Source organism: Scatophagus argus, chromosome 22, assembly GCF_020382885.2.
Source record: "Scatophagus argus isolate fScaArg1 chromosome 22, fScaArg1.pri, whole genome shotgun sequence".
Lineage (NCBI taxonomy): Eukaryota > Metazoa > Chordata > Actinopteri > Scatophagidae > Scatophagus > Scatophagus argus.
In genome coordinates, this window is record NC_058514.1 from 14,909,280 (window position 1) to 15,014,256 (window position 104,977).

The window sequence follows — 104,977 nt, forward strand, 5'->3', positions numbered from 1 at the left end:
ATGAGTCCTCACAGTGCAAGTGGAACATGTAGGATTTGTAAGTAACCTCTGTTATTTGTAACACCAGAATGTCATTCAGTAAAAAGTGCAACACCTCAGTTAGTGGGGAGGTGGTAGTTGTAGTTGCACTTTATCATTTACTCTAATAATACAGGTGTGCTTTAACCTGAGCATCTTGTCTAGTGCAGCTGTAAATGTCATGTCCCAGTGAGAGTAAAAAGGAAAACAAACCAGTTGGTGCCTAAAAGCAGAAGATTTGTTTGGCGGCCGATGCTGATTTCTCCCACAGGTTCAGGCTGAGATAATAGAGAGCTGGCGCCGTCCTCTCCCACTTCCTGTGTACCCTGTTCATTCTTCAAGTCACGTCCAGCAATCAGCACCACACGGCGCACTGTATCTCTGACACATCCCAACTATCTTTACTCCCGTTGCCATGGAAACAGCCACAGACGTGCCAAAGAGATGTAAACAGCCAGAGCTGGTAGTGCATTTTCCAGGACAGGACCCTTCTTTTTCTTCCTGTCCTTACCCCTCCCTCCTGTTCCAAACCACCCACCCACCCTCCACCTCCCTGCTTGGGGAGGGGGTGGGATGTGTGGTATCAGCTGTTGCAAATCCAAAATAACAAACTCGTGATATGAATATTGCATGAGAGGCTGGCGGTTTGAAACTTCTCACTTCTTGCTTAAGTGAACCACAAACACATACTTCACCCAGACCAACCTACCAGGTGCGTCGAAAAAGCAGCTTCTATTTTTTGTGTTGCATTTCATTTTGTTATTTGTTTTTATCTGTAATATTTTTTTTTTTACCTTTAAAAGCAAACAAGACAGCTTCGCCGACATACTGTACTGTCATTGCTGTATAGTAAAAATTCCATCTCTCAGTACAAGAATGTCATGTGTAACAAAGAACACAGTGATGATTTGAGTCCTTCTGGTAGTGGGGACTAAAAGAGAAAAGTCTTCCCCGAAGGCTGACACTAGAGAGAACCTCATGAGTTTCAGAAGGTCATCGAGAGTATGTCCACACTGTTGTCTCAGAGGGGTCACTCAGCGCTGAATTGACACCTCCAGAAAGATCTTGAAGAGCAAAAACAAAAAGTTTAGTATCCTTACCATTTAATCTTTAGAAATACATTTTTGTTTTTGTTTCATTGTTACAGTACACCCAGAAAGTATTCACACCACTTCACTTTTTCCACATTTTGTTATGTTAGTCTCATTCCAAAATGGATTAAATTCATTTTTTCCCTCACAATTCTACACAAAATACCCCATAATGACAAAGTGAAACAAGTCTGCTTGACTTTTTTTTGCAAATGTATTAAAAATGAAAAACAAAAAATGTAATATCTACTCCTAGTATTTACACCCTTTGTCATGACACTCAAAATTGAGCTCAGGTGCCTCCTGTTTCCATTGATCCTCCTTCAGAGGTTTCTACAACTTGAGTTGAGTCCACCTGTGGTAAATTCAGCTGATTGGGCATGATTTGGAAAGGTACACACCAGTCTATATAAACCCTCACAGTTGACAGTGCATGTCAGAGCACAAACCAAGCCATGAAGTCAAAGGAATTGTCTGTAGACCTCTGAGACAGGATTGTGTTGAGGCTCAGATCTGGGGAAAGATTTCTGCTGCATTAGAAGTTTGGAACCACCAGGACTCTTCCTAGAGCTGGCGGCTCAGCTAAACTGAGTGATCGGGGTAGAAGGGAGTCAGTCAAGAGTTAGTCAGGGAGATGATCAAGAACCCAATGGTCACTCTGACAGAGCTCCAGTGTTGCTCAGTGGAGAGGGGAAAACTCCACCAATCAGGCCTGTATGGCAGAGTGACCAGACAGAAGCCACTCCTCAGTAAAATGCATAAAAGTCTGCCTGGAGTTTGCCAAAAGGCACCTGAAAGACTCTCAGACCACAAGAAACAAAATGAAACAAACAAAATGAAAATGAAACAAAGACTGAACTCTTTGGCATGAATGACAAGCATCAGCTGCCAAAGGGGCCTCAACAAAGTATTGATCACAGGGTGTGAATACTTATGTATGTGTTACATTTTTGTTTTTTAATTTTTGATAAATTTGCAAAAAGATTCAAGCAAACTTGTTTCACTTTGTCATTATGAGGTATTTTGTGTAACATTTTGAGGGAAAAAAATGAATTTAATCCATTTTGGAATGAGACTGTAACATAACAAAATGTGGAAAAAGTGAAGCGGTGTGAATACTTTCTGGATGCACTGTAAGTTGAACTAGCCGCACCATTATAGCCAGCGCGTGTATTGAAACTACCTGAATGAAGTAGTAAAATAAGTTGATTTCCTGTATAGGGACAAAAAAAGAGATTTTTTTTGGGTAGAAAATAAGTTTTGGCCTCATATCATTATTGAGTGGGATGAAATATAAGATGTAAGCATAAGATTCATCCACCCGGGGACATGAAAATCCACAGGAAATAGGTTGATAAGTAGTTTTAAGATATGTTGATTAATGATCTGATATCACGACTAAATGGCAAAACCGCAAACGAACTTTACTTTACTCCCAGCGTGCAATACAGTGCATATACATATATATATGGATACTTAACTTAATATGTTACCAACTTCAGCTTGGTTAAATGTACTGTTTCTACTGTTCACTATACATACATTGAGAGAGAAAAGAGTGCAACCAAAAACCCTCAAAACCCATGACACTGGACATTTTATTAACATGACACAGAGACTGGAAACCTCTGATAAAAGTGTATAATAAGAGAGAGATGCCCCCACCCCCCTATGGTTTTATAAAAGCACACCTGACGCAGATGATTATCAGCCTTTGAACATTTACACACACTGTATAAGCGGAAGTCAGATGCTGGGGCCTGAAGCTGTCATACTGCAGTGTGGCATTTAAATCCTGTTAAGTGCCATGTAATGATGCCGGCGTAGTTGACAAGGGTGGAGTGAGTCAGTCAGCAGAGTGGGGGCTCCATTTACAGTCTTTGTTCCAGGTGCGTACTCTAAAAGCCACGGGAATGCTCTAAATTACTCACACGCTGACATGGAGCCCCTTATTGACAACAGCAAGGGCAGCATGTAGTAGCCTGCGCTAAGTGCTGGGACGCACACGGGCTGTAAATACCAACATCAGCTCTGGGAGACAACAGAAAATAATTAAACAAACAACCAAAACAGTTCAGATGAGGTGAGGATTGTACTGCAAAGACACTCCAGGATATGAGTCCGTGCATGGCTGCACAAGTAATTGGTCCTTCAGCCATTCCGTCCACCACTTCACCACTGTAAGTATGTGGGATACTGATGTGTACTCCTCCATAGTTGTGAGTTTTCATCCTTTATTTAGCTGCAGAAAGAGGGATGTAGGGAGGCACTGCTATGCAGACATTCTCTTCAGCTACACTAAAGATGTCATAATACTTGTTCACTTGTTCCTGAAGGTTTGTAAGATTTCAGTGACCCCTGACGGCTTGTGAAAAACTCTAAAAACAGCCCCAAATGTAGAAATTGTCATCATTTTGGATCTCAGTGTTTTTCACAGCAGCACGAGTAATGAGAGCGGAATTGCTCAACTGGTCCACTGTGAAAGAAAACGAGTTTTAGATCTAGATATATGCAGTATTGATCTCCAAAAGAAAAAGGAGAGTCTTTTTATCAGCCCACTAGGGGTGGCCTCAGAGGTCATCACAGAGCACAGCTGACAATTACTCCAGGACAGCAAACATGCCCTCACGCAAATCTGTGTTTAAGTTTCAAATTTGTCACCCACATTAGCAGAAAACAAAAAACTAAAACGCACTGAGACGTTCTCTCAGGCACCGAGGCAAGTCAAGACCTCCCTTGCTATTAAAACTTGCTATCATCATCATTTTAAAGGCCCAGTGTGTAGGGATTTAGGGACAAAAATTATATTGTTACCAGATAATAAATATTTATTTTTGTCGTATAACCAATACCTCTTTCTTCTTCTTAACTGTGTTTCTGTGTAGTGAAACAGCCCCACTTTGGGTTTTAACAGCCAGTAAGTAAGTTAAGTCCTGGATGTACAGCAGCAGCGGTAAAGTAAGTTCAGTAAAGACTGAAGTTAACATTTTTGGATTTTAAAAAGTATGCTAAATATGAAACCACAGCATCAGGTACAGGTCACTGCAACTCACTGTGAAACTGGTGAATGGACAATACTCTGCAAACCGGAAAGTAAATATGAAACCAGTTCAAACACATACACCAATGTAGAGAAGGTGACAGTTAACAATCAGAGAACTGATTTCCAGTGTTGCTTAGCTCCTTGCTTTTGTAAGACTGCTTAGCAAGCAGCCAAGGAAGAGATGCTCCTATCGACACCTGCGCAACACTGCCACAACAAGCAGCAAACTGCCCTGTAACAGAGTAAAAGCTTTGCTATATACTTTTTTTTGGTTTTGGTGGTAGAACAACTCAGTGTCCGACCATAAATCCACACCGCTGCTTAAATGAGCGCTTAGTTTCAGGGTCAATAGAATTTGTCCCCTCTAAAAGAACAGCTGGTCCCAGTGTGGCCAACGAGGTTACAATGAGCTTGAGCCTTGTGTACCTTGTACCATGTATTTCAACAGAGAAGCTGGCACTTTTTTTTTAATGGCATAGAACATTTTTGACAATACATCTCTCATATGAACACTCCCATGATCCCACATTACTTCACTACTTCACCTAGTCATATAAATTACATACTGTGTATTTACGAAGAAGGAATCTGCAAATGTTTGACATTTTTGCTTAAAAAGACTGAAATGAATCACTGATAATTGAAGTAGGAAGTGATGAATATTCTTTTGACATTCTAATTGCTGTAGCTCTACATCAGCTCTCCAAGCTCACAAATTTCTTTCATATTCTATAAAATACTTTTACCACTGTACAGGCAGATGATCTTACCAGAAGCTGACCAAAGAGTCACTGTGACTACAAAGACAGATGAGAAATAAACAGAAAGAGACAGAATGAGACCGTTATGATCAGGCAAACGTCTGTTCAGTGAAGACAGGTGTTTCAGCTGTCAGATGATTATCTAACTGTAATTCACATGCAAACCTCCTGAGCTCCTCTCACTTTCAGTGTATTTGCATATTGTACTGCTGCCAAAAACACTTCTAAATACCTCTACAAAAAGGCAACTGGTGTCACCAGCTGACCAAACAGTAGAAGGTTTACAGCTTATTGAGAATAAAGTCTGAACGATTTCCAACATTAGGTACCCAGAGTTTTCCAGTGTACTGAAGGAGTGAAACACCTTGCATGCTGAGCCATAAAGTCCTGACGATAAGCAGGGAGAGAGGGAAGTATTAAATATTTCACATCAGACATTCCCATTGATCAGTTGAAGCCTCTTATCCAGCTCAGCTGCCTTGGTGTCATTACACGGAGTGAGATCATAGGCTGCGTGCACCCAGCAGCGTGTTAATGAGCCAGCTAAGGTAAGCCTGTGCACACCGTTGCATCAGGAGTTGAGAGCAGCACACGTATTAGCAAGCTAAATTTAGCATGGCGGATTTGTGATCTCGCACAGGTTGACAAGCTTTTCCTGAAGCTCCTGCACAACAGCTGGCAACCTGTGACCACATACTGCAAATACAGTTCTGTCTTAATCTCTGATCTGCACTGGTTTCCAGCACCGGGACTGACAGACCAAGCAGCACAAACACCCTCGGTACCCTCCATGCCAGCTTGAAAACTTAAAATGTCCCAAGCACAAACTCACATGTATAATGAGAGGCGGAAACTTGCATTGCTTTCTGTGTAAACTATTATTTATTTTACAGTGTACAGCAATAGCTTAACTTTTAGCCTTAGCCACCCACACTCCACCTGTATGCCCATTTTTGGATTAACCTGGGGTTAGGTGGAGTCAGGCACTGGGAAGATGGCAAGAAGATCTATGACTTATGTTCAAGTGACTGCTAAAAGTGCCAGTCTCTTGTTGTGTTTGTGACCTAATTCTGCCTCATACACATTTCACTTTTATATAACGCACCCTTGTAGCCATATGATCCAATTGTGTCTGAATTTGTTTTGTCATCTCACACTTTCGGCTCTTTCCGTTCTCTGAGTCTGCACTGTCACTTCATTCTACTTTAAGAGAGCAACACACTTATGAATACACTGAACTTGGTTTGAATAAATGAACTGTTCTGAATAATTCACAGGTTTAACTTCTCCAAATGGCCTGAAAAATCATGTGTGAAAAACCAGGAAACGCACTGCAGCTGGCAGAAAGAGGAGGTCATATTATACACAGAAAAATTTGCTTTTTCCGGATGAGTAAATGTTAATGCGACTTATAAAAAGGGAAGCTATAAAGGGCAAGAAGAATGTGAGCTTTCAAGCTTCATCAGGAGTCATTAATAAAACCATCAAGCACATCATGTTTAATTAGGAATGTAGTTTAAAGACGCGCGCACAATGGGGAACTATTTAGATAATACTGCCGTTAGAAACTGAGAACAATCACCTGGTAATTAGTCTGATTAGCCACCAGTAACTACACATATTATTAAACCATGAATCAAACCAATAACAGCAATGTAACCCAGTGTAACGTTTATCAGATTTAAGATTTATTATCAAAATAAATCCTGGTTGGTGGACCACATACACGCTGAAGTTAGCAGAGACTCATAACACTGTTAATTCATTGTTTATTGTGTGTGTGACAATGTTTGTTTGTTTTGGCAGTTGCTGAAGTAATTGACCTGATTGTGGATGTCTGTCTGTTGGAGAGAGTGCTCCTACCTTAAGATAATATGGACAAGTAATGTGTAATGCAGTGGTGCCCAATAAGTCGACGATTGTCTGCCAAAGTTTGACAGATGTTTTCAAGACTTTGCTTCTCCCAAGCCAGTAGCTACATTTATGTGCAAACCATTTCGAGAAGATGTTGACGTTGATTCACTCGCATCAAAAGTTGCAACACTGTTTCATCTGAACTCGTCTGGAGTGGAGGAGGAGATTTTGACACTACAGGGTGACACTGAGCTGAAGTCCAGGGTTAATGGACTTTTTCTGGGACTTATTTATGCAAGTCAGCCTTTTCCCACATGAAGATTCTTAAGTCCAGATACTGTTCCACCATGACTATGCAACCCTGGCTGATTCCATGCAGCGCAAGTCATCAGAGTAAGGTATTGGCCAAAAATGTGCAGAATTGTTTGTGCCATACGGGTTCATGCTTTTATGCAAGGTACACCAACATATTGTAAATATATAAGGTATACTCACTATATATATATATATATATATAAATAAATATATGTTTAGCATTTTTATTGTAGGTAGATCATTTTGACGTGGCCATTTTAAAAATATCTCGCAACCCAAAAAAGTGTGGGCACCCCTGGTGTAATAATAATAATAATAATAATTCTTAGGAAAATTGTCTGTTTTGTTTGTTTCCAGGAGATGTAACTAGCAGTAGTAGGTCATCATAATGAATTGTTGTTCATTTTTGAACTGGTTTAAATGTGAAACTAGGAGAGATCCAAATATCTTATGATATGAATTTCTTAAGTCTTGCATGGCCTGAATAATGACTCGACTTCACTTGGGACTGGCTTGAGTCTTGAAGGTTAAGAATTGAAATTTGGTGGGCCTTACTCCCACCTCTGCAAGTACATTAATAAAATCTCTGCTTGAATCATTTACAGTTCGTTTGCACTTTGCAACAGTGAACATTTGTTCTTCCATTCACCAGATAATATGTAGCCTTGTGCTGATTTCTTTCCACTGAACTTTTGTTTCTTTGTCTTTACTGCTACAATGACCTACGCATTTTTCCATTTGGTTACTGAGGATCATTGGTATTCAAATGCAAATAATTAAAAGATTTTTAACTAATAATGCTATCTACATTATTCTATAGTACACCCTTAGACTTCCCTTATCTAACTGCATTCCTTTGGAGAAATTAGTGAAACGGACACAAAATGGTTAAAATCAATAATCTTTTGTTTATCTTTTAACCAATAAATCCTCAGCATCATGCAGAAGTGAAAATTTGATTTTGAATCCTGTTGTGCTGCAGCTTAAGTAATGTACTAATGTAGCCAGACATCCCCTTAATGGATTTGGCCTAAAACACTGAACACCACGAGACTCGTTGGTTCTCGTTGTTTATTTGTGCTACGGTGCGTTCAGGCGCCAAATTACTGAGAGAACACTGAAAGTGCCTGATAGCGTCTATTCTCAGTTTATCTTCTTGCAGTCACTGACTCTCAGCTGACGTGTAATTAACAGAAGACGTTTAAAATCCACCACACTCAAAATAAATAAGAAGGCAAATACCAAAGATGGCCTGCGCTTTCATTATAAATAAGTAAAATGGCTGCTAGAGACTTCATCTGTATGCACAGGAGTGAACAGGGTGGTCGAGATGCAGCCATGGATGGTTGCCTATAAAAATTGTAAATAAATAGAATTTAGGCACTTTTCTGCTGTGCATGAATACTGAATGAACTGAATTATTTTTGAATTATCTGGCTCACTCATTTCATGTTGGTCTTTCTTCTGGCCTTGTAGTTTCAGTCGTGTCAGGCAATTAAGCTGTCAGCTGTCACGGGGCTCCTGTAATGGAGCACACATAAATGTTAATCCAACCTGGCACCGGCGTCTCACCGCACGTCAGAGTCGACAACTGTAATTGAGTGTGTGATGAAATTTAGCGAAATCAGTAGTATGTGGCTCGTGTTCATTGACTCCGCAGGCCCGATGTCATTTATTTTAAGTCTAGTGTCATTTCAGAAAGATTTTGAAAACATGGTATTTTCTCTGTATGACTAGATTAATGTTGGCTGACAAAACACTCAACACATCAGGTAAGATGAAGGATGCGTGAATGTTGGGATTCAGAGGTTATTATGTAGCCTTCTCTCCACAAAAGGAACCCCCAGCTTGTGAAAAGGCTACATTTTATGTTTCATTAAGTTTCACTGGTTGAAGAGGGAGTTTTATGAAATTCTTGTTGATGGACTTGCAGATTTCACCACCATTACCCAGTTTTAGTTGTCTAAACTTGAGCAGGCAATGCCCGTAAGACAATGTTTTAGGATTCTCACATGGGTGATGGTAAAGTGACCTGACAAATGATGTATTTCTTCAAATAGGTGTGCCGAATGTTAAATGGAAAACAGCAAAAGCCTAATGTGAAATGGAAAAGATGACATTTAAAATGTCAAATTCATTCAGTCGTAAAGTACATTTCCATTTTTTCCATTTTTCATCTCCCACTCTGAGTTTCATATTTATTTCCTTTTTCTTATTTCAATTGCTATTTTCAATTTTGTTTTTACACATTAAGCTCTCAGTTTGAGCATTTCTATTTAAGCTTTTGAATTTGATTTTAACATTTTCATTGTCACTATACATTTTGTAATTTTTTGCATTTTTCAGTTTTCTTTTTCTTTTTATGTTTCATTATGGCCTGATTATTTCTAGAAGTATGGTAAGATAATAATGTTTTTAATTTTATCTCTTTTAATTTGTTATTTGGACTATTTAGAGTTAACTGAAAATATCCTCTAGGAAACCTTTTCAGTTGTCAGCAACAATAAAGGTTTCTGAAGTGTGACTCAAGAAATAAACTAACATAACCGAAATGCAAAAGAAAACAGGATAGAGAAACTCATATTTAAGAAATTGCATAAAGCGTTTAGTGCCTACAGAGGGAGCTATGTGAAGTCTAAAATGGCCTCAAATGATGTCACTTGAGTCAGTGTAGAGCGGGTCTGAAGCTTGAAAATGTAAAACATCTGGGGGCTGGAGTTAGAAAGAAGTGAGTTCGCATGAGCTCTGTAGATCACTCCTCATCTCTCCCTGAGGATAACGGCTAGACATTAGCCACGGCTAGCATAACACACCAGGATCCCCAATGGAACTGTTGGTGGTCTAGTCTCAATAACCAAATGATGTAATCATTTGTGTCTTATTTTGAGCCGGAGGAATGAGAGAGATATGTTTGGGTGTGTTTTTCCTTGGTTGATAGGTGTCTCCCCCTGTGTCACACAGCTTAAGTAGAATTTATGTCTTCACAAAGTGAAAAAGACGATGAGCACTTAAACCCAATTAAAGTTTCAAAACATCCCTTCAGCTACCTATTGTAGACATGACAGGTGCCACATTCATGTTTCTTTACACTTTTCCACTTCAGTCATAAAATACAATTTTTAACAATGGCACTGAAATACACTTTGGAGGCTCTTAGCTCGGCATTAGTCATCTCATGTTTGGGAGATAAAGAGCGAAAAGGGTTAGAAAATGGATGTTTAATATAGCATTAAAGGTATGGGAGATGTAATTCACAGAATCCATTTTTACTGCTCTTAATTATCTGCTGGATTACTGCCAGAAGCGGTCTCAAAGATAAATTCCAATGTGCTCGATAGTGGCTGGAGCCTTATGCTGGGTTAAAGAACAGCACTAATTACAACAGATAAGCCTCACACACCCACCCACCCCACCCCTCCCCGGAACAGTGAATAATTCAGATGGCTGTGATTTAAATGCAGCCAAACAGCCATAAACTAACTGGAAGCCTTACCAAGCCTTACCCACGTAACAGTACGTGCCTTGTTTTTCTGCCCCGATTGACTCACTGTCTCACTTTTTTCACCTGATAGAGCTACAGTAGAGAACCACAAATTGGTCTTTCATGGAAAATTATTTATATGAATTTATAAAGAGAGAAAATAATGTGTGGATGTGGAAAATTAAATTACTTGTGTTGTTAAAAAAACGCAGTTATCATGCGTACCATAATGCATGTATATTTTCCACATTGGGAAGTGATGCTGTTTTTAAATACAGTTTACATCCTACAATCAATACAAACACAATGGGATGGCAGCAGTGACAAAACCAACCCTGAGTCACTGCGGCCCTTTTGGACCCTCAAGGCAATTCTGCTTCCACCCTCATACAAAACTCATTCATGCCTGCACCTTCCAATGACAACGGATACACAGGAGGCACAAATTAAATCGACGCCTGAGTAATGTAACAGAAAAAAGGTGACAAATACATAAAAGATGCAATAACAGTAAAGAATAAACAATCTCAGAGGAGATTCACGGGTTTCATAAACAGACTGTCAAGTATCCAGACACACACACCACACATAAAGCAGGTGTGTATGTGTGTGTGTGCTGGGGAGAGGAGGTGGGGTTATTGATCTTTAGGCGCCAGGAAACCCTGTTCTCCCATTTCCACTGTAATGAAACATAATCGCTTTGAGAGTGGCAACTTTGCCTCACAGAAAGCCATCAAATGATCTGGGCCTTTTCCAGTTGGCACTGAGTCAGGCTTTGTGTAGTGCGTGCGTGTGTGCATGTGTGTGTGTGAATAAGGGAAGGAGGTAAAAAAGGAGAAATAGAATTCAGAGGAAGTGAGCTTAGTAATGAACATGTATTTGGGGGATGAAATATATATATAATATATATGAAATATTTGGGGGAGTTTTGCCACCTCGCCACCTCTGAAACAACATCGAAAAGAAATCAGCAATTAATAGTCCTGTTAGATGTGTTGTTTTATGTGCCTCCCTTTCATTGTTGACATTTAGCATGCAAGGACTTGCAGATGCCTTGTGTCTACTTGTTTAGTTGTGTTTTTCTAAGTGACTTTGTACATTTTCACGTTATTACAAATACAATCCAAGAAACCGTCTGTAGATGATTTTGACAACGTCAGCGTTAACGTTTGTTACCAACAGCTGAATCCAAATGGTGATCAAAACACTGCAAGTGAATCCAGTTAAGGAAAGTATCTTTCAATCCCTAGAATAGTGATTATGTGCCTCTTAAATATGTATCATATTATCTGTTAACGTGGCTGGACACATTTAATTGTAAAATTCATGTAAACATATTTTATATTCATATATTTTGAATTAGGTATATGTTCTCATAGAATGTAATAAAACCCCTGTCTTTGATATAATCAATATAATGCTTGGTGTTTGGACTACAATGCATAAATTATAATTTAGTTAAGTACATTACATATGTTTTGTCTAGTTTAGGGTGCTCTCTTGTCCCGTCAAGCTAACTAACGCACACAGATATCCAACACATAATTAATATCTATTACGAGTTTCCTCATTACCTCATGATTACCTTAGCATTAATTTCCTTTTTTGATAATCATGAACGGAAAGTCTGTTCTGCAGTAACTCATCATTATACAAGTCACATCCTTATTCAGGGACCACTCAGTAACAATTATTAGGTTGTTCCTCACTTGGTGGTTGAGTGTGAATAATCACTCACAGTTTTGTTCACTGTATTGTAGTGTTATCCCAGCACCAATACCAACATAATACTCAATACCTTTTTTTTTTTTTTAATGTAAACACATTTCATTTGCAGAACTTTTCTTTCTAAAAACAATCAACTATACAGAAACTTTGCCTTAATAAAATACAGTCGAAAAAATGTCAAAATTATTGCCTAAATAAGGAAGTGTATTCAGTACCAAACAAGTGAGTCTTTCCAAAACTTCTAAACCCCTGGTTTTATAAAGTCCCCAGTCAACCAACCATGGTGCAGGGGAAACATGAGCAAACAAAGACATAAGAGTTTAAGAGGGAGCGACAGAGGTACAGAGAGAGAGACCTTTTAACATATTAGCCCAACTGGCATTTACTCTCCCTGTCAGCTTCTGTCTGAGCAAACAGCAAAACAGGAAGAAGAGAGGGGAAAAAAGCCAGCTGGAGCCTGAGGAGTGACCACAGCTGTCAGGTAGAGCTGTGTGTCACTGAACACTTACACCTCATTTATGAAAAAGGACAGAGGAGCGTAAAAGCAATCACTGGGCAATTTAGCAGTCTTTTAGCCATCTATTGTTGCTGGTGGGGAGCAGAGCACAGCGAGGCAGGCACGGCTGGGTGCTATCTGACTTGATATATACACAGCCGCTCTTCCTCTGCTTTCTCTGCCTTTTAGTGCTTATTAGAGAGGGAGTTAGTCTTTCAGTTTTCTGCTAATGAAAGATGAAGCCATAGACATCATTCAGAGGCAGGGTCTCATTTACCGATAAGCCGAAGCGCAAAGCAAAACCGGGAGCGTCATTAGAACCGCGGAGAACTGGAGCTCAAAGGCAGTGAGGAACCTTATGTCCCTGTTGTTGCTATGCGACGCAAACTTCAACAACAACTTGCAGGCTACATCTAATTAGTGCTTAGCTGGCTAACAAATGAAAAGGAGATGATGTTGTTGAGAAGTAAAGTAGAGAAGATGAACATAGAGACTGTGCTTTTGGAGTGAGAGCTTAAAGGTGCAGTTCACCAAAAAACTCTCTCTCTCTCACACACACACACACACACAAATTTCACATATCTTAATTGTAGTGCAGTCTGTCAGTCCAGTTGGTTTCTGAGTGATTTACTGTGGTTTACTGACATTAATTTAACTCATTACAACAGAGGCATGGCATTTGGTTCTGTTCAAAACGCCCAAAGCTGACATTTAAAAAATCCCTGACAACTATGTTTCCAATTAAAACCCAGTTACTCATGATAATCAGCACCTGTTTGCAGACCTGTGCCTTCCCCTCACTTGGAGATAAACAATTAGTCGGTATACTTTGGCAGTTCTTAATTAAACTCTTCAGTCAAATGTGTTATCTTGTTTGTGTTGAGAATATTTCCTTCCATGACATTTTGTGAGTTTATTTTCTTTCCTGTGATATAATTGATTTCCTGGAGACTGGAGAAATTGTTAGGGAATAAAATAACTAGACTAGACTAGTCACTAGACATTTTACTTCTCACGCTGTCACAATCATACGCTTTCCGTTCGTGAGTAGATGCTTGTTTACTTAAGCACTTTGATACCATTAATGGATGTAGTTTGTTTGAAAAAGGCCAAAGAAGAAGAGGAAAAATACCCTTTTAGGTGACAGAGGAAAGAGTGCGTATGACAGCAGGTATGCCATTCAGATTCTCAGGTGGGAAATGTCTGGCTGAATTAGCATCACAGCACTCAGAAAACTGCAAAGACAATGTCGCCAGTGTCAGCACGGTGTGTGCAATTCATCCTGGGGTAATTTCACCTACTGTTACAGTATGATGAGGCCGTAACACTTCACAAAATTGGACTTCGCAAGTACTACAGGACGAACGGTTTAATTCAAAAAGCCTTCAACGAGGCTCATCCAGAGAGAGCGCAGCCTTTTGTGAAGCTGATGTGCGGTTTAACAGCACCGACTGATTGATGTCAGGCAGCAGTTTTTCCTGCCTTAAACAGATGCAAATGATTTTGTTAACTTTTTATTTTGCTGCCTGGTTGCTTTGGAAAAAAAATAAAAAAACAACAACAAAAAAAAAACAATTTCACAGCTTGAGTGAGCAGCATCATTCACCTGCAGTAGTTATTCTGAATAAAATTCTCTCCTCAGACAGTAATATGCAGAGTAATATGCATTGTGAATAAAACTATTACTTTTGTCTTCCAGCTCTTGAGTAATGAATTCATCTGTCTTTATGCTGCAAAATATCATACATACCAGCAGGTCTTGCTCAGTTCTTTTTTCACAATGATTCCTGACAACTAATTGTCGGCTAATTGTCCTTCTGTCCTGCACTTTGCTGTAAAACATGTCCATCTTAGAGTTTAATTCCCCAGTGCAGCTGAGAATAAAGTGCTTTTAGTTGTGTTGTTGACCAAGAGGAATCAATCTGTCCATTTTTCAACCTCTGTGCCCACTGTTCATTTCCCTCAGCAGCAACATCTGGCCACCCTCCGTAGCGTTCTCCCGCAGTGAGAGGGGCACTCCATCAGGTTTTCTTTCATAAGTGAGTGTGAGGCAGTTTGCATGACTAATGATGCTCGGTGGCTTGTTTGGTCCTCTGCTGATGAGCCGAGCTGTTAAACAAATAAAGAAAATTATGAGGTCAAAAGGAGAGAGCAGACAAACAGAGAAACAGATAGTGTGCCTATTGTGCTTTGAATCAAGTGACTAAATATTTGATTTATAATTTCATGCCTAAAACTAAAGGTTTTTTCGGTATTTATGAGAGATTTTCACCTTTTGACAACAGGTGCTGTGATCACAAGAGAAATGTGTGACTTTTTACAATTTTATTTTATTTCTTTTTTTTCCCTTTTCACCTTCAGTTATCTTGTGCATCTGCTGCAGCTGTAAACGTTGACAGGATCAATGAGACTGAACCAAAAATAGTGAAATTGCAGCTGTCAATCCAAAGCAAGGAGCTGAAAGGTGCTAAAACCTTATAGAGTTGAGGGGACTTGCTGACTTCGATCATAATTCTCTGTGGAATTTTTCACATTATATTTAGTCTGAGCCATTGTTACTGTAAAATTATTCATTTGTGCAGCTTTAATGTGAATTGCTTCTTAAAGTCTGATGAATGGTAGGTCTGACAGATGAGACAGATGTGTGGTGTATGTGAACTGATAGTTGTGTGCATAAGCCACAACTCTGCAAAGGAACAACTTCAGGCTGCAAGGTCTACTTTAAACATTATGTACTGTATGTCTTGCAGTTTAGAGCATGTGACTGGATGCACTGCTGTGCATTTTTCCTTTATGCATAATGTATGGGGATACTGCAGATTTCAGTCTGTTTAGGGACCATAGTGCCTCTCTAGCCTTAAGTCCAAACAGCCACTGCTTATGTTAAAGGTGTTAAGCTGTCACCCACACAAATCTTTCAAATATCAGTCGACCAGAGAAGGTAAACGAAAAATCCCCGGAGTCCATGTGTTAGCGCTCAGCTCAGTCCATGTGTTTCAATTACACTGAAGGGCGGTGAAGGACATGGTTTCTGAAGGAAATGAATTCAGTGTTGAATTGTACAGGGACTGCCCACGCACGCACATTCATAGGTGAGGCTTTTGTTGTGAGTGATGCTTAGAGTTAATCAACCATCCCCACCCAATTTAACAGTCCCTATAGACGCTCGGTATCGATTTAAAACAAACATCAGTGGCACTCAGATGGGTCAAATAAATATTGGCAAACCAATCGGTCAACGCTTTATCTAAATGTGTAATGTGTGTGTCATTTGCTTAGATTCATTTAAACAGCACTGAAGCAGGACAATGCAGAAAACCTGACCCTTGTTGTTTTCAAAGTCAAATCACTCATCACCATTCAGCGCCCCATAAAATTCTCACTTAGCCATGCAAATAGTGTGTCCATGTGGGTAATGTTTAACGAATGACAAATTTCATTTCCATTCCTCACAGTGGATTTTATCCCTTGTTTTATCATGTGTATTAGGACAGGCTTGCCCTTCAGTGGACAGATCAGGAAAGGTAATTACTTCCATTAGCCCCTTTTCACCTTCTCTGATAGTCAGGATTCATTAAGCTTATCAGTTTATTAATCCACATGTAGTTAAGCACCAGGGACCTCCAGGGTCCTGCTTAACAAAAGGAATATCACCTGTCTCGTTATCAGCAGGTGACATTCGTTGAGCATGACCCTATATTCAGGCTTACTTCAAAGAACAGTCAGACAGGGTCGTCACTCTCAGACAACCAGATTAGCCTCAAGCGAGAGAAAACTTTCTTTTGCAGAACCAAAGTTAATTAAGATGCCTCCTAAGTTTGGTTTCAATTAAGAAAGACAAATGTACAGGCTTACTGTTTAACTTAGCAGCTATTATTTTTTATTCTTATTTTTTTATTTTAGATTTGATGTCCTGCACTTGATATAAAGAGCAAGATGAAAGATTGCTGACTTCCCTCTTTTGCTGTTGTTTTATGGATGATATGTACACAACAAGGAACCCAAATTTCCTCAAGTAAATCATCAAGAAACAAAAATTCATAGGTCTACCCTTCACCACAAAACAGACGTCCATGTCCTTTTCTGACCAACATGATCCTAAAGTCTAAAAGTTAAGAGTCATAAGAGTGAATAATTTCCATGAACCCTAATGATCACAAGAGGTCAACATTTTCACATGTGTCACTTTAACGTTCATGACAAGACACACCTAAAAGCAAGTGTGAAGCTAATGAGCAGGGCCATGTGGTGAGTGGAGGTGGTCACTTAACTCGACGCAGTTTCTGACAGTGGAAGTGCCCAGCTGGTGATAATCAAACCAACTGCCATCCAGTCTGCTGATGAATTGTTTTTTAATTCTTTAGCCTAATATTATCTTTAATATGCTTAATTAAAATGTACTAATTTGTTCTGGTGTTACTGGAGATTCTGGGTGCTTCTGAAAATCAAGGAAGGATCCTCAAACGGCAGAATTTCAAGGATGTCTGTAATTTCCACAAAAGATTGCGCCCTTCACGCAGAGATTTTTCAAGGATGTCTGTGTATCCTCAAGAACCCACAAACCCACGTGCATGTTTCCTCTTCTTCTTCTTGATATTGATGAATTGCAACCGGGCACAAAATTATCACCGCCAACATTGTCTGTGCACTCTGTCTTGATTGGATTTCTAATTTCCTGTCCTCCTCTTGTTGTTTTCGTTCCACCCCACCTACCTACTTACTGCTCTTCACAAGGTACATACAAAATCCCATTTTTACTGTAACACCACACGCTTTCTCCAAAGTACCTTACAGCAGCATTACAGCACTGGAGTCCCCAGCATCAGTCAGTCACTCGGTGTGTTCAGGGACACAAGACCACTAACATACGTGCAGCTAAAGCAGATGCCAGGTCTAACGCCTGCAGTCTTACACATCTCACGGTTGTCAGCCCGTTGTAATCCGGTTACCATTTTTGCTATTGATGTTTTTCAGCTTCAAAGTTCTTACTGGATTTGCCACGAAGGTTTCTGTGAAGACCTAGAGGTGTTTTAGGCAGCACCCTTTGCTCTGTACCTGTAGAGCATATAGTATGACTCTCATACATTTAGAATATGCATGTGCATATATATGTATATATATATATACATACAGTATATATATAAAATTTCTACAGTACAGTGTTGCCTTTACTGTAGGTAATTTACCCATTTTTGGTCTTTTACTTTCAGTTTCAATTCAAAGAGGAAACTAGCAGAACTTGCAAACCCAGGTGATGTTAGTGAGGGTGAATTATTATTACAACAAGCTGCTGACACTCCTGCAAGCAGAAAGCAAGAGCGAGCGTGACAGTGAGCCTGAGAACGAGGTTGAGAAAAATGAAGGTGAAAATGTAAGTGTTACTTGTATAAGACCAAGGGTAAAACTTCTTGTTGAAAATATTTTAAGGTGGCCAGAGGAATTAAGAGTCTGATATAGCTTCTTTTTGCACATTTTAGTCTTTTTTGTCTTGTTTTTTGATACACAGTACATATTATCCACATTTGTGGACTCACAGTGACATCTGACCACCATTCTAATCAGTTCATCCTTGATTCAAAGTGGACGTTTGTGGCATGCGTTCCTGAGTCATCGTTTTAACGTTTGTGTGTATGAATAACCTGAAAACATAATGCCTCCAGCCACAGCAGCATAAGTATAATAAGTGATATAATCAGCGATGGAATGCAAAGGAATGCAAAGCCTTAACCTTTCTACTTTATTAAAATATAGCAAAAAAGAAATGAGTAAATATTTGAGCCCATTTCCTTTCCCCCTTGTGGCTGCAGGCCATCTGCCTCAGATTGCCATCAAGTGATCGGCTGCAGTATCAGGTAAGACGAGCCGGTTCTGCAGGCCTCTTTGTTTCATTAGCATCATTTAATTAGCAGCGTCTAAGCGCCGGGTATCTCGGGCATCACACTTACAGCTGAAGGTGTCTGTCTGAGTGTGAGTGGGATCATAGTGGTAGGAATGCAGCTCAGACAAATCTCAGCACATATCACTTCCTGTCAGGGTCGGGAGGGGAAGTTCCAGTCCCAGCTTTTAAGACACAAAGGAAAACACAACTGTGTTTTTTCAGAGAGGTGTTGAGAGGGCTTCTTGAGTGTGGAGGTCATCAGCTTTTCAAGAGAAGAATGTAACAGTTGAAAACATGGCAATCAACTAAATTGGAGTTAGAAGGATGTTGACTCATCCGTGGCATAATACAGCAGAAGAGAACATTCAAATTCAAGCCTGCATCCAAACATCCAAATTGAGCTTGGCAAAGAACTGCTACTCCTCTGTATAGAAAAGAGTCAGTTGAGGTGGTTTGGACATCTGAAGAGGAAACCTCTTGGACGCCTTCCTTTAGGGTTTTTCCTGGCAGGTCCAATCAGAGAGGGCGGTGGTTAGCACTGTCGCCTCATAGCAAGAGGGTTCCAGGTTCGAATCCCGGTCTGGGCCCTTCTATGTGGAGTTTGCATGTTCTCCCTGTGCCTGCGTGGGTTTTCTCCGGGTTCTCCGGCTTCCTCCCACAATACCAAAAACATGAACATTAGGTTAATTGGCTACTCTAAATTGCCCCTAGGTGTGAGTGTGAGAGTGTGTGGTTGTTTGTCTTTGTGTGTTGGCCCTGCGATTGACTGGCGACCAGTCCAGGATGTACCCCGCCTCTCGCCCGTAGTCAGCTGGGATAGGCTCCAGCTCCCCTTCTTATCTTTTACTTAGCTGGCTGATGTAGGTCATCTCTGGTGTAACTGCAAAGTTTCACCTACACCTCCTCCCCAAACATGTTCCTGAGAGCCAAGACCTTTCCAGATGTATTTCTGTCTTGTTCAGACTGAAGAAACAGTGACTCTTGTCATTATAATTGTGATGGAAATGCAATCACTGTGATAGGTTCATCTTTTTGGCGCTGTATCATGCTCAAACATGTATTGTGTTTGACAAAGAGTTAGTGGCACTTTTGACCTTTGACCTACCTGAACAGCCAACTGACAGTTAAGTTTTCCAAAAAACAAAAGATTAAATATTCCTTCGTGGGTTGAGAAAATTCCCTAACCTAAGGTAATTAAATCAATTGAAAGCTTACTGGATTATCACAGATAATTTAAAAATTAACAATAAATGTAACTGGTAAACATGAACAGCAAAGCAAAGAAGAACTGTGAATGCAACCCATAATCAAAAAGTACTACAGAACAGAAGAGACTACTCAATATTTCAATGTGAAGGAAAAATTATTTTGATGTTACTTTCACTAATCTGCCAAGAAGCACAAAAACAATATGTCTAAGCAATGTGGCCAAACAATATTAACTATTGTTTAACAGGATCAGGTGCACCACATTTTTTCCATTTACTGTAAGCAACTTTTGTCAGTCTGTAATTTCGTTCATGTTCATTCAGTTTTTTTATGCGGCCCTGTCATTAACCATACACCCAGTATTTGACTCAGGCCGAATAAACAGGTGTATCTTTACACTGAACTCTTGCATAGTGCAGCTGTCTGAACAAAGATAAAAATTCTGAACCAATTTGAGAAAGGACACAAGGGAAAAGAAAGGGAGCTGTGTCTGTCTGTATGTAACCTAAATGCAGCACACACACACACACACACACACACACACACACAAACACATACACACCACTCCCCCCTCCACCTCAGACACACTGCACGGGGAGCATGTCCATCCTTTCCGGCAGAATTCTCAAGCAGACGTAGCTGAAGTGTTTCAGGCGGCGGCAGGAACGCACTATATCCATCAAGCTGCCGTAGAGGGTAAAAACAGGCGCTATGCACGCAGCTCGTAGGCAGCCATGTTTTACAGAGCGAAGCTGTGCCAGACCAACAAGTGACTCCTGAGCCGGGAAACAACACTCCCACAGTGCCGGTAGAGAGAGGAAGACAAGTAGGACCATGGCGAACAGAAACTGATGACTGTTAATACAGTGACCTTTGAGGGATGTTGATGAAGGTTCATCAGGGAGGGATGTGACACCTGAGAATTCTGATGTGGATTGGACAAATCTGTGTCAAGAACATGTTGGAAGATCTGAATGAGACCGCAGCCATGATTGAAAATTCTTAAATAATTTCTCTCTATCTTAAAGAGGAAACAGCATCCTACTTCCACCATCAAATGCTTCACTGCTCTCCACCAGACACTCACGCACCAGACTGCAGCTGCAGCACAGAAGCCCAGTCCAGTCTAGTCAAGCGAGCATGAACTGATGAAGCCTCTTGGGTGAGAGGTGAAACGTCTTCAAAGACAAATAACGAAGTCCAGTTGCGTTCGATTGAATTTCCTTGAGATAACCATGACCTGGATGAATGAGAATATTCACAGGCTTATGTGTGTGATGTAATTTTTATTTATTTATTTTAATGTGTAGTAGTTCACAAAGGTGGGACTAAAAGTCAGTTTATTTGCTGCATCGTTTCTACAGTCCATGCACGGCCAGTTATTTTAGCTTTTCTGTTTTCTGGAAAACACTCCCAAGTAGGAGTAATGCATTTCTATAGAATAAGCATGTTTTACTGTGCGTGGATGACATGAAAACCCAAGGTGTGTGGTGCAAAACATCATGGAAATACCACAGCAGCTCCTGCATTCGGTCCGCATCCCCAAAGTGACAGGAGTTGCTTGGCAACAGGCACAGAGGTGAACTGCAGTGCTAAAATGGTGGCATCTCAAAAGCAGAGAAACCAACCTCTGTGTACGCAATGTTGACTCCGCTCTTAAAGATCTGAAATAAAATAAATAAATCAATCAATAAAGAAGGAGAAACACAAAGTAGCTGCTGAGCGGTCAGGCAGTTTCTAAATCTAAATGCTGCATAGACAGCTTTTGAGATCGAATGAAAAATGAATGAAGGAGATTTCTTTATTCAAAAAAAAAGAAAAGAAAAAATAAACAAGAAAACTAAAACCTGGAGTTTCGGCTGATGGAGGTTTCACATCTACCCTGCGTGTATTTATGAGAAGAAATTATATTAACCACACCAAAGTTTTTGTAACCTAATACATTTATACAGTCATGTTGACAATGAAAACCCGAGTCATAGTCTTAAACACAAGTCATTATGTGCTACTGGTCACAAATAAACTGTCAGCTTACAGACCTCCACACATGTGTAAGAAAAATCTCTCACATGGATTTTGCATTTAAAAAAGTGTAACAGCAATTTAAAAAGCTGTAAAGATGATTTCTCAGTGTGTCTTGGTCACATTTGTGCCTTCAGTGGTTTTCTCTGTGTTTTCCTGTATTTCCTTTTCCCACTGCTCTTCTTTCTCTCTCTGTGGGTGTGGCCTCCTTCCTTCACTTTCCTTCTTCCTAGCACCTGTCTTGACGGCACGCCTGCCCTGCATCGACCCTGTCAGTTCTGTCCAAATCCCAGCGTTTTCCTCGGCCTATCAGCTCAGTTCTTTGTTGAGTTATCTGCTCTGTTTGCCTCCTACTGTGGTTCTGTTTTTGTTATTTTCAATAAATAAGTTGCATCTACTGTGTCTTGCATCTGCCTCCAAATGCTCTGCTCATCTTGTGACACAGTGCATGTGCACATGGGACTTCAGCTTCCAAAATCACACTTGAGAAAACAAAGTCAAAGTGGCTGTCAAAAAACAATCTTTCCAAATACCAATTTCTGTGGCTGATTTCTTGGCTGATAGTGGATTACATCACAAGACCGACTGTCTGGGACCCAGTTATAAATAAAAACTCCACCTGGACAAGGGTGATGTGTGTGCTGACAGTCATTAAGAGAAACAGTCAACATAATGTTAGCTTTAGCTGCTAGATGCAATATATTGCAGTTTGTAAGCTATGGTCAGAATTAGTTTAAAACATTTTAAAAAAAACAACAAAAAAACTAACTAACATTATCAACACAGTATGAAGAAACACCATTGCTGACATTCTGTCCGACGTCTGTGTTGCGTTGCAGACATACGCCAGCTGCCCCGAACACACTCTAACTTAGGGGCGACGTAGAGTAGCCAGTTAACCTAATGTGCATGTTTTTGGTATTGTGGGAGGAAGCTGGAGTACCTGGAGAAAACCCACTCAGGCACAGGGAGAACATGCAAACTCCACACAGAACCTGGAACCCTCTTGCTGTGAGGTGACAGGGTTAACCACTGCACCACCATGCCACCCCCAGTTCTCATAATAATTCTTAAATTATCTTAGCCTTATCACACCTTCATACTTTTAACAGTCTTATTGGCGTGATAATTTTATGTATCTCTCAGCGTCTTCATCCTGGGCAGAGGTCCACATCAGCGACAATAAAAAACACCTGAAGGGTCTTATCAGATGCAGATGTTTTGGTTTTCAAGTCATGTCTGAAATTGTCACTTGTTTATCAGCATATCAGAGCTTATTAATTTATCAGCTAATTTTTTTATCAATTTTTGCAGAACTGACGAAATGATTGATCAATTCTAGTTTCTACAGAACTGATGAAGCCTGGATAAGATAAGCGCTTTAAGACAGCACATTGAGTTTCTTTTGACTCCTCGTGATAAAAAGCACATATTTTCATAAATGACATTTTTTATTCACTTACCTGAACAGAATTAAAATAGCCTCATCGCTGAACAATAAATGAAAAGTTTCTGAGTTCTTTTCTACTCAAACTGCCAATCTATCCGGATGAAAAGGTGTTTGAAAAATATGCTGCAGTCACAGTGAATCTACTGTACGACTTTAATAATTAAAAAAAAAAAAGTCTTTATCTTGCATCCATGGAGACCGTGACATATTGAATTTGTGTTGTTAACCTTTCGTTGAAGGTACTGAGATTTTCTCTTGCAGCACAAAGATTCGTCCTTGGAGCTTTCAGTAGAACTTCAGCCATAGAAAATGCAGTCTTTTCATTGGAAATGAAGTCCTTCCAGTCAGCCTGCTATGAAAACGTGTGTATGGTTACAGTGTAAATCGGACATTTTGAAGCCAAATGGCTGCAGATTTGAGGAGACCAGTAGAGATCGAGCTAAGGCGCAGGATAAATGACCGTCTTTATCTGCCACTGGAAATGACAAATGAGACAATCAAACCTTTGACCTAAGCTGATCAATCACATTGAAGGACAACTTTATTCCTCATAATTTATCATTTAAAAAGAAGAAAGATCATTCATCACATCATCTGACATCCTGAATGTTAATATTAGTCATGTGTTTTCAAATTTGCTTTCATTCTTTCCAGAAATGTTTCATTTCAATAACATTTCATTGTTTCAGTGTCTAGAAACTTAAAATAACAAACAGGCCGTAATCATCCAAATGTTTCATATCAGCCTCACCAGTGTCTCTTGGAACAGTTGAAATCTATGGCTGAGCACGTAACCTTTCTCCCTTCTGCTAACCTGATGGGAGTCATTACTGTGGATTGACATATGGGTAAGCTATGCTTCAGGAGGAAGCCATCTGGCATAATCCTTGCTGGCAAGCCTTCACATTTACAGTACACAAGACGGTCTTTTTATGTCTATGGAAACATTTTTTTACTGCGGCAACTTCACCCCACCTGTTCCTGAACCTGCTTATAGAGCTCTTTTAGTACACATCATGTGCATTATGCGTAACGCTAACTTTTTTTTTCTCCAAAGGATACTAAAGTTTTCATTATTTTTCAGTGCTTTTTGACCTTTTTATACAATAATAAGAAGAAGAATTTCATTTTCATTTCATAGGAGATTTACACATACAGAATAATCACAGTACACAATTAAAGACCATATTAAGAGAAAGTTACAAATAATGCCTTCCATAGGCAATGTCACAATCACAAACTTTATCTTAAAATTTATAGATAAAATCATCCATAAGGTAGCAGTTGAGCTATCAAAATAAACTTTGGACTGGGTGGTTTCATAATGATGCTGAAGGAAGGACAAGCACACAATTGTAAGACTATCATAGTGCTTAATAATAATAATAATAATAATAATAATAATTTTATTCTATTTTTTAAGTTAAACTATATTCTAAAGTTTAACTAATGAATCCTCTGTTCTTTTTTCAGACTTTAGAAGAAGATTCATCTACATTATATTTAGAAGTTAGTATTCACTGGGTTGCATCATGGACCTTTGAAGACCAAAAAAATAACGACATTAAACAGCCATGTAGTCATCGTTCAGTTAAATCCTGTAGTTCTGCTGTAATTTATGATGTTAATAATAATTTCCATATTAATAACATCATTTTTCCAAAGTATATTATGTAGCTGGAGAAAGAATGAAAATGCACAGACAGAGGAGGCTCACTTGCCCATTCCCTGGGAAACCACACACACACACACACACACACACACCCACACACACACACAGAGAGAGAGAGAGAGAGAAAGAGAGAGAGAGAGTCACAATCATCATTTCAACGTTACCTCACGGTCTCCTTTTCACTTTAGCAAACATTTAAATCTCAGCTTGAGGTTCCCAGTTGTATTTTGGCAGAATACCAGGGTGATGACATGAGATGATGCCTATATGCATCAAGTAAGGGTACATATCATAAAATAACACTTTGTCCCTAACGGAGAAGCATTGCTCTGCTTTTTACCTCAAACTCACACTCACACACACCTGCACACAGACCATGCTAAAATGCATTTCTCTCTTTGAAGAATGGTAGCAGAGGTTGTGGTGTCCTTCATGCTGCACTCTTTCCATTCAGCAGGACCCCATTTTTCAAAGCCTTTCTATTACTTACATGGCCAACCATGCCTGACATATTTTTAAGGGTAGATCTAGCACAAATAAACCATTAAGTAAACACAGAGAGAATATACTGGTGAGAATTCTCGCCAAGTTTGGTATTTATCCATCAAGGTAATAAAAATGCCCTCTCTTCCTGGTTCAAGTTCTTATTTGTAAAAATGTTAGCATAAATTAACAGAATGTACAGTGGAGTTGAGCAATCACTTCTATTTTCATATTGTCCAGTTGTGGTTACTGAATATCGCAGATAGGAGATACATTTGTCACAGGGAGGCAGGAGTAGGACAGGGTATAAGGAGCTGAGTCGCAATACACCAGTGAAACGCCAGCATGGATGGCTCATGGTGCATTCCATTTCAGTTGGGAAGTTGGAATTCCCAAGTTTCTAGTCAGAAATGTCAATTGGACCGCCTTCTGAAGTCGGACCTCACCAAATCCAAGATGGCTGTTAACCTGGTAGAAATTCATCTTGGTTTCCCGACTTGTACTTCAACTTGGAATGCACCATCAGTCGTAATGTTTAAAAAAGTAACAACTTGCATTAACCCTTTCAAAAGTCCATCTCACTTTGCTTGGTATGACACGGAGTTCAGGGACACTTAACGGTTAAAGTTAGCCTCGTGCTAGTGCTGTTTATGTTCCATAAAAGCCATTCAACATACTCACTGCAGAACTGAGAACAACAACATCACAGCATTATGTTCCATACATGATACATGTACAAGATAGTCCATAGTCATATACATAACATTAACTATTCTCTCTGAGCAAGCAGAGAGCAAAAAAAAAAAAAAAATCTCATCTCTCAAATCATTGCTCATCCCTTCCAATTATCAATATATGCTGATTGGCACAAGCCTAATCACTGTGTAAAGCTTTTAACAAATGAATTGAACAGTTAGGTTTTTGTCAGTTGATGGAAACACTGCCTGATCATGAGGAGAATCATAATGAGGGCCTTTTTGAAAAAGAATCTGTTTTGTCATGTACAATCACACAGCATAGTGTAACTTCTTGTCTGCACTTAACTCCCTGAGGAACAGAGGGCAGCCACTGTACCACGCCCAGGAACCGGTGCCTCAGGCGAGGGTGCAGGCAGGAGGAAAATATAAATCATTTCATGGTGTGGGAGACCGGATGAAACCCACGCAAGCATGCAGAGAACATGCAAACCCCACAGAAATGCACAGCAGGGAATCAAGCCAAGGATCTTCTTGCTTTGACAGTCCTAACCACTGAGCCACCGTGGTACCACTGATCTCTGCAGCTGGTGTTTATGACTGCAGAGTAAACACCGCGCTTATTGAGTAGAGCCCACGCGCCTGGTCAGTATGAGAAAAATAAAACCCGGCAGATGGTTTTTGATGTCTGCTTTTTGTCAGGTCTTCCCCAAAACAACTGAGCTGTACTTCCTCCTGATGCAGAGCTTACAGGACACTATTTAAAGAATTTCAGCCAAAAGGTATTTGTGATCGCATATCTCCAGTGAAAACTTGTTAAATGTGAGGTATCTACACAAAAATACATTTGTTTGCTTATACAATTCACTAAGCTCAGTTGTATTAAGATTACAGTATTTGATATGGAATGCCACATATAGGCAAGCAGCAGGGGAGCCAACTGAAGCAGTTCCCATTGGCTGTGACAGTACAGACACTGCAGTAATATTTTAAAGAACAGATAAGATGAATTTCATACATTTATTTTAATTTTTTCTGTAGATATTGTAATAAGCTCATTGTTGTGACCTGATAAAGTGGCAGTGGTGGAAATCAACCTGCCATGTGTATGCTGTGTGCATTGATTTGATTTGTTGCCTAAAGCTGCTGTAATCAGTCATTTTGATGACCATATATCAAATGACCGTGTGTGATGTAAAAGGGCTGCTTGTAATGACAAACCTTTGGAGAATTGTCACTCATCTCTGCAGTTTCCTTTGAATGGAGGTTTTGGTTTTACAGTCCTCAGGAGTCCTCAGGAGCTGGTTTAACTGAAAATCCCCATTAAACTCCAGTATGCCACCCAGACAAAGTTAGAGACCAGCTTGTTGAACAAAGTGAAGCATTTAGCTAGAGAGCCAAATATTCTTCTCAGGAGCTGGTGGAGACCAAAAGCAGAGCTAAAAGGATTCACATTCAACAGGCCAACAGAAATACAACTCAAAATATCTACTCATTGTGTTCTACATTTCCTGGATGTGTATACTGGCAGGATGTTTTCCATGTGCACTCAAAAGGCGATGCTATGTCAGTGCTGTGTTTACAGCTTGTTTCCACTGGCACCAGAAGTCAATTATTGCAGGTTTAAATTGGCAGAGCACATACATGTTGCACAGAGACTCGAGGCATATGGATATCAATAGGTGCGCATAGTTCCTATGGGCCATGAGGCCTCAAAGACATTTAGTCCCGCTATGGTCAGTAATAATATTATGTGATGCTGACGAAAGGCTATATCGCACAGTGTACGTTACTCTGTACTACAAACAGTGAAGTTTAATGCCCTTTAAATTGATCCCGATTGTCTGTTGCTCTCAGCCAATCAAGATCTAGATGTGATAGATTTGATTATTCTGTACAAATGCTGCAAGCCAGTCATGGCTGAATTACCATTAATACAAGCTGCCAACTGGGAAAAAGCAGTGCCTGTAAGTAATTACAACTAGGACATAAACAACATTTTGTAGGCTCTGATGTCTGTAATTTAATGTCATGGATGGCTGAAGTGTGTCAACACAGCTGGCAAACATGGGACTGAACTCCCTCCGGTACTAGAATGATATCCAAAATTTGTCACAGCCCCATAATATAATATCTTAAAATAAATAATAAAGTGATTGAGGTTTGCTGGAGTTTATTTTACTTTCTAAATGTCATGAAAAATCCATTTCCAGTTGAAGTGATGAAATGTCATGTAATCACATGCTAGCTCTTTTGATTAAACAAACAATAATGTGACTTAAGTTGTCATGCTAAATGAACAAAATTTTAACCCAGACAACTTAGCAGTTTGTTTGAGTGTGCCATTTATAAGCTTTGCACTCAGCTGAGTTGTTGGAGGCTAGAGGAGGGATGACCGGGCTTACCTCGTCCTCATCTTGTCTGGCCTCCTTTTTCTCCACAGAGGGTTGCAATTTGTCTTTGGTAAAAAAACTGTCTCTTTTTGTTTCTCCATCACCCGAGCTGGTGTCTCTATTTTAGGACCCTGAAGGTGTAGTTTTGGGCCACTCAGAGAGGAGGAGAGAGGAAGGGGAGGACAGAAGGAGAGCTGTGGGGTCGATCTCCACAGGGATACTGTCAGCTGTGTTCTTAATTCAGGCCGTTTGTTGGGCCTTTGCCCCCTATTTGCCCTTCAAACAGCATCCATCCCCTCGTAGATCACCATGGCAACAGGGCACACTCTCAGGACAAAGCAGCAGTGGATATGAAAAGGATTATGTAAGAGAAATTTAGATGAAAGTAGGTTTCGTATTAAAATTCACTACTGACAAACATAATTGCGGGTCTCCGATCAAGTACAACAGGGAATGATAAATGATTAAACAGCAGCGGCAGGATAAAACACACATATAAACCAATGTGGAAAACCTGAGAGAATGTGCAGCTTGTTCTCACCTAATGTGTGTGTGTGTGTGTTAAATGTTGAAAATAGTGCAGTCACTTCAACTCAAACAGTGTGAGGAAACTATTTCCTTAAACCAATCACTGATCAAATCAAACAAAGCTTAATTTGTTCATCCTATTTATTTAACAGAAATGTTGCCAAGTTTCAAGAAACCATATTTATGTGTACTCTTTCCGTGATATACCTCACACAAACCATCATGTTAAATTTAAATTTTAAAAGCTGCTTTTATTGCTAATAAATAAATAAATAAACTACAATGACAGCAGACGCCTTTGCTAGCTCAGCTATGTGTCATATTATTATAACATTGCCTCCTCCCCAAATTGTTCCACTTTCTATTGCAAACAGCCTTTTAAGCAGGTTCCCGCAAACATCAGTTCTGGAACACATTTTTTAAAGTAAATCGATCTGAAAAACTATGAAACAGAAATAAAAAAATAATAAAAATAAATATTCTATGTAAAGTAGAAGGGGTGGAGGAACCACAGAAAAAACGCAGAGACGCACTGTAGCAGAAACTATGAAATCGAACTAAACCACTTGTGTCCCTGTCAGGTGATCTGCACAGTACCTGTTAAAACACATGAAAATCAGAACTGACAACAACTGAGAGGTCATAGTTCACTTTATATTTATGCTGCAAAAATTCTTCTCACTTTCTGAGCAGTTTTTGGCATGCAAGCAAAAAACAGTTTTCAGACACCGCTGACCTTCAACAACCAAACCTGCTGACGTTTTTCCTTCCCTTAAACTTTTTCAAGGCCTGTAACTTAAGTTTAGGAGAAGTATCTCATGGCAGAAATATTCATTTTCTTTTGTTGTATGTATCTTTTAAGGTTTGCTATGTTTGCATTTTTTGATATGTTTTAAGTGTCTTGTTTAATTTTATTATTGTTATGTTGGTTTTATTGCATGTTTTTGGGTTGAAATGGTTTTATGTTTTTGTTAACTTCCAGCCACTGAGGTGACTCAATAACACAAATGACCTGCCTCTGTTTGAGCTCAGCCCCTGTGACAGACACTGCCCTCAACCTATCAGAGGTGAGCACGCAGCCCCACCCAACCAATGGGAAGCTAGCTGGATGAACTACAAGGTGCAAAAACACAGAACAAAAAAGGCAGAGAGACACACACAGAAAGAGGAGTCTTGAGAAGGTAAAGATAAGACAGCAACACACTGGCGTGGGGAAAGAAGTAAGAGCGACAGGGCCAGAGCCACAGACGAAGGTGACCAGGACCTCACCAAATGACGAGACGCTAGCCAGCAGGAAGATAAGCCGGAGTGCTGTGATGAGCAGCAGGAACTCACAGGTAGGCCATGTGAGTATCCTTAGGGAATTAGTAACAATCTGAAAGTCACAGAGATACGCCAGTGCTGGCTGTGTGTTTTTTCTGCCTTCAGGGGCCATAGCCGTGTGTGTGGACATGCCTCCTTGTATCTGGAAAGAGAGGGAGAGATTGTGGATTCATCACATTGTGCCAAGATGTCAAGAGCAGCCAAGAACCTTCAACTTATGATTCCTTACGATAAAGCATTGTGATTCTGCTTTGAGTATTTTTGCAGGGGTAAGTTACATTATGCATCCTGCAACTCATGTGATCCACACTAAAGGAAAAACATTCAACGTGAACGTTATTTAATTACTTAAATAACAAAATTATGTTACTTTATATTGTCATATTTATGTCTTCTGATATGACAAGTGTTTACTATTCAGCAATCCATTCTGAAAGAGGACTGACAGTACTAAATGTAATTTAATTCTTCTGGTTTACATTTCAATTGATTAGTTGACCTGTAGAGTAGATTTGGCAACAAGCAAAGGGATTGTTTCTGTGCAGAGGTTGTCTGTTTCTTGTGTCAGTGAGTGGGTACAAATAGGGACATCAGCTCTGGGTTCCCTGCTTTTACTTGGACATGTGTCTGAGATTCAGCAGGACAGAAGATGACACCACACATCACCATCACTTGTGCTCAGTGGCTTGTCCTCAGCTCTCTTCTGTCTAGTCTTGTGTCTGGAGAAAAAGCCTTTGTGCCTTTTTCTGTGGCTTTTTGAACATCTTACTGACTATTTTTCCAAAGAAAAACTGTGAAGGAAACTGTGAAAATCAAGAGTATTGCACTTTTTGTAGTGGGGATTTGGTATTTGGTGCTGCCACAAACATTAAATGTGCACATTGTAAGCTATGTAAGAATGTTAATATGAATAGTCTGTCGTTCTGTCAGATGTCTGTGTGTTTTGTTGCAAAGCTATAGACTGAAGTTAGCATGCTAACCAGCTAGCCCCAGCTGGCCCTCATGGTCCAATGGCTCCCATAATTTCAACTGGAAGATCTATATAAGATTTTTGTCCATAGACATCTATGATAGATCAGTAATGACAGATCAAAATAATCATCTGTGCAGATGACACTGGTACGTGCTCATGGGATTATTATTATCATTGCAAAATACAAAATATGGATTGTAAAGAACAATCACAGCAGTGAGTGTTATCCTCAAGAGAGAGGACACACACTAACAGCATGTATGTGTGTGTTTTCTGGAGATAACATATGTGCTGGGGGGTGCAGTGTCAGATAGTTGTGCGATATGTGCGTGTGTGTTAGATGTGTTGCCTGTTGACAATTCCTCCTGGATTTTCATCCTTTTTCAAGGTCATCCAATGACACTAAAGGATCTCTCGCTCTCATTTTGCCCCTTTTGTGTTTGCCCCTGTATTATGAAACTGCGAGCGAAACTATGAGTTTTTATTTTATTATACTAATGTCCTCCTCACAGACACAGCTGTTTCTGGATTTATGGCCTCTAGGAGGCAGAAGAACTCCAGAACAAGCTGACAGAGACAAAGACCTGACATACTGATTAAAAAAAAAAAAATGCTTTCTGATACAATTCATCACATGGTAGCATTCACATATAATACTTTACAGATAAAAATCAAGCTTCACCAATATTATTATTTAATATTGGTGACAATATTAAATATGTGTACATGCACCGATGTCTGTTGTTTGTTGTTATTGCCTATTTCCATATGAATTACCACAAATTCAATTTGCTTTAGCTATTGTTTCAAGTACGTGCTGCTTTTTCGAATGGCTGTGCACAACTCATCTCACTAACCGGAGCAAAGTGGAAAGCTGCATGCCCCGATCACGACCCAAACACCTCACACATAGCATCAGTGTCTCCATGGTCTGAGTCATCAAAAACAGCAATTATACTGTGTCTCTTCCTCAGTCACTTGCCATTATTTGGCACAATACTGCACACAGTGTGGACTCATTGTTTAGTGGCTGTACTCCCTCCCACTCGTGTACCCCTGTGTTTCATCTCACCCCACGTCTGCTCATTCTCGATTTTGCTCTTCCAGTCGCACTCATCATGGTCTTTTCAGTCATTCACCTAATGTCTCTATCCATGTCCCTTCCCATCCTCCTCCATCACCATCATCAGCGTTGATTTCTTCTCCTCGTCTATGGCCCTGTTTTTCTCCCTTCAGCTGTTGCAGCTTTGACCTTGATAAAAATCAGCAGTCATCACAGGCAGAGGCCTATCAAAATGTAAATGATGACAGGTAGAGGCAGGAAACTGGGAGAGGGTGCATTGTGTGCCCGATGAGCCTTGGCTCCAGGGACCAATCAAATTGATCTGGTAAGAAAGCTGCAAGGGTTTCCCAGAAGGCCCATGGTCGACCTGTCTGATGATGACACTGCTATGTGCCTGTTCTGCCTGTGGCAGGAGGCGGTTACCACCAGCACACGCAGCAGGTCACACTGGGGGGATATAATGGAGATAATGGGTGGTTTTGTAGCAGTGATACTGTCATCAATGGTGGATTGGTTTTTTTTTTTGGTTTTTTTTTAATCATTCCTCGCTGCCATGCTGAAATAATAACATGTTTCTGTGGTACTTGAAACGGATCTGTGACCTTTTCCACTGCTTATTTCAGCCATCTGTGTCTTAGGGGTTTCATGTTACCAAAGAAATCAAGTCCAAATCCAAAGAATTAACTTTCACAGTATTACATCTTTTACATTCTCTAAAATAGTTTGGCCTCTTTGGCGAAGCTACATCCATCTGTGACATATTGGCACTACATATACAGTGTATATGTACTGAACAAAAATAGCCAGAACAGAAAGGGTAGCTAAGTCTGTCAGATTTGGGCTGAGACATTGCCTGTGCATATCTGAAGAAGTCAACTGAGGAGCATAATCTTTTCGTGTCGTGTCCTCTTCCACCAGAATAACCCGTCTTCGTCAGAATAGGAGATACTTTCTCAGGATTAAAATTCAGATTCGTGACAAATTTATTCAGCAACCACCTTATCTGTCTGACCTTTGTTGACCTCTAACAGCGATCAGTGGAAACAGATGGAATCACAGGGCTGGCTCGTGACTGGGTAGAGTGGGAAAGTAATAATCAGATGAGAAATACCTCAGTCACAGGGAAGGAAAAAGGTTTGTCGCTCTTTGCTTTCAAATAGAGCTATTTCCAGTTTTCTTGTTTCTCTTCCGTCAATATTTTTTTCAAAGAGAAAAACACTTTCTAAAGAGTTTAAACGGGACTGAGATGACTGATCCACTTGTATATTTATCTAACAGCTAGATATGGAAAGTTATTACATGCAGGTAATCTTGGTTGCCCTGCGAGATGGTAGCAATATCAGTTTTGACTTTTCACCAAATCATCTGTTTCATAATAATTTGAAAGCTGCTCTAAAAATGATGGCAAAATGACTTAAAGGTACAATTTAGAAGATATGGCCAGAATATGAACACACACTGTAAAACACACTTCATTCAAAGAAGACATGAATGAAAAAAAATCTCACCAAACATTCTTGGTTTTTCTCACAACAATAACCTCTGGTGCGGTAGAAATAAATCCTCAACTCAATATTCTAGTTCTACATGTGATTTTGTCTGCTGCTGATACTCAACCTTCTGTTGCTTCTCTGCCACTTGGCCTCTGTCAAGCACAGGGGATCTGGACAACACACCGAGTGGGGTTTTAAGAGGTTTATCAGAAGTTCAATGCTAATTTAGCCCTCAAATGTAATCCATGGTTATTAGAAATGCTCTTATTTTGTATTCTGAAAAATGTGGTTTTAATCAGTTAATGTCATAAAAAGGGGTAAAACATCATGATTGACAGCCAAGTGCTGCTCACAATTAGGTCAGATGAGGGTATGTATCCAGGATATTTTGGCTTTGTTTTTGTACAGTGAAAGGGAGTGAAGATACTTCATCCATCTCTATTTAAATCAGTGGTTCTGAGGCAGTGGCAGGTGTTAAGATTAACTATAAATAAATGGTCGCTGTTGTTGCTGAAGGTTTTGTTTCCTTATGTAGGCCAAGTAGAGGCAGTATTAAAATGAGACTATTTCATAACCAGTACAAAGTTCCTTGTGATATGTTCATATATTTGTTTTATTTTATTTAGAGCCAACACAGAGAACATTTGTCATGATTTCTTCAAGAGAAAGTGCCAAATGTCACGCATTTTTTTTTTTTTTTGGATTTTTGTAAATAGGTCTGCAGTTGCTAAAAAGAGAGGAAAATTGGGTATATTTCATATATACTCCACCTGTAACTAAATACCACCATACCAGTCACATCCATTGGCCCCATTTGTCTTTATAGTGCACACAAACTGCCTGTAGATGCATACATACAGTTAAAAACACTTTTATCCCCTCAGGTTATAGCAGTGTTCATAATGTACTGTGCATTGTGGCTTTAATTTTAGTAGCTGCTATTACTCTGAAGAACAAACACACATACACACATGCACACACGCACACACACACACACACACACACACACACACACACACCACAAATGCCACCATGCTTGCATCACACAAGCTTTTGTTTTATTATTCAATCTAGCTCTATTACCGCATGTCTCCTGCTGTGGAAGTCATCTGAAGGTCTTCTTTAAATCTTTCTACTTCATTACCTGAAGCTTCCATGTGACAACCAAGCCCAATGGATCATTATTATCCCTAACAGTTCGCTTCACAACATTTAGCAGCCACTGTGTTCCAGTGGCTGCCCCTGCTATTACTCCTCTCGCTGTCCATATTATAGCTTTAGCATAATGACTTACACCAACTATTAAGCTTAGGAACACAGCAGGACATCTGCAGGGGTTCATATCAACATGCACGTTGTTGTTTCTCATCCTTTATACAATGAATCTATAGATCTGATAGATTTTTTGTATGCTCTGGTTGTATTGAAGATGAATTACCTCTTTTGCAAGTGAGCTATGGTGAAACATTTGAACATTTGATGGGAACAGGGTTATATGAGGAGGAGCATTCAGAACCCAGACTCTAACTAGAGTCTTTATAAGTGCACAGATTGTCACAAAGAATTAAAAAAAAAAATGATTTCAATAAAATTTAAGAAAACAATAGATCATAAAGGAGTGACACAAAATTGAAAAAGAAAGGACAAGCTGCAGCCACGTAACACCTCACTTTACGTTTCTTTTCATTTCAAGTTTCTGTTTTATGTTGTGACAATGCTGTGCTTAAACTGTGGGTTGGTTTAGGCACAAACAACTGTTCAAAATATCTACTTTTGCTGGTACAAAGATGGCTTCAAAAGGTCCCAAAGGTCACTCAAATAACCAATTTGCAAATAAAGCGGTCTCAAACAGCGGTCTCTTGCTAGCGTTCTCACCCAGCTGTCACTCCAATGCCAACCTCTCCATCACTCGATGAGAAGGTCAACTCACAAACATGTAATTGAAAGCAATATGACAGATATTGCAGAATTTGTGATGTGACATGTATGAAACGTACAAAACTTAAACAGTCTGCGGAAGCATACAGTGGCAACATTTACTTCTAGTTACTGAGCTGAACTTTCTCAGGTTTCGGCTTCCCAGATGTGTGGATTTGATGCTCATCTTTCTCAAACAGCATCAGTGCACTGAATATCTTTGGGGTTTGGACTGTAGATTAAATACTTAAATACTATAAATACTATAGTATTAAATAGTATTTCCATGCTTTGTTGCACTAATGCCTTGTTGCACAGCCGATTTTGGTTTCTTGATTACTGTAACTACTCTGTGTGCCTTTAAATTGCCCCCTGGGGACAAATAAACTGTTTATGAATTTGAATTGAACAGTTAAAATACAACTACCACTTCATTTAAAGGCACAAACAGTGATTGTACACATTAATATCAGACTACCTCTTCTTAAAGTAAATGTCCATGCTGTAGTCTGGTTTGGAAAATGAGAACAAGGAAAAGAAAAAGTAACACAGTCTTCAAACAGCTTAATCAAAGCATTTGCAAATGTCGGTTGATTAATCTTCAGCAGGCCCAATAACTTCTTTAAAATTCACAAAGAGGAACAACTGCAGTTCCCAAAGCTTCAAGTCTCCCTGCAGGCTTACATAAAGCAGGGCTGTCCTGCCCAAAGTAAGTAAAGAACCGCTTTTAACTGAAATGATAATAATTTCTTTGCTGACCACAAATATGATCATATGATCATATTTGTGGTCAGCAAAGAAATTGTTTATTCATTCAAAGATGATTTATCTTTGATTGCTTGGTGATTTTTTCTGGCTTAGAATGAAACATTTTAGTCTCCCAATGCAGTCTGAATTTTTTTTGTCATTTTTGACAATAAACAGTTATCATTTCTTAGCTTATATCTGTTTACAATTTGTTCTGGTGTCTTAGGAGGGTTTGGCTCGTTATTACCACCAAAAGGTATGCCAACAGAGGCTTGAATTTATTTTAAATTATGGTGACAGTAAGTGTGTAGTAAATGCTGGATATATTTTTAAAAATAAAAAAAGAGTTATAATATTTCAGTTCAGTTTTTAATTTAAATTAAGTGCAGTCATATCACAGGTGCTCTCAAAACATTTGATGGAGATTAATGTGATTTAAGAGGGTTCCAGGTTCGAATCCCGGTCTGGGCCCTTCTATGTGGAGTTTGCATGTTCTCCCTGTGCCTGCGTGGGTTTTCTCCGGGTACTCCGGCTTCCTCCCACAATACCAAAAACATGCACATTAGGTTAATTGGCTACTCTACATTGCCCCTAGGTGTGAGTGTGAGAGTGTGTGGTTGTCTGTCTTTGTGTGTCGGCCCTGCGATTGACTGGCGACCAGTCCAGGGTGAACCCCGCCTCTCGCCCGTAGTCAGCTGGGATAGGCTCCAGCTCCCCCGCGACCCTGACGGATAAGCGGTATAGAAAATGGATGGATGGATGGATGAATGTGATTTATGTTGTATAAATTCATCAAGTGGTAAAACAGGATTCAGTTATTACATTTATTATTCATCTAAATGCATATGTGGACGCTTGCTAGTAATTGTAGTGTTGAGTTGATGACCTTATAATTACTCCAATGCAAACAAAGCAGCAGGTTCCCCTTCCTTGTGTCTTGGTTTGTTCCTGTCTCATTTTGTCTGTTATTTTGGTGTGTCCAGAGCTGGGCGTGGTGATCTGGTTCCCTCTTCCCGGCACTCCACCTGCACACCTGCAGCCACTTACTTTCAGCTCTCCCACTCCATCGCTGCCAGGAGATTGTGACACTCTTCACGGTAATACGATTAATTGATTTTTGTTATTAACTTTTGGATGTAACTTTTGTAGTAATGTCTGCATTTTCTGCCTCGGGTTCACCTGCCTTCCTCCGTTGTTTGTTGGATTTTTCCGACTCTGTGTTGCTCTGACCACATTACCTCTCCTGCCCCTTATGCCCCTCTCCTCCTTCTTGTAGTGATTTATTTGGACGCTTGCGTAAAGCCTCAATAGTTTTTGTGAAAATGGACTTGGATTTTTGCAGCTGCCTTTTTAACTTCATTAAATTCTGGACTTTTACTTACTAGTGTTTCTGTTTGCCGTCAGCTGTTTTGGATTCTTTTCCTGGTTTTGGACCCAGGTAACAAAATAATTATGTGATGGAGCCCCATGCAAAGCCCTCATGCGTACTCTACAAGGCCAAATGTGAAATCATGCAAATCTTTGGATTGAAAAAGTGCTTTTTTTCCTGAATGCAATACATTACTTGAAAAATCCATTAATATACAGCGAACAAATATATGCAGAAGACAGGTTAAAATTGAAAATACAAAGAGCTAAAGACAAGAAGACATGACAACATCATGGAGGAGCCGTTTCATTTGCATTGTGTTTCTTTATTGCGCTGCTCAAAGTCAACACTCATCGGTCATGCAACAGCAAAATAGGAAATGAAAAAAGAGATTACAACTGACTTTTGCAAGGTGCTGAAAGGAGGTAAACAATCTGGAGAGGAGAGAGGAGAGGACTGAGGAGGAGGGAAAGGGAAGCAAGGTCACCTTCCTAACGTGTGCTGATGTTTGTAGGTGGAAGTGTTGTTGCTGTGCTGGATTTTTATAGAGATACACAGGAAATAAGATTCCACAAAATTAGACTAGTTATTGTCTTCTATGACAATATGTTTCTTGCTGGAAATCACTATATTGTGTGCCCACAGACTGATACTGTACATACATAAGTACATATGTTTGCATTAGAGTGAGTGAAAATGCAAATGCAATCATTCTTCCTTGTGCAATTTATACTGTACGTATTGTAATAATTAATTATGGAATCATGAGTTGGACCAGGAAACATGGCCAAAATAATTCATTTGGAGACCCTGGGGCAAAACTTTCTTTTTGGGCCATATTGACCCCCTACTGTACAACAGTTTCTTTATTTCTCCAGACACCTGGACACTGACCAGTATGACATAGTTAAAACAATTACCTTAACTCTATAATACTAATCTGTTCGCTAAAAAATAAATAGTAATCAGAAACAGTTTTGATAACTGATAAAGGGCTCTTAAACTAAAGAGAGTCAGAGGAGGGGCTTCTGGACCTTGATGGGCTGCCATAATAAAGACTGTTTTGGATTCTGTCAGTTGGACATGATCTGTGGTCTCTTTGAGGATGTGTCTCTCACTGATCACTGACTGTGTTAGACTCTGATTCAATCAGTGGCTGCCATGCCTGATGTTTTCAGGAAGAGGCACGAGGACATTACATACAAAAAACACTTTGCAGCTTTATTTTGGAAAAAATAAAGAAAGAAATCGAAACAAATGATAAACAAAGTTCTTGTACAAAACCTTTTAAATAAATGGAATTCGTAGTTTTACAATGACACAATGGCAAGCAGTCATTGTCCTTCAGGGTAGACAGCTGGTAACACCAGGGAGTGCCACCAACTGCCTCCAAACAAGTCTCCCCCTCATCCTCTGCCACATCCTCCTCTGGCTCATCCTCCTGATCCACCATGATGTCACCAGCCCCAGGGCAGATATTATGGCGTTGTGGCAAATGGCCACTCTGAGACTCTGTGAATGACAGTGGAACAAGGCATTCCAAACACACTCTGTGCGATGCCCCACTTGCAAGCCTGAGGAGAAACAACCGTTTCCTACTCCATTTGTTCCCAATCTGTAGCTCCACAAAGCTAATGGCACCTTTGTCAGGATGTTGGTAAGAAACAAGAGAGAGAGAGAGAGAAGGGACTCAGGTATCGTTGCAGCCAGAAAGAGGTTTTATTCTCAGAAGATCAGCAAATAGTTCAAACTTATCTTTACTATACACTTTCCTATTTGCACAGACATATTGTGTAATGATCTGGTAATGTCTTTGAAGTCAAAATGCATATTCTTGAGGGCTCTACTGTAAAAACAAAGTCGAGGTCTGAAATGCTTCACCGCCTTGATCATAAACTAATGTTCTCAGATAGGTTCTTTCCTCATCCAAGGTCATCATTCTAGAGAAGAACCAGAGACATAAAGATCAGTTGAACTTTTGGTTGTGCAATGTGTGAATAACAATGAGAAGTATGCAGCGCATATCTGGAATAATGAAGAAAAATGTCTGACTTACATAGAAAGAAAATTCCCTCAGCCAACAGGGGTTTGGCTTTTTGTTATGTAGCCAAGCATCGTGTGAGTGACAAAGAGCGCCGGCGTTGTCAGGCATGTAATGATTAATGTCCTTGAGGAGTGAAAACCGCAGATGATCTTTACAAGAAAACTGCACATTGTTCTGACCACAGACAGAAACACACAAAATATTTAGAGTTTGATAACAGAATAACACTGCTGTGGTCACAGTTGAAAGGCAGCGACTCTTGTTTCTTCTGGTCCCAGTGGGTTTTGTAAAAGTGGTCCGCGTTCCAGTGGTCCATGTCCCCCTGGTCAATGTCTTTGTGACTCCAGTCCTGGTGGTCTCTGTATCAATGCTGTTGTTGTTACGAGTGATTCTGGTGCTTTCCTGGTTGTAAGCCTCATCCCAACAGTCATCCCAGTGTTGGTGGTTGGTGATAGACTGCCTGCTTTAAGGTTTATATTATGGTGATCCCATCCCTCATCCAAAAACATCCTAATGCTCTCCACTTTTAAGGGTGTTTGATTGGTTCTCTTATTTGAATTTGTACCGCCTCTCATGTGCCAATAAAATCACTGTACATTGCTTAGACTGATTTGATTAGTTGACTGATATTTGTGTATGACCAAGACCTAATTTAGCTTTATATTGTGTCAGTGTCCTACCAATGGGATGTATATATTCTATCGTACTGCACAGTTCAAAATATTTGTAGGAAAAGAAATCAAATTCAATAACTTATGTTACTTTAATTAAGTATTTTTAAAAATTAGTTGGGTAATTAGTAAGCTATAGTAATCTATAGCCAACAGCATTTCAAATGTAACCTCCCCATCACTGATTATCTATAGGGTTGAAGTTAATGGTTTTCATTATGTTAGTTTTTATTATTTCATTATTTCATTATTGTTATTTCCCTGATTACTTCTTTGTTCTATAAAATGCCACAAAACAGTAAAAAAATCACCATCACATTTCATACAAAGTGCTGTCTTCATACTGTATGTCTCGTTTTGAATATTTAACACTTAAAAGCTCAAAGATACTCATTTTACAATATTATCACATAGAGAAAACCAGCAAATCCTCAGAAATTGGAACACAGTAAGTTCCTCAAGAATCATATTGTTTTAAGAGAGTAGCAAAGCTTTGTGTGTATCTGGTCTGCTATGTGTGAAGTTTGCACATTCTGACCAAATGTTTGTCTTTTATAAGTACCAGTTAATGTGTAGGAAATGGAAATGCATTGTTTGTATATAAGGCCCCCATTTATTTTAAATTACTACTTGCAGAAATAATATACATACAACCCACTGATGTATGTAGACTTGTATGCAGTCTTTGCTGTGTACCCAGTAAAACATACATTAACACAGACAGCAAGTTAATTATAGTGACAGAACAAAACTAATTGCGTGTGTAACTAAGAGAAAATATAAAACCAGGGCCACATTAACTGGCCACTTCTGCTCACTATAGTGTTTGCTGGAGTTAAATATAGTTAGCATTAGCTCAGTTAGCCTTGGGGCTAGTGGCCCTGTAGTTGAATGGACTGACCTGACCTGCGACCTATAATTATGGGGGAGTCACAGCAGCTTGGTTTAGCTTGCTCCTCATAACCATGGCCAGGACCTGACAAAGCCTCTGAGACCACCTGAGCTAAAACCACAGGCACTATTATACAGGCTATTATACAAAGTATCACCTCAAGACTAACTAACTAACTAACCCAAGTACACATCTCTGCAACACAATACGTAAGTGTTTAAAGCTACAATTCTGGCTATATCTTGCAAAATGGCACCTTTTATGATGCATATTTTGAAATTGATGAAATTAGTGCAAATCAACTGAAACTGACTTAATAATCCTGTCTTGTCAGATATTAGATTATAACTGATGCTGGAAGTGTTTGAGACAGACCTAACAAAAGCAGACACATTTTAGAAAGTACAGATAAGAAACGCTTACAGCAATAAAGTGATGCACAGGGTCAAACCTATTTGGATGTTTCCTAGCAACAGGATGGTCCTGTATGACAAAGTTGAGAGAACCCTTTCGCACTGTTAACTTTCAGAGTTGTTCATAAGCTATGTAACGATTTTTGTTAAGAAAATTACAAGTTATCAGCTTAACAAACCTAATAAAAAAAATAAATAAATGAAAAAGAGAAAACAAACATGAACTTTTGACCTTTGTTAGGAGTGGGAGTGAAAACAGTTTCTTCTATTAATAAAGTCTCCAGATTGGCAGTGATGCTGATACAAATCCAAGCTGTAATGCTCTTCTCTCCCCTCCAAATCAGCAGAGTCTGAGAGACAGCGAGCAGCTTGTCAACACTGTTCATTTCTGCCTTTGATGTCTCCCGGATGATCGGCTGCGAGCTTGTCGACTGTGACGACTCCGTCTCTGCTAAACTCCAAATGACTCCAGCTATCACAGAGCTCTATTCACCAATCATCATCAGCTGCTCCTGTACGCCATCAGCCCCTCATTCACACTCAGGATGTCTGAAAAACTAATAATGAAAAGGCAGAAAATACAAGAGATGTCCATGACACCTTGAAGAAAGTGACATTTACTGGGACTGATGTACAAATGAAAACAGGCTGCAGTTCTTTGGAATAGAAACTCGAAATCAAACTCTGGTGACCTTGACTTGACCTCAAGCACAGAGCTTTGCTACTAACCATGAGGACATCTTGTGTGTGTGTGTATATATACAGTATATATATATATATATGGTTTAATCAAATCCAATACTAGATTAGAAAAAAAACACAGATTGAATTCTCCATATTTCTGCAATGTCCATTTAGTTCTTAATTTAACACTTCACCAAAACCAAAGTGTCCCCATATGGGCAGAGAGGGACTTCAGCCAGGAACCTGTTGATGAGTGGCTCACATTGTCTGTAACCTCACCCGAGACAAACAGGGACAAGTCGGTCAAATTCTCTCCTGTCACTTTTCAAGATGTTCTGCAGTGCCTGCTCTCACTTATTTGATTCAGACTGATGGTTTAACAACCAGTCAGCGATATAACGAAAATTAAAGAAGGTCTTCATTTGAAGTGTGAAATAGTCCTGACAGTTAAAGCAGTATTTTGACTACACCGTTTAACACCTGCTTAGAATAAATCCATTATTAGAGACAACTTGGTTCCAACCATCTAAGCTGTTTTGCAGTAGAGCAGCCATTCGAAACCCGTGGGTGACTGGAGGGCTTCAGAGGCAGTGGTACTGCCAAATTGTTTGATTAAAACATTTCATTGCATTTTTTTAAAAAATACAAAGCTAGTTATTTTTATATCTAAATGTGCCCTTTATTCAGATCATCTAAATGGAAAATATCAAAGTAAGATGCATATTTTGAATGACCAGTTATGTTTGAATATCATCATACCAGTAAGTACACAACAGGTATAGATAAGGTGTCTTTCCAGTTGACTAGTTATATTCCCTCCAATGCAGTGACACAAAATGGATCAGGTTTTGAAACAAAAAAGTGAGTGGGTGACAACCCTACGTCAGTAAAAGCTGCAAGGAAATATGACCCTGATTACATTAAATTTGGATTCATACTAGCAGGCACTGGTGCTGAGCCAAAAGTGTTGCCAAAAGCCCACAGTGTTAAATTTGGCAAAATCATTTTTTCCTCCCTTTTTTTCCCTCATGTTTTTGTCTGAGAAAAAATGATGTAGGGAGTATTATTTTTTTCTATTTTTAATTTGTGTTTTATCTGTGCCACAGCATTCCATTTGTTCCACATTTATCTTCAAAAAAATATTGTTTCGAATACTGCTGAACTTGACCAGAGCACACATTGTTCAGTGTAAGATTTTACCAGGGCTGAAAGAAGAAATTTTTATGCATTTGAACTCTGAGTGTGAAAATTTCTGCACAAAATTCATACATTGAAATTAAGTAATTTTCGGTGGCGTGGCCAGAATGGGACCAGTTGTTAAAAATTGTTGTTATATGAACCTAATACATCTAACAAGAAAATAAGAGCCTACTGTATGCACTACAACAAATAACTCCACATTAAGCTGCTTTAAATTCAGACACTGGTGGAATAGCCCTTTTCTCCATTTTTATTTCTCTCACATAACACACCCATGCAAAGTGCAAAATATATCAACCCTACCGTCCTTATAACAAGTCCTAACAGAGTTTATGAAATTGCCTGCTCAGCTTATGAAGCCATGATGGATGTCTCTCAAGAAGAAGAAGATTTATTTCAATGGAGCTAATCTCATCAAGGTTAAATGAGCAGATGAATGGATGCAGAGGTTTATGCAGCACCTTAATGCTTCTGATATGTATGTTTATGTTTTTTGGTGTCAGGAAAAGCTCACAACTAAATAACTAATTTCAAGCGTTATTAGTATTATTAGACAGCAAAATCAACCGTGTGTTAAAAATAATGGTAGCAACAGGATTAAAAGGAGGCATCTTGTACCCTAAGGAATCAGGGCATATTACTGAGGACATTAACTGACAAAGTAAGAGGATGCAAACACAGCAGTTTTAACATTAATCAGGGAGAATACTCATGCATATGTGTTTCTTGTAACCATGGTTACCAAATGATCACATGGCATCAAAACAGTAAGAAGTTCACATGGTTGTATACCTAAATGAATGTAATGAGCTGCTCTTCCACCTTCAGCTTGGCTCACCTTTCAACTTTTATGATATCCTTCGACAGGAAGGGTGGCGCAAGGCCTGTGCACTTGTTGAGTTCATAAAAATTGAAATTTTCACATCACTTTCAGGCTTGAGTACGCTTGTCTCGTGGTCCCAATGGAAATAATGAATCTGTAAGCAAAATATGCCAACAGCCCTTCATACATCTGAAAATTACACCTGTCAGTGATGGAGAACAATGATTCATAAGTGCCTGGAATCTCCATTTAAACGCTGTTGTTGAATGACACTCTGAAATATCATAAGCCTGCATATTATCTTCTCAGTGCAATTAAATAGACTGCATGGTGCATCACTGTTAAGTTATCAAGTGCTCCGTGCAGCTGTAATGTGTGCAAAGCTGCTGGCAGATGGGATAGACAAGATGGAGAGGACTTTGATGCCGTTGTGTGAGATTTCCAGGTACATGATGTACAAGAAGCAAGATCCTGTGTATGTGTGTGTGTGTGTGTGTGTGTGTGTGTGTGTGTGTGTACACATGTATATACCAAGGTCTTTGTCCCTTTTGTTTAAATCAAAGGTGGAGTCAGACACATGCAACTGCAACTGGAATGAGAATAAGTGTGAATAAGGCTTTGTTCACACCTTATTCATAGCTATTCCCAGTTATAATCCCCACGTGGTAACAATTCATCCTGACAGCAGCGTTCTAAAGGCGAGTAACAATAACAGAAGACATTGTATCTGTTTCTGGGGCTCAGCCTCTTCTTTCTGTCACCAGTACATGCCAGTTAGCAAAACTGATATGTCTCACCGAAAGCCAATCAAACCACTGCCTGTCTTTCTTCCCATTCATCTGTATCATCGTCCTCCATAGAGCCAAAGTTACGTCACCTGTCCTGTCTGAATGAAGATTTACTTATTGTCATGACAACGGCAAACAAATTGCTTTCTGAGTGTTAAAAATACAAGTCGCATGTGGGTCACTTGCTCCAGCATGAGGATTTCCCAGATGTGGCCCAGATCAACACACAGAAACATCGGATGTGTGTCAAGAGTGATGTCAAAAAATGAAATCTGGGACATTTTGAGGTTGCCTGTTGATCTGAGGAGGAGTAAAAACACGTTACAGGCTCATAAAAAGGCACCCAAGAAGTTTACAACTGAAGCCATCAGACAAGCAGACCAAATACTAAAGCTGCATGGAAATGTGTGTGTGTGTGTGTGTGTGTGTGTGTGTGTGTACTCTACTGCAACTAAGAAATTTGTGTCCTCTTACTGTTATTTTCTATGTGGACATAAATAGATTAAAATGAATGTGTTGATTAGCCTGTTGTTTAGCCAAAGTCAAATTTGTTCACCTCTTTGTCGCCACCTCGATTATCCATAACCACACACACAAGACAGTGAAGGGAGGAATGCCTCGGTTCACACCACCAGAAACTGGGGGCCAATTGCGGCGACCAGTTACCATGCCGACGGAAGGCGGTCCCTTTCTATAAAAAGCCAGTAGTGTGTTATTTTACATAATTCCAGTCACTTTGGATTTTCCACTCTGCTCCTCTAGACTAAGGGAGCTATATTACTGAAGCAGGTTTGAGGAGGCACGTCCAATCGCTGTGCCGCAGTGCCAGCAGCTCCACACCATCAGTTTAGACCTGCACCTCAACACGACGCAGGCATGTCATCACCAGATCCTGGGTGTTTTTATCTTGATGTCATTGGTGGGTTATAACAGCAGACACAACCATAACCATGTCTGAACCTTGGCTTTGGAACTGTGGATCATGAAAGTGTGTTGCGGAAATCCCTCCACTCTCCAGTTTGTGATTGATTTTTATCTTGCAAATGGGTTCTATATTCATGTTTTGACTGGAGCTCAATAAATTATTTAATTTAATCATGTTGTTGTGGAAATTGTGTAAGTCGGTATGGAAGTTGCTGTCATTCTGACATGCTCATGATATGCTAACATGCTGATGTTCAGCAGATGTACCATGTTCACTATCTTAGCCTAGGGTGCTGGTATGTTAACAGTTGCTAATTCTTTTTTAACTTAAGTTTATTTCATTTACACATCACCCAGAGAGTCACTGTACACCTTACAAGTCGGTAAAGAAAAATATCTATGTAACATATAACAACATGTAACATATTCCTTTAATTTATATTAAGACTTTCAGTGATGCATAATTAGGGCTGTGGCCACTTTTTTTGTTTTAGCTCTGAGCTGTCTGCTGACTGAGTCACTAAACTTGATCTCTCTGTCATGTTTCGGTGTCTTTTGGATAGATTTTTTTTTATGCAAATATCATACAAATACTGTGGCTTGCTGTGCAATTTATTATACTAACAGACTTGAGTGGAAGGACAGATGTTTGGATTAATGAGTGACCCTCTTCAGTGGTAGACAGCTGCTGCGAGCTGGCAGTCTCTGGAGAGCAGGGCTGCGGACAATACCCTGCAGTGCTACTAGAGGAATAAACACCTGGAGTGAAGAGGAACACAGAGGAAGATCGATTTAAAAATAGATTCATCTTCATTCTTGCCTGTTAGCCAGTAGAGCTGCCAAAATCCACTGCAATGTACTACCATGCTATATAAAGGGGAAATGCACTTTATTTTATAAATGTTAGAGAGGAAATGGGAAAAAGAGAGGGCACTGAAAGGTAACAGAAAGAACAGGAGTCTCTGGTGAGAGAGCTGACTCCAGTCAGAGGCTAAACTGAACACAAACTCACAGAGACAAACAGAGTTGTGCTGTAGCTTGCTAGCTTGAAGCTAATATACAGTAAGGTGTCCTGGCACAAATTGATACTTTTGTTAACTACAAATAAACCCATCCTCAAAGTGGCACAGGTAGCAGGGAGTCAGACAAAGCCAAGATAGAAACAGATGGAGCCACCCATATTGAGCTTCAGATACATCTCTTCAGAAACGTATGGGTGACGTTACAGAGGCTCCGTTCACTATTTGTTATTCTGTCTGTGCGGTTCTCCAAAATCGGTAGGCTCCATCAATTCTAAACCAGTAAGGAATAAGTTCAATTCAACCCTGCCACTGGTGTCGATATTTTACTCTGGACTGCCCTGCGTTGTCGTACCTTGAGACACACAACTGGCATGAACAAAAGTACACCAGCTGCAAATGAACCTGTTAGTTAAGCCACAAATCAGCCAGAATGAAAGCACTCAATTTATGTCATTAAACCTGAAGAAATCATTTGTGTGTCAGATTAAATATCAAACTCTTAATAACAGTCTTGCAAGGATTGAACAGACAGCAGCTTCTTAATCACATAACGATGAAATTATTCTTAAATTCACCATGTAAGCACGCTTGAAATGCAAGTCTGACTTGCAGTTGACTTCTTTTGGTTTTACCTAAATGTCAAACTGCGGCTTAGTAGAGCACAATTATCGGACAAGAGAACCCTTATAGAAAGTGTTTGTGCCACTGTCTGATTAAAAGCTCTCATACAATCACACACAATTTTGCTTTAAGCAGCACTACACTTACCTAACAGCTGTCTTCAGCTTCACTTCACCTTAAAGCCTTGAGCACAGGTGACAGAAATCCAGAATATTCTGGCAATCCCTCCATCACACGCACATTTTGTTTCAAATAAAATCAGAATATGAGGACATTTTGTAATTATTTTAATGGCTTCAGGATTATGCATCTAACCTGAAAAAAGTTGCCCATGTCCAGAAAGATGTAGAGGGGTTGTGTGTTTCTAATTACTTGACCTTTGAATTTAAAACACAAATGAATATGTGCATGGAATGACAATGTGTACATACAAAATGTTAGTTGCTCATAGCTTTTCATTCATCCCTATAATCATTTTGTTATGATTTTAGAATTAAAAAACCCTCTGCATTTTTCATTTATTTATAGTTTTTTAACAGTTATGGTATATATCCTGCTTGTTTGATCTACAGAGCAGACGCTCACACTTTCTCATTTCAACGTTCCCTCTTGCCTCAGGACGTGTTTTGATGCAAATTTATGAATATGTTGATATAAAGCACATCGTTAGGTATTTGGAATGCTTTAATATGTGGAGTGTAGCACAAACTACTGAGGGAAGAGGGAAGTGCCCACATGGCCACTGAAGAGGTTAATTTCTACTGACCTTGTTCACAAACTGTTTGCACATGAACCACATGATTGTTTCATGCTAACCTAAAATTGCATGCACATTTTATTCAATATTATTCTAGCAGTGTATTGGATGGTGAATAGTTTTGTTTTTTATAAAGCAGCCTGTATTATGGAAGTATGCAAATGTAATCACGGTGAACGGATTGGTTATGAGCAAATTAGCAATTATGTGATGGTTGTACAAATGTGATTCCACCCTAACGGTGCAATAACAATCTCTGACCAAACACAATGCATTCTCCTTTGGCCACTGACATTCAAGCAATGCTGGCTGTCCAGGCACCAGCTGTTTATCCCTGATGGACAAAAGCACCTTCCCTTCCGTGTGTTACGAAGATGAAGTATTTACAGGGAATGATGATGTTTTTTCCAAGAAGCAGTTCCTCAAGGAGCACCACTGTACTTACATAACATCATTTTATTACTCATAATGAGATTGTGTGAGACTTTTTATAAAGTACCTGCATTAGGCCCAAACACATTTTTCTCTAGATTGGAAAAATTGCATTTCTGTTTTTTGCATGATATGTTTCTATTGGCCTCATCTGCTGGCATCACTCTGTTGGCCTGAGACCTTCAGCCAAGACACAGCTGACTGTAAAGGGGCCTGTATAACAGTCCACACCTTCAAGTCACGGTGCTATGGCCAAAAAACAATGGATTGCTCCTTCAGGGTTGGAGGTAAGATGTTGTCTCAAGGAAAATGGACCGGCAGATGGTGCATCATCAGTGTCACTGTACAGGAACATTGTAGTGAAGATGACCAGAAAAGCTTTCAAATTACCAGTTGATCTACGCTCCAACCCTCACTTATGGTCATGGGCTCTGGGCAATGAGTTCAGCCTTAAAGATAAAGTGAGGAGCTCCTTCCTGGTAGACTGAAGTTTGAAAGATGTGGACATTTATCAGACAGGGAGGCTCTAATGAAAGACACCATTAGTTCAATGAGGAGAGACAAGTGAGTAAAGTAAAGATAATTGTTTATTACAGCAGATCATGTGATAGTTAAGTCTTGACAGAAACTCTTAGACTTTGTTACTTAGACTACACAGGGAGATATTGTGATCAAGGGACATCTGCACTGAGCAGCAGCAAGATAAATCCTACAGTGGGGTCCAGACAGTGGTGGTGATGGTGGCTAATGAATTTGTAAAGACTGAGCAGTGATGGGGAACTGAAAGGGCATGCATAATATCACGAATCTACTAAAGGTAGAGAGAGAATCATGTTTGAAAAGACAGGAGCAAGATGACCTAACAATGTAGGTGTGTCATTATGCTCCTGGATTGGTTTGACCTGCCAATGAGAACAGCTGAAATCTCATTTGAGAGCATTAGACAATGACAGCAGGATATTATGAGTGTGAGAGGAGCGAATGGACAGGATGATATGAGGAACTACAAGCTTCAGTGTGCAAAAAGAATTGTCTTGCTGAGAAGTTTCACCAGAGCTATTTCAGGATTTTTTTTTTCTCAGATTCTGGCTTTGTAAGAGCAACTGTAAGTTGCTGGAAGGGGAAATAAAGTTTGCTCACATCATCAGGAGAACTTTGACCTACACGCTCCAGCCATATAAGATTTCAACCTAGTCCTGCTCATTTGTCTCCCACGGGCACCTGAAAATCATTTAAGTGCAATTTTAGTTGTTGATGTCCTTTCTAAAGATTTGTTCTCCAGTTCTCAGTTTTAGAAATAAGACATGGCCTTAAGTGTACTGGTAGACAGAATTAGCATTGTAACAGGTGGCATTTTCTTTTATTATTCTATTAACTGCTATTTTTATCTGTCAGATGACAGTGATGAACCTACAGAGAATCATCAGCTGTTTGTGCAGCTCCCCTCAGTTTCACAGAGCTTTACAGTGAGTTTCAGCTTAGTGTTTAGCTCTCCTGTCATGATTTAATTTGACTTGTTTGATTAACTCTCACCGCTCTCATCGCTCTATTACGACCGCAGCACGGGTGAAAGACTCCGGACAAATAAACCATTAGAGGACAAAATATCCTGACTTTTGGTTTGCAGTGTGAAGCAAGATCTGAAATTCTTACATGTCCCATATTTCCCCAAGTCTCAGGCTGAGAATTGGGGGTTTCAGTTGACAAACAGTTAACAGTATGATGAAACCAGTATTTACAATGTAATTTAAAAATGTTCTCCCAATTTTGACAAATTTTTAGAGATGAGGATTATGTTTTTAATACTTTAGGCCCTGTACAGAAGGAGTGACAGTTTAACTATTGTAGTGCAGCAGCGCTCTCTCTCTCCACTCCTAGCTCATGCTGTACAGTGCTGTAAAGTAATACAGTGTTCCTACTCACTGTTATGGGCTTTCGGTAATTTTCAGGGGGAGGAAACAAAAGCAATCAGAGGTACTTGTGAATCTGTAGTGGAGACCCAGTGACTAATATAGCAGCTAATCTGGCTTCCTTGTAGACTGATGGGGCTCGCTCTACTGGCTATTTTTAATACAGACCAGGGATTCATTTGTTGAAAAGAACAATATTCTCTGACACTTTGAGCACATCTACTTCTGATTAATCAAAGTCTGTGGTGGTGCTTAAAAGTTCGTTTAACTCAGACGTGTGTTCTTCATCTATTGCACGACCCCACGCGAAAGCCAAGCTGCAGCTGCACTGAAGCTGTAAGGATTTGTGCACACCACAGACATGGAGCTTATTAATCTCATACTGGTGTCAGTCTGCTGGCAGTGATTTAATGAGCCAATTAATGTTAAACAGAGGAGTCGCACAGATTAGAAGCAATTCATGTGAAAAATGAATCCTTAATCGTGTTGAACATGTCGATGTACTCTACACTCTCCTCTTCCTCACTGGAATTAAAGCAGAGTAGTTATTTTACTACTAAAGTAAACTCAAGTGACATGAGATGGACTGGATTCAGACTTGAGTCACAAATTTGATGACTTTAGATTCGACTTATAAAATGAAATAAGACTTGCAAGTCGACATGGACTTTAACTCCACTGACTTGTGATTTCACATGGATCGTGAAAAACTTGATTAACAGGTATATTATTTGTAAACTGTGCCACAAATTAGTTCATTTCCTGAAGTAAATAACTAATTAAAACTATTCAATACCAGCAGCAAGTCAACACTTAATTTGTCACAATCCCTAGATCCACGACAGAATCCAATAAAGTTGCAGGAGAGAACCGTGAAGAAGTGACATTACGTTACATTACCATTTTCAAGGTAATTTCAGTCATAGCCTTGTCTTGTAAAATGTCAGAATTTGAATTTTATGTTTAGTTTGTTTCCTGTTATATTTTGTAGACTTTCTCCTCTTGTGTCCTGTTTAACTTTAATTTCCCACCTTTCTCTGTTTTCCCTCCTTTTAGATTGTTTGCCCCGCCCTGATTGTCTTCATCTGTGTCTGGTCCCTGTTGTCTATGTATACCTGCACTCTACTTGTGTGTTCTGTCAGTTTGTCTGACTTTGTCTGTGTTTCCAGTGCTCGGTTTGCTCCCATCTGTGGCCTTTGTGTTCCTTGCCGTTTTGGATAATTTTGCTGTTTGGACTGTTGTTACCTGGACCGCCAGCCGCCTTTTGTTTGCATCTGTTTCCTTTTGAGTAAGTTTTATTCTGTTATTTATTCATCTCTTCATCTCTCTTGTTGAAGTCTGCATATTGGGTTCTACCACATAACAATAAAATCAATAAATTATCAAAAATGTTACTGCTAATGTTACTGCTGCTCCTAAAAAACATTATTTTAACCTTTTTTCATTTAGTTTAATGTAACCACAGACAATGACAGAGTATTGCTCATGAGTGTTGTTGCTGTTAATTAAAGTTTAGAATAAACTAATAATATAATTCCTCTGCAATTAATCGCTGTAAACAATGGTAGAGGAAGTACCATGATCCCTCAGTAAAAGTAGCCTTTAAATACCATCCTGTAAAAACACTATTATATTTACAATCCTGGACTGAAGATAGCTAAATGGAAAAAATATTAATAATAAAATATTAATTTATAATTTTAAATTAATTTAAATATTAATTAAAAATTACTAGTAACTAAAAGTGTCAGATAAATGTAGTGAAGTAGAAAATACAATATTTCCCCCTGAGATTTAGTGGTATAAAGTGTCATGAAAAGATTAAAGCAAAAAACAACAACCTGAATATTGTACTTAACTAGGCTAGTAAATGTACTGAGATGGCATTTTTTTTTGACATGTGTTAAATGGGCTTACCTCTTAAAGATTTGAAAATCACCAGATGTACAAAAGCATCACAAATGAACCACAACAGCCTTCTTTCTCAGAGTTCATAGACATTCATGTGGGGCAGCCAGCATGACTCATCCACAGCAGAAAGCCATCACCAATGCAATATCGTCTGACTTGGTTACTGATTGCAACTTGCCGCTGTCTACTGTGGGAAACAAAACTTTTCAGCACACTGACAGTAATAGACAGTAAGTACAGACCAGTGTATTGTAGAACTTTGACATCATCCTCTATCTTCATTTTTTTCACTCTTAACAGAAACAGGAAAAAATGAAAATTCAATTGAGCTGGCATGCGGACATCTGGTCTGATTGTCAGATCCTTACTGTCACTGTGTACTTAATAGTAAAAAAAATGTAAAGAGGATACAGCTAAGGTGCAATCGGTTCGCTTTCAAAATATCCTCACATTCAGCAAAATAAAATCTGTAAACAGTTTGATGCCATATATGATGATTTAGAACATAAAACAACAAAGAGGACCCCTGCAGCTGTCAACACAAAATTCTCTCCAGTGTGCTCATCTCTGTCATGTCCTGTCCACATGTCCAGTCTGCTAAAATGGAGGAGGAGGTGGTTTCACTTTTGGGAAGTTCTCACATGGTTAACAACTGGCTGGTGAACAGCATTTAGCCACTACAAAGTCAGATATTACTCCCAGGAGTTGATGGGGACCAAAACGGAGCTAAAAGAACACTGTATTACTCCAAATAATTGCTTATGTTGTGCTTTGTCTGCTGAATGTAAGAGTGTGTAAAGTTTGTTCTGCTACCCGCAAGATGCCCAAAAATCTAAATAACTAGTAGCTACTGCTGCTTCAAGAAATTATAATTTCAGATTTGTAAACATTGATGGTAATATTGTATATCATGAAAATAAGACAGCTTGTTGAGCTGGCTTATGGCTGGGGAGTTTTTTATTATTATTGTTGATACAGCTAGGCACTCTTTGTGCTAAACCAGGCTATTTCTGTCAGCCTATTTCTTTAGGCTCCAATTGTCCTGAAATTCAGACTAAGATGTGGTTTCCGTTTCACTTTATCACCCATGAAACAGTCCAGAACTTTTCTTCTCCATGCCTTCTCACAGTATGTGTTAGCAGCAACTTATATTCTCAGTGATGTGAGTGACAGATGTGCGACATGTGCAGTGCATAAAGCATTACAGGGCCATGATGGGAACAAAGTAATCCTAGTGGTCTGTGAGTCTGAACGATTACACACTGGTGGGCATAATAGAAGCCCATTATCTGAGGGCCAGAGAGGAATGACAGGGGTGGCGAAGTCACCCGACAGATTAATGAGATTGCCATCCAGTTCCAGGACACCGCAGCTTGGTCCAAGCCAAATCATTTAGCAGAGAGCGACCTATAAAGAGAGATGTCAGTGGACTGGAGGGGGGGGAGACCTCACAACAATACGTTGATATGATTTCAACACATCTAAGCACAACATGTAGATACTGTGAGATACTGTGGGTACTCTTATCACATAGAAAATTGGAAAATAGATTGGCCACACATTTTCTAGATTAATTGTTTTTACATTATCTTAGCCTACTGTTTTTTAATCCATTTCATTACAAATCAGATCAATGTAGTTCTTTTTTCAGAAAATCCCTTGGGATACCCTGGCGTCTTCTATTCTAAATTGTCCATAGAAGTGATTGTGAGTGTGAATGGCTGTTTGTCCCTATATGTCAGCCCTGTGATTAAGTGGCGACTTGTCCAAGGTGTACCCTGCCTCTCAATTCTTAGGTGAAAATCATCTTGCTGAGACTTGAAATGTGCTTCTGATACGTAATCCATCACAGTGATCGTTTGTTCTAAGTTTATGTGGCAGTTTAGGTGGTGAATTTGTTGATTCCAAAAGTTTTTCAGGTTGGCGCGTTTTAGCGCTGATCTAAAATTTGTGAAATGGTGTGTCTGAAACCAAGAATGCTTTCTTGGACAGCATGAAAAGGATAATAGTAATTTAATTGCTATCTTGGCTTACGACAGTTACTAAGAATTAATATTAGGCACATGAGCTAGACAGTGCAAAATTATTTGTTATGATAAAGTCAGGCCCTGTGATTGAATGGCAACCAGTCCAGGGTGCACCCAGTGTCTCGACCACTGTCAGCAGGAATAGGCTCCACCCCCCCCCCCCCACAACCCTGCACAGATAAGCAGTATAGATATTGGACGGTTGGATGGATGAATGGATGGATGAATGGATGGATGATATAGTCATAGGCGGTGCTATTAAGAGGAAGCTTAGTTTGCCCCAGATTCCCAGTGTTTTTTGAAAATGAACTTTTGACATAAACATGTTTTGTTTTTTTGTTTGTTTTTTGTTGGGGGGAGTAATTCTACTGGCAAACATTGCTAATTTCAAGATTTTTTTATTTTGAATAATTGTATATTGTAACCTAAGCAACCGGCATCATTTCTTTACATAGATCACAAGCAAAGCTTCTCTCTCTGAACCATCTCTGACTGAAGCTAACAGTAAAAAATCAAGGCCCACTGCAGAACTGTTTTTGTTGCGAATCCTTCTGGAATCACAGTGCTGCCGAGGGGTAGTGACTTCTCATGGCCACCTATTCTGTCAGCTGATCTGACACTGCTGTGGATAATTTGTGCATTTCAGAAAAACAAATTATTAGTTTTATTATTGCTGTTATAATAATAATAATTATAATAATGATGATGATGATGATAATGAAAGAGTTAGGGTTTTATTTCAAAAAGACGCATAATCCCATTTTAGAATACTACAGTGCAGTCTTGTTCTTCTTCTCTTATTGAAAGAACATTTGTTTTCATACAGAGAAATTTTTCACAGATAGTCTCTTGTAGTTATCCAATCATATTTTATTATATACTTTTCCTTTTGTGGGATGTTTTCTTTGATATGAAAAAAAATATTAATAAAATATAAAATATACCACATCCAATGTAAATGTAAATTCAGCAGTTTTAATCACTCTTTCTCGTAGTCCGTTCGGATGTGTAGAGCAGCACACAACATTAATGAATACTAGATCCTGACTATTCCTATCAGCGTGTCAAGAGATTAAAATAATTAATGAAGTTAAGCTGCTGTCCCTCTTGCTAAACGCACCACCTTATCATCGTACAGAAGGAAACATCCACTCCCAGACAAGACGTCGGTGCTCATGGCAGGACTGGATGTAAACATTAATGGCATCCTGCTCAGCTGAGCTGTAGTGTTAGCTCGCTTAGTTAGTTTGGCTGAGTAGCATGAGTAGATGCACTCTTCCTTCTGCGAGATGATACTTTGCTCAATAACAATACAGGTAAGGGCTTCTTACCTTTAAGTCATTTTGCTGAGTACTGGTGTGAATGCATGTTAAGCTTGCAGCTAAGAAGAAGAAGCATTCACTCATTATCATAACTGCCAAACTAAAAATACATCAAACTCTTCATTTGTTATGTTCATATTTAGATTTTAGATCTTTTGCAGAGACACTACAGAATTATCTTTAATTCACCAGATAGGCAACTACAATCAGAACAATCTTTGCCTCGCCACAGAGGGATCATGTACAGTACAAGAAAAGTACAATAAAGTACTTTTATTACCTGCACTTGTATATTGTTTTAGGTTTTTTTTTGTTGCTGTTGTTGTTGCTTTTGTGAGTGCCACACAATTCTGTCACTATCCAAATTATTTCTGAATCACTTTTGTGATCATGTTTGAAGAAGAAAGATGGACACTGCATATTGTTTTGTTGAAAGATTTATTGATATTTCAGCTCATGTAATAGGTTCTGTTATTTTCAGAAAGGAAGCTATAAATTTTGCATTATTGTTCCCCCCCTTTCTTTTATTTCTGGCCACTATGATCAATTTCATGCTCGGGTTGAAAGGATGGCTCTTAATTTGATCGGAATGTGTGGATTTCTTATCGGGCCATGATGTCGTGTCATGCTTCGTTTGATTGGATTGTCATTGCACTCGGGCTGCTGCATTACTACAATGCAAAATAGACATTTTTTAAAAGAGCTTTGGATTTGTCCTGCACGTACAAGAACTAACAACACGTCCAATAAGGTTATACAGTCGACCATTTCCAACAAGCACTTGAGCTAACATTGTAACTTAAGGAAAACTTTGACAGGAAGTTTAGTTGTGTGCAGAATATTGTCCAGTAACACTCAGGGAAGCGTGGGACAGCCTTTGGACTAAAGTGACATCATCTTCGTAGCTGATGCGCATTATGAGCGTCATCCATCATCTCTTATCTCCTCCCATCTGGGTCACCTTTGTTTCGGTGAAAGTGATGAGTCACTGCCTGTTCTCAGTAGGCCTCTCATGATGTTATCCAACTCACCTTTCCTGCTGTTCTTCCTTCCATTCGTTGAAGCTCAGGGAACACGTTCCTGTGAGAGAAAGACACATTGAAAATTACAACCTCTCCCTGCCATTGCCTAATTGTGGTGGTTGCATTCTCACTGTCAGCACCTCTAAGATTAGCTCAGATGGGTCAGCGGGGGTGCCTCGATAAACTTGGATTGCATTTTACTTCTGCTTGTGTGATCATTATGAGAGAAACAATTCTTTGAGCGGCTTCCTCTGATTTCCTGATTTCTGACATAGCAGGCGGCGAGCCATTCATCCATGGCACCGCTCAATGATGTGGACACATCTCAAAGAGCATATGCTGAAAGAGATGTGGTGTCTGTCAAAATAATGCCAATCCTCTGCGCAAAACACACACACACATCCATTTTATTTGCTTGAGAGATTTTTGTTGACAGCCTCTCTGAAAGCTAACATCATGCAGCAGCAGTGCCCCCCTCCCCCCATTTGTCCAAAGATACAAGTCTTTCAACTCTGGTCCCGTTTGATCCCGTCGAAATAAGAAACAGCGTGTTGTATCCAGGCAACAAGTTGGTTGCCAGGTGACAGATACAGAGGTCCTGAGACCAGAGACTGCGTGCAACAATTTCAGATGAATAAGACAAGGCAGAACATCAGCCACCTCCTACAGCTCGCACATTTCTTTGATAATCCCACTTTGATCGCCTTTACCGTTAATGCAAACAATACACATCTGTTGGTCATTATATGAGCAGTGAACTCCCTCCTTCTTCAGTAGCAACAAACTGATCTCCGCACCTCTCGCAAACCTTAATCAGCTTGCCTAATTGCCACGTGGAGTCATGATGTACACACTGACGGCCTATCAGAGAAGGCATATCCAGCAGCAAATATGAAAACAGCCATAAGTGGCGGATTATCAAACGTGTTTCTGCCACAATGCTGGGCCTTTCATGTGGCAGCCATGAACAGAGATAATGATCATTTCCAAGGCGCTTCAGCTGACAAATGCACTGCCACCATTAAGGCTTTCATTCTCCCTGGGAGGTGTGTGGGGCGACTGTATACTTTGATTCTGATGCAGCTGCTTTAGCAGGGGGCATCTGTTTACTGAGGTCTGTAGCTCAAGTAAAAACTCTGATTTATGAGGCAAATATTGGATGGCAAATTATGCCTGTAGATTGATCCTGATGTACACGGGACATAAAAGTTGCACTAATCCATATTTTATATGTTGACAAAGGATCAAATAAGCATGTGTAATGTGAAAGACATACCTCATAGTGATGAAATACTAGATAACAGTAGAGAAACACCTGACCTTAGTTCCCCTAAAGTCTGTGAACCATTTCAGCCTGTTTTAGCTCATTCTTTTGATTCATATTGGCCTGTTTCCTTTGCATTCATCAAACCTGCTTTCAGAGGCAGCTGCTTTAAGAAAAGAAAACTGAGATAAACCCAATGTATCCCAGATGTCCAGCACAAAAGAAAAAGTGGGGGGGGAACAAAGTTAGCAACTAGCTGGTGAAAAACATTTAGCAGCATCAAACATTTAGCAGCCTAAATCCCAGACAGTTTTCTCCACAGTTGGTTGACATCAAGACAAAGCTAAATGGAGAATCAGATCACCAGAAACTCCAAACGAATGTTTCGCTCTGTCTTCTGGATGTGTAAACTGGCAGCTATTGACTAACACTTTAGCATATAAGGCAATTCCTTGCATCTAAGTAGGAAAAAAATGTTGCTGCAGCTTTGAATATTACCTGCTTTTTATCAGTTAGAAAACTATATTTTACAGGTCTGTAAGTTCCTAATATTTTCCTATTACGTTTGGAGTAAAACCCATACAGTTTCCCACTAATTACAGGTGACAGTGTTTAATAAGTTCCAGTTAAATGCTTAAACTACTGCAGACCCTACTGCAGAGTCTTTTGGCCAGTGCTCACACAAATACAAATGAACACGCGTAAGGAATGTTAGTTAATGTTAATAAATAAATATTTGATGGAGTTTAATTTCAATTTTAATGAAGCAGTTCTTACAGTGAAATTCCTCTGGAAATCTAGAATTGTTTAGGAAATCGGTACCAGTTTAACTCATATATTAGGTCTGTAAGCTTAAGGGTTTTTTTTTTTTTCAGTTTTGTGGTGAAACTAATATGAATATATATTTTTTCAAACAGAATGCAGGTTTTCAGACTTCAGGCCTTGCTAACTCTGAACGCATTTCAGATGTTCTCAAGGACAAAACACTCGTATGGAACTTGCTTGCTTTATAAAGTAAGTGTAAAGTTCATAATAATAATAATGATAATAATCAGAGCCTTGCTGCCACCTACTGGCTGTATATGGTTCATACAAATAAATACATTAGAAGGATGGAGACAAGAAACAAAACTGACATTCATCTCATGTCCTCTAGCAAAGCAGCTTTCCTGAACAGAACAGTGAAGGTTTATTACAGCTCATTAGCGTGTCTGAACTCTATTATGAACTGATACATCTGATTGGTGCAGAGACTGAGCTGCAGATGTGGATGTCTCCGCCTAACTATGTATTAATATACTGTATGTGTATTCTTATACTGTAGTTTGATTGCATGACAGACTTTGTCACCACCAGTTTGCCTTTAAAAAAAAAACAATTTCTGTGTTGATTGACACAATTATTTACACAAAACATATGCAATGACCTCAAGTAGTGTCTCTCTAAACGCAAGTCTTGGTTTCATGTGCCCATTTCTCTTTTCACCCCACCCATAAATAAAATGAACTGCGACTGAGTCCATGACCCAGTTACTCTTAAGGTCTTCATGGGGAGTATTTCTTTATGTGGGTAATGCAAAATACCCAGGACATTGTAATCTGATACTTTTTGCATTCCCAGTACTCTGTTTGCTGGCACCAAGACTATATTATTATCTATTTTAAGATCTGCATCTTTCTCAGTTCTATTTCTGTATTTCTTAAGTAAGTTTGTTGTTTATGGTCCCTATTTGGTTTAAATCCTGGGTCAGAGGATTTTCTTCTTCATATTTAAGTACATTTTGGATACTGTTTGTGTTCGCCATCTAGTGGACAAACACTACTAAAACTGTCCAAACTACCGGTACTAAGTATTTGTCTTTTCTGTTTTTCTGGTGCAGCGGTTCACAAGTAAAGATGGCCTGAGGTTCACCACCTTGTCAAACACATGACTGTATAAAGCTCAGAGAATCAGTGAATTCCCTCTCCCCTCCCTGGACTGTACCCACCAAGTAAACCACTTGTTTGACTTGCGGCCCTCTGCGAACCGACACAGATCACCCAAAACAGACTCATAGATTCAACCAGTTGTTTTTCCTTAACAGCTATACGCATCATGAACAGACTTAAATAAAAATGAATGTTTCCTTTCTACTACTGTTATTCATGTGCAATACCTTTGTTTTGAACTCACTATTTATTAAAATGTGAACATGCATTGATGAATGTGCGGAGAATGTGTTTTTAACTTGCTGCACCACATTAGAGCGGCACTCAAAATCTCATTTTTATGCTTTTTCTTAACTGAGATGACAATAAGGGCTGTCCTAAAGGATCTTACTACATGGGCTCAGGAACACTTTGTAAAACTGTGCTAGCTGTGGTTTGTTTACAAATTATATTAATGTTTTACACAGCATCCAGACCGTGTTAGACTCGTCGCTATACAAATAAACAGATTCCTGACCAGCTGTTTGATACAAAAAAAAGTCTTTTAGTTTTCTTGTAGTGAGCAGCAACTCAACAATTCAAATTCAATGCACACCAACTACTGCAAGTTTACAGTAAGTTATTTTATTGCATGTAATTTCAACTTTATTTATATTGCAGATACAGTCACACAAATTAAATTAATAAATCAAGACCTCATTATCTTATAATGAAAATTATAAGAAAACAAAGTTACTGTATTTTAAAATCAACAAGAGTGTTTCACTGTTACTCCAATAAGTTGCAACAACTTGCTTAAGTTTTTTGATCATTATGATTGAAGTCTACAACAAAAACAGCATATTAGTTAACATAAGTTCTCCTTTTTAACCTTTAAGGTAAAAAACAAAAAACAAAACACAAATTCAAAAAGCACACTTGGGCGTGATCCTGTACTCAGTAGAGACAGTATTTATACAGTGTCTTAAGCCTTTTGTTTTAATTTCAATACAAAATGTCCTGTCCAGGTCAAACCTCCCGGAGTTCAACAGCCCTCAGAAGACCTCGAGGTCTGCAGAGTTGTATACCACTGCTGTCTCCTCAATGCCCACAGCAGCTTCCTCCTGAGTCTCCTCTTCTTCTTCTTCTGCAGCCTCCTCCAGTGACTCCAAGGCCTCATTGGTATCACTGGCAAAAGTCTCTCTGGAGACATCATCGTGCTCCTGCAGGTTCAGCGTGCCAATGGCCTGCTTCATCCTCTTGGCCAACAAGTGCCGCCTCCTCTTCTGGGCAGTCTTCTTGATCTTGTACTCCTTCTGTTGTTCCTCTGAGAATATTTTCCTGACCTGAGCCTTGGTGATGCTGGGTGTGTTCTTCAGCAGGTTGATATACACACCGCCAGGTGTTCGTCGCCTGCTGCCGTCTATTGTGTACACGCCGCCAGTCTCCTCTAGTGTAACAGTCTCTCCGAGTAATTCTATGGCTTTTTTCTTCCCAATGACTTCAACAATGCGCACTATCAGGTCTTTTTTAGGCTCTTGCAGCCTGTGTGCTATCTCGTCTGCCACCTTATCCTCAGGATCGTCCTCTGTGATCTCATACCGGCCCTTGATATCCATCTCCGCTCTGGGGCCAAGTCTCTCTCTCACTGACCTCTTCCTCTTTGCATCACCCCCTGCCCTCTCCTCACTGTCTCTCTCCTTCATGTATTCCTCCAGCTCGGCATCCAGCATGCTCACTTCGCCTTTATCCTTCTGGTTCTCCATCTCTCTCTCCTTCTCCATTATCTTACGAGCCAGTACATAGTTATAAGTCTCCACATTTCTACTGGACATGCTAACTTCACCCTCCATACCAAATACGCCCAGCTCTGCAGCTACGGCATCCTGGCACTGCTCCTGGACAACAGAGCCCCAGATATTGTTCACTTTGCGGCCTCCCGGTGCGCTGAAAGCGGGTGTGGGAGTCGGCCCTAGCCGGGTGTTGCAGGCCGGCGGCTGGGGAGCGTTAGACACTTTCTGGCGCTTCCGCCGCCAAACAGCCGCCTCCTCGTCAGACGACTCACTGTCGCTGGAGTCCACCGTCCTGGCAGCGCTGCGGTAGGCGGTAGCAGAGGTCTGGGCAGCGGCTCTGTTGTGGAAGGACTGGTCGCTAAAAGCTGGAAGAGCCTGTGATTGAGTGTGTGCTGCTGCTGCGGTTCCCATCTCAGTATCTGAGCTGGAGATTTCTCCATCTTCCAGGTCTCCGTCCATTAGAGCTCCACCATCCGCCATTTCTTGTCTGGAAATCACACCAAAGATAATGGCTGTTGACTGGTGTTTTAATGTATCAGCTAAAGTTGGCCGGTCATTAGCGACAATAGCTAACTCTACACCATTAGCAGCTAACTGTATGACAGAACTTGATATTAAACCTGGCAGTGAAACAAACAATCCTGTGTTAAAACTGAAATGACTTACCTTCAGATATAGGACACAGATGCCAATATTCTGTCCTGCATGGAATATTATTTTAGCTTTACTTGGCTACGAAGCTTACTATGAACTATCGTAATGAGAGTGTCAATAGGCACAACTTGCTTGAGACCTATGGAAGAAAATTCGCGCTAAGCTAAAGCCAGACTTCCGCCCTCCAAGTGTGAAACCTTTTCAAAATAAACGTGACCACGTAAGGGGAAAAATGGGAAATTCAATAACAGTTTTCCTCATATAATACTGAGCAAAACCAAACCCCAACAAAGTATAATCAATATAATGAATATAGGTTTAAATAAAAGTCTTGACAAGTTCTACTAAGTAGGCTCACTAGTCATTTACTCATGTAGCAATGCAGAACATTTTATTGCCCGCTTGCTTTTCAAATTTGAATGTTGAGTAAAGTAATTTAGAAATCAAGCAAAATGCTTTTCATTGCTGTGGACTACAAAATAATTTGACAATATCACAACACTATCTTTCAATACAACATTGATGTATTTAACTAATAAATTAAATATTTAAGAGGATGGAAGAGGACGAGTTAATATTTGACTTTCAATACAATATTGAAAGTTAATGCAAACATCTTGTACAGCTGTGAGAATGGAAAATAAGCAAAGTGTAATGAATAACAGCAAGTATCCAGCCATCCATCCACCTTAGATCTTTTTCTTCCACTTTTATTTCAGGTTTGCCGTTATGCGTTCTGTTTATATTGGCTTTGGTAGGAGCGTATTAATAGTCTTGAAAAGTTTTAGTATGGTTTCGTTTTTATTTAATAAAATCCTGTCGCCATCCCCGGCGGATGTTGCATACTGATTGCGTCAGTGAAAATTGCACATGCGCTGTATGACATATAAACATCATGGCGGCGTCCTTACAGCGTCTCACATTTGCTGGGCGATATCTGCTACAAAGACATTTATTGAAGACAAATTCTTTAAGCAGGGTAAGAAAAATATGTTTACATTAATGTTTTGATATAACTCTTCCTTAACTGTTCCTTGACAATTATCAGTGTACAGTCCAACTGCGGAAAACCTATCCGTGTGGCGTGTCATGCTCACTGTTTGGTAACTAGCTGATAGGTGCGACGTGCTTGGCTGTTCCAAAATGTATTCCTGAAGCAGTGTTTGAAAGTTTCGCCCGTGTAATAAAGTAAAACAGTCGATGACATAGTTACATTCATCCTGTGTGGTGACTCGTAACAGCTCTCGCCTCGCTGTCCTGAGTTTGTAGCATCATCATGGCTAATTCCTGTCTGTGGTCCACCTGCAGCTCGCAGCAGGCCCGCACAGACTCTTGGCTACGCAGGCTGCTCAGCAGGTGGCTTTAAATGTTCCTGAAACCAAAGTGACCGCTTTAGAAAATGGGCTTCGGGTGGCTTCTGAGGACTCTGGACTTACCACCTGCACAGTAAGTTTACAATTACCTAAACTAAACGCGCAGCATACAGACACTTCCTTTTTATTTACTCCATCTCCTTTGACGTATTTACAATAATAACTCAGAATAGAAGAATAAAATGGCATCTCGTCGTTGTTGTCACACTGCTTAGTATTTGGGTCTTGTATCTTTGACGGTATTTTACAGAGAAACACGATGACCCTCTCTATCCAGACCTGTAATAGAAAAATGAAAGACAAAACCTTCCTTATAATCCCATGCAGTCATGCAGTGAGGTGTGTGTGTTTTTACATGTTTAGTGATCTGGTCAGGTAGCTGAGCAGAGTAAGGAGAATGCCATGTGGTGAAGGAAATGAAAAGGACAGAGGGTTAATGTTATGGTCGTGATGTAACAACAGTAACATAATAATGAGGTGAGTGTGTGCCGTGAGATGCCACTCAAATTGAGAAAGTACATGTCAAGGGTTTAATCCAGTGACTTTAGCTCAGTCGGTAGAGAAGAAAGCCTCACCTTGGATATTTGATGTTCTATAGAGTGTTAGCACAGTTTGAGCGGAGAGTGTGAATATTCATTTCTGACTTCTTCCAGGTGGGCCTCTGGATAGATGCCGGCAGTCGCTACGAAAACGAGAGAAATAATGGCACAGCACATTTCCTGGAACATATGGCATTTAAGGTGAGATGGTAACAGTGTGACAAAGATTTTATTCCAAAAAAGTGGATTTACTGGTTTGTCTTCTAATGCGTCTTATCTTTACAAAGACCGTTTATTCTCCAGAGTGATGTAATGCAAAATAATTGCATGAATGTTATATGCGATCAAAAGAAATAGTATGATGTAAAACATAATGTTGAGGTTCGTTCACTTGCGCGTATGTGTGTGACAGGGCACCAGGAAGCGCTCCCAGCTGGATCTGGAGTTGGAGATCGAGAACATGGGGGCACACCTGAACGCCTACACGTCCCGAGAGCAAACTGTGTACTATGCCAAAGCTTTCTCTAAAGATCTTCCGCGAGGTATAGTACAGCAGGGAATAGGCAATGTGTGTAACAGTGAGCTTATCTGCAAGTCCTGGTGAATTAATAAAAATGTCTTCAGTTATTTTATCTGGAGTCAATTTATTTGGATGGAGTAAAGTGAGGTTTTTTTCCTAAATAAAAACACTTGTTTAAATGTTTTCAAGAAGTCCAACATTTTAAGTTGATAACATTTTAAGAAACAGCTTAGTACACCAAATTCAGACTTGTCTCATAGTTCCATTTATGCAAATAAAATCCTATGCAGCTGTGGAGATCCTGGCTGACATCATCCAGAACAGCACACTGGGCGAGGCAGAGATTGAGAGAGAGCGAGGGGTGATCCTCAGAGAGATGCAGGAAGTTGAGACCAATCTGCAGGAAGTGGTCTTCGATTATCTGCATGCTACCGCGTACCGGTCTACAGCTCTGGGCAGGACCATCTTGGGCCCCACCGAGAATATTAAGTAAGACCAAACGTTCGTTTTAAATGCTCTGCTCTATGAAAATATCTGATCATGATGTGGTTGATGTAGTGCTCTCACATGCTTCTGTTTTAGTCAAACCTGCTGTCTTGTACACCTGTTTCTTGTGCCATAAGTCACTTGTATTTGATTGCAGGACGATCAACAGAGGAGACCTGGTGGAGTACATCACTACTCACTACAAAGGCCCCAGAATAGTTCTGGCAGCTGCTGGAGGTCAGAGCTCTTTACCTCCACTGTTTTTAAAATAAAGTCATTTGATATTATTGTTGAGCCTGCGTGAACCCAAAGTCATGAATTTGTACACATGAAATGTGAGGATGTTCTGACCTGCCGGACATTCTGTTGTGTGTTTTTGATCAGGAGTTGCACACGATGAGCTCATTGATTTGGCCAAGTATCATTTTGGAAAGCTTCTTGGCAGATATAAAGGTGAAGCCCCAGCACTTCCTCCATGTCACTTCACAGGAAGTGAGGTAAGGTTGCAGGATAATCCACACTGTTGTTGTTGTAGCCAATTTAGATTTGTGTATGTTTGTGTGTATGAATGTAGGTGTGTGGTTGGTGAGGCGCTATGGTTGCTATAGGTTACCTGCACACCTGTGGGCATAGGAGGTAATCAGACATAGGTTAGATAAGGGAGACGCAGCTAAGCAGTCAGGAGGGGAATGAGGATCAGGGGAAGCCACACCGTTTTTCAACCATGCCTGTGTATGTGTGTGTGTGACGTCGGAATGGGGTTTGTGTCACAAGCTTAGTATTTTTATCTTTTTGTACGAGCTCGCTTTGTAGCTAGAGTGCCACTGTAGCTAGGATCCAGTACTCAGATGATCAGAATCATTCTTTTATTTGTCCAGTTGCCTATAATATAAATTCATTCATTCATTCTGGTTATTTTCAAGTAGCACAGTCTTGACTGGCTGACAGAGGAGAAATCATACCAGTGAATGTGTCATGCTGTCGCTTCAGATCCGTGTGCGTGACGACAAGATGCCCCTGGCTCACATCGCCATCGCAGTGGAAGCAGTGGGGTGGTCACACCCCGACACCATCCCCCTCATGGTGGCAAACACGCTGATTGGAAACTGGGATCGTTCGTTTGGTGGAGGTGTGGTGAGTACTGCTGAAACCTCCAACTCCCAGCTCCCCCCCCTCATACTCACACACTTATTACACAGGACACATTTTTTTTTATCTCAGTATAAAAACTTTTGTTTTTTGTGAATACAAATTCATTTAGACCCATTTGCTCTTTGGTTCACTACTTCTTGTTGAATTTGCCACATGCCATTAAAATAAACAAACTGGATACTTTAAAAGTGTATTTGTCAACAGACGCAACACAGTAGTTTGTACATGGCAATGAAAGGCACCTCACGTCTCCCATCTTGTACGTCATCAGAATCTGTCCAGCAAACTGGCTCAGATGGCTTGTCAGGGAAACCTTTGCCACAGCTTCCAGTCCTTCAACACCTGCTACACAGACACTGGCCTGTGGGGGCTGTACATGGTGTGTGAGCCCGGCACCATCAACGACATGATGCACTTCACTCAGATGGAATGGTGAGCACACACACACTTACAGACATACTGTAGAAATGGCAAATTTGTTGCAGTCTGCTCATTGGTCCAAATATAGAATCAAAGATCTGGTGGATTGATGAGTCTCATTTCATCCCCTGTCAAGGATGTCTCTTTGCACGAGTGTGACGGACAGCGAGGTGGCACGGGCCAAAAACCTGCTCAAGACAAACATGCTCCTGCATCTGGACGGTAAGCGAGCGTCACGACAGGCCTAATCGATGGACTCGGAAGCACAATGTGGCGCTTTTTACTGACTCGATTATCTGCTGTCCCCAGGATCCACCCCGATCTGCGAGGACATCGGCAGGCAGATGTTGTGCTATGGTCGCAGGATCCCCCTGCATGAGCTGGAGGCCAGAATTGATGTGAGTGGATATAGTCAGATGACCCCCACTTTTCTAAATTAAAGGCTTTTGAGCAGAATTCTAAGAGCTGCAGAATGCTCTGTCACTTCCCTGATGGTTAACTTCTGATCTTGTTAAGTATTGTTCCTCAGATAGAGAGAGCTCCAGACAGGTGAGGGAGGCTAATGTGGAGGCTTGCAATTTTGCCAAAATATTTCAGGCCTTTTAGAAACCCATGATATAGAACTATTCTTTCTAGAAGGTGCTAAATCTTTATTGATGACTTTCTTGCTCCATCTGTAATGAACAGATGAACCCTTACTAATAAAATCAACTGATTAATAGGAATGATCATCACTTAACTTAATAAGATCCCGTTTCAGTGAGAAATGTATCATAAAAGTAGGAAATATGCACTTGTACGATGCCTTTGTTCCAGTTGATGAACTTAATAGGTTTTTATGGCGGAAAGGAAATCGGGATATGAAGGTATGAAAGATGTCATAATGTTTTTGTTTTTTTTCTCCTTCCCCTCAACAGGCTATCGATGCTAAGACCATCAAAGATGTGTGCACCAAATACATCTTCAACAAGGCTCCTGCCATCGCAGCTGTTGGTGTGTTGCAGATTTTTCTAAATGGCTCACAATTTGTTATTAGCTGACTGTCCCTGAGCTCATGGAGTTATCAGAGCTCAAATTTGACTTTTGACATTTTCTGTGGGTGGAGGAAATATCCTGCCACTGAGCTGATTTTCTCCTGCTTTCTCAGGGACAAGATGCTCAGTTCTGCTTTCAGGCTTTCATATAACCTGGCCTCAATGTCCAAATATTGTCTGTTAGCAGTGGCTCCTATGGCAAGGCTATAGAAGTCAGTTCATTCACCTACCATGAGAACACAGGTCTCAGATCAAAGCTCATTCCATAACAACCCAAACAAGTAGCAATCTCTAGACCTGATTGAGTAAATAATAATAGTAGTAATAATAATAATAAATTGTTCTATTTATGAACAATACATGCTTTTGAGAACTCTTTTTTTTTTCTAAAAAATAAACTAAAGACAATATCTGGAGTTGGATCATGGCCAGGAAGTACAGTTCAAGGAATAGTTAACCCCAAATCAAATTTGATCACTTTTGAAAAAAGGAAATACTCAGCAGCAATGTCTCTTTTCTAGAAATCAGGACCTGGTTACTCAACATAGTCCACAGACCTTGATGTGAGCAGTTACATGCAGGACCTACTTTCTTTCCAAATCCCCACACACAAGGAAGCCTTCATCTATTCATGGATGAGAAGCAAGCAAGCTTGCCAGCTCAGCCAAGGAGGATGCCATTAATGTTTACATCCTGCCCCGTCACGAGCCTCTTGTCCACAAGTAGATGCACGTTTCCTTCCCTGCGGTGACACGGTGTATTTTGGTAGAAAGAAATAGTTCATACATGAAACTACTCAGAACAAGGTCTGCATTATCTTGAGTGACCAGGTCATGATTTCTGGTAAATGTTCAGGTAAGAGGAAAAAAAAAAAAACTAATTTTGGTTTTGGGGTGAACTATGCCTTTAATGCCACATGAAGAAACAGCTATTTTTTAATTCAAGAGGACACTTGATCCTTTCATGTAACTATATGTATAGGATGATAACATTCTGCAGTTGCTCTGAATGGATTTAAAGGAAAACTTAACTCTGTGTTTTTGTTTGTAGCTCCAGCAGCTGGTTCTATTGGTTATCATTTAGTAAAGAGAGTTCAGGTTGTAAACAAGCGGACAGATTTTGCCAGATCAAATCACAATAATGCTGCTAATCCCTCCTTTTTTTTTCCCCCCTGAAAACCGTGGTAGGTAGAGTTTGAGGGAAGCCAGTGTGTTCTTTGCACTAAGTTTGACTATAGTGTTAACCAATAGAAACAAAGGTACGAGCTACAAAAATGAAATCCATGCTGTAATGAAATGCAGTTTTCACTTTAAAGCAGTACAATACAGCCTGACATTAAATCCATCTTGTTTTTTTTTTGTCTCAGGTCCAATTGAACAGCTACCAGACTACAAGCAGATCTGCAGTGGAATGTTCTGGGTGAGGAGCTGAAGTGAGCAGCTCTGATTAAACTGTACAGCACATCAGCAAATATAGTATTTAAGACTTTTCTGTAGCTTTTTTTTCCTCCTGTAACTTTTATTATAAAATAAAGACCAACACAATAATGTTAAAATAACACAGATACTATTCTTTGTGGTTCTTGTCATTTTTTACTCTTGGCTGCCACTTGTTCCTGTGCAGCTTTCTTGGCTTTAACCATCTCCACCAGCTCCTGTAAGAGAGAACAAGGAAACATCAGGTTAGAATGTTTTGAAGTTTGTGGTGCTGCTCAAATGCACCATCTTACACACAGGAGACATTCTGAATGTTTAGTCTGCACTGATTTATATGAATGGGGTAGACAAAATATTAGAAACACCTCAGTACACTATCACTTCAGTGTAACAGGTTTAACTAGGTCGACCTAATAAACTGACAACTGAAGGTTCCTGATGCCTTGAAACCAGCACATCATCTTACCTTGTACCTCTTCATACAGTCTTTCTTGCTTCGACCTGGGACGGCAGCAGCGATCTTCTCCCAGCGCTCAGGTGTGCTCACTGGGTAGGTCTTCAGGGCTTGTTCCAGAAGTTTCTGCTCCTCTGTGGTCCAGGCGGCAGTGTTGCCATCACTACCAGAGGCTGAGACACACAGGGGGTCAATGAGTCACACTGTTAGGCAGAGCCTTTGTCGTTTTTGAGCGATGTTCCTGCTTCCGATGTGCAGATTAAGGAATCATCTTCCAGATAAAGATACAAACTGACAACAGCTGTAACGCTAAGCACACTCACCATCAAATCTCTCTGAGGGCATAGCATTGTCTATAGAGGGCGCCACTGAGGTGTGTTCCTTCTTGAATTTCTCAAAGGCTTTTCTGTTGATCTCATCTTTCTGTAGGGGGTCTGTGCAGATGATGAAAGGGTAAGAAACAGCATGCAAAATAGTCTGCTGCCATAAAAACATAATTTCAGTTTTCCAGTTATAAAAATAATTATATCACTCAGTATTCTGTTGACTTGCAAGAGGGAAAACTGCAATGGCAGTTCAGAAATATATGTAAATATATATATGTATATGTTTTAATCAAGTAATATCTCATACATAGATGTTCATTAGCATTAATAAGCAGAAGTATATTGAAATAACTTCATCTATGTATTGTGACTGTTAATGGGACTGAAGACTGCAGCAGGTTGTGTAAATCATTGTTTCTAAGCTCACCTAGCCGTTGTAGATTCTTTGCTTTGTTGATGACATCTTTGGCAGTCCTCTTCATTCCACTGGTGGAGTGTATGTTCATGTAGTTGGCAATAACTTCCCACCTGGAAGGGGGGGGGGGGGGAAACAAACATATATTGATTTTTTCTTCATGCTAAGCTAAATGGACTGGAAAGCAGGGCTGTGCCATCATGGAGGGGGCAAAAAAAATTTTGAATGTCAAGAAAGAGCTTTAGAATCAAATACAGCAAAAACAAAAAAAAAAACACAAGTTTGGGTTACATCACGGGACAAAGAGTGCACAGAGAAGGGAGCAGAAATGCAAACATCTTTTTTTGCGTTAGAGAATAAGCTCAGTGACTAAAAGAGACACATGGTGCAACAACAATCACCTGAAGCTCAAATATCATCAAAACCAAGAAGCCTGTGGTAAAAATTATTTCTACACGAAACTGCTCACAAGATGTGTGGATTATCTTGGTTCTTTGAACACCACAAGTGATGTGCCATCTAGGGTCCATTATATTTCTGCAAAAGCAAGTATCTCTATAGCTGATACCTCAAAAACTCAGCTACTCACACCAAAACAATCTAGATGGATATATGGACATAAACTCTACCTAAAGCATATCTTTCCACTTGAAGTGAATTTTCTTCCATTTTACAGCCACTGTGTATTGGGGTCAACCAAAACATGGGTGACCTACATTTAATACTGCGCCTGAACGCATCGCGTGAGCGTCTACCTTGCGTTGGTTCCAGCAGGGAACAGGTTGACGGCTTTGATAAGCAGCTGGAGGTCGTCCTCGTTCCAGCCCTTACCCACGGCGCCTCCTCCTCCTCCGCTGGCCTGGTCGGCACTGCGAGCCGCCTGCCTCGCCTGGACCTCCGCCTCCCTCTCCCTCTGCAGCTGGGCGTTCACCTCCTGCACCTGAAGGGAAGAGCACCAACATGTTTGTGCACTCGAGAGGACATCAGCTGAAGAGGGGCATGTGCGAGGTCTCATGGTGGTTGTGCCTTTGTACCTGCTTCTCCACGGCTGCCTTACTGTCCTCTTTGGAGCCCGAGGCCAGGATTTCATTCAGGGACTGCAGGCTGGAACCAGACATGAAAAACTGTTACACACCTGCTCAGTGCCCCCTCCCCGAAAGCAGTGTAAGACTTGGAAGATCTTAGCCTTTAGAATCATTACAGCGTTAAATTCATCCAAGTGGATCTTGTGGACTGTACCTTGTCAGCTCCAGCCGATCGCACAGCTTCTCCACCTCCTCCATCATTTTCACACTGTCAGCTTCATTGTCAGCAAAGTAATTCCAGTTCTGTGGAGTGAGGAAGAATGTGGAGACAGAACACATTAACCAAAGCACTGTAACTGATGAATGCGGGCTTCAAGGTTTGAGTGCTTCTACGAGAACGAACCTTGCAGGTAGTCCTGAGTTTCTGCCTCTCCTTCTTAATAGCCTTCTTCTGAATCTCCTTCTCTTTCTTGGCCTGCAGGGCTGCCTGCTTGGCCTCCTCTTCCTCCTTCTCCTTCGCCAAGCGAGCTGTCTCAAGCTCCGCCTGCCGGGCCTGCAAAACACCCAGAAAACTGATTGGTGAACATTTGCCAGAGTGACGACATCATTTCAAGTCACCCGAAGCGAAACCCTGACCCGGTCTGACATACTTTATTGTATGTTAAGCAGGTTATGCCTTTATTTCATTTAGCACATCACAGTAATTCCAATAGCTCATAAGGACCAATTAAGAAGGTCAAGTTAATGTTAAGTTAATGAATGACACCTACTCGCTCCTTCTCCTCCTGCTCTCTCTTCTTGGCGTCGGCTTTAGCCTTCTTCTCAGACTCCTTCCTGGCTTTTTCTTCTTCTTTGAATTTCTTTATCCTAGGGTCACAGGTGTAAGCAGTATCTGCAGCAGTGAAGCAATAAAACCGCTTCAGTGTCCGATGATACAGGATTTTACATAAAGATACCATTTCTAAAATGCTCCAAGTATATGTGCAAAAGAAAGTCTTTATATTATCACATATTAGACAACATATATGTGTAATAGGCCAATATCTGCCAATATTACTGGCTGAGTGATGCATCAGTCTGACTCTTTTTTCAGCAGATATCTCCCACAGATAGCTCTCTGATATTTTTAGTTGTTCCATTCATCTTGTGCTGTGTGCTGGCTCTGGGACTGTACCAACTAGTGTTCGTATTCTGTTCATCTCCTCCTTCTTCCTCTGAGCTCTGGAAGCTCGATTCTGCTTTTCAATCCATCTCCTCTCATCTCGACTGCAAGGGAGAGTTCAAACATGTCGATCAGAGATTCTCTAGTTAGAAGACGGGACCCGAACTGTGCTTCTGCTCAATGGACTGCTGTGACACATGCTAGCTTACCATTCAGCCTTTTCCTTTTCCTCTTCATCCAAGTAGGAGAATTCCCTCCATGAGTCAAAGTTGTACCTTTAACAGAAACAGAAGTCCAAGTTAAAGCACATTCTCTTTGACCTGTATTTTAGACACAGCTAAATGTCATCGTTCTGTTCTGGCATCAACCAATCACTGACATTTGTTTTCAATCAAATAAACATTTCTTGATAGGAAGAAATGAAAAAAAACCCAACAACAATCAACTACTCACCAAAAAGAGTAAAAACTGTCAACTTCTTCAAAAGAGGACTCCATGGTGCCAAGTTTGGGCACGTGCTTTTTGGAAGACCATCTGGCATTTCGCTCAAAAACGGGCGCGAACACCTCAAAAAAGTTTTCTTTGCCCTCGCCCTTTGAAGGCACAGCGTTGTCGAAGGTGGGATCTACACTGTCGAAGGCTCTCCTCTTCACAGGGTCCGACAGGACTTCTATAGCTGAGGTCCAATGACCAGCGGATGACAGTTACAGTAAGTTCAGGAGTTGCTTCTGAAATAACAACAACTGATGCTAATAACAATTAAAAGCAATATTGCTTACCTTTCGTTATACAGGTGAAGTAGTCGTTGTCTCCCTCTACAATCTGCTCTCCTGCAGCTTTCCTCTTGTCAGGATGGTGCTTCAACACAATCGCTTTGTCTGTCGAGAGGCAGCAGAGAATGTGATTGAAATAGGCTACTTCCACCAACCAGACAAGAGATCCATAAGAACAGGGGGATGAGGCATACTCACGGGCAGCTTTGATTTGCTTCTGTGTGGCTTTGTACCTAAAGTGTGGGAGCCCGAGGACAGCATAGTGATCTTGATTCTGACAAACAAATAACAGGTTAGTGAAGAGTTCAAATGACAAACTGATGTCTCACATTCTCTAATTATACTCTGAGTAGTCCTCAACCTCCGATCCCAAAAAAAGCTGGGACGTCATGTAATATGTAAATAAAAACAATAAATTCTTCATCCCATCCTTTCTTGTGAACGACCAAGCCTTTACACGAAGTCTCTTTCATACCCAATCAAGATACTGTCATCTGTTACCAATGAACCTGTTTACCTGTGGGATGAGCCAAACAGGTGTTCTTAGAGCCGTACACAACTTTCCCAATTTCCTGTTGCTCCTGTCCCAACTAATTTTATAGACTATATAATGAAATATAAATGATCAACAGCAAAATCTGGAGAAAAATAATCCTGGCATCCGAACCGCACTGCGAAATTAAAAACCAGACGTTTGGTGAGCGTCTCCTGCACCAGCATCACCTCTGATAAAGAAGCGGAAAGTCGTGCAACAACCTTTTCTCATTCTGACTGATACCTTCCAGTCTTTGGGATCAAGTGTTCGGAGCATCGCGTACTCCTCCAGCTGAAACTCCTCATCCTCTGACTCCTCTGAGGACTCCTCTTCCTCCTCTAGCTCTTGGAAGGAGGTAGATGTGCTCCTGTTCCTCCTCTTCATGTAGGCCTCGAACCATCTGCCCACCGGCTCCACCTGCACCTGCACAGAGGCTACGAAGGGATAAAGCGGTGAGAAAACCTACTGTTTCTCATCAGAGTATTGAGCCTGACTGAAATTTTCAATGCTTGACAACTTTGCACAAACTTTTTTTTGTTGTTTTTTTTTTTTTTTTACATAAATACACAATGATCCATTAAAAGAGTGCTTTTAAAAAACTGTGACTGAGTACACACTGAATGGGACATTTGAAAAATAAAACTGTGTTCTCTGGAAAACAAACTAATGGCAAAGCTGTTCCTAAAAGATGTTATCTTGGCATTTCTCTAATGCAATGTCATCTTTATTTCCTGTGTGATCTGCTGAGGTTTGGCACTATCAGCTGTTGCAGACCCCAGTGCAATGAAGGCATAATTAATAGCTTTTAATAATGCTAGGAGCACCCAAACTCTTTCGTACACGACTTTGACTACAAGCCAGATTTTCCTTTCCGGGTGAACACATTATTTTTCTTCTATCTTCATGGTTGTCAAAACAGCTGTCCAGATATGTGTGTCTCCAAATATATTAGTTTACAAGAAAAGCTCAACGTGAATCTTCATTTTATGAGACACACTTTGACATTTACTCTGTAATGACTTGCTTAGAAAACTTCTTGGACAAGATTCTTTCTCTTGACTTTGAACACTATAGTTAAGTGACACTAAGCTCTGGTGATGCATTTGAGGCGGCAACAGTTAATAATGGCATTCTTCTACAAGCTGCACCAAAAATATCTGGATGAAATGTTCCCATTTGAGGTAACCGGGAATGAACGTTTTACTATAGTTTGGTGATACTTTAAAACTCCAGCTGCTTTTGTCGTCATAGAAAATGATGACAGCTACAGACGGTACAACAGGTGTCCAGAGCGCCTGACATGTAAGAGCGTTTTAAATATCAAGATATGCCAACTAGCAAGTGTTCAGATATGACAAGAGCTCTAATAAATCACTGCAGCAAGTGCAACCATGAGTGGGCAGCAGTTCACTTTCATTGTGCAACACTGGACACAACACAGCTGGAATAAAGCCAATACAAATTATTAAGAATAAAGATACTCTACAATTAGCTAATATTAGAGTAGTCTTTGCTGTCTGCCTTTTAGCTGCATGCTAACGACTACAGCAACAGTCTTCATGTACCATTGGTAGCTTCGCTAGCTACCTCCCTCTGGCCTCTTTCAGTGCTTACCGGCAGCGGCTGCAAAGACAATCGTTTCATCACCGTCCAGCGCTTCTAACAACATCTTAGAATGGGTTTCACGAACATTCAGGTGCCGAAATTATGAACTGACAGTTTTCTAAAGTGCTAAAGTTTATGGCCCGCTCATTAACACACCACATGGGCCTCCCTTTCTAAGTGCCAATCCGTAAGGAAGCCCTGCTGTCACGCCGTTAACCACTCCGTGTTATGATTACGCTTCCTTGCGATAGTTCCACAGTTACGAAAGGAGTTTTGTTAAGAAGTGTCTCTTCGCTGAAAATCCATAAATATTGACTGAGAATTTCCAACATTTAACTATTATTTGTAACTGAGAATCATAATTATATGAATCTTGTTTAAGAGTCAAAAATATTTTTCTTCTATTGGTGGTACATCTTAAATAAAATTCCGACCTATATTTCCGGTGACTCGTTCACAGTAGCGGAAATTCAAAGCTGCTGTGTAATGGTACAGTTTGGTTGTTGAGGTAGCTCGGTCTTTTAGTGCTAAGCAGTTTATTTCTCGATTAAAAATGCCGGACTATTTGGGGGAGGACCAAAGGAAGACTAAGGAAGAGGATAAAGAAGATGCACCTATCAGAGGTAATCACTATTTAAATATTAAGTGAAATTCTTGAAAAGGACCAACATTCTTTGCTAAATAGGAACGTCGACATTAGCTACTTAGCTAATGTTAACTCTGCCATTCAGTCAAACTGTTACTACTTATCACTGGCTACGATAGCTTTCGTGGTTTGTTAAATAGAATATTTAAGATGTGTGCAGCCAAAGCAGTTACTGTAAAATGTGGAACAACGATGAAATAAATCCCACCGCTCAGTTCGACAGTAATGCTAGCGGCCCACTGATGCTGTCAGAGTGCACACTCATTTACGGTGTTTTCATCCTCACAGCTTTGGATGAAGGCGACATCGCCCTGCTGAAAACATATGTAAGTATGACCTTAATAAAGTTTGCATGTGGTTAAAGCTACTTGTGAAAGTGTTGAAATTGTTCATATTTACATTATTAATTTAAAATTACTCTATAACGTGGCACTTGCTGTTCATCATCAGGGTCAAAGCACCTACTCCAGACAGATCAAACAAGTGGAGGATGACATCCAGCAGCTGCTCAAAAAGATCAACGAGCTGACAGGTGAGCGATGCAGCCATAAATATGCTTAAATGACATTAAGGCTGCATGTTTAGTGACAGTGAAGAATGTGTTGGCGTTACTTAAATTTTCGCAGAAAAACCAATGGCTTCAGGTGGTCTCACTGGATGCTGGGTTGTGTTTTTGGCTTTCACAGGCATTAAGGAGTCAGACACAGGCCTGGCTCCACCAGCGCTTTGGGATCTGGCTGCTGACAAACAGACTCTGCAGAGTGAACAGCCACTGCAAGTAGCAAGGTAAAGCTTCAGTATGCTCGAGTCTGTTGATTTCATTTTGTGGTATCTCTGTATCTCCTGACTTTAGCAAGTATTTATCAGTCTTAAAGTTAAATGTTTTGTATCCTTGTTTTGTTTTGTTTTGTTTTGTTGAAGCTGCTGAAAGTATGAATAAATTGGTGTCAGAGTTAACTTTCTCATTTCTACTGCATTCTTATGAAAATTCTGTCAAAACAACAGTATACAGTGTATTCCACCTCACTGGTCTTAAATAGTCTGCAGCGATGGCTTGTAAACAGTCTTCTCTTATAGTACATTGGACATCTCTGGTCACGTTTACAGTATCTAGTCTCATATGTTTTTTTCTTTCTTATTCAAACAGATGCACAAAGATCATCAATGCAGACTCCGAGGACCCCAAATACATTATCAACGTCAAACAGTTTGCCAAGTTTGTGGTGGACCTGAGCGACCAGGTGGCCCCGACTGACATCGAGGAGGGCATGAGGGTCGGGTGAGGCACAAGTGTTATTTAAATGCCTCGCATATAATTTGGAAGCCCCATTTAAGTCAAGTGAAACAAACTGCTAAGTCTCATCTGTTCTTCCAGTGTTGACAGAAACAAATATCAGATCCATATTCCTCTGCCTCCAAAGATTGACCCGACTGTCACTATGATGCAGGTATGAAGCCACCAATTTATGAGAAAAACACTGTTGGTTTTTTGAGAAACAACAAGTCCACTTCAACCTTATAGTAAAATTAAATGAAAAAATTGTAATGTTGCCTCTTTTGATTTCCAAAATAAGCAGCAGTACATTTTTCACATGTTGTAGGTGGAGGAGAAGCCTGATGTGACCTACAGTGATGTTGGTGGATGTAAGGAGCAGATTGAGAAGCTGAGAGAAGTGGTCGAGACCCCCCTGCTACATGTGAGTATTTGCAAGTGAAGAAAATCCACAGTTCAGTCCGTGCCAGGGCTTCTACTAGAAGGCTACTCGATAGTTTAAAATTTCACAGCCATCAGTGTTGGGCAAAATATTTTAATAAACTCAGAACTGTGACCTTCAAATCAAAAGTCAAATCGAATCGTAGCTTTGGAGGATCATGACACCCCTGCTAACATCACACTCCTGTTCTGTCATTACATAAATGAAGTTTCCAGTTTATTACAGTTAGCAGGGATGACTAACATCTTTGTCCTCTGCTCACCAGCCTGAGAGGTTTGTCAATCTGGGTATTGAGCCTCCTAAAGGTGTGCTGCTGTTCGGGCCTCCCGGCACAGGAAAGACCCTGTGCGCCCGTGCCGTGGCGAACAGGACAGACGCGTGCTTCATCAGAGTCATTGGCTCTGAGCTGGTGCAGAAGTATGTGGGAGAGGTGAGTGTATAGAGAGATTGACAAACACACCAGGTGACCAAAAGCAGACTGCAAGTCTTGATGAGTGTAAACATCCTTTTTGTAGGGGGCCAGGATGGTGCGTGAACTGTTTGAGATGGCCAGGACTAAGAAGGCTTGTCTGATCTTCTTCGATGAAATTGACGCCATTGGAGGTGAGGCTCACCCAAAGGTCTCCTTCTTCTCTTACAGCTTTGTTTACAGTACCTTTCCTCCAATATGGCTGTTAGGATCTTTTTAACTGTGTTCACATCAGGTCAACATCAAGAGATATTTGAAATTAATGGTGATCTGAATCTGTGAGAACATTACATCTGTATATAAGTTTAAAATCACACACAAAAATGTATATAATTTTATCTTGTTGCCTTGAGATACATGGTTTTCTCTGGAAAGGAAGGGAATGAATGAAGTGGGGTATAAAATTTCCCTCTGAGATTTAGGGGGGTAGAAGTATAAAGTAGTATATAATGGAAATACTCAAATAAAGTATGAGTACCTCAACTCTGTACTTAAAGTTAATTACTTAGTTACACTCTGAACACACTGAATGGTGATACAAGACTTGAGCAGAATACACTCTTCCATATTTAAGACATTAACGTAATGTGTTGAACCTGCCAGGTGCTCGTTTTGACGACGGTGCTGGTGGAGACAATGAGGTCCAAAGGACTATGCTGGAGCTCATCAACCAGCTGGATGGTTTCGACCCTCGAGGCAACATCAAAGTGCTGATGGCCACCAACAGGCCGGACACCTTGGACCCGGCCCTCATGAGACCTGGACGTCTGGACAGGAAGATCGAGTTCAGCTTGCCTGACCTGGAGGTGAGTTAATAGTGTTGACGAGACATGAAGACATATTCTCATAAACCTACCATAAAACTATACAGCATGATTAGTCAGTGGTGTCTTTGTGTAGCTCACCCGTTTGTTTTGTGTTTCAGGGTCGCACACACATCTTTAAGATCCATGCCCGCTCCATGAGCGTGGAGAGAGATATTCGCTTTGAGCTGCTGGCTCGCCTTTGTCCCAACAGCACAGGTAAGGCTAATACAGCAGCATTCATTCTCTGTTCTGTCATGTGTTGTCTTAAGACCCCCCCCCCCCCCCCCCCCCCTATATTTTCTCTCTAACGTCTTTCAGTTAGTTTTCTGTCCTTTCTGTTCTGAAATGATTACTGCAGAGTGGCTTCAAGCTCTTAGTTACTCCAGTCAGCAGGTAGAAATTTGCTTTTTATTTGTTCACTGGTGTAGTGCTGATGTGCGGTCACAAGGGTGCACGCTAGTATCATTTTGTCACCGTCCCTTCAGAACCACGCACCTTCAAATTCAGTGGTATTTGAATTTTTACATTACACCAACAGGAATTGACAAAAATAAATAAATTCCAGTGTCACAAAGCTGATAACAGAATTATTTTAGTTAGTAATAAAAGCTTTTAGTTTTGACCACATCAAGATGATGTGTCAGGGGAAATGTTGTTAAACTCAGCTGTAAAGTCCATCCAACTTGACACTGGTTGGTTGTAATGAAGTCGAGGCTGAGCTCACATTTTGCTTCATTACTATCCTTTTCTCCCTACGTGGCCATAGAGGCATCTCACCCCAAACATAAAACTCTCAAAAACTAAGAGTGTATGAATGACTGAACTTATACACAATATTTCCTGTTCATCCTGAAAGTCATTATGTTAGCAAAATTTGATACATGTTTCCTGTCCAGGTGCTGAGATCCGCAGTGTGTGCACAGAGGCGGGCATGTTCGCCATCAGAGCTCGCAGGAAGATAGCCACAGAGAAAGACTTCCTGGAGGCCGTTAACAAGGTCATCAAGTCCTACGCCAAGTTCAGCGCCACCCCAAGATACATGACCTACAACTGAAAGTGTGTCTGTGTGTGTGAGAGAGTGTTTCCACTTCGGCATTTTGCTGTCAAAAGAAGCAGAGCACGGAGTCAAAAATATTGTTCTTTTGTTGTCATTCTTGTTCACTTAAAAATAAAGTTTATTCCAGAGTTGAGTCTCTTTGTTCAGTAACCGTATGGTACCTTTAAAGGCCTCCTGTGTTATACAATAGCACAACTAAAAAAAAAAAAAACATATGCTAAAACTTGCACTGACAGAATGTACACTAATACATTAGTACTGCACTCGGACTCACAGCAGTGCAGGCGCACTGTAATAGACATGACACTGCAAAAGGACCAGTGATAGTGATTTTGCTGGTCACACAGTAATACAGCTGAAAATAAGCAGATCATCAAGACAAAATTTCTTGGTAACCACAAACATTTGATACAGCGTGATGATAACAGGCAGCTTCCAGTCAGATTCCCAGACTTTTCCAGCACTGACATTACTGATGAGGGCTACCCTAAAGTGAAGCCAAAACATCTTAAACTCCACCTGTGGGGGGGCAGTCTACAGCACAGGTTGTAAACACCTGGGGGGGGGTGTTTGAGACATCAGCCAAACTAAAAACTCAAGATGGTTTCTGTCATTTTAGGTAGTTCTTACCAAAATGAGGCATGTTCAAGTGCTTTTAATGAGTTATTTAATAGTTCTAAAAAAAGGGATGAAACTTCATGACTGAGAGCTGAGTGTTGCTTGCTAATGGGCCAGACAAGTGTACTGGCGAGAACTCGATCATTACTGTGCAGACTCGGGCACGTCTCCGGTACAAAATGGCAGTGCTCGTATCCAGCATGCTTTAGTGTCATTTTTGTACAGTGGGAGGACGTGGAGATGTGTTGTCCATCTTTATATATGTCAGTTGTTTCCACCATAAACTGGACTCTTTCAGTAACCATTCTAATAAGATCATTTGGACCAGAGCAGCAGTACTAGAAAATGTTTCTCTCCCAGCAGTGCATTGATAACTTCAACAGAACTACAGAAACATTTTAAAAGTGCAACTCTAAACAATCTGCTCAACAGAGTAGATGTAGAAAAATAATTCTGCAGGAATGTCTGCTCATAATCCCACATTTCTGATTGAATAAAAGCCTCAAAACCGCCTTGTGTCTCACTGTTCTGGGCATTTTAATTTAATAAAGTTGTCAGAATCTTGTGAGGGTTGGGTGGGAGGTCATCCACCTGGGTTACAAACCCTCCTCTATTCAGTATGAATGATTGTTCAGGTCATCACTATCATGATGCTGGAACATCACAAGTTCATAGCACCTACAGGCGGGTGCAGGTACTCCCAAGTCTGCCATCCACTTCCTTGCTGTGATTTGTCCCAGATGACAGGTGTCTTCTACTGTCAGGTCGTTTCATTGGTCGGGACAGCCGGCCGGCGAGAATTTGCAGCACAGCGTCATGGACAGTGGGGAACACCATCTCTGGAGTCACTATCCCAGTGAAAAACTGTAAGGCATCCAGCTCAGACAGTAGGCTTCCTTGTAGATCACAGCAGAAATGCAAGATCAGTCAGATCACTTATTATTAATAGGGACAGTTCCAATATAAATAAACATACATAAAATACATTTGGCAAAAAACTCCCCAGTTCCATATAGGAACTATTTAAATAAAAAAAAAATCAAAATTACAAGCAATTGAACTTACACCACATTGCCCTTTGAATAAGTCAACCTAGCTAAAATGAATGGCTCCTTTAAGTTCAGTTTGGTTGACACTGTTTCAGGGACGTGCTGATTCATCTTTAATGGGCGTTTTGCTCTCGTTTGTGTTGCTCTAGTTCACCAACACCAATGAGATGAACAAAACATTAGCCCTTTTTAGTGAGTTCTTTCTTTGTTGTATTAGCTTTAGCTACATGTAACTAAAAAAAAACTGGCTGAGGAATAAATTTGGACAAAAGAGATTTAGATATGATGAAATTATTGACTGGTTGATTTTCAAGTATTTGCTGTTTGTCTTTATACAACAAGTCTATACTACTTCAGCACAAGTTTTGAATTTGCAAGCAGAGATGAAGTTAGAGAGAAAAAAAATGCCGCCACATCAGAGTGACTGGTTTAATTTGGGTGAGGCAGCTTCACAAGGATCCTCTTTCAGAATCAGTAAACGACCCTCGGACTACAGTTACAACAAATGCAGAAGGAAGTCGTCATCATTACTTACTGCTGCAGCCGGCTATGACCACTTTAACGTCCACAGCTGCGTATTCCTTAATGACCTACAGAGACAGACAATGACTTAATTAAACATCAGGATGTAGCATAAAAAGCCTTTCTGAACTGGCAGCTCAGGAATGAATCATTCATCTCAGCACTGACATCTACACTTGCTGCTGTAGTGAACCTGATATTGAAAATATCTTTCGAACCTGTTTAATGGCTTTGGCTCCCACGGAATCGATGAAGCAGGCGGACGTCCAGTCCAGGATGATGGAGTGGACATTGCTGAGAGGTTCAATAAAGACAGCCTCTTCTAAGTCTGACTCGCCGTGTCTGTCCTCCATCTGGCCGTTCATCTGCTCCTCCACCACGTTGTTTTGAGTTAAAACCTCATGAGTCACTCCCTGCTCCTTATACTGGAACCCATCAAAGGAAAAGACCAAATCTTATACTGATGGACACGTATAAGGTCAGCATTTCCATCTAGCTACCAAGATAAAAATGATCTACAGTAGTCACGGGTTGGATAAAATAGATGTAAATGCACAGTTGTGGCTTTAAAGGATCTCTCACTGCCTGAGGCCTGAGAGACATCCATTAAACCGCCTGTTTACACTGTCAACAAAGCTGACTGTTTACATACGCAACAAACAACCAGGCAGAGCAGACAGACTCACCTTTGCGCAAACGTTCAGTGGGGAGTTGTTGTTGCCATTTGCCTTCTCCTTCTGTTTCTTTTGCACTTTCCAGGCAGCTTGTAAGTGCTCGGGGTTTACTCCTGTCTGTAAACACATCAGTAGTAGCAGATAAGTCAGGGAAACGGCTGATAATGTCTTTTTAACAGGGAAACAAAAGCAAACGACTATTTGAATGTTAGCCCTTTCCTGTCCTCCATGCGTCCTTTTTATAATAACGGCTGAAAACACGCGGGGTGAAAAACATGATATGATATTGATTTATTTTCGATAAGCACTACCTAGTTCGACTTCATACACAATCTTATTTTAATGATATACTTTTGGCTTCAATCCTCATAAATAGTCAGCGCTTAAGTATGAGTCATAAATTGTGTTCAAATAAGAAATATAATTATATTTTTGGCTTGTCTAAACTACAAACCATGAATAAGCCTGCGTGTTGCAGGTATACCATTAAATACTTGTTGCTCAGACAACAGATCAGATAATCTCGCCTTGTGTCAAATCATCAGCAATCAGAGTCGAGCTGTTTTCACATTCATATCATTACACGTCTCTGGGCAACAATACTGACGGCCTACGCAATGCAACCTGCTTAAAACCAGTTCAGTTCCACAGTGGCTAGGATTACCTTCTCCTTGAGGGCGTTCACATAAAGGTCACTGTTAGCAAAGTAGATTGAAGAGTTGGAGTGGAAAATCTTAATCCCTTCATATTCAGCCGCCTGGGAACAAAAGCACCAATTACAGACGTTCAAACCAGCAGACTGACATTTCTGTCCTCTGTTCAGACTTCAGTGTTTTCTCTTGTAACAGACTCACCTCTTCATACTCATCCACAGCGCAGTACAGCCCTGTGCCGGGCACGTGGCCCAGGACTGCACTTTTAGGGCTGAAGGACAAGAAGAAAGTTCAAAAACAAATTAAATTCATCTATTAGCAGGCCTTGAACATCATTCTACTTGTTCATGCAAATGGGTTTACATGCTGTTACATGCTGCATCATGTTCAATCAGTGAACACGGTGAACAATGATGTTAAGGGAAGAAAAATACACACTTTGTTTTATCAGTACCTCTGTGTTCTGTAGATGACTGTTAGCATGGCGAATGCAATGGCTACCAAGAGGCCGTAATCCAGGCCCAACAGCACAGACGCTACAAAGGCAACCAGCCAGATGGCCTGAGAGAGACAGAGTGAAGAAACAGAAAAAATAGTGGGTTTTTTTGGCCACACTGATGATAACACTGACAGTGGCTCCCAGTCATCTCTCAGCCATGACCTCTCATTTTCAACTGAAAACAGGGGAAAAAAAGATTGAAACTTTATGATCACATCATGGGTAGAACATCTGAATTCTACATGCTTTTCAAGGTTGAACCATGACTTTGAATTCAACGGCAATTAGATTAGACTGCCCTTTACTATCAGATTCCATCAAAGATTTGTCTTGCGTCATGAGTCAGCTGTTTGTCTGCAGATACAACATAATGACAGCAGACTGAGGTTTAAAAAAGAAAAAGAAAACAGTTTTGGTTTTTTTTTCTCAAATCTGCAGCTGAACTTGAGCTCATGCCAAAAAATAAAATCAGTCAAGTTAATAAATGCTTTCATGTTACTTTTTTTCTACGGCTGCGATGCATCTACAAAGGCATATAAATATGTAGGAAAGCACCATGTAACAGCCACTAGGACTGCTTAATTCATGAAGGAAAAACACTTGGCCAAAGGGTCCGCCTTAATAAAGTTTCAAAAATTATCAAGACACATTCCAGTCAGTAATTTGCTGTGGTCTGATGTTGTGTCTTGGTATGTGTTAAACATGATGACTGACTAAAAAGCTCACTACCAGTTAAACTGGACCTCTTCAAAAACCACAGTGGACAACAAAGTGCATAACATCTTCAGGCTTTCAGAGGGCTGCTGAGCTGCAGTGACATTACTGATGTTATACTGACAGACTGACCAGTTCAATCTTGCTGCTCCTCCACAGAGCAGGAATGTCTCTGAACTGTTTGAACATCCCCAGGAGGTTAACCATGATGATGGCAGCCAGCGCAGTCTGGGGCACAGAATGGAAGATGATAAGAACAAGACAATACAAAAGCACATTATAAAAATGATTCATCCACGGTTTGCTCAACAGATTGAGGAGAAAATAAAAGTGTCTGCAGCCGCGCCTGTGACGCCGAGCTGCCACACAGGAAGCTGGAAGCTCAGTGTCATCAGCCCCACCCACCTGAGGGAGCGGCTCGAAGACAAAACCGATGGCAACCACCACCAGCAGCACCACGAGAGATGACAGCAACCCTGCAATCTACAACAATAACTGAGTCAACATCACAATCTAATTATGGTTTTACAACTCTAATTTAGATAGTGACAAAGTAATCACTCCTTTAAGTGTGCTTGTGTGTGTGTTACCTGCGTTTTTCCGCCAGTGCTCTCCTGCACCAGGCTCCTTGACATGGAGCATGTGATGGCAAAGGTTTGGAAGAAAGAACTGATGAAGTTACACAGGCCATGTGCAATCAGCTCCTGAAACACAAACATTTGTTCTCAGGTGTTGACACAGTAAACCACAATGAACTCCAGAGAGGGTCGTTTACGACATCATGCACAGATCCAGGTCAGTGCGACAGACAGACATGTACCAAATACAAAAACACAGTAAGATCCCTTGTTTCCACTGTGGCTCAGTATGTTTACATGCACTGTAATAACCTGGTATCCATGAACACATGCAGAAGGTCAGCGATCAGATCCTCTCTACATTCAGTCTTACATCAGAAGCCTTACTTAGAGGCTCTGCACACTGTGGGAAACCGAACTTCTCGCAGTCTTTAATCCCACCGCTCTCTTGTTTCAGCAATATTTACCTTGTCTGAAGTCTTTGTCTTGCACATGTTCACATACAAAAAGCAGATTAGAAACCTGCATGCTCTTATACGTGGAGAGCAATCAGCTTTCTAGCTAGGAAATTAGGGTTCTCTAATCCACTAAATCATTTACAGAACAGCAAACAGATTTCTCTGACTGTAACCTGCTTACTTAATGGTCCACTTTGGAGGATTTTAGCGGAGAGGTTACAGATTGCGACCAACTGAACATCCCTCATCTCACCCTCTCCTACAGTGGCTGCGACAAAGGTGAAAGGCCCTCTCTAGAGCCAGTGTTTGGTTTGTCCTCTACCACTGTAACACCATCAATTAAATAACCCTCACATCCTGCCACCTGGTCAATGAATGGTGTCCACGTACCCTTTTCATTACTCCATTATTTTGTTATTATTGTCTAGTTTGGTGAAACTGATCATGACATTGTTATTTACTCTATTATTTCTTAGCTTAGTAGTCAATCAGCGTCTTTTCTTTTCGTTGTTTAAAGAGCAGAAATTACATACTGTGCATTTAAGTGCATGCAGTCACCATCCTAATGAGGGATCTGTAGCTCATCAGCAGCTCCTCACGTGTTCACACTCACCTGGTTGCCGTCGACGCTGTAGCCGTGCTTCAGGGCAAAGATCTTCGAGAGCGAGATGCCCATTGAGAATCCTACAATTGCTACAGCAAATGCATCTGCAACCAAATTGGGTAACAGCGAGAACTCTGGGACGGTAGGAGGGAGAAGCCTGAGAACACATAAGACACATAAGACTTGTGCTACATCCAGTACAATAAGCTTTAACCACAGAAGACATGAAATACCGTACAACTTCTACAGTGCATTCATATCTCTCAGCTGTAAAATCTTTGGACTGAAATACACCTCTCTAAATTGTGAGTTTTTCCAGAAATTCCTCTAACAAATTGAAAATATGACAACCTACCCTGTTGGAATCTCCCCGACAACATCCACCTTGTAGTTGCCTGATAAGGACATGCCATACGAGACCCCAGTTGACACGATGACCACGATAATCTCACCAGGAATGGGAATAGGAAGTTTCTTCTTGAAGCGCTCATTGAGGACTTTGACCACGTACAGGAAGATGAAGCACCCGAGGCCCAGGATGAGTGTGGCGACATTGGTGCTTGTGATGTCACTGACTACAGCTTTGACACTCTGGGACAAGAGAAATAAGATAGCGTGATGAATTTAAGTCATCTAATTTTTGCATTCACCAAACACACACCAAAAAAGGGTGGCAAAAAGATATTCGACGAACTGCCAAATCAAACTCTTTCCACCGTCAAATCCTACACTTCTATTAAAACTCACATAAATAACAGAGAGGGGCCCACTGAAGCGCTTTGTTTTCACGCCCAGCAGGTACTTCAGCTGAGAGACCACGACGTGCACAGACGCTGCTGTAGTGAAGCCTCGCACCAGGGGCTCTGTGAGGTAGATCGCCACAAAGCCGAACCTGAGGAGACCTAAAACAAACTGAAAAAAAGGAAAAATAACAAAGAAAGCATGGAATAAGAAAGAGGTGATGGGATAAGAACAAGCAACATAGCTTTGTTTCAAATACAAGCATTTATTCAAGGTGTGGATACATCAACATTGATTTAGATATACTTAAAACATGGGTAAACCAGGATTTTTGAGCGTGAGAAAGCTGTATCACTTCACTGTGATCTCTTAACCAAATAACACCCGCTCTGTGGGGGGGTGAAGCCAAATCCACAGCAGCTTTCAGCTGCTGGCAGGGTGTGCTGGGTGAGTTTTTTTAGAGGCTGACCTGAATGATTCCCACCAGCGTTGTGAGTACAACAGCCACCTGCACCCTCCTGGCATCTCGAGCCGCCACGTCCAGGATGGCAGACGTGTTGGATCCGTTGGCAGGCAGGGCAAAAAAGTCGGAGTCTGGAGCCTCCCTCACTGCAACACCTCCAATCATCAGACTTATCACTGCAAAGGTGCCTGCAGATCACACACAACAAAACACAACAGTTTGTTTAGGGTATTTGTCCATCTTTATTATGTCAAAGTTGTGAAAATACTTGCACCTTAACTGTGTGTGCGAGCTTGTGCCTTCACCCTACACATCATGTTTAGTATCCCCCTGAGTGAAAAGGCCAGCTTGCCCAGCACTTGAACAGCAGCCCAGTTATTTCCTCTCAGTCTCTGCCAAAATTTTGGGGGTCATCATTTCCACAGCAACTTGCTGTCAGGCTTTGGCCACAGGCCCTTCTGCAGTGAAGCCTCCTGTAGTTCACTTGAGATCAGATCTTTTGTTTAAAAAGGTTGCGCAGGTTTGGTTTATCATGCCCCTCTGTCAGATGGACTTAAAGGTTAGAGCTGACATTTGAGATGGCTTCGAGGCCGTTCTTGGCAAGAAAGTAGTCACATGGGCGACATGAGGATGAGTGTGTAACTTATTCAGACAGTTCACTGAGCTGATCCCAGAAGACCCCTGACAGAGAAGGTTGACAGTTTGAGACGGTTTTGGCGCTGACTGAGGACAACCTGTGAAAAGGCCACCGACTGCCTTAAGGACAAGAACTAATCCAGACCTTAGTGAACACTAACAATTACACAATATACAGACAAAAGTATTGGAACAGAGTTGAGAGCAGATGTCTTTATGGACCTTGCTGTGTGTTCTGGCGCACAGTCATACTGGAATAGAAAAGGGCCTTCCCAAAACTGTTGCCACAAAGGTGGAAGCATAGCATTGTCCAAAATGTCTTGGTATGTTGAAGCATTAAGATTTCCCTTCACTGGAAATAAGAGGCTGAGCCCAAGCCCTGAAAAACAGCCCCATACCACACCTGAATTCACACCTACAGTATATAGTATACTACTGACAATAACATATGTTCTCTGGTATTACGGTGGTAAGACCTCTACTGTTTAATGCAGGCCTACTCATGCGGTCGATCATATTGACAGGCCATGTCATTAACAACAAGCCTCCTCCACAGGCAGTTTTTGTTTTTTGTGTTTTGACGCTGTAAAATAAATGACCTTATCATAAAAGTACTGTTAGATTGTGGGGATATATGCCTATAAAATGAACACAGATGTAGATCAGGTTCGGCTGTGCATTGGAACATTATGCAAAATGTCTAATCTTAGTCAGTCACACATACACGCAGTCTCTTATCAGTGTTTGCCTTCACTGTAGGAAAATGCGACAGAGCAACAGCAAACCAAACAGCAGTTCTCTGTTGAACGTCATCATGTCTGAATCACTCACCTTTGCCCACCTTCTGTCCAGACTAGCTGCTGTACATTATTATGAGTGTGTATGTGTATGCCTTTGAATGAAAAGGTCATCTTGCCCAACACTTAAACACCAGCTTGGTAATCCCACTTGCTCACTTCCAAAAGCTAAGGGATCACCATTTCCACAATGACCGGTTATCAAGCAAGATTTGTAGCAGTGGCAGCAAAGCCAACGGCTTCCTATTGTTCACTTCTGGTCAGATCTTTTGTTTCAAATGGCTGAGCGAGTCTTGCAGATTTTACCCCTTTTGCCAGATGGATTCGTAGTTTAAAGCTGACATTTGAGATGACCTGGCACCCATTCCAGGAAAGGAAGCAGTCAGATGGGTGAGACAGGGTGGGTCTTGGAAATTTCACAATCCCACTGTTGGTGTCAGCTGAGGACACTGTTATCACATCTGAGTAAATACGGTCCCTCCACATTACAAACTGATTCCAAAAAGCTTTGATGCTGTGTAAAACATAGATAAAACAGAATGTGATCATTTGCAAACTCTTTTTGACATATACTTAACTGTATACAGTACGAAGACAATATATTTCATGTTTTACCTCATTAACTTCATTGATTTTGTATGTAATATATGCTTATTGTGGATTTAATGCCAGCAACAAGTTGGAGCAAAAAAAAAAAAAAAAAAGACTGTGCTCAGAAAATACATGTGCATTCACCTGAACACTCCACAGGTCAACGGGTTCACTGGTAACAGGTGAGAGGATTGTGACTGGGTGTGAAAGGGGCATGCTCAAAAGGCTCAGTCATTCACAAGCAAGGATGGGGCTAGGTTGACCACTTTGTCAAACACATGACTGTATAATAACATTACATGGGCTCAGGAACGCTTCTTAAAACTGTAAATCTGCGTATAAACACAGTTTGTTTGCAAATAATTGGATTCAGTTTTTTGTTTTTTGGGGGTTTTTTTTTACATTTTATACAGCAACTCTTTTGTAATGTATTTGAGTTGATACCCAGAGCAGTGCTGGGCTCCCTGTCAGTGTAGGACAGAAAAGGCTGGCAGTTTAAAGTGATCATAGTGTTCCTGGCACTAGCGGTGAGGAGCGTCAAAAGGCCACTGGCAGTACTTCTCACCTATCGATATGTGTCTAGACGTTCCAAAGAAGGTGTAGAGCAGGACTGGGTAGAACGAGGAGTACAGACCATAAACTGGAGGCACAGCAGCCAACATAGCATAGGCTAGACCTGTGGAGCAGAAGACAGGGAGAGATGAAAATAAACTGAACAGACCCAGAGGCCCAGTGATTGTATCACAAGCTCAGCACCACGGAGATACCAAAACAGAGACGACATGAAGCAGAGAGCAGCCCCTCAGGAGTCGGCAGCTGGTCCTTCACACATCTAACCCTACGTCATCCCACATAACTGGCCTGACCAAACTTGGCTTCTGGCTACTGCACAAAAGCTTCAGAAAGTGCTAATCGCTGACTCCATCAGGCTGTAAAGGTATTGTTTTACAGGCTTTCATAAACAGAGAGAGGTGTTTATTTTTTTAATTCTCCACAATAAAAGTGCCTCATTGGGTGCCTCTAAGATAGATAAAGCATGATAAAGTGCCCTCTATAATTCCCTTTCAGTGGACAAAATGGGATACAGGGCACAAATGGTTGCCCTTAAACTTGTGAGAAGGTGATGCAGTGAAATGCAGGCTGTCCTATATACTGAAACACCAGTTCCATGTGTTAATAATTTCCTGTGTGTTTTATTATATGTATGTATATGGTTTATAACTGTTTCACCATAAATACGACACAACTTTCTGCGTGACAGTTCAGACAGTAGTGCGGCTGGGACCACAGGATGCTGACCTTGAGGGAGCTGGACAACTCCTGTGCTGAGACCTGAGACCACATCTGAAAACAGGCACTGCTTGACTGAATAAGATGGCAGCCATGTCAGAATAGGAAGGAAACTCAAAACTACCGCCTTGGCCTTCTCTGATGAACATCTGTGAAAGGAAACAAGTCAATTAACTGATCAGCTTGATGGGACTTTTCGCCCCATCAAAGACAACATACATATTTAATTAATTACAGAAAAAATGGAATCCATGTTCTTTTTCATTGAGCTAAATGGTAAAAACAGCATATCATTTATGTAGATTTGTCTACATTCTAAGTCTTGCACAGACATTAATACGGCCATGTCTTTAGTCCCAACTGCAACAATTACAAGAGAGTTTAGAAAGCTCACACTGTGTGTCTTCATCTGTTTTCACTTTTCTGCTTAAAGGCTCTTTGTACAAATTCAAAACATTCTTTGTGTCTGAGCTGGTAAGACTGACACTGTACCTTTGATGGAGAAGTCACATGTCAGTGTAGGAGTACATAATATATCATCTACCTAATGTGAATGTATTAAAGAAAACTGTTCTGATGCTCCCACCAAAATGACAGGACGAACCTTATCAAACAGTGCTCGCATGTGAATTTAGGGGTACCAAATGATTATTTTGATTATCAGCTCAGCTGCAGATTCTAACTCTATAACTGTATAACTGATTAACTGTTTAGTCTGTAATATGTAAAAAAAAAAAAAAAAGAAAAAAAAAGTTGTGAAAAATTCTCATCACAATTTCCTCAAGTGCAGCGTGACTCTTCAAATTGCTTGTTTGAAAAATTGATTGTTTATTTATCAGAAAGCACAAAGAGAAGCAGCAAATTCTCAGATTTAAGACGCTGGAACCAGCAAACGTTTGACATTTTTGCTTTAAAAACGACTGAAACAATTAACTGATCACTTATCTAATCTTATCTACTCACTAATTTTCTTTCAGTCGACTAATTGCAGCAGTTCCACACTACTTATCAAATTCTGGATTTTTCCTTTGTAATGCATCCTTTTCATGAGTTACAGATAGACTGGATACATCATTGAGCCTTGTAGCAATATTTCCTTTTTGACTTGTGTGGACAGACCTACACTCGTGCAACAATTTGCTCAACAGTACTTCAGCATGACAAAAATCTAGAGGTAAATTCCTCAGTGTAAACTTACTGGAACTGTTGTGCCAGCCTCTGTCGAAGGCTGATGGAGTTCTCTTTGCGGTGGAGAAGCTGCGACCGGATGAAGCTTTCATTGTAGACTGGACGCTCTATCCTGTATATCAGCTGTGAGTCTGCATCCTCCCGAGCTGCAGCTTCTTCTTGATCCATAACAGAGGAAGGATCGCGTGGCTGAGTGTATTTCTCTACGGTGTCGTTTCTCTCTCACTTTATCTTCTCCGTCATTATTCTGACTGGTATATCCTCATTCCTTAAACTGCCCCAACTGTCAGTCTGAGCTTCTTCTCTCTGCTCAAAGGGCAAGACAAGACAAGACAGATATTACTCCAACACTTTTGCCTTTTGTCACTACTTTTAAACTTTTACTTTTAAAGGACGTGAAGAGCGGGTGTGATAACCAACAAGGCTTTGGTGTTTGTGCATTTTTGTGCTGATAAGACTTCAGTTTGACTTGCAATTTTCAGCCAATATTTAGTCTTTGGCCAGCTTGTGCAACGACATCAGCTGCATTGCATGTGATCTACTGCTGGGACAACGTGACAACTTTTTGGTGGTGGAGAACATTTCTATCAAAGGTCCTACCTTCCACATCGTTCATGTTCCAAAGAATCAAGAACATACATGCAGATATATTCAGACGTTTGTTTGCACTGTATGTGTTTCAGAGTACAGTTCATCTGGACGCAAAAAATGGACACCAAAAAAAAGGCTGAAAAATGAAAATGAAAATGAAAAATATTTCATTCAACATTAAAAGTCAGCATACACACAGATACGCATTTCTAGGTCCATGTGAATTAGCCATTAGATAAATGAATGATGCAAACAATTTTAAAACGGACATGTTTTTCTCTCAATTTACGCAAGTCAGATTTTACGTAAATGTGTGCGTAATATTTATTTGACTCGCGGTGTGAAATGACTTGAAATACAACCGACTGATTAACTTTGTAAACGATGCGAGAGCAGATAATTTTATCACGTTACCTGTTACACTGAAGAAGACTTGACCAAGAATGTACTGCTGTCTATTTCTGTCATATAAAATGAAGCAAGTTAATTTTTTGTTGGTTCGTAGTGTGACCGGGTGGACCGACTCGTCACTTCTGATTCAATCAACTATCTGACGCAAACCGAGCTTCTTCCCGTTTACTCTCCTTTCCCATAGCTAGCTAACAGAGACTCAATAAATCTGAGGCAATAATGTTCGGGTTGTAAGGAGGAACAAGCGTCCAACTATACTTGCCCTTGCTGTGACAGGAGAGGATGTTTTTTCTGGCTGTCAACAGTTCAGCATTTAAGCTAACATAAAGATGCTAGTAAAGACAAGCTCCTTACCTCCGTACACCTCTCCTCCAGCTCCTCGGGATGCTATCGGCTGAGGGAGAATTAAAATCTATAAACCAACCTCCCGAGTTAAAGTTTAACACGAACAACGTCCTTCGTGGACGACAGACAGCACCAACCGCTTATGACTAGACCAGAGATAGCATACGTGGAAAGATGACTTACTCTGTTGTGAAATTCATTTACCCCTTCCGGTCTAGTGAGAACTGGAGGTGGCTGTTGATTCTTGCGCATGCGCTCCCCTCTTGTTGTCAGGCCAATTTGTAGCCCTAAACGCTGCCCTCAGAGCCATGGTTTTCCTTGCCAGTTTTCCCGTGCTTTATTCCCACATAATTTTCAGTTAAACATATCTAGGTCTATTTATTTATTCTTCAATTACTTGGAGCTTGGCAGAAGTTAGTTTGATGTTTAGTTATGATGTAGTTTTCATATGTAGAACTATAGTCTAAAGGTCTATATTAAAATTTATTAAAAATGTATGCCCAGTTAGTTAATTTGTTATCAGAAAGAAAGTCCTCAACCACAATGCAAGAAAGAAAAAAAGAAAGAAAAAAAAAGTGCGGTTCGGTCACATGAAAAATGTATGGTCGAGTTTTATTTCGAGGGATTTTATCACATGAAATCAACGGTGTGGGCAGTGGGCTTAAAATGACAGAGAAAACGTACTTCTGTTCAAAACCGATGCCAGAGTGATAGGTCTTTATATCTATTGGATCTCTGACTGTTTGCTGGCAGGAAGCGAGGTGATGAAAACAGAATCACGGGGCTGCCTCTAGGGTTGTAATTCGCTGAAGGTCCAACATGACGAAGTAGTAGTATAATATAGTATAATATATATATCGACAATAACACACGATGTCATGATTTGAACATTTGAACGTTTGTTAAGAAATGATAAGAATTTGCAGTAACAATAATTATATTAAAAAGGTCTCACCCATCCTAACGTGTTACCTCTCTTTACTGTAATCCACAACCATCAATAAAGATTTACATTTCCCAGCCCATATTGATGACAGATAGTTTCATGCTGCTGGTTTTAGGGTATATCGTTATTATTTGACATCTGCTTGGAAGGTTAGCTTTGCAGCGGTGGGATTTAAGTACATTTGCTCAAGCTGAGGCACTTATTAAAATACATATTATAAGGCACACTTCCCCAACATACAAATGCTAAAAATGTTCGACCCATACAATTCATATAAAAAATGTAAATACAAAACACTTAAATTTCAAATGATCATTAGCAAATGTAATCATGATCATCAATAAATTTAATAGATTGCCATTTATTGTTATTATTATAATTACAGTGTGGGCTACTAGCACTTCTGCAAGTGGTTTTGCGTCTGAGTGTCAGATTTGGGGCATATTTGGTCAACGTCATTGAACCACAGCTACTGAACACAACAGGAGCAACATTTCCTGCAACAAGAGATCATAAAGAGGAAAAATCAGTCCTCTAAGTGCATGTTTTATCCTTACATAACAAGTGAACAATAGCATTATAATTTATCCTGATGTCAGTCACTCACTGTCCCTGACACACTTTGGTTTTTATGTTCTGAGTATATTTCTGTCGTCTTCACTGACAAGACTTTTAACGACTTAAAAAAAAAATCAATTAATCTTTTAGAACATTTTAATAAATCAGAATCGTTTTATCCCACTGTGCTGTTATTAAAAATGTCATCAGACTAAGGAGGGAATTCCATGCATCCCTCTCCCTCACAGCATTTTCCTGCACCTCCTAGGGGATCCCAAGGTGCTTCCATTACAGATGGGATATATAATCCCTCCAGTGGCTTCTGGGTCTGCCTCAGGGTCTCATCCCAGTTGAGCGTGCCCAGAAAATCTCCAAGGGGAGGCGCCCAGGAGGCACCCCAATTAGATGCATGAGCAACAAGTTTTACAATGGTACAACGTTTTTTTTTAACATGATATCAAACATCACAAATTAAATGCATCTTGCATAATTTTAGCATTTTCGGTTGGCTGAATCAAACAACCCTGACAAAAGCTATGCTGGCAAAAACACACAGGTACAGGCACAAGTGTACTGTCTATTCTACATGTGGGATGTTGTTTCTTATGTGTAAGCATTTGTTCAGACTTGAAGTCTCAGATAAGGGCGACTTTATATTTGGCTTGCACAAGCAACGGCAACAATAGTGGAAATAGATGCTGTAGTTTTGCAAATTTTTGAAGTTGAAGAGGTGGTGATATCGCCAGGAATGGAAGGCTATATTGGATGCACTGCTGCCATTTCAGCTTTGAGTCTCGACTCAGGGCAGTGTGACTAGTAGTTTAGTTTGACACATGATGTGCAGATATTGTTAATGTTGCTGTGGTTAATGTTGTATAATACTGCATATATTTCAAGAGTTGCTCCATCCCTGAAACCTGAAGCTAGTAAACACAGATTCAACCAGAAACAAAATTGTATCAGGTTTTAATTTCTACAGCAGGAGTCAAATCTAATGCTCAAAATTGCTTAAACTGTGTTTTGTATGAAGAGTCAATATGCTGGCTGGATTGATCAATACTGAACATTCATGAGTAACTGATATCATTCAGTATATTGTGGCATTTACATTTGCTTCATCCCAGTTACCTTCATACAACAAATCTTACATGATAGACAACATCATATGTGGGTTTAATAGAATACTGGTGTGTGTCTTGGAGAGATGTTTGCTGACATCACAGCAGCATTCTAGAATTAATGTAACAAAGAATGAGAATTTAGAATTTGGTCATTTTGCTCTTTTACTGTTTCTGGGAGGACTACACACAAGTCGTTTGTCTACATAAGCAGCCAACGGTGTAAAAATCAACTACAAGGAAGAATTTAACAGAGCCAAAGTGAGAACTGAACAACTTTCTACAGGTAAGTCACTGTTTCTTTTTGTGCTTCCAGTCGAGTTACATCTGATATCAACAGCTGGAAAGTGGGATGAGATATAAAGGAGTACACACACTTTTGGTGACCCCTAGTCACCTGCTGTCAGTTCACTTAACTAGTCACGAAGCTTAATAAAAACAGGTTAAGACACCAAAGTGTTAAATATATATTCAAACAAGTGATAGTGAGGAAATTTAAAGAGAGTGAATAAACTCCTTTTGTGACTGTTCCCAATTTCCCTTTTAACTTTCTGTACAAAGATCATTTCATCATGGCAGAGGACAGCAACAGCAGCAGTGACTCAGACGGGTTACTGGTCCCGAGCGACTATGAGATAGTTGACTTTATTGAAAATGGGACTGTTGAAGTCGTGACAAAGTGCAAGAGAAAGGACACTGAAGAGCCTGTGGCCATAAAATTCTTGAGAAGTAGCAAGAGCGCGATGAAGGAGGTTGGTTAACTTATATAATTTGATGTTCACAGTTGCAAAAGAGCAGCAAATACCTAAACACATCCAACTTATCATGTATCCCCAGGTGTCCATTTTAGAAGAATTAATGAGACACAATCTGGATCAACACAACATTGTAAAGCTCTACAGCTGGTACCAGATGAAAAACACCATTGGTCTGGTGTTGGAATTGCTAGATATCACCCTTTGGGACTACATGAAGGGGGATCGTCTGCCTTTAAAGGATATCAGGCTCATCACAGAGCAGGTATGGAGGTAGTGTCACAAAGCAACATTTAACAATATATCCCATTTTAAAAATCTTTTCAAGCAGTTTTGAATTGTGTAACTGAACTTGTACCTGCAGATGGCCACAGCTTTATATGGACTGAAGAGTGTTGGAGTGATCCATGGAGATATAAAACCCAACAACATCATGCTGGTGAAGGATCAGGAGCAGTCCTTCACACTGAAGCTTATTGATTTTGGCTTGTCATTTCATACATCTGAAGGTGTGGTGGGCACTCGTTACCAGGTACCTTATTACAGGTGAGGATTGGTTGACTTTCTTCTGGATTATGTTTGAAATTTCCCAGTTTTGCTATGAACAGAAACTTTGATGCTGTTTTTCTGCCACATTCAGAGCTCCAGAGATCATGCTAGGACTTCCCTTCAATGAAGCCATTGACATGTGGTCTCTTGGCGCTGTGCTGGGCTTCATGATGTTTGGAGAGCTCATCTTCCCATGGTTCTGTGAATATAATCAGGTAAGCAATTTGCTAATTTTTTTTCTAATGGATCCAATAATACTGCATCCACATACCAACTCTCAGCCTCAGTTCAATCATGTAAAGAATGACTGGGCTGGATCTCATCATCCCTGTTGAGTGCTTTGGATGTGACTCTGTGTTTTGTCTCCAGATGCAGTCTATTTGTGAAATCTTGGGCCAACCAGCAGAACATCTTCTCAATGCTGGTCTAAAAACAAGCGAGTTTTTCATCAAGACCTCTGACAATAAGTTTACCCTCATGACACATGACCAGTATTGGAAAAACAAGATTTCCTTTGGCAACAAGAAATTTGCCTTCAGCTCTCTGGACGATCTGAAGGTGGTAAGTAGTTTAGTAGGTTGTAGTTGCTAAAAAGTGACTCTCACTGATTCTCTTTTCATGAATCAGGAGTAACTTGACGGCTGATGCATTTGTTTTCAATATTAGTTAGGCAAGGAGCTGGGGAATGAAGCTGAGGGATGGGGGCAGTGTGTTGAACTGCTGAAAGCGATGCTCAAGGTGGATGCCAGTGAGAGGATCACCCCCAGTGAGGTCCTTAGGCATCCCTTCATCACACAGAGCTACCTGAATGAGAATCAGCAGCCAGCAGCAGATGAGCCCAGAACCAGTCAGGCCTCAACCGACCTCAGAAGCATAGAGTCTGTGTCTGATGCTGATGACAGGTACAGCAGCTATTGAGCTACTGAATCATCTCTTTCTGAAGCCATAGATGGTGTCTTCAAATCAAACTCAAATCTTCTTTCTGTTGGAGACCCACACTGACAAACACTGCAGCCTTGTAGCTGTGAGAAACATTTACACAATCCTCCTGAATATACTATACTGTATGCTATAATCAACTCTCTGTGTGTTTGTGTGTGTGTTCAGTATCAAGGCTGACCAAACTGAAGATACTCAAAGTGACAGAAACCACTTCAGTGACGTACTGCGTTGTAAAACTCTAGTGCTGGATGCTGACCATCCTGGCAGTGATCAGGACACCAGTGCTCCTGAGGAGATCCAGTCGATCATCACAGAACTAGAGGAGACCATATCAGGTACAAAACAGACACCTCCACTTGAGCCCAAAATGACATCCACAGTGTTGTTAATTCTACCACTAACAGCCAAAATATTTGTTTGTTTTTCAGATGACAGCAAGGCCCATGAGGAGACCAAGACAAAGAAGAAGAAGAAGAAGAAAAACTGCATCAGACGCTTCTTCTCATGGATGAGGAAGACATTTTGCTTTTGTAGTTCAACAAAAGTTCAGGACTAGATGACAAAGATGGCAACCTTATTAGCCCAAATACAGAGTGAAGAATCAATGCATAATCAGTATGCTTAAAACAAAATAATTCACACAAATAAGCATAACGACACTTCCTCCAAAAATGAGAAAAGAGGTAATTCAAATCCTACATGTCAAACGATCAGAGAAGCACTTTGTTTTAAGCATACTGAGTTATGGTGAGACTATGTAACATTTGCTTTACAGTAGTCATTCTGGCCAAAACCAGTGGCAATCATGAAATGATAATACATGCTAAAACGGCATAAATGTAGTATAAAAAGAGAGAAGTCAACAATTAAACTCAGTAACGTCATTAGCACAGCAATATCCATCCAATATTTGCTAACATTACCTAACAGCTAATTCAAGCCACGTATGTCATCATGTATGTATTTTTAAATTTATTTTTTTTTTCATATGTGCATATGTGTCTACTACATGACCATGGTAATCTGAATAAATAAACAATTTTGCATATAATTTGTAGAAAACATTTCTTTAAGGAATGTCAGCAGTTAACTATATTTATTTCTGACCAAGTATGGTTGTTGTTCTATTGGTTAATTTGCATGCAGAGATACACACGCATATACACACACACAGACGCACACACTGCCTCCAGCTTCACCAGAGTTGTCTAAAGTAAAAAGAAAAATGTTGTGCACTAAATGATGCTCCGTGTGCAAACATCAATGGCGTTGCAAGACATGCAGCTCTACTGGGGCACAGGCCCCCCACCCCCCATTGACCATATGTTTTGTTTTCTTGTTTGCTTGTTTGTTTGTTTTATTTTTGTTTTTTTAAGCCTGCTGCATATGAAATGAGCTATACTGCTCATACGTACTATACCAGTTTCCTTTGGTTAGCTCATTATTATTGACGCTGCCATACTCCAACTGAAGCAGCTATTGGTGAAGGTAAAAATGTAGAGCTATATGATAATGTCCTCTGTTTCTGTGGGAACTGCCTCCTCAGTGTCATCTCCATGGTGTGGTCTCTCCCGACTCTCCTCGGTCTATTAAAGACGTATTTGGCGGCTGCAGTACCAGTGAGATGAACTTCAAGCCAACTAAAAATCACACTCACAAAGTATAATTCAGTATTAACAGTTTGTTACCATTAGGGGGCAGCAACAGTCAAGGACATTAATACTAGAGAGACCATGTATAGAGTTTAAACATAATACAGCAACACGTTTCTCTTTTTAGCTGTCGTAAATTATATATAATGTACATACATATGGTAAAAGTGAAAGATTTATTAAAATATGGCCATTGTGTGTGGGTTTTTCATTACAACAGTGATGAAAATGAAACACTCTGAGTAAAAGTCTTAATTTACTGTGTAATTGAAGACTCTGAACCTTTACTTAGTGAAAATACTATTCTTTTTATTTTAATTGTTAATATGAAGCTTGAATAAATAGTATTTGGTTATAGGTTAAAGTTAAAGTATTAGGGATAAAGGGATAGCACATATCATATTTCCAAGTTGAGAAAGACAAAATATCAACATTTTTTGTTTATTTGGCTCACAAAAAAGATAAATGTTTATGCATTTCAGCACAGAGCTTTCTGCAGAGTGTTTCAAATACGCAAGTTCAACTCAACAATATACACAAGGACAGAGTTAGTACACAACTGGGAGTTTGACCTAATTATCTAATTAATCATCTTCCTCTTCCCCTGGTTTGAGATAGAGGACCAATCACAAATACTATCAATGATTCACTAATACCAACTTTGATTGAACTTTGATTTGAAGTCCCTTTGGTGTCATAGTGTCAAGTGTATATATTCAAAACATTTTTCTGTGATTTTATGACTTTCTCAATCCAACAGAATTTTGAAAATTTTGAGAAGGGTGAACCATGATTTGTCTCAGCTTAATGTCTTGCAGTTGCATAATCCACATTGCTTGTATGTGTTGCAGTTTCATGCTCCAATATTTGTTGTTTGAAGGTTTGCTTGGTTTATCCAACATATACTAGATCGCAGGGACAAAACAATATGTGAATTACATGAGCTGACTTACAGTCTATATTTTCCTATTAGGTGAATTTTCCACCTAGTGTGGGCATGGTTAAAGGAGTCATAAAATTTGGCAACAAGTTACTGTTCTTTCATCAGACCAGTAAGACCAGCAACAACGTTGACACGACTGCATATGTTCCTATATTATCTTCTCTTCATGTTTCTTTTTGCTAGCTGTGATGGCTACACACCGGACATTTTGGAGGATGTATGGAACCTTCTGAGGTTAAAACAATGTCCAGGATAATGAACTCTGAGCAGATGACCAAGCAATTATTGAATCAAGCATGGGATAGTTTATGGTGTTATTTTGTTCTTTGAGGCAGTAAAAACATTCTTTATGGCTCCTTGAATTACAAGCGGGTGAACACTGTTACCCCTACGTCTCTCAGCCTTCAGCCTTCCCACAGACCACTTCCCTTCAGATCCCTCCAGAAGTTCTGTTGATAGTGAAGGGCTAATGAAAGAGGACATGGCAGGTCAAACAATTAGAATCACTGTGGTGCTACTTAAATCCACAAAGAAATAAGTACCAGTAATTATGTTTGACTGTCTCTTGGTCACCACTGACCCGATGAGTCAGTGAGCCGCCAGCACGGTGAGCGGGAGCATTTCCTCTTCCTTGTCCTCATTTTGATTTTTTTTTTTTTCATGGGCTTAATTGCATTGTCACCACTCCTAAGCAATTCAACAGACCCGGTCAAACATGCTGCCAGAAATAACAATAGTCATTGTATCCAGTGCATTAAATCTGCTACACAAAAATGTACATCAGCAGCCTGTGCAGGGACATACGGTGTCAGCATTATTGAAAACATATGTTCTGTAAAATGTCCATTGTATTTTCTTTAACATATACAGTTTCTTTATCTGAAAGATTATTAAAGAAGGTGTTATCTATGAGTTCTAATCAGAGGTTAAATATTAGTAAAATACCACAACGTGGAAAAATACTCATTACAATGGCTCCTGCCAGTGTTGTATTATACATTTTTTAATATGTGATTACTATTACTGAGGGATTTCCATTTAAACAGCACTGAGAGTAGCAGTAACACTGTATCTGTGTCTAGAACATGTGATGCCTGTCTGCTGAACAGGAAACAATGACGTGACAAACTGTGCTTCTAAGCTAACTAATGTTAAAACATGCACCTCTCATTCGTGGATTGGTTGATGAACGTTTCGTTCTGTGCAGTGATATGATTAATTATTTTTGTCCCTCATACTGACACATACATGTATTTGCAAGCATGCACACACACACGTTTACACGTTTACAAAGGATATATTTGAGCTGGTGTGTCCTTAATAATTTTTATTGTATGAGCAGCTTGAGAAGGAAACTGAGGTCTCCTAGCTGCTCAAATTGACTGTAATCTTTTTTTTTTCTTTCTTTTTTTTGTCATTTGTCACACAGAGTTTGGAGGAGGACCACTAAATCTAATACATAGTGTTTTTGCATTTTCTGTGTTTTGTGCAAGAGTAATCTTAAACATTATTAAAGTCAAGGTAAATGTGAGAACTGGGCACATTGCTACTTTTTCCCTTTCTTTTCCTTTCACACACACACACATACACACAGACGGAAGAGAATAAATATGATGGAAATGATTTTCATGCATCAATCTATGCAACAAAATTTAAGGAAGTGATACCATCTGCACTGAGCTATCATGCTCCCTTCCCATGGAACCATCTTCCGGCTTCGTTCTGGGTGGCGGAAACCCTCTCTACGTTTAAGAGTAGACTTAAAACCTTCCTTTTTGATAAAGCTTATAGTTAGGGCTGGCTTAGGCTCGCCCCTAGTGCTATAGACTTAGACTGCCAGGGATCTCCCATGATATACTGAGCTTCTCTCCCCTCCTCTAACTCTCCTTCCACACATATCCATGTCCCATCAGTGCATGTCACTAACTTGACTTCTTTCCTGGAGTCTTTCGGCTTTCCGGTCTCTCAGGTTCCTGTGGATCGTGTCTGGACCTCCTGCTGTGATCCTGCTTGACACTAACGACTGTTATTACCACCTGTTATATTTCTGCATTATTATTATTACTACTATTACTACTACTACTATCAAATTCATTATTGTTAATAGTGTTATCATTATTCCAATACTCTGTTGTTATTGCTGTTGTTATGCATCTCTGTCTTTGTCTCTAAAAATCACATTGAAGAGTTTGGTCTAGATATGCTGTGATTGGAAAGTGTCCCGTTGTTGTGATTTGGCGCTATATTAATAAATTGAATTGAACTGAAATGAATCTGTCTCTGAGGACTTCAGTTGTATTTCACACCATGTCTCCTTCTTTGTTGTTTTGTTCCATAAAAAACGCAGTGCAAAGAGGCTTTTTGGCAGACATGTTATGTTACAAATATTGTAGTGATTTATTGATGCTTGCACGGTAAATGTGGCACCTTTAGTCAGTCCACCAGCTTCTAAAGCAATGAGACCAAACTGCAGTTATTTCTGAGAACAATCTATCGTGTTAAGTCAGCCCACAGTTTCTGGCACAAGTGTTTATTTCCTCCACTGTCTACCACTAGTTGTTAGAGTATGAGTTGAAGACTTGGACGGGAACAAAAGCCTAAACATGGAACATAATTCAGCTCATGATGAAGACTGATTACCATGCAGCTGTGGTTGATTTGAGGCATAAACACTTTGTTTCCTCCCTCTGCTGGTGCACCGGACATCTGAAAACGTGACTGACTCTGTGGAGAGAGACAGAAATACACTGCTGTTATCTTTTGATTTGGTTTATGAATTATCTTTATCCTTGAGCGGTAAATAACACATTAACCTTTTTTTATTTTTATTTATTTTTTTACTTGTGTCAGCATTGTAGTGATTGTTAAAATCAGTCATCCTGTGACTGGAGAAGTTTCAATTGCCTAATAATTGCCTACTACTACCAAGTATCAGGCAACTGAAACTTCTCCTGTGACTGGAGAAGTCTCAATTGCCTGCTACTTGGTATCGTTTTTGTGGATTATGTCATTCAAGAGAAGGCAGACATCTCTACAGCCAATATCTCCAAAACTCACACCA

The 104,977-nt window shown here is 40.2% G+C and overlaps 6 protein-coding genes and 1 long non-coding RNA gene across 12 annotated transcripts; 4 read left to right on the top strand and 3 right to left on the bottom strand.

Annotated features, from left to right (window-relative positions):
• The first annotated feature begins 30,111 nt into the window (after window positions 1-30,111).
• Window positions 30,112-42,776, top strand: LOC124053760. 3 transcript variants are annotated; one of them, XR_006842220.1, is made up of 4 exons: window positions 30,112-30,454; window positions 30,546-30,709; window positions 37,617-37,730; window positions 42,367-42,776. It is a non-coding gene; the product is annotated as an uncharacterized LOC124053760 (long non-coding RNA). The 3 variants fall into 3 exon arrangements; XR_006842219.1 differs by having other exon boundaries at window positions 42,370-42,776; XR_006842221.1 differs by lacking the exons at window positions 37,617-37,730; window positions 42,367-42,776 and adding an exon at window positions 31,926-32,127 and having other exon boundaries at window positions 30,113-30,454.
• An 18,489-nt stretch (window positions 42,777-61,265) lies between these two features.
• On the bottom strand, window positions 61,266-64,418 carry phax (phosphorylated adaptor for RNA export). Of its 2 annotated transcripts, none has more exons than XM_046378449.1 (2): window positions 64,297-64,418; window positions 61,266-62,916 (listed from the first exon to the last, which is right to left on the bottom strand). In XM_046378449.1, exon 2 carries the CDS (start codon window positions 62,907-62,909, stop codon window positions 61,692-61,694), a length of 1,218 nt encoding a protein of 405 aa, XP_046234405.1. In that variant the 5' UTR covers window positions 62,910-62,916; window positions 64,297-64,418; the 3' UTR covers window positions 61,266-61,691. The 2 variants fall into 2 exon arrangements, with proteins under 2 accessions (XP_046234405.1, XP_046234404.1); XM_046378448.1 differs by lacking the exon at window positions 64,297-64,418 and adding an exon at window positions 63,096-63,270.
• pmpcb (peptidase, mitochondrial processing subunit beta) lies at window positions 63,902-70,178 on the top strand. The gene is made up of 13 exons (XM_046378446.1): window positions 63,902-64,062; window positions 64,392-64,529; window positions 65,110-65,196; window positions 65,408-65,537; window positions 65,806-66,004; window positions 66,159-66,238; window positions 66,386-66,498; window positions 66,992-67,135; window positions 67,425-67,585; window positions 67,710-67,795; window positions 67,883-67,971; window positions 68,491-68,566; window positions 69,974-70,178. Exons 1-13 carry the CDS (start codon window positions 63,979-63,981, stop codon window positions 70,036-70,038), a joined length of 1,452 nt encoding a protein of 483 aa, XP_046234402.1. The 5' UTR covers window positions 63,902-63,978; the 3' UTR covers window positions 70,039-70,178.
• On the bottom strand, window positions 70,105-76,660 carry dnajc2 (DnaJ (Hsp40) homolog, subfamily C, member 2). The gene is made up of 16 exons (XM_046378445.1): window positions 76,348-76,660; window positions 74,977-75,167; window positions 74,397-74,472; window positions 74,205-74,303; window positions 73,879-74,101; window positions 73,635-73,700; window positions 73,438-73,529; window positions 73,034-73,155; window positions 72,667-72,816; window positions 72,478-72,566; window positions 72,273-72,342; window positions 71,994-72,178; window positions 71,251-71,351; window positions 70,821-70,931; window positions 70,510-70,670; window positions 70,105-70,261 (listed from the first exon to the last, which is right to left on the bottom strand). The coding sequence occupies exons 1-16, from the start codon at window positions 76,400-76,402 to the stop codon at window positions 70,193-70,195; spliced, it is 1,860 nt and encodes a 619-aa protein (XP_046234401.1). The 5' UTR covers window positions 76,403-76,660; the 3' UTR covers window positions 70,105-70,192.
• Window positions 76,661-76,790: 130 nt separating this feature from the next.
• On the top strand, window positions 76,791-81,159 carry psmc2 (proteasome 26S subunit, ATPase 2). Its single transcript, XM_046378447.1, has 12 exons — window positions 76,791-76,961; window positions 77,273-77,310; window positions 77,435-77,516; window positions 77,671-77,770; window positions 78,132-78,263; window positions 78,360-78,432; window positions 78,586-78,681; window positions 78,965-79,129; window positions 79,215-79,302; window positions 79,772-79,974; window positions 80,094-80,190; window positions 80,871-81,159. The coding sequence occupies exons 1-12, from the start codon at window positions 76,892-76,894 to the stop codon at window positions 81,026-81,028; spliced, it is 1,302 nt and encodes a 433-aa protein (XP_046234403.1). The 5' UTR covers window positions 76,791-76,891; the 3' UTR covers window positions 81,029-81,159.
• Window positions 81,160-82,162: 1,003 nt separating this feature from the next.
• On the bottom strand, window positions 82,163-94,630 carry slc26a5 (solute carrier family 26 member 5). Of its 3 annotated transcripts, none has more exons than XM_046378443.1 (18): window positions 94,463-94,630; window positions 93,117-93,412; window positions 91,928-92,067; window positions 91,194-91,304; window positions 88,650-88,792; window positions 88,148-88,312; window positions 87,756-87,991; window positions 87,410-87,557; window positions 86,351-86,464; window positions 86,166-86,243; window positions 85,893-85,988; window positions 85,002-85,108; window positions 84,749-84,818; window positions 84,559-84,651; window positions 83,907-84,011; window positions 83,439-83,645; window positions 83,234-83,288; window positions 82,163-82,545 (listed from the first exon to the last, which is right to left on the bottom strand). In XM_046378443.1, exons 2-18 carry the CDS (start codon window positions 93,272-93,274, stop codon window positions 82,328-82,330), a joined length of 2,244 nt encoding a protein of 747 aa, XP_046234399.1. In that variant the 5' UTR covers window positions 93,275-93,412; window positions 94,463-94,630; the 3' UTR covers window positions 82,163-82,327. The 3 variants fall into 3 exon arrangements, with proteins under 3 accessions (XP_046234399.1, XP_046234397.1, XP_046234398.1); XM_046378441.1 differs by having other exon boundaries at window positions 88,611-88,792; window positions 94,463-94,629; XM_046378442.1 differs by lacking the exon at window positions 94,463-94,630 and adding an exon at window positions 93,707-93,729 and having other exon boundaries at window positions 88,611-88,792.
• A 1,948-nt stretch (window positions 94,631-96,578) lies between these two features.
• LOC124054122 (homeodomain-interacting protein kinase 2-like) lies at window positions 96,579-100,344 on the top strand. The gene is made up of 9 exons (XM_046379800.1): window positions 96,579-97,361; window positions 97,637-97,827; window positions 97,913-98,095; window positions 98,195-98,376; window positions 98,471-98,594; window positions 98,749-98,940; window positions 99,046-99,281; window positions 99,487-99,656; window positions 99,750-100,344. The coding sequence occupies exons 2-9, from the start codon at window positions 97,648-97,650 to the stop codon at window positions 99,875-99,877; spliced, it is 1,395 nt and encodes a 464-aa protein (XP_046235756.1). The 5' UTR covers window positions 96,579-97,361; window positions 97,637-97,647; the 3' UTR covers window positions 99,878-100,344.
• Window positions 100,345-104,977: the final 4,633 nt, after the last annotated feature.

Coding starts and splice junctions, on each gene's coding strand:
- phax (XM_046378449.1), bottom strand. CDS start 62,909: ATGGCGGATGGTGGAGCTCTAATGGACGGAGACCTGGAAGATGGAGAA.
- pmpcb (XM_046378446.1), top strand. CDS start 63,979: ATGGCGGCGTCCTTACAGCGTCTCACATTTGCTGGGCGATATCTGCTA. Junction 66,239..66,385: donor AGTTCTGGCAGCTGCTGGAG/GTCAGAGCTCTT, acceptor GTTTTTGATCAG/GAGTTGCACACGATGAGCTC. Junction 68,567..69,973: donor TCCTGCCATCGCAGCTGTTG/GTGTGTTGCAGA, acceptor TTTTTGTCTCAG/GTCCAATTGAACAGCTACCA.
- LOC124054122 (XM_046379800.1), top strand. CDS start 97,648: ATGGCAGAGGACAGCAACAGCAGCAGTGACTCAGACGGGTTACTGGTC. Junction 98,595..98,748: donor GGTTCTGTGAATATAATCAG/GTAAGCAATTTG, acceptor TTTTGTCTCCAG/ATGCAGTCTATTTGTGAAAT. Junction 99,282..99,486: donor GTGTCTGATGCTGATGACAG/GTACAGCAGCTA, acceptor GTGTGTGTTCAG/TATCAAGGCTGACCAAACTG.
- psmc2 (XM_046378447.1), top strand. CDS start 76,892: ATGCCGGACTATTTGGGGGAGGACCAAAGGAAGACTAAGGAAGAGGAT. Junction 76,962..77,272: donor AGAAGATGCACCTATCAGAG/GTAATCACTATT, acceptor TCATCCTCACAG/CTTTGGATGAAGGCGACATC. Junction 80,191..80,870: donor CCTTTGTCCCAACAGCACAG/GTAAGGCTAATA, acceptor TTTCCTGTCCAG/GTGCTGAGATCCGCAGTGTG.
- dnajc2 (XM_046378445.1), bottom strand. CDS start 76,402: ATGTTGTTAGAAGCGCTGGACGGTGATGAAACGATTGTCTTTGCAGCC. Junction 73,156..73,437: donor CAGAATACGAACACTAGTTG/GTACAGTCCCAG, acceptor TCACTGCTGCAG/ATACTGCTTACACCTGTGAC. Junction 70,262..70,509: donor ACTGTATGAAGAGGTACAAG/GTAAGATGATGT, acceptor TCTCTCTTACAG/GAGCTGGTGGAGATGGTTAA.
- slc26a5 (XM_046378441.1), bottom strand. CDS start 93,274: ATGGATCAAGAAGAAGCTGCAGCTCGGGAGGATGCAGACTCACAGCTG. Junction 92,068..93,116: donor AGGCTGGCACAACAGTTCCA/GTAAGTTTACAC, acceptor TTCCTTTCACAG/ATGTTCATCAGAGAAGGCCA. Junction 83,289..83,438: donor GAGCCAAAGCCATTAAACAG/GTTCGAAAGATA, acceptor CTGTCTCTGTAG/GTCATTAAGGAATACGCAGC.